At 39.3% G+C, this 144,179-nt stretch overlaps 1 protein-coding gene across 1 annotated transcript; it reads right to left on the bottom strand.

Annotated features, from left to right (window-relative positions):
• Positions 1–34,002: 34,002 nt before the first annotated feature.
• LOC135468163 (kinesin-like protein KIF26B) lies at positions 34,003–101,877 on the bottom strand. Its single transcript, XM_064746252.1, has 14 exons — positions 101,764–101,877; positions 99,535–99,671; positions 94,622–94,851; positions 72,433–72,607; positions 62,883–63,083; positions 57,786–57,879; positions 50,857–51,054; positions 43,104–43,259; positions 42,427–42,522; positions 41,541–41,685; positions 39,885–40,047; positions 35,874–39,063; positions 35,447–35,667; positions 34,003–34,992 (listed from the first exon to the last, which is right to left on the bottom strand). The coding sequence occupies exons 2-14, from the start codon at positions 99,571–99,573 to the stop codon at positions 34,807–34,809; spliced, it is 5,094 nt and encodes a 1,697-aa protein (XP_064602322.1). The 5' UTR covers positions 99,574–99,671; positions 101,764–101,877; the 3' UTR covers positions 34,003–34,806.
• Between the last annotated feature and the right edge of the window lie 42,302 nt (positions 101,878–144,179).

The raw sequence follows: 144,179 nt of genomic DNA, 5'->3' as shown, positions 1-144,179 counted from the left end.
TACGTATGTATGCATCAATGTTTAAGACAGTGTTATCTTATGATATACATCTGTTCTGTTGTTTCTTTAAGGAGAAATACACACAATGAGTTGGCCTTTTTTTACCTTAACTTAATCTATTTATTTATCTGATTGGTGTTTTTCGCCATACTCATGAACATTCCCTCATACGACGTCGACCAGCATTATGGTGGGAAGAAAGCGGGCAGAGCGTTGAGAACCCTCGACCATCAGCAGTTGTGGCAGATCTTCTCTCGTAAGACAGGAAAAAGCCATAATGAGCTCGACTTGAACTCACAGAAAACCGCAGTGCATGGTGAGAGGCTCCTGAGGCTGGCGCGCTAACCACCTCGGGCATTCTTTTCAAAGAATTAAATGTTGTCAAGTGTAATGGATTGTGTCGTGCTGTTTATGGGCCATATCGATGAAGAATGTCTTCTGAATGAATATGAAATCAAGAATGTTGGCGAATGACATATTTAAAAGAGTGATGTAAACAGAGGAAGATATATAGCCCCAACAGTATATCTGACTGTCATCACCACATTATATCTGATCAGTGAGATAACGTGTACATTTTTCAGATCATTCTTAACTATATCTGCCGACAAAGACATTCCAATATACTAAAACACAAACCCACAAACCGTCAAGTCTCGCAGTTTGTGTGAGAGTTACTTAAACGCATGCGTTGTCGAGGGAAACCGTTTTGGCGGCGGGTCGGTGATGATGTTGGGAGGTGGCACATTTCGCCACCGTAGTCATTTTTCTGTTGTTGACGTTAACATGTACGCTGTAGGTTAACGAGACCAGACCTTTCGCACGTTGTCGTCCCTTTCCTGCGTCACGGTCCCGGGATCACATTTTAGCAGGGTAATACTCGTGTGACAAAGGCATTTATGGAAGGCAAACAAGTTTAGTATTGACCATTGGCCTGCAAATTCACCTGATACGTCACCTACCAAGCATGTTTGGGATGAAATTGAACGACTATTGAGACGGCAGCAACGCCAACTCCAAAACGATGGCGCATTGGCTAGAGACTTAACTAGGTTCTGGGCGCAGATTCCGCAAGCAACCCAGGCCCGTCTGATCACTTCAATGAGACGGAGATGGACACAAAACTATCGACACTGGTGGTGGACACAGTCATTACTGAGCTTGCCAACCCTGATTTTGACACTTCCTCCGCCAATAAACATGAAAACACATTCATGTAACTTGAATAACCATTTTTGTTCGCTCATTGACAATCGGTTGTCCTGTGACTATGAAAAGGAAGACAGTATAAATTCGAAAATGGAAGAACAATATATTCATATTGTGGACAGTTACTTTGTTGAGTGAGTATATAATTAACATTCTCCGGTTAATAAAAACGCATTATTTGAGTAAGTATTTTACAACTGACATAACGCGTATTTCGAAGGAAAGTAAGTACATATAAAGTATCGATTAAGCAATCTAACAACTAAATTCGTGTCAAATTGTGCAGTATACTTAACTACAACGTGGGGGAATCTGTGGTTAAGTTGGTTAGCGCACTAGCGCAGCGTAATGACCCAGGAGCCTCTCACCAAAGCGGTCGGCGTGAGTTCAAGTCCAGCTCATGCTTGCTTCCTCTCCGGCTGTACGTGGGAAGGTCTTGCAGGAACCTGCGGATGGTCGTGGGTTTCCCCCGGGCTCTGCCCGGTTTTTCTCCCATTATAATGCTGGCCGCCGTCGTATAAGTGAAATATTCTTGAGTCAAATAAATCAAATTAATAAATCCATGAACGTGTAGTGTTACATATTCACTTTCTAAAGGAATGAACCCATCGTGGCCGAGTTGTTAAGGGCACTAGCCTATCAATCACAAGGACACACGAGGTACGGGTTCACGTGTGTGGTCTTTTTTTTTTGTTTTCGTTTGCGTATGGGCAATAAAAGGTTCGTTGAAGACCACTTTTATGAATATGATAATACAATGTGCTTCACACGTGGGTAATTGTGTCAGTAAAATGCTAAAGGTTGGTCATTCACTCGGGATAATGAGTAATTACGGTCTCCAATATAACGTCATTGATATTTCCATATAACGTTTGTGTCCGTTATTTTCCTAGTTGCATTCCCCTAAATACGTCAGTTTTCAGAAACTGTGAGCACCCATTGCAAACAACTGCATGTTGGTACACTGAACAATAAGTCGACTTTTCTGTTGAACAAGTCGCGGACCATATTACATTGTCGAGTGTTAGGGTGAGATAACCACATTAATGCTAATATAGAAGACTAAATCACAGAACTTTGATGAAACCAGAGCTGTGACGACAATGTGGTAATTGACAACGTAATTGCTGAAATTCGGCCTATGGTAAATATTCTAACACTTCGTGCAAATGCATATATATAGTAGCAAATTACACACCCTATAGCGTCATGGCTTGAAAAGAAATTTAGGTTAAAAAAAAAAGTTCAGTTATGCTAAACGTCATTTCTCGTCCCTAGTCTAGAATTACTGAAAATGCTGTGTTGTCATCAAATTTAACAGACAGTAACTTGAAAGTACTTTCGCCAGGACAGCCTCATGTTCGGGTTAGCAAGACTATGTATATACAGATCAAAGTAATTATGATATTGTCACTAGAATCGGTACAAGTGCAACTGCTGTCTCTACTGCTTCCTTTCCTGGGAATTACAGAGATCATTTATGATTTCTGGAGAGATAGCGAAGACTATCTCATCATCATAAAAGCCAGAGTCTCATCATAACCAAATTATTGTCAGGGCTATATAGTTACTTTCTCTGTATTCCGTATTACATGGTAAATACAGTTTAGTGGATTCATTACTGGGATGCCTCGCCACCGACCTATCAGGTCAAGAGTCTTAAGGTAGCCAAGGCTCAAACCAGCAAATGCATAAGTCGACCCCAATAATGCTATTACAAAGATTGGCCCGCAGTACTAAACGCCAGATGAACTTTGAATGATATACATGTACAAGAAGCCATAGTGGTGCATGTGTTTTATCATCAGAATCCACTGTAAGATCATAAAACATTTTAATGATATCAAGGAATATTTCAACATGTTGATATAGTGTCCTTTACTTGAAGTATAATCCAGGTAATTTTTTTAATCTTCTTCTCGTTTAGATACTGACTCATGTAACATATATGTAGACCATGCTGTCGAAATGGCCACTTTTGATGTGAGCAGTTTATATAGCAACATTCCGCAACAAGGACAGGAATAGAAGCAATGCAATATTGGCTAAATCAACATCCCGAATCACTGCACAAACGCTTCAAAGCCAATTTCTAACAGATGGTTGCCAGAAGAATCTGTACAATATTCAACGTAAAATCGAAACAAAATGAGAGATTAATAGAACTTAAATCATCTCTACGCAACAGGGGTTATCCAGAAGGATTAATTCAAAAAGGAATTAGGACCGCCCAGAGTCATTCATTGACTGAACTGAGGGAACCCTCACAGAAAAAACCTGACGAGAATGTAATTCCTTTTGTTTCAACACATAATCCGAATAATGAACATCTTCCCCAATTATTGTGAGTACCTTAACAATTCTAAAAAACAGTGACAAGATGAAAGATATTCTAGCCAAATCTAAGGTCGTTAATAGCACACAACAGGCTACAAGCCTCAAAAAATGTTAACTCGCGCTCATTTTTCAGAAAAGTCTCTGACTTCATCGGTTTCTAAATGCAATAAACCTAGATGTGGAGCATGCATACACATGTTAGAAGGATCAAACTTTCAATCTGAGACAGAAGATTTTGTGTTTAATGTAAAATTTGAAATGTGCTGTACTGTAAATAATGTTGGATGTGCACTTGTTTGCATGGGATGTGGCAAACATACATTGGCCAGACCTCAGATCTCCGCTCCAGATTGACGCTGCATCGACAACATATCAACAACGAAGAATATTGTCATCTTCCACTTAGTAAGCACATGCGCACATGGGCATTGTCATTGACTCCCTCGTTTAAAATCTTTCCATTTTATAAAGTATTAGATGGAAATCAAGCCACCTTAGATGTAAAGGAAACTTTCTTTATAAATAAATACCAGCCATGTCTCAATGATAGTCATCGGCCCTAACATCGTATTTCATAATATCATGATGTACCATGTGCTTGTATAATTTATGTTGATTAATTTTTCATTTTTTACTCATTGTATGTATTACTCATTATATATGTACAAATATTATGTCACAGATTATCCGCAGGGTCATCCGTTCGATGCTAATAAAGACGCATCGTCACTAGTCGCTCTGCGGATAGACACTCTCAGGTACTGATTAATATATTTTTCGCTACTTAACAACTTTATACATGTACGACCTTGTTCCCAGCAACAATTTATCCATGTATTATGCCATGTAACTAAACCACTGCCTGTTTTGACATGTACGTAACATGTTCCTTAGTTACTGGTAACACATATCCGATATAAAGACCTCTGTGGACATTCATATTCATATTCCTTGAAAATAACATGAAGTTTGAAACTGCAGTTGGAATATAACATATATATATATATATATATAACATATATATATAACATATATATATATATATATATATATATATATATATATATATATATATATATATATATATATATACATATATATGTATTTTTTTAAACCTAATACTGTTTAATCTGAAGTGTTAGGGGACCTGTAAGATACTATTTTAAAAGTATTTACTTGAACAGTTAAAATAAAAGCCTAACTGAGTTAAATTGACAAGAGGCCGTGTTTCACCAGTTACTGTGAGTATTTGCCACGCACAATCACACTGTTCTACTTTCACTCTTTATACTGTTGTCCTTTCATAAAACTAAGGACACGAAAACAACAAAAAACAGTGAGAATCTTCAGAAGGATGGGTGGAAAGTATGAGAGGCTTGTGTACAAATTATTATTTCAAACGGCGAGCTGTCAATCAGACAAACCGCGAACAAGAGAAAAGCAATGATAATCAGGAAAATATCCAATTATGCTATTCCACGTCCGATTTGAACATTAAGACCCCTATGGAACAAAGCCTTATTTCACTTGAAAGCACTTATTACAGTCTTTTACTGACAGAAAAATCATGCTGGTGCAAGATTATCTTCATTTGATTGGCAACATCAGGTTAGTGTTTGAGAGCTTCAAAACACAAATATGCGCTTTACTTTGGAAGAAGACAAGTGGTCTTCATCGAACGTCAGACTGGTCACAGGAGCGTTGTCGTCCATTTATTATCATCACGACCAGTGAGGGTGACGGAATTCCCTACAAATTTCTGACTCAAGGCCGGTTTTGAACCCACACCTCATGCATTTGTCAGCGGTTCAAAGGTAAACACCATTAGCCACTAAAAGACAAACCGTTCACGGCGGCTTGGTGTGTGAACAGCCTAATACGTTTTGTTTGGGCTTAACTAAACCCACTTGGGGTGAGTTTTCATGTGTGTTGTCCGCTGCAGTCTGTTTGACAAGCGCGAGGTCTGAAATGAACATATCGGGTGCCCTGAGGCCTATAGGACAAAATTCAGTCTAGACTAACTCCTGACACCATTGTTTAAGCTATATCATACTTTATTTTATTTCATGCCTAACTTTAATGGTGATTAAACCGAATGTTAGTTGTTATCTTTATCAGTCATCTACTAGATGAGTCGGTCGAGTCAAATAAAACCACAATGGACCAAACATTCTGGCATATACCAGTGTTGAATATTATATTGTGTTATGTTATTCTATCTACTAAATACAAGAATGTTATACTTCGTCTTTTGTTGGGGCAGTCCGTAAGGCGTGGCCTGAAGTCCATAAGACGAAGCTTTTTACAATTTGTCCATTTATATACTGAATGCACAAAGTGTCTCGTTTTCTTTACCTAATACAGCTGCTAAGTAGACGTAACGATGCCATTTATAATTCATAATCGATTAGTTTCGCCTTGTATATATTACGGAAAACGCCAGGGAATTTAATAATTTTGACTCACAAAAACAAAACAGGATTTTATGCACTAAAAATGGCCAGCAAGTGATTTTTTTTGGATTTCGTTTTTTGCTCGGGACGCTTCGGCCAGGACCAATGACGGTTCATTTTCCAGCATTGAACATTTTCTCTTCAATAATAACTGGATGTAGTTTGAAGTATTCTTAAAACATTTGGTTACAGTTCTTCATACTTCCGTTGAAGTTCCACTTGCTTGAGTTTGTTCTTCACTGTGTGCCTCGGGAAAGTCATTCATTCGGGTTACAGGCTTTTCTAACTGTCTCTGAAGTGGTAGACATCGTACCTACATTAGAAAGCACTCAGTCCATCGATAAACAGTATATTGACTACATGCTAGAAATTCCACACTTTTTTTACATTGCAGTTATTGACTTTCGTAAAGCTGTTTTCTTGCAGCTTCCATTCCTCTCCCTTGGCAACATCCAGTACTGGACTCTGAGAATTCTGCCGTTTTTTAACATGACTCAAGAACCTCTCACCCGTGAGTGCAAGTCCAAATGGTCATACGTGGGAAGGTGTGACAGCACCCCCTCTTGCCCCACCTGTTCGGGCTCTGTTCGGTTTCCTTCCACCATAATGCTGACCGTCGTCATACAAATCAAGCTGAGTATGACGTAAAACTACATTGAAATCAATAAATAAATAAACACCGCTCGAGTTGAAGCTATTGACTACACAGGTATCATTTTCTTTATTTTTATTTTAAGCTTGTGAAATTTTCTTTCTGTTCATTTCAAGAAGACAACTGCCGAATGAGTCTGGGGTCTTTATTTATAGTCTCAAACGAACCTAGAGTCCCCAAAAGTCTCGAGCAAGTCTGGGCGCCTATAAAACACACATTCATCACACATTCATAAAAGGGGAATCAGTAGTGGAGGCGTTGTTATATTAGCATAAAAGAAGTAAATTGAGCCTTCGTCGTGATGACAGCGGTAACAAAAAACACTGTCGTCATTACTGGTCATATAAATGTGCCAACAGATAAACATATCAAATCATAGTTTAACAGCGTTTTCCTCCCTTGTCAAATGACGTTTTGTAGTGTCTTCTTAACTTGACACTCCGCATTCACAAGACATCTCGATGAGTGAGTAGCTGACCAGGCGTCGATTGTCTGTCGAGGTTGACTGTTGCATGTGTCATATTATGTTGTGGATCGTCGCCTAACACAATACTGTGGAACTCGACGTTTAACGAGACTCGTTCTTTGCTTATCATTACTTCTCAGCTACAAGTGAGCTGTTAGGTTGTGCGTGTGGCATACTTCATTTCAAATACAACTGATCTCAGAGTTGTTTTCTTATATTGTTCTCATATGCACCATAAAAACTGAAACGATGTTCCTTTAGCAAGCTGTGTTCTACGGTGGCCCATATACGACAGTTTCCATTTTTCTGAACTTTTATAGCTTTTTGTTAGGTTTCCACCTGGAGGAAAACGTTTTCACCCAGGTGGAAACTCACGTGACGCAAGAAGCCTTGTTCTCATTTCGGTGGGCCGCAGAACTTAAGGGGTTATTAAGGGAAGATGAAATCATTTTGACTAAAAATAAAATTTTGAGTACACTCTATAGGGAGATCGTGTGGAATTCCATGTGACCTGTCTCATCCACGTCCTTCTCCACCTGGGTGAACACTCACGTGAGTTTCCACCCGGGTGAAAACCGTTTCCACCCAGATGAAAACGTTTTCACCTGGGTGGAAACCTAACCAAAGTTACAAAAGTTTAAAATAAAGGATAATGTCGTATATGGGCCACCGTAGATCTCTTTATATTTCGTTATATGCGGGTAAGCCTATATTTCAATCATTGTTATGCATTTATAGATCTGAAGCCCTTTTTACAAAGCTGTGGCTACATACGCCAAGCGCTGTTACCAGGGTGCGTTACATGTATCTCTTCACTATAAACAGGCCCAAGCTACACACAGCGTAATAGCTTTTTCGTACATTGCTTTCAATCACAGTGTTTTTGAAGTGTTTCCACAGCAACAAGCAACAAACGGCTGATTTCTGAATGGCGTTAGTAATTTTTTTCGCTGATTTATTTATTTATTTGGTTAGTGTATTACGCCGTAGTCAAGAATATTCCACTTATACGACGGCGATCAGCATTATGGTAGGAGGAAATCGGCCAGAGCCCGGTGGAAACCCACGACCATTCGCGGGTTGCCTCCCACATACGGTCTTAGAGAAAGATTTGAACTCTCAGCGACCGCATTGGTGGGAGGTTCCTGAGTCATACCTGAGTTCACAAGGGGAGAGTTTGGCTAGTTTAAATGCGACAGTGGTTTTGAGCCAGTTTGACGTCGCCCGTATGTGGGGGCATTCAGTCTGGTTTATTTACCCCTGTTTGGGACATATCTTAAAGTTTCAGGCCTTAAGCTGGTTTATTTGTACCGTGTGAATGAAATCAAATCAAATTTTCTGTATTTACATGTACTAATAATACTTCATTTTTTTTGCTTTTCAACAAATATCGTAGCTGTAATATTTATGGTGTGAAAATAATTGTTTGACAACGATATAATGCAATAAGTTTGCAAATTTTAGGAACATAATTGCCGATTTTGAACAGTAACGCATGCGTAGACGACGCTGATATTCTGTGTAATTATTTCGGCTATTGTAAAATAACACCAAAAATTCGATTGGATCAATTTCTTCGCATAAGTCTCTGGTATAAAGTCTTTCTTTAGTGAAATGAACTGGAACTAGAACTGGAAGCGCTCTATGTCGGAAACTCTCATAGCAAATGCACACCATTTGACAATGACTATTGCAGGCAGCCGTCGTTTTCCATAGGCCTGGCCTTCAGTGAAAGGTGAGTTCTACTGGACAGAAACGTGTGAACCACGAGCCTGGAACAACTGGTCCGGGATCACGAAGCGATCTTAGACTTAAGTCAAAATTGTAATCATTAAATCTGGTATGTTCCGTCAGGTTTAGCTGAAATTTGTTGTGGAATAACATGTCTAGAATTTACGTTATCAAGCAGTATTTTGGCCTTGCTACATTAGAAATAACAATTTTAAAGTGATATGAAAATGTTGACTTAAGTCTAAAACGGCTTTGTGATCCTGGGGAAAGCAGTGACCGGGCGATGACAAAACCTGCGTCAAGATGACCACAAAAGGAGGAGAGTTCCGTCGTTTATATTGCCATTATGCACGACAATACATGAGCGAAGGGTTACAGGTTTGTATTAATTCGTTCAAAATCGTTGCATATGTTCGCTGGTGCACTGAAATTTCACAGGTTTGTATTAATTCGTTCACGATTGTTGTCAGTGTTCTCTGGTGCGCTGATACTGAAATTTCATAGGTTTGTATTAATGCGTTCAAGATCGTTGTCTGTTTTCTCTGGTACGCTGGTGTACTGAAATTTCATCACGGGTTATTTTAATACTTTTCCATGACAGTATCACTTCATATCAAACTTTTGAATTCAAACTGCGGGTACAGCTGATGAGTGAGTTTCTAAATAGGATCAGTGGAGAGAAGCGGTTTACACTACCTTTGTTCAGTCCACGAGACTTTGGCCAATGAGACTGAATGTTAGAATGAGGTCCTTTAACGAGGGTTTCTTTGTACTTTATTCCAACAGAATGATAAATGAATTTATAACATATAAATGAAATACACTTTTGCATGTTGTGCGTACATATTATTTACCGGTATTTATTTCATTGATGTTTTACACCGTAGTCAAGAATATTTCTCTAATACGACGGCGACCAGCATTAGGGTGGGAGGAAACCGTGGAAACCGAGGCAGAGCCCGGGGGTGGCGCACGTATACGTATACACGTATACAACATTGAAATAATATGCATAAACATATGGCAACAATTGATAAACTAATCAATACATTAAAAGTCTTGATAAATAAAAATGCTGAAATTATAAATGAATGAACTACCATGGATTTAAAACACATGTAATCTTGAAAATTTTCGCTGAGCTACATATATTTGTTCGTTGTCACATGTTATTTTCCTTTCAGACGCTGAGTGTCCTTACAATGCGCATGTCAACGCCACTTTGCTATAAAATGAAACGTTGATAAATATGTCGACATACAACACTTCTCTGTCTGAGTACCACATACTTTGCGACACTGATGTCCCGGATGATCAACCGGAATGTTGGGCTTTCACATTTTGTTCGTCTGGAAGCCAGTGTAATATCGTCTTCATCACTGACCCCTAATGTGGACGAACACCACATACATCAGACATGATACACCAAAAAGTGTTGTAATGGTGAGAGCAAAATTGCGATTGCACACAAGTTTTCGTGTCAAATTTTAGAAACAGAACTCAGGCAAAAGATGTAGTTGTTTTTAAGTGTTGATTGGTGTTTTATGCCGTACTCAAGTATATATATATATATATATATATATATATATATATATATATATATATATATATATATATATATATATATATACGACGGCGGCCAGCATCATGGTGGGTGGAATCCGGGCAGCGCGCGGAGGAAACCCACGACCAGCCGCAGGTTGCCGGAAAAACCTTCCCATTTACAGCCGGAGAGTTTAAGTGTTGAAAAAATTGCTTATAAATCTCTTATCCATTTTTTTAATAACGGGCATATGTTTGTTGACCTACATGAACACGGAGAAAAATGAAATGGTGTAATAATCTAGCGAAAAATAATTTTCTTAGCGCGTCAGCAGTTCATTTTCTGAGTGTAACAGAGTGTTAGTTATATTGTGTCGAACTTTCGTCGCCTTTTTAACTCTACTGGTTGTGATTACATTGGTGAAATGAATAACCAAACTAGTCAGTCTAGCATGGTTGAAGGAGCATATTTCAACTGTACAACCCTCATTACGACTACAGAAGAACAAATGATGCCAGTAAGCTCAACGATTCCCTATAGTGCCCCTGATAACCCTACCAAAGAAAGAAGTAGTGAGAAGACAACGGGAAGACTTATTCCCAAGGTTTCAGCATTGCCCACTGGAACGTCATCCTCACTCTTTAGCTGTACACAACCCTCAACTGACACCGGAGCATGGTTTGCCTGTCTGGGGCAGACATCTTCAGCTGCAACCAGAGAACGGCTTGCAGGCCTAAAACAGACCTCTTCAGCTGACACCACACAACGGCTTGGACACAGACCCCCATTACAACTTCCGTTTTTTCGATTGTAGTTCCGTGAATTTTAGGGTATAAAGTCTTTTTTTGCTTCCAGGCGTCCATTTTTGGTGTACAGATGCATGCTTGGTATTAAAATGCTGGAAACTGTCTAAACTGTGAGGAGGTATGAGCTTTATTGATGAAAGTTTGAAATTCTGGGCGAGAGGACACAAGGTGTGAGGTAGTGATGAGGCTGCGAGTGACGTCCCTTTGGCGTTGCTAGGCACGCCTCCCAGCTGCCGGCATGGAAAGTCCAGATTTTGACGGTCAACCTATGTCAAGATTTTTATGGCTTGTTTCTCCCAGGCTGGGCCAGGTATGCACCAAAGCTTATTGGCCACGGAATGTTTGGGACTGAGCTACAGGGCTAGACGTTAACATTGTCGCTTATGAAAAATTAATGGGGGTCTGAGGCCGGCTTGCAGAGGCGGACATTATCTCAGCACCTACTTTCGAGCCGCAGCCTAACAACCATAGCCACGGTAACCAGTCCTGTAACCCAGGATATCAAACACGTTACAATGAGAGCAGCTAGCTAGCGGGAGGTCGGTACAACAATGTGTTGCCTGGTAATGAATATGTTGCTTGTATTACTTATATGATAAGTTGCCTTAAAAGAAAAGACAGCACGAGACCAAATGTATATATGCAACGATAAAATATCCAACAGGACAGCTTAGCTTTCTGTTTTCGTGATGTAGCATAACCGAGATATTGCAGTTCAAAGTAAGCAAAAACACGCACAATGAAACAATCGTAAGAGCAGCCGGTTTATCAGTTTTAACCAATCAGGCTTGAGTTATTTCTGTAACCCGAGCATGTAGTTGTTTCCGCTTACGTCACTCGAACGCTGTTTTAGACTCTCAACCATTGTAATGTACGAGTGACCCGACATCGTGTTTCCAGTTGTTCTAACATCACGCATTCCATGGCCTTATAAAAAATTCCTGATCAAAATTTGGTTTATAGAGTTAACAAGCACGTCAGAAAAAATGTCTGTTTTAACCCTTCTTCCAAATCAACTCGAGTTATGATTTGTTGTCTTTTCTTGAAATGTGCGACTTACTTTTGTATGAGGTTCTTTGCTACGGCGGGTAGATGTACTCAGTATAAATGGTTTAAGATTGCACATATACATGTTTATATACTAGAGTTGCCCCTCGTAATAGCCTGGGTGCCTCCAGCTGCTTTTGAGCAGTTTGACAGCTGCCGATCATCTTTCCTCTGGCGAGTTCGAGCGAGTGTTGTGCCACTAACCAAACGAGTTATTTCCCCTGTACCGTTACATATTACACAGATATTTTATTCGGAGTTTTTTTTATATTTTCGCCAGCAACGTCACCAGACAATAATCGAGTGTGCATGTTTGTCTATCGCAACAGATGTGCGGATAAAATTAACTGAGGAAATACTGACCAACCTGACCATCAACAAGAAGCAATTCTCATCTTATCGCCACAAGTATATCAGTGCGATGGAGGAGCGTCCCCTGGCGGCGGGAATCGGCTATGCTCTAGAGGTTTGTGTGTTTCTGGTGACTGGATTGTTAATTCTCAGTGGCATTATTAAGTTTGTTCTTCGATGCCTGAAAAACATGGGATTATTGAGTAAATGAATGACTATTCTTTGAGTGATATCGCAGTTGTTTTAGGCAGTGCTAATTCAACGTTCTTCTCCATAACCGCTTGTCTGAGTGATGAATTGCAATTGCCAAGCGTCGGACACAAATGTTTGGGTGTGGTCAATGCACAGCCAAACCATGATATCAGCAAAACTTATATTTTATAAGTTCACATCATTCTGTTGAGTAACTTTTCACTATTCTCGTTCAGTATGTGGCTATAATGAGACGTGGTAATAAATATACGTACTTATGATCAGCTAGAGAAATAAAATCTTAAATTTTAACCTCATACCTTTTCAGCTGCAGTTTGCTCTTCTTTGAGCTATGATAACAAGCAATCAGTGGTACGTGATGCAACGAACATGACGACAGTTACGGTCGCAGATTTCTTGTCTTTTCTTAAAATGAAAACTGTAAACGGTATTTCATGCGATGTGTGAGTTTGAGCAAATCGCCCGTTTAAGCGAGGTTGATGAAAAGAGCTTGCAAGTCCCATATGTTCGTATCACTAGTCGAATTCGAACCGAGCGTGTGGGGGCGGCATTATAAAAAGTTAAATCATTTCTTAATTCTGTTCAATTTGTTTGCTCATTTATTTCCTCATGGTATGACAGAAAAATGTTCGCCTAATGGAAGAGCGAGTACGAGATGAAATAGTGAATCTCATTCTAGTGAAGCAGTAGTGATAAAATACTCTCTGTGAACAAATTTTCCTGATTAAACCATTATTCCACTTTGTACAACAATTATAAATTTTTGAAGCTTTAAACACACTATCAGTCATACTTTTCAATACATAAAACCTCAACCTTAATTTAATTAAAAGCTTATATAATTCTAAAACAAAAAAATGAACCAAAAATTTATGAATTAATAACTAATAAAGCACATTACAACAGCAAACGTCTCTCTTTTAGAGGCGGAATTTTAATATGAAATAAGTTATTTTGAAGATATTTATATTTAAGAAGAAAGTGGACGACTTTTACCATATTTACAGATATTTTTAATATTAGATAATGATGTCCCCATTTATGATAGAATGTATTACAAGCTAACGTGATAGCGTTTTCGGGATATTGTACGATGTACAGATGTGCGACACTAAAGTATGCCACTTAGCTTCAGCGAGTAAACAATGATGATGGAACGTGTTACAAGCTAACGCGGAAGCCTTTGCGGGATATTGCACGCTTTTGGGGTCGAAAAAAATTTTTTTCGAAGCGAAAAAAACTTTTTTGGAAGAGAAAATCTGTTTTTTAAGCTACTGACATTTAAAAGTCGGGCCACGAGTTTAAAAATCGGGGCCCCGACTTAACTGACGACCAATCATATATACAATACTAGAGGTTACGCTATAATCTCATCTGTATGTCGAGGGCTACTGTCTGATCGTCAGTGCCATTATGCTTTCCCAAATTAACTGTTATTACTTACAAACTATACTTTCTCAGTCCCAAAATGACCCTTTAGACGATGGGGAACGCGAACACAATCTCGATTTATAACGGTATAATCTCCAATAGTTGTGTATTATTATTCATAAAGTAAGCATTCAACCAAATAATACACTCAAATATACTTGCATAATTCAACTCATCAACGCCGTCTTCATACATGTCCTTATGTGACATAAAGTTATGGCCTTTGGTCCTGTAACGATTACATATAGCTCGCCTTTGTTCCACCCAGGCTGGATACGTACACACATTCGAATGGTGTCTCACATTTAGCCATTGCGTTTGATATTGAAAGAAGTTAACTTATATAAGAACCGCGACGCATAGTGTATTTTGTATTTTATTTAGGTCATATATGTCTCTTGAAATCCGTTTATTAATAAGTTGTCTCGTTGATAACGAGAAATGCATTGTGAGACTAAAACAAGTTGGTCTATAGCGGTGTACGCTTTTGATCTTTTACTGCATACCTGTTTCTGTATAGATCTATTTATGCTCGTCAAGCAAAGACGTACAGGTACATGTGTAGTTCACAAGCACTGCAGCGTGGCGGCTCAGAATCGCGTGTTTTTAAACAGATTGGAATTGACATGTGTAGGCGATCATGCCCTTCGCAATCCTATTCTTGATTTAAAATACAAGTTATTTATCTCATGGTAAGACCCTAGTCAAAATATGAAGTTATTTGTGAGAGATGCTCGTCTGTGGTGGCCATATTGGCTGTTGATAGCAAACGACCGATGATTGACCGATTAAATCGGGGATACGACCTTTAACCCGGCGATCTTTTCTCTTCAAAAAAATTTTTTTTTCATCATGTCATTTTTTATTTCACTTCCCCCCATTTCTTTTCTCGTGGAAAAAATTTATTTCACCTTTTATTTTTTTCTCCTCCAAATATTTTCTTTCCATCCTGTAACTTCATGCCACTCCGTAACCAGAATGATATTGCAACAATAAAACTTTATTTCTTACGTAGGCTTCAAAATAAACATTTGTATACCAGCTGTTAACAAAAATGGAGGCTCCAGGTCAATAATCGCACAGCTCACTCCCAAACATACAGCCATACAGTTTCCCAGCAGGTGGACAAGTCAGCTATGTTTTGCTTGCTCTGTGATGACTGAACACCATTCACTGATGGATTGATTGATGGATGGATGGATGGATAGATTGATTGATTGATTGATTGATATGTCCTCTTTCACACATTCGCTATGTGATCTAACCTATAGCAGAACAACCATACATGTTCCCAGAACTCACCAATAAATCTCAAACATTACATCTGATATTAGAGTGTGCGCTGGACAAACCACGTAATACTGTTACATGTTGAAACCAGCAAAGAGATTGAGCTGAGCACATGCTGTGTGTGGTGGTCAAACCACGTAATACAGCTAGATGTTGAAACCAGTTAAGCGGTTGAGCTGTGCATGTGCCGTGTGCGGTGGACAAACCACGTAACAGAACTACAAAACCAGCTAAAGCAGGGTTCCTTCTTAGGGTACCGTGTACTTATTTGCAGAGCTGCAAACTAAATTAACAGTTACGAGTAATAATAAATATATGATATAAATTTGTCTGATTTTGTTCTATAGTTTTGTGCGGCAGCCAGTTTGGAGTGACTTTTGATATTTTAGCAATAAATGGACTCGTAACTTGTAGATTTCATTGAAAATTGTGTAAGAAGCAGCTAATGATATGTATACTATGTGGTAACTCAAGGACTTAAGTAACACAATGTTCCATTTCAGGGGAGACAACTTTTGTTATCATTTGTTGTTTTGTCCGAGAAACACCCATACGAATATCTTTGTTAATCGACCTTAATATACCCGATATTCAGCCATTTTGCGGTGTACTCATCCAGTTTCTAAATGTACACGTTTTTAAAAATACGATACGGTGTACAGGCCAATTCAACTTTCATTTATTTCATTTATGGGTGGGTGGGGTGTCAAGCCTTGGGGTCTCCCTGTCTGTGACTGGGTGGGTGGAGTGTCAAGCCTTGGGTCTTCCAATCTGTGACTTGGTGGATGCAGTGACAAGCCCAGGGTATTCCAGTCTGTGACTGAGTGGGTGGGATGTGAAGCCTTGGCTGAGCCTCTGACTGAGTGGGTGCGGTACCAAGCGTTGGGTTTTCCAGTCTGTGACTGGGTGGATGCAGTGACAAGCCCAGGGTATTCCAGTCTGTGACTGAGTGGGTGGGATGTGAAGCCTTGGCTGAGCCTCTGACTGAGTGGGTGCGGTACCAAGCGTTGGGTTTTCCAGTCTGTGACTGGGTGGATGCAGTGACAAGCCCTGGGTATTCCAGTCTGTGACTGAGTGGGTGGGGTGTGAAACCTTGGGTCTGCCTGAATGTGACTCAGTGGGTGGAGTGTCAAGCCTTGGGTCTTCCAGTCTGTAACTGGGTGGGTGGAATGTCAAGCACTGGGCCTTCCAGTCTGTAACTGGAAGGGTGGAGTGTCAATCCTTGGGTCTTCAGTCTGTAACTGAGTGGGTGGAGTCTCAAGCCTTGGGTCTTCCAGTCTGTAATTGAGTGGATGGAGTGTCAAGCCTTGGGTCTTCCAGTCTAGGTTTGAATGGATGGGGTGTCAAACATTGGGTTTTCAAGTATATGACTGAGTGGGTGGAGTGTCAAGTCTGAACCACGTCTAGTATGAACCACGTCAAGTCATGCGGAATCCCTTACACTGGCTTCTTACAGTGAGACAGTATCATGAAATGACCGAAATAATATGCTGAAAGTGAACAAACACCCACAGTTTAATTATTTGTTTCCTTGGAGATTAATTTAATTCCTAACATGCGTTTTCCTGTCTGATCAATGATAATCTACCTCTTGGGGAAGAATTATGTTTATGTTTTCGGTCTGTACGGCGATCTTTGTCAATTTTATTGGTATACACCCGAGCCCGTTTGGTCGTAAATGCCGGACACCCATCTGAGAAACCAAATATGCATTATTATTAAAATTTATGGTTCGACCCGCCGAGAAGTTTCCATTTCTGTGAAAAGTTGTTAAACATCAGAATATGAATTATGAAATGCATAATATTAACTTATTTATTTATTTGATTGGTGTTTTACGCCGTACACAAGAATATTTCACGTACACGACGACGACCAGCATTATGGTAATATGTACATTCTTGGGGCTGTCATTGTATACATGAATGTAATGCAAATGTAAACAACAGTGAAAATACAGAATATATGGGGGAGGTCATGATGGTAATGCTTAGACTAGTGTCATGAATTCCGAAACGTCGTCTGACTACCAGCCAGCTGTATGGACACGATTGTAGTTCTGTGTATTTTAGGGTGTAAAGTCTTTTTTTGCTGCCGTTTTAGGTGTACAGGTGCATGCTTGGTATCAAAATGATGGAAATTGTCAAGGCTTTGGGCAGGTATGAGTTTTAATGATGAAAGTTTGAAATTCTGGGCGAGAGGACACAAGGAGACAGGTGGTGAGGAGGCTGCGAGTGACGTCCCCTTGGCGTTGCTAGGCACCCCTCCCAGCTGCCGGCATAGAAAGATCCAAATTTTGACAGTCAACCTATGTCCAGATATTTATGGCTTGTTTCTCCCAGGCTGGGCCAGGTATGCACCAAAGCTTATTGGCCACGGAATGTTTGGGACTGAGCTACAGCGCTAGACGTTAACATTGTCGCTTATGGAAAACTAATGGGGGTCTGAGGCCGTATAGGCCTACACTGTGTTAAAACATCCATGTGGTACTGCCACGGTTACTCCGAAACGGAACTCCTCATAAAAGCCGCGTTCAAGGGTGCTACACAAAAGTAGTCTCCCTTACTGCGCTGTTGCAATCTACCACATTCTAGAAGTAGGCCTACGACAATACATATATCAGCGCGCAGAAGCCATTCATCATCTAGTATTGTAACCTAACTTTCTTACAGGCTCACTTAATCATGCTGATTGATTGATGGACGGCCTTACAATATTTGCCCTAAAAAGACAGCCTTGCTCGTGTCTTGTTCAAATGAGGGTTAAGTAGGGGCCTACAGTCGCGGAAGCTGACTCGGTGTAATTGGCATGATCACATCCTGTTCACAGATTCAGATTATCATAAGCACAATGCCTGAGATGGAAAAATGCCTGTCGTGGCGCTGTTCATATCCCCAAAATCTAGCATGTAGGATATTTATCCTCAATGAAAATATTTTGGTGTGAGTGCATCTTGGGTAGGCCCTATTTCGTGTGGGGGTAGTCCGATACATTAGTACGTGCTGCGCCATGCAGGTTGTTTGTGAAACGATACGCTATCATGGATCCCGGTAAATGTTCGTAACCCTTATGTATACCTAGTTACAGTTTTTAAATCTTATGTTCATTTTATGGGCGGAATATCGGCGTCTCCTCGTACATGTACATTGTGCGGATTTGCCAATAGCATTGCGTATCACGGTCATATGATGTAGGCCTATTAAATTGACGAAATATCCCGTTCATCAGAAATCGCCGAAATTGTTTTGCCCAAAAGAAGTTTGGGCAGATTCACAACTGAAAAACAAATAATTCTGTTACGAGATCGGGTGTTTAAAACCTGGTTTTATAGACAAGAGTTTCTTTTTGTATTGGCAGCATGTATAAGATTAGCACACAATGTTGCTGGGACATGATGTGCCTAGGAAACCATTTTACATCTAATAAACTCTGCATTTGGTGGCTCAATCGTAGATCTACCGCAGCTTCACGGCAAAGTTTTTATCGTGGCCAGAATTTGTCACCGTATAAGCCGGGTGATTGCGGCTGCAGTATGACCCATGTTGACGTTCATTTATCGCGGGCCTAGACCCTACAGTCTCCTGTATATCCTGCTGAATACGTGACTATACTGGTCGGAGTTGACTTCAATCGCCGATGGTCAGAGAACTTATATTTAATATTTAACTTCACATCTGGAGACACTCGCATCAGTTTTTTCGTTCGGGTTCCTTAGCAACTGTCCGCAGTTGCCGTATTGATCACGTGTCGCATGACTGTAAACTGAATAAAGATTACAATTGCAATTCTTTCAAAGTTTGAGTAACGCTTAGTTACTCCTCCGCTGGAAGCAGTTGAAGTGCCGATTCCATTTGAGTGGTGTCGTTATTTTGCAACGTTATTTTGCAACGGTTAGGCTGAGTTGACGTACGAATCTGCAAGATATACTGATGCTCTCAAATATGTTATATATGAATTAAGAAAGCTGCCCCTCAAGCATGCGGGTGAAGGAAACCCACCTCCTTCAAGTCTATATATGGGCGGAGGAAATTGCAGTCTTTGGATTAATGTGAGGTCTTTCACCAGGAACCTAACAAACTATAAAAGTCCAGATAAAAATCGGTAGTTTAACCAGCGAGAGCTGGATTTGAACACCTCAGTGTGTGGTCAAGGGTTTATATAGTATACAGCGATAATAACGATCACCCTGATGATTCAGTTACAGATCTTAATATCACTTGGGCAGTCTTGTTTGTCTGTTTTTATTGGACATTAACGCTTTTCACATTTTGACGGTTTAGGAGACCTCCGTGGCCGAGATGGTTAGCGTGCAAGCGTTGTGTAATGACCCGACGGCCCCTCAGAAATGCGGTAGCTGTGACTTCAAGTCCAGTTCATGCTTACTTCCCTCTGGTCGTACGTGGGAAGATCTTCCAACTATCTGCGGATGGTGGTTTCCCCCAGGGTCTGCCCGATTTCCCCTTCACCGAACTGCTTGCCGCCGTCGAATAAGTGAAATATTCTTGATTTCGGCGTAAGATTCCAATCAGATAAATAAATAAATAATTATGTGACGGTTTATGAATGAAGGAAACTGAAACTTTCAAGTTAATACTAAGGCCCATTGGTCAGGAGCCAATAATCTGCGACAAGATCTACACTTCATGTAAATGAGTCATTGAGGACGCTTGTACGTCACGCGGTGCAAATAAGCTGTAAGTCATCGGTATCTCGGCCACAGATGTAACAAAGGCGTGCAAAGTGTGGTTTGGTAAATCGCTCTGTAAATCTTCCAATCAAACACACGAAAAGTATCTGTAATTTGAAACCAAAGGTGTGTTGCAACGTAATTAGAAAAAGGCCTGCCCTTAAGTTTTAAAACTTGATTGGAACTGAACTTGTAATGAAAACAACAAACTTACCCTTAAGTGTGTGAAAACGAGAATTTGATTGGAGTGAGTGAGTGCCTGGGGTTTACAGTCGAACTTAAAAAAGTTTTCTGTCAAATGACGACGAAGGAATCCTTAGAGTGCATGTAACGCGCCTCCTTGTCACAGGAAGGATTTCCACCGCTCTTTTATCTAGTGCTACTTCACTGAAACGCCTTACCGAAGGCAAGTAAGCCGACCCGCCCGAGCCATTATATTGATACGGCTCAACCAATCATTGCACTATCCCCTTTATTCTAATTCATTTTAAGGAATATTTATTTATTTGGTTGTATCGCCAAGAGTTTTCAGGAATAAGGTGTAGGCCTATAACGAAGTACCTGCGATGTTGCTTTAGTGTTTGGGATATATCTCTGAAAAGTCTATAAAGTTCTTTATACTAACACATCAGGAGACAATACGTGTGGATTCACGTAGCAAGGCTTGCCGTAAAGTTCGATGCAAGAAGAATCGGATTCTATTGGAAACAGTACGCAGAGACCCACCTCTCGGGGCCTTCTCTGTGACATGTTGTAAATTATCTCCCAGACGTCTGGGGGCTGGCGGATGAAGAATCGAGCAGCCGTCGCACGGGTATTGTAAATTCTAATGGAAAAAAGCCACCAAGGGCAGACCTGTTGAAACTACCGACTGATTGTAATTTACAGCCAATTTATCATTTGTTGGCGATAAGTCAGTGGCCGGTCCAATGGGACCCGAAATAGCTGCGTCCAGTTTGCATATAGTTAACAGGTTCTCCAGTTCTCAGACCCGCCCGCAGGTATCGGATGCTTTGTTCGGGTCACGGATTATCCACACTAAGGCGGTCTCGCGACTCCATTCCACATTCGTATGTGGGTCTGCAAAGGTAGCCGGGACGTGAAACAAGCCAGTTATGAGTAGGACTATCCACGAGACCCCAAAGGGCAAATGAGGCAGAGTGGTTGTAGACGAACATGACAGGGGTAACTATAAACTCATAGCAAGGATGTATCCTTGAGGCAGTCAATTTAGAAGCAAATTCCTAACAATATATCAGTGATTGTTACCCAATATAGCTAAACGCCCAAAACATAATCATTAATCTAATAAAAAGAGCCTCCAGATGTAGTTAATCCAGATGTAGTTAAAAATACCCGGCCATAATTTCACGCATACATGAGCGCATAAACTTTTGGCTTGACGAGCTGTAACAATCGTTTGGAGAAATGTTTGGTAACTGACCATTTTACCGGTGAGAGGTGTATACGGTTCTCGTGAGTTATCGCCCTTGGTCTTCAGTGTGCTCATTGTAGTGCCTTTCACGTAAGATCCAAGATGGGAACCTTTCACGGCCACGACCTGTGTCCGTTAATACTGCGTAATTAATGTCTCCAACATGGCCGACTGATCAAAGGAAGATTGGGCCCTAATTTGGTGTCATTCAGTAACGACTGTGTCAAGCGTTTCACTGATCACGGGGTAACAGGCCTGTGCGTTTGTGTGGACGTTTCATAGGGCCTGGAGCCCTCTGTACCGATCATAAAGCACAGGACTCGAACTCCTTCGATCCACGCTCAATTGTCTGATCATCGAAATACCTCCAAGGTTTATTCTCAATTTCCGGGGCAAGTAGCTAAGACGTTAATCCCGACTTCTCACGACCCAATCGCTAACACCATTAGGGCGTTTCCGGTATGGTTCCTTTTAGAACATATTCGCAATTTTTGCAGTCGTGCGAATCGTTCGTCTTCTGCCTCGCCTTCCATTACACGTCTCCTCGTTCCTTTTGATCTCTCAGTTCCCTGTTTTGTCACGATGACAGGACTGGGGCGAGAAGCCGGTGCGCCCATCAGCAGTTCGCCTGTCCCGTCATCTGAGGGCTGAATGCCGCCAGTTTGAGCATTCACCACTCTCAATCCCTGTTCACACACCAGCACCAAAATTTGCGCTGACATGAACACATTAGGCACGCTGAAAGCGTTTGCTCACTTCCGACTTTATCGGCATCAGGACTTTTTGGGGACGGGCCGCTTTGAGCGCTTTTGTATCCCTTTAAAGCAATTAAAACTTTATTATTGTGACTATATTCCAGACGTGGGCATCACACGGTGTGGTTGTCACGTGGAATTTCCATTATTCATATGCATGCGTTTGGGGATTCCTGTTATACCATATTCGTTTCACACGGATCCGAAAGACAAAACAAACGGAAGGACTTATGTAAAACAGATACGTAAACAATGAATTACCGGTGACCGTTATTTCAGCACGGATTTATGGTGCAGATCTCGCTGATATATACTGAATAAGTATCCTTATGTTAAGGTGAATAACATAAGTGTTGTAAAACATATTATTAGTAATTTTATTACGGCTTCGGACACGGAATTCGTGGATTCCCCGCAGTCACTGTTTGTGGGGCGTGATGGTAATAAACGGTAGACGAGGTTCGTGTTGCTGTTTGCTTGTAAACGCTCGTTGATGACCACTGGTCTTCCATCAGTATATCTTGCATATTTGTACGTCACGGGTAGGAAATTTTGTAGCCATAGTTTGCGAAATGTCGGGAGTTTATGTCGGGCACTCTCTTGTTTCCAACAGGAATAAAACTGACTGCCATCGTAAAAGTGGAAAATCTTTGAGTATGGCGTTATTTATATTTATTTATTTATTTGCTTTATTGGTGTTTTACGCCATATTCAGAAATGTTTCAGTTGCACGATGTCGGCAAGCAATATAATAGGAAGAGCCCCGGGAAAATCAACGACCATAGACAGATTGTTGATAGATCAAATTGTGATAATGTGAACATTTGTGATAATCGGCGAATATTTGTGATAATCGATGAATATTTGTGATAATCGGCAAATATTTGTGACAATGGATCTTGGCGTCATAAGCTATGTATTTGTCATCATAAGTTTTATGTCTATGATTTTTATTAAATCAGCTCGGGTGATATTCACTCTGCGGTATAACACAGTTTCACGCTCCACCCACGCAAAACTCATACATCTGTATCGGCTCCAACAGTCGCAGCAAGTGTTACATTTCTCTAGCCGGTCGCATTATACCTTTTTCACACTTCATGATCATTTTACCCCTGTAAATAGTAGACGTACGAGTCTGATATTTACTGAAAGGCAATAATCTGAACTGTTCTTGGCAAATACAGAAAGTTGTTTTGATTTAGCGAATGTCATGGATTTTTTTTCAAAAAATTCTTTAAAATACATGAAGGTAGAAGAATGTGCTCTCTAATATGGAACAGCTATTTAGTAAAAAAAGTCATTAAATAAAAAAATAAATAACTAAAATCTACACTTTTGCCATGGCCCAGAACAATCGAAGTGAAGGCTGCATCTGAAGGCGTGCATTAAATCTGATCAAGATGCTGAAAAAAAACAAAAACAAAACAAAATGACAGCGCTACACTTTCATCTGGTATCAGATACGGTAGCGGATATAATAGTGAATACACCTTCTGTCTCTTAAGCGCTAGACTCTGCTCAATCCTGAATTATGCCTAAAACATTAAACCCAGTATTCTTGTTACTACCTCGCTTGCCTTCAGTAAGAAAGAATAGGCCAACTGATCGGTTGAGTGTCAGTGTAATGTGACTGCATGGGTAGGACTAGGAGTTCCGGTTGGGCAGAAGTATTTACGAATCTATCGTCATCGGGTCTGGTCTGCGACAAGGAGACACAGTATAAGAGAAATCGTGTTAATAGCCACCTGACATTCCAAACAAACAAACCTACAAACAAACCTTGATCTCGTAGTGGAGCTAAACGAAATAATCGCAAAGATCAGTTGTCCTTGAATGTGAACTGCAAAAGGTTTTTTTTTTTATCCGAAGCTGCAAGTTATCAGAGTATATGCGTGGAGATGACTGTGTAACATTTTTCTGTTATTTTGTTCACCTGTATGCCATTTGTAGATTATGTCCGGGCAGACATAAACCGCACAAACGTAGACAGTTTATAATTTGCTCAAACCGCCATGGTTTGTTTCACTTAGATTTTGGAACATCCTAAGGCAAAGGACTTCCATCATCGTATACAGTAATAGGAGAAGCATGTTGACAACAATTTTTTAAAGTTATGCATGCTTGGTATCACCCGACATGCTTCCTTCCGCCGTCGCCAGAACTGGATCATTTAGTTACATTGTAGTTTATTGCGTGTTTGATGGGTATACTGAATCAAATTACACACAGACATCTAGGAAAGAACAAACTTGGTTCTTGGAGTTTACTTCTTCCACACACCTCAATAAACGTCAGTGTCCTAACGAACATCTGCCTGATTTATATTGACAAGTAAATGGCTAATCGATTATCGACTAATAACTGACCAATATATACGTCCGCAATCAGTAGTATACTGTGTCGTCTGCTGGAGTGGGCTCGGAACTGCAGAGAAAGCCCAGACGACACCAAGCCTGATACCCGCGAAGGCAATAAACTCTATTTGTCTGTTGAGTGTTTAGCGTAAGTTGGTTTGGCAAGTCTGGCGCGCTACGCGATAGTAAATTGGCTGTTCTAGCATCGTAAGAGCCTGGAACTTCACCAATATCCTGAATTTGGAGCGACCAGTTGTGAAAAAAGCACCATGGACTGCATATAAGCAATGTTGGGAAGGAGATTCTGCTGAAACAAATGAAGTAACACAGTCTGTTCTAAATTCTAAAAAAAAACTATGTTAGGGTTAAAGAGGCTTTATCGGAGATTTTAGGCAAAATACCGATCAGTGAAAATCTAATAGAATTTTTGCTATTATTTTAGAATAGCCCATATAATTACATTTGCCAAAATATCAGCCTCGTCTGTGCACATGTCACTGTTTAAAATCGGTCATAAACAATGTATAAAGCTGGTCGCAGTATAACATTTTCAAACTTTAGAACCACGGCACTGTAAATAGTACAGGTATACGGAGCTGATATCTATTGAAAGGCAATAACATGAGTCATTCTTGGTAAATAAATAGACTTTGATTTCTTTGCTCCAAATCTCCTATATAGCCTTTTAAAATTCCACCCCAAGTGTGTCAAACACTCATATCACCTCGAGCAGACACAGGCACTGTAACTACAACACTGTAACTTACCGTGAATTACTGTAAGGTTCCACACGTTATAAATATGCTGCTTTATGTGGTTCCGTTACGAATACTGTACAGACTTACTGCTAGTGAACACACCGTGTTCCATTATTATGCCCCTGCTTGTTGGTTCATATACTTTTCAGTTCGTTTCTTGCTTGTTATATAATGAAACTTGTACCGGTAATTTGTTTCTTGACGCCAAACCCATTTCTAAATCGTATGTTTTATGTTTGTGAGCTTTAAACATTGCACCGCATCTTACTTCAGATAACTCTTTTTTGGCTCAGGGTATAATCGGATATAGGCCATGTGTCAGTATATCCTGTGCCTGCGTGTGGCGCCATGCCTGCTGTCTTCGGTTACGTATGGTGTTCAAGAGAGGCAGGACTAGATTACCGTTAGCATTGGGATCAGCCTTCTACAACTAGACACTGTCTTTAAATGACCTAATAGATGTTGAAAGCGACGTTAAAATCCAGTGAAGCATTCAGTCAGTACAATCCTTTATTATTGTTTTTCCATTCACGTACTTCTGTAACAAGTCTTAACTTTATTCATTGTATAAGTGCGCTACAAAACTGATTCCGTTTTATATTAGAGACGTTTAGTTAAAAGTTACAAGTTCAGCTTCTAACTTCAAACCAGAATAGGTAAAATAATTGTAATTTGAAGTTAGAAGTTTCAACTTGTAACCACTAACTAAAGGTCTGTATTATGTGTAATTAACAGTCGTGTAGGGCTTTTTACAAAAATTTCTAAAGGTGTTGCCGAATGATCAGTTCTTCTTTGTGTAGTTCAATTTGGTATCGGACTGGTTGTTTAAGTAGACCTAACACATGCCGTTTGTTGTATATGTACTAAACTATCTTCAAATTTATACCGTATTTTAGACTCATAGCCCTTCCTAGGTTCAATAATAATAATAATAATAATAGTAGTAGTAATAATAATAATACTAATAACAATAATAATTATAATAATAAATGAAGAAGTAAAGATATATGCATCTTAACAGTTTTAACATTTTACTATTCATTATATCATAAATAAAGTTGCTGTCGTCTTGATAAAGATCCCGGCATGAAGACCTAAAGCTATATCGTAAAAATTTTAAAATTCCTCCTTTATTTCCCAATTGTTATTACTTAGCATTTTCTTGGGTCATATAGGCCATATACCAAAGTGGCCTAACGACTGATATGTATGAATGTTACCAAAGTTATTTGCATGAAGTGATTGACTTATCTCATGTGAGCGACACGCTGTATTGCAATTAAACAATCCCCTGTTTCTACATAAAATAATAGAACTAGCCTTCCATGCAGTTGGCCTGTATGTACTATGTTTTGAATATGTGGAATGTTGCATGAAATATGTGTCGTGTAACGAATTACTATGCTCAAAACTGAAGCCTATATATGTAAAGATGTCAACCAATATTTCACACACACATCAAATGTAGCAACTCTTGCATGAAAGTATCTGGTATCGTCAGATATAATGGTACATTAAAGCAGGCTGTCTTTAATGTATACACATTAAAACAGATCCGATCATGAAATTTCTTCTATAAAGTGTTGACCCTAACATTTTAATATACTGAAGTCTTGTCTAGCGTCTAACACATTGGTATTAAAGGAGTATGTTCACTTAATTAAGCATTTTAAAGGAGTATGTTCACTTAATTAAGCATTTTAAAGGAGTATGTTCACTTAATTAAACCCAGAGGCGAACACCCTTCGGGAAAAGCTTCTAGCCAGCTAGGCAAGGGGCTTCAAATAATACAATTTCATACTAATTCCACTCACAAATAGCTGAATCAAACAATTTACTCCACGGACTCTAATTTACAAATCTACCCACAAAATCAAATTCCTGCCCACATTCCTTGGTAAGAAATTCGAATTACTGTCAAGGCACCCTTCTCCCGGCTACCTGTTTTCGACTGGGTCTGCGTCGGAATTGGACGCGAAGATGAAGTGAGGAAGGAATAATTTTTAGTTAAAAGTCTCTCCAGCAATCTACAAAGAGGACAAACCGAATTACGGGTTCTACGGTTTCCCGGATTTAGCAACACGGAATTGACGGTCGTGTTAAAAGTGGAGTGCGGACTAGAGGCCTTGTCCTAGAGATCAAATATTGGGCTAAGTCGTCGATGGAAATTACATTGGGTCTGTCGTGTTTGCTGGGGACTGGGCTCGACACTGTGACCAAACAGCAGCATCCGTGTTTAACGTAGTTTTACTGTACTCCAGCAACACTAACCACGTCTGTATGTGATGAGAGATCACCAATTTAACAATCATCAACCATTACTAAACTGCCTACAAATCCTACACCCATAGGAACTTTAAATGCATGCAAGCTTCCTACCTGCAGAATGTATGGATCATTCTGTGTATATGGAATGGAGAAAATGTAGAAATTACATTTGTGTTTGGTGAGGCGAGCTTTCACCAAACGAGATGAATAAAATCTTCAGTAAAGCAAGTCGAACTAAATACTAGTATCTAAATCCTAGCACACAATGACACCAAACCATAACCAGAACTTCGTCAAATCTGTGCCGCCCTTGTGACAGTTTCAAGACCTTTGGCTCAACACTGGTGTAGTTTGGGAAAATCGAGAACTACTACTGCAGGCCTAAATTCAGCTTTGTTTGCCTTATTAATGAACTGAACAGCCAAATACTCGGGCAAAGTATATTAGTGCTAGCCAGTACACTTATTACACCATGGTCACGGGTGACAGCACCAGACCAGTGTGTAAAGGACAGTCTATCAAAAAGGCAATCAGATTTTAATGCGGAAATGAGTCATGACGAAGACCGGACAATTGGCAATGTTGCTATCTTCTAACTTGGCGTTAAGCATGTACAAGGTGCTATAGCCGAAAACTGCAAATCCCAGTAAAAGTTTACGTTTATTGGATGAGGCATCATACATCGACGGTGACTTCGGCATGGTATTGTAATCACTCTGCAGCCTAGAAACAGAGAAAGCATTGGTACAGTTCCGCAGCAATGAAGCTTCGTCTTGAAAATAACCCACACACGCTGAAAACGATGTTAACCCTCAATAAGATAAAACAGCGCGGAAATATGCAGGGAGAATAAACCTTCTTTAATCAGTACAGGGAATATAACTTTATATTATACATTCTCGTTTTATGCATACGTATTATGTTTTTGAAACACTATTTGTTATTTGGCACATCGGTTTCTTCTTAATGAGACTTCATAATAGCTACAGAACCTGATTTAATGCATCTTTTCCCTGACGATGATGGCGTCCGAAACGCAATACATGTATAGTATATGTAGTTATAGGGCCGATTTCCTCATTTCCGCCATCATCGCTACACATTAGCGAACTGTGCCGACTCTACAGAGATTGCTACTCCATACTCCTCACCCAGGTCGATCACATCGACCCCACTGCCATCGATAACCACCATTGACGGGGGCGGTAATTTATTTAGTATGGTGATTTGTGAGAAATAAATGACCGAGAGATAGCGGTATACAGTTTATTCAGAGTTGAAATCTTACTTGTTCCTCTCACCAAAGGCACCTTTAATCCAGCAGTGGGTAAACGCCTAGAGAACAATTTCATAAAAAAAACACTTGACCACTTCAGTGGTTAGAGCGTCCGCCTCGAAGTCGTGGGACCTGGGATCAGGGTCAGGTCATATAGGCTTTAAAAATGGCACTTCTTCAGCGGTTAGAGCAAGGAACAGAACAGGCTGGCCAGGCGTCATTTTAACTTGACTGGGTGTGGTGGAGTGGGGGTTGGGAGGTGGGGGGTGGGGGTGGTGGGGTGGTGGAAGGGTTGGTGGGGTGGTGGAGGGGGTTGGGGTGCTGGGGTAGGGGTTGGGTGGTGGTGGTCATGTCTGGTGTATTCGGCGTATTATTTCAGAGGTGGCAGCACTCTGACGTCATGGGTTCGCCCTGTCACAAGATGACACTGTATATGTATGTACATGTATGCACACCGAATTACTCGTCGTCATGGAACTGAAGCATTGTTAGCCGTGACGTAAAACCACATGCATAAGCACCTACATTAGAAATATTGTTTCATGCTTATGTTATAGCACGGGAAATAGTGTTGGCTATTGATCTGGTGATAATCCAGGTGGACACCTATTTAGCTTGGTGTCATGCAAGTGTAAGATTTACACTTTACAATTAGCCAAAAATAGGCTCACTTTTTGTAAGGTATACTGCTGTACAGACTGCATTCTCCCTCGCCAAAATGCTTTTCGTCCAAGATACTTTAGACATGCAAGATTCACGTGAGTAATTCAAGATTCCCCTGACTCCTCCGACCTTTTTGAATCTTCAGAAACGTCGGAAGGCAAGTATAACAGGTGGAATAAATATGCAAATTTTGTGTGAACTAAGACAAAAGCAGAAAACATGGGTCGTCATCACTTTAATTCATGGTCACGTGATTCTTGCGCTTACCAAGTGAACCCAAAATGTAAACTATCCAGGCAAAGCAAAAATCTTGGGCGGAAAAACATTCTTGGCGAAAAAAGACTCTTGGAAGAAAAAAAATTTTGGGGGCTAAAAAACATTGGCGTTGCAAAATGTATATATTGGAATAAAAAAATGTGTTCTTCTAGAATTCAAAATTACATCTTCCATTCACAAAAGTTTTCCAGGAAACGAAATAAGTCTTTTCCAAACTGTTGGATCCCACAAAGAGCTGTGTTTGGAACCTGAAATTCAACATCTTACAACAGTATGTCCTCATTTCGCAATGGGAATTCACTATGGAGTGGGTGAAGCCATGCAGATTGCCAATTCTAATGTCTAAACTTACTATTTATTTGATTTAGTTATTTGATTGAGGTTTTACGCCGTACTCAAGAATATTTCACTTATACGACGGCGGACAGCATTATGGTGGATGAAAACCGGGCTGGGGAAACCCACGATCATCCGCAGGTGGCTAGCAGACCTTCTCACGAATAGGAAGCCAGCACAACCTGGACTTGAACTCACAACGACCGCATTAGTGGGAGGCTCCTGGGTCATTGTGCCGTGCTGGCGTACTAACTCTCTCGGCTTTGGTATTGCATTATGGTGTTGTATTTTCTTCATTTATATTTCCGTCCACGCGAAATAGTTCGTTTAATAAAGGCAGCGAACGTCTTCGTGAAAAATTCCTAGGATTTCCTGGAGTTGTTGCTCGTTTCGCGTGCTCCATCTAACACAGTAGCTGTATTTCTGGGACCACGGCTTCAATCTATGTGTCGAAACAGACATTCTTGTATCAGCCGTCAACCAATATGGACGTTCCAGGTCAATAAACACAAAAACTGAGAACATAAACCAAAAAAGAGCTAAGAAAATATATAAAGTATGAAAATACACAATCATGCAAAGAGAAGCAGTCATCAGTTTTCCGACAAGAACGACACATAAATAAACAAAAAACAGAGAAAAACTTCAGGTTCATCTTTCGGAACTGAATCAATAAATGCATGAAATAATTACAAATGCTACACCCATTTGAGGAGCTTGACACATTTAACTAACGTACATAAATGTTTCACAAGGAGGAAAAAAACTCATCTCGGACAAGGAAACATTTTCTTTTGAAAAGGTAGAGTAACACAAATCCTCATTTGTTGACATTATCAGCTTTGTACTGTCAGTAATACCAGCTGAGAAAAATCCACGAAAATCGGTTTGGCCAATTGCCCCCGAGTCAGTTAAGAGTCTTCAATGACAGAGGAATTTGACCCGCAACGTCAGCCCTTCATCAGTCATCCAATCAGTGAAGGCGGCCCATTTGCCTGACATATATCAATATATTAGTTTTCCAATCCTCCTTCCACTCTACATAGCATTGCCTTGCAGGGTTTCAGTCTGAATGAAGAATCTTTCTGGAAACAGACAGGTGTCTAAGGTACGAAAAGATTCATAGCGTCGACTTAAAAGGCTACATGTCATAGTCTACGTGACTCAGTATGCAGGCCTACTCCTGAGTTAAATCACAGCACAGCGGGAAAGTTAATGTTCGCCTTTGGTATATGGCGCATATTTACGGCAACATGTGTCCATATATGTACTGAAGTATCAAGTTAGCAGTTAGATGGAAAGCCAACCAACTTGGAGAAGATATCCGATTGTCAACGTTTATAGCCCCTTTTATCTATTTACAGCGTGGCAATTAGTTTTCATAAAATATTTCCCTGCTTACTGGCAAGTGTCTCTACTTCTTAATCTCTAATCATTGTGGCGAATTCTGCCCTCTAAGATCGACTAACTTAGGGAATATCTGACGTTCAGCGTGTACAGGTCTTCTGCTACCTAAGGAAGACCGGCATATAGCCAAGACAAAACCGGCGTGTAGTCACCCTGGACTCGAACACGCGACCTCATCATTTGTTCAACAACTTGCTGCGTTCGAGGAAACCATCATAAGGCTCACCAAAAAGATCGGCAAGCAATATTGGGTTGTTTCACAAAAATACTCCAACAAACACTTCAAGACGCTATACTGGAGATTTTAGGCCAAAAAAAATCCATATTCGCTTATCAAATCAAAGTTTCTCTATTTACCCAGAATAGCTGAAGGCACTGCCTTTCAGAAAATATCAGACTGGAAACTCTGCTGTTTATAATGTTAAAATGATAATAAAGTTCGAAAAAGTTATAATGCGACCCACAGTATAATGTTCACGAACTTCATTATCGGTACCGGTTTTGAACAGTAACACGTTCACAGACGTACGAGGTTGATATTTTGTTATAGATAGGTTTTCTAAAATATTACCAAAAATTCGCTTGGATTTTAGTTGATCGATCTTTGTCAAAAGTATCCGACATATTATCTTTGATATCAACAATTGGATTTATTGACCACACTTGAGAAACTCAAAAACACAACACAACAACATACTTGATTTACCGATGTGGTTTTTATACACTGTAAAAACGACAGGAGGTATATGACAGGGTTCTGACAGAGCAGCATTGTGTATTATGCTTCTGAACTTTCGAACAAACATCGGCGATTATGGTGAATAAATATCATAGTGTACCATCCTGCAAAAACATTGTAAAGCTATACAAGGTATTTTCTATATACAAAGTGTCCGAGCACAACAGTGGCCCGTGTAGCATAACCGGGCGTTTTGTGATAAACGCTCGTCGGCGTTTTCAATGGTCAGACGCCGCCTTCTGTACAAGTCTATATATCACACTGTTTAGTTACATGAAACCATTGAATCTGGGTCAATTTGACAGACACCACAACAAATAGTAGTAAATACATACACAGCTTTCTACACGCGAATAGTGTTTCTAGTATTGCATTTTGAAACATCTGATTTCTCTACTGGGAAGGAACATTGCAGAAGAAGCCTAGCGTTCGCCTCTGCCTAACGATATCTCACAAGCACCCAGTATAATATTACCTGAATATCACTAGTTTGTGCACTCATGTCAACAAAGAATGGCTAGTCCGATACAAGCCATGTAAATGTTCATACTATTAGTTACAAACCGTAAGATGTGTAAAACCTACACAACTATTTTGAAGGCGTATGAAAGGCGGACCTTCCATCGCATTGATTTCAGCATAGCGATCAACATCCGGGCACTAGGTAAGATTGCTCAGTATAAATCCTCGAATACCAGGACAATGGTAATGACATCAACGCTGTGTAACAACTGCACTTACCACAAATACGCAATCTTCAGCAAAACGTGGTATGTCCTAATTATCTGCAGCATACACTGTAATATTTCTTCCCACAAAAGCACTGTGTCAGATGTATGGATAGATGCAAGTGGTCATACTGGTCATCAAAACCCCAGTCAAACATTTTGTCTCAAACAAAATCAAAACTCTACACAGTTGTAATCTAATACGTTCCCAGGGACCTGCTCATCACGTCTAAATATCACCTTTCAGTGAAGTATGTGTATAAAAATATTTACAAATGAATATGTCTGACTTATTTGTATATTTACACGTGTATATCTAAAACATGTATATATATATATATATATTTAGTATATAAATAAGCTACCACAGATTACACAGTACACACTCCACAGCAAAGTACATCTAAAGCCTTCTGTAAAATTAATCTCCAAAAACACTTACCTTATACATTCACAAAATAAAAAAAAAATTATAATAGCAAAATCGCAGCATACTGTTTTTTCAAAGATAAAAGTGGCTCATATCAAACGAAACACCAGTTTCATATCTTGATTTACTTGACTTGTTTAATGCTGTTTAACGCCCTACTCAAGAATTCCAGACTCATAAAAGAAGCTCATGCTCGACTATCAAAACAAGTTACCATCATGATATGAGATTTACAAGCTTGCACTCGTTTAGCAAGAATTACCGTTTCCTTCTCTAACGCTTCTAAGTAATTCGGGTCATCCACAGCTACCTGTTCGGCGACATACACTGTGAAAAGAGACATGGAGATATTGCTCTTGGTGATCAGTGTTAACCTAGCAACTGAGTGAACATTACAATGACAATATCGTGTGTACAAAAACTGGCATGAATTATCAAATCGAGGTAAAATAATACGAAAAATATATTGTTTTCATTATATTTGTCAGCAGCAAACGCTATGTCGACATCCATGTTGGGCGACTGATGGAAATGTTTTTTCTTGGTAGGGAATACTATCAATGGTTTCTGCTCGAAGTCCTAGTCTAGGTCACCTCCACATGGAAAAGCGTCGTCAACATGGTCAAGCAAAATGAAAGGACTACATAAAGAAATCACCATTATTTCCACCACAACATCCAAACCACTTCCACAGTGTAAACAGTCCGAGATTACCCAGGCAGCACTGGGCCCACGAGTCCACGCTCTACTAGTCCGGTGTAACACTGAGGAGGAGCACATTAGGATGGCAAAATAACTCAGAGAATCAAAACTGAAGGATGTTGACAAGGCGACATCAACTATACAGCGAAAACCATACACGCTCACAGTGGCAAATGATAAATCACATGGATCGGTGGTACAACAACGGCGTGCGTCCTCAGTCACAACATGTATATGTACAGGAGGCGAGTTGGGCGAGCGCACCAGCAGGTAGCACGGAAGAGAACCACGTCATGAATGGAAGAGAAACCAACGTCATAAACGGAACGGAAGAGAAGCACGTCATTAACGGAAGCACATCCAAGGATCTCGGGTGGTGAGCTGACACAGGGCATGCGGGTAGGTACTGGGGCAAGGAGAAAACTGGTGCCGTGAGCCGTGTGCCGTATATCCATCGGCCTCAAGACTTCGTCTCGTTTTTTCGTGATTTACACGAGAAACACAGCAACAACTTACAGTCAAAACTCCACGTGCTTCTATCAACTAAAAGAGTGTCCTTGGCGGTCGACAACTCCTGTTTCAACTCGTTTTGCGTACCCAGTAACTCCCGAATCCTCTCTGTTCTCTCCTCAATGGAAGTCAGAGGCTGGGGAGAAAAAGAATCAAGTTAAATCATGTACAAAACTGTACAGTTCCCTTGATGAACAATTACGTGCCAAGAAACACAGAAACAGACAAAAATAGCAACAAAATCCAAAACTTCAAGAAGACACAATGGTTATGCACTCCTTCCATGACACAGAATGATTCCCGATCGTCATCTATGGGTTACATTTTCCATTTGTAATATCGTGTGGGGCGTCGTTAACTCCTTAGCACATTTATTAATAAATAAAGAAGCACGCACATGTACGTCAACCACAAAATACGAGCAATGCTAAGCTTTAGAGCACCATGATAGCATATATACATATGTACAAATGCAAACTTGCCGATGGTCATTTGAAGCCAGAGTATGGCAAAATAATTTTACCGATGCTGCGCCCCGTCTTGCCTGTTAACGCTCTGTCATCTGAAAACATTCCAAAAGGTCAGCTTACCTCTCCTTCTTCTGACCGCCATTTTTGCATCCTCTCGATGTCCGTCATGCCGTAGGCCTGGATCTGGAACGGCTCTTCCTTGTACTTCTTGATGTGACGTGTATCTACCCAAGCCTTGGAGGAAGGACTAGAAGTTTTAGCATTGCCATCAGGGCTATCTCTCTTGTTCGGGGACGGGCTCTCCGGTGATCGAGCTGGAGCTGACCTGCTTCTACGGGTACCTGTTTGAAGAAAAAGTCTCCAATTACAGAAAGATCATTATTCTGAGCCTGCAAAGAAATCTGTACAAAATCAAGGATGAATTCCCCCCTCCACCCATTTATACTGTTAAGGGTACACTAAGAAGTTATCTCTGTCGTCAGAATAACAGGGATACAGGATATGTATATACTTTCAAGAAAATATAACTGCACCATTTCACACTTACTGGACGGTCGTTTCTTATTTCCCTTGAAGCCCTTTGTCCTATCCCCAGAACTCTCACTAGCTGTATCTTCGTGAGTGGAAGAGGAAGTACCTGTCGCTTCGCTGTCTCTCAGCATACTCTCATAGCCACTGCTGGCTCCACATTGCAGTTTTTCCAGGTGTGTCTTGGAGAGTATGTCCGAACTGATGACACTGCTGTTATCACTCCCATGACCACTGCTGGAGTGACTTGGCGTCCTTGGTTGAGTAACAGTTGCATAGGGTGAGAGGAGCTTCTTCCTTTCATTTGCCACTATTCCGCTATCGTTTCCACTGTCTGAATCTGTACCTTTGGCTTTATGGCTAGTCAGTTCACCAAGACGAACATTTCCAGCCTTACTGGAGCCACTCTTGTCTTTGTCCTTTCTGGAAAACCCAAAAGACTTGTGCGAAGATTTGCCGCTGGTCTTGGACTCTTTGCTGTCCTTTCTAGAAAATATTGGAAGTTTGCTACGGTTTGGAGATTGAGATTTATTTGACCTGGACGATCTGTTTGAGTTGGAGCCTGTGGGGCTACTGACGGCAGGCTGAGAGCCAGATCGTTGTGAAGAGGACTTGTTAGATTTATCTTTGTCTCTCGATCTGCCATTGTGTCCAACTGACTTGTTGTTTTGGGTAACTGCATTGGATTTGGACAGGAGAGGAGCTTTTTCATCACGTGTCCCTCTTGCTGGGGATGACGAGGCAGACCTGCCCTGACCCTTCGAAGATCCAGAAAAAAATTTGGGCAGTGCGCTGGGTTTACTTTTGCAGGATGGCTTCTGTGGGATAGGTGGTTTACATGCGTCATTATTGGACGCCAGATTGTCTTCATCACCTAGAAAAGGTTGTTGGATCTCCTTGTCAGAAGCTTCATTTGTTTCTATTATAACACTACAATCGGCTTGTCCATCAGCAGACCGAGACTCATTGAGAAGTAAAGCTTGCTCTGCTTGCAAACCAGCAGGAGAACAGTCCATATCTACATTTGCATATATTGATCTATTTGGGGAAAGAGTGTTCGTTTTGACCAGTTCCACTGCTATGACATCCTTGTTTGGTGATCCTTCATGTTCCCCGCATGAACTTAAAGATAAATTAGGATTAGAAGCTCCATCCGGACATCTGAGTCTTGCTTTGTTGCTAACAGACACAGATGGTGGACACAGATTAATATCACCCTCTGTATCTAAGTTGTCCAGATCTGCATCTTTTGACATTTCCAGACAAGTAGCTAGAGATGGCAACTGGTCCTGTAAACTACGGTCCCCAAATGCACACATTGCTGCTGCCAATTCACAATGCCTATCAGTGATTTCTGGTTCTTTCGTCCCAGACACACTGCTAAAGGTTTCATCATCATGCTTCAATACTTCTATTTGTTCATCAAATTGCACTTCATACATTGACTCTCTGTTTAACAGGTGAGATGTTGGGCTGTCTGTCTCAAGAATATCACTTGAGCTTTGCGTCGATAAATCACAGGCTATGTCTTTTCCATCAATGCGGACCCTGACACCATCCATATCCCCAGCTACTTTACACAGATCATTCTCCAGTCCTGCACTGGAGGACTTTGTTGTACATTGTTGACTTCTAAAATCAGCTGATGAGTCTTTCGGTTGTGACTGACTTGACACACCATTTGTCCCTGACACTGACTTTACCCAATCAGCTACTCTGGTCGACTGACTGGACAATGTGGACAGATCGGCCTTTTGCAGATGAGGTCGACTAGTCCGTGACTTTCTCGAGCTGATCGGAGAACCACCAGGTGACTGCTGAGGGGAATGTCCAGACAACTTGCCCTTGTGGGACCTTTCAATTGTTCCATGTTTTGCTAAAGTTGAAGGTTCCAGAGAATGGTCCCTTTTCATTTTGCTGTGCATCGTGTCTGATTTTGGTGTAACACAGTCTGGTGTTATGGCGTGTCTCTCCACCCAGTCTCGCACAAATGGCTTCACACCTGGCCCCGATTCCTCACCACCAACTTTGACAGAAGAAACTTCCTTCAAACTCCCGGTCACATCTTGTGAACTGACAGGCCTGGTATCTCCTGTTTGCACTTTCAAAGAAACATTGCTATCAACACTTGCCATACTTGTCGGCCTTTCTTGGTCGCCTACAACATGTTTAAGCGAAGCAGAAGGCCTTGTTGTTACACTGCACTTCGCTAATTTCTCACTAGCAGCCCTCCGTGACTGAGAAGGCCCAAATTTATTTTCGTGTTTCTTGGGGGCAGGTTCAGATGGCCCAGTTGATGATGGTGGCTTCACCACACCCTGTCTTACAACCATTTCTGTGGGTCCATCAACCCATCTTTCATCAGCAGAAACTGTTGGATTTTTATTATGTTTCCTGTGTTCTGATCGACCAGACTTGCTGCTCTTTGCTGACCTGTAGGCCCCAGGACCATCCACCCACCTCTCTGAGCTAGAGGTCTCGGTGTAAATCTCCACTCCAGGGCCATCAATCCACTTCTCCCCTTCCAGAGGACCATTTTCTCCTTTCTCCCTGTACCACAGATTGCCATTTGTCCTTGGCATGTTTGGAGCCATGTCCGGCTTCATGCCAAATGACTGCAAGGAGGACGAATCCTCACTGTCTGATGGACACTTTGGTTTTGTCACAGTGGTTCTGATGCCAACCTTCCTCTGCTGCGTTTCGCTGGAGACGTGTGGTGACATGGGTGGTGAGGGAATGGATAATGTGTGAGCACCTGTTGATGTTTTTGTTGCATTAGATCGGTGGGGAAGCCGAGGTACAGCACCAATTTTGATTAGAGAATCATCCCTTGTGAAACGTCCCCTCTCTCCCTGAGAAAATGAAGAGTAGGAAGACCGACTGTCGGAATTTGAGCCCTCATCCCCTGAGGACTTTGACCCGCTAGTCCTGCGTGGGGATTTGGAAGGTAAACGGGGGTTAGTTCTAGGGACATGTCTGGGAGGTCCTTCTCCGTCTGTAAGTTCTCGGTCACTCAGTGACTGTCCATTTGATCCCATGTAAATAACAGTGTCACAGGACTGCTCACTGCTAGATGTGTAATCAGGATCAGAGTGTGACATGGCCACATCCTCCCGCAATGTGCCCATCTTGCGAAAACCTCGCACCCCATATCGCCTCAAACGCCCATTCTCTTCACACGAACTTTCTTCTGAACTTGTGCTTGAGAACTGCAACAAAACAAAATTCTGCTGGTGAAAAATGTACAAGAGATTTAAAAGGTCTTAGGGGTGCTTGAAATAACCATGATGGCAACGTTATCTTGGTTAGTTTTATAAATATGTTTCTTACAACAAAGATGGAGACTGGCGTGTTAAGTTCTGTTAGGTAAATGTTTTTACTGACAGTCAATATCAACCTGCTCATCTAACTGGCAAAGGTGAGTCATGGTTTTATGGCTTGCAATAGAAAACCAAACAAACATTCAAACCCTTAGCAGACCTTAGCTCCCACTGTTGGCAGAAAAGTCAATACTGTAAGTCAACATAGCCCCAAGATATCTCTGGTGTAGAGGAGCCAAGGATCTGCTACAAACACTAGAAGGTTAGCCAAGTGAACTGCTGTTAACAAGGGTGACCAACAATTCTTGGCTTTAAGACTGGAGTTAATATCCAGTCAATAAAGAAAGTTGAGAATTACATAAGGCATTCGCAGACAACTTTTTCTCAACTTTATGTGACTGCTTTATTTTCTTGTGACAAAAATCATTCATGGTTTAACTGTGAACATAAAAGTGTTATGCAAAATGTTAGAAAGTGACTTAATACACGACTCAGAAAGAGACGGTGGCATTTTAATTGAACCCATATGAACTGTATTTCATCAGATTTTCTTTCTTGGATTTTGCCAAACACATAATAATCCTTTACGGTTTGGTAAAAATTCTTGCAAATTGTAAGCCATTAAATACTGTCAGATTGAGCACTTAAGGGTACTTTTCCCAAACTTCAAATGTGACCAGAATTTTGAAATGACTCCATTAGACACCGACCTTGTTCTTGCGTCGCCTCATTCTGTGGATGCGAGCTGCTAACTGAATCACTTGTAAGCTCTCATTGTGATGTGACAGAGACGGGGTGACGTGAGCAATCATACAGGTGCGACAAGACAAGTTTCCAAGAGAATCTCGTAACAACTGGGCGATCTTACTGTCCCTGTAAATACAAAACAAATCCCTTTTATTTCCACACAACTCTTTTGAAACAATGTTAACTCATAAATACACATCTAAATTTCTAAAGTTTCTAAAGTTATTTTAAGTGAGTAAAATATAATCATACTTTGAAATGAGAACCATGTAGATTTCCCAGCGGGCTCCAGATGCACAGATTTATTTTCCAACCACTAAAAGTCAAATAACTCATGTTCTCGTTGTGAGAAATTAGATAGCTGTACAATTTTTTTGTGATTCTATAATATCACCATATCTCAGATAAAAATTCCAGGTAATACAATGATTGTTGTGTGTAAATGAGAGAGATTTATGACCGTAATAGAGGTCAGAACTACATACTGGAGAACAGCTAGTCCGCTTCCCCCTTTAACAATAGCACACAATTTATGCAGATTGAAGCAGCTTTCTTCAGGCTCCACCACAACTATTAAATGTGCAGGAATTAAGCAAAATATTGCTGTAAAAAGTTAATTTTCCTCAATAACAAGTTTTATGTTCATCAAGCACAAATCAATGGAACACGAATGGGAACACTATACTGGGTGCACAGGAAGTCAAGGTGCTATCACTTAACACTCACTGCACATTCCACCATGACAACAAGAAAAGGGGATGTTTTGATATCATTTCACCAGAGTCAATAAATCAATAGGGCATTAACTCTATGTACCATTTTGGAGCATTCCTACTTTAAGTGCAAAGCTCACTTGCATTTAACACTACGGCTGCCTAATAGCATACGGTTATCTTAATAAGGCCCTCAGTGGTGCGATCACTGTGAACTTGCTGCGTTCAAAAACGCAGAAATCAGAATCACTCCTACGCTGACTGATTACACAGGAAATTAATAACAAGATCTGGTTAGCCATGAGACCAGCAAGATCCAGTTCTTGAAACTTAGTTGCAGCAGCAGATATTTGCAGGGAAATGACTAAACCTGGATATCTTCCGAACTAAAATTCATTTTACAAACACAATGGTTGCTAGTTGTCGGACATGCCATCATCTTGAAAGTTGTAGCTCTACGACACCCAATACATGCTGTTAATCTAGCACTACCAGCTAAAGAATAATTTAGCACCATTTAGAAACACATGTAGTATTTGAGAAGATTCATCGTAGACATTTTCTATGATCAAGAAATATATTCACAATGCCTCCAGCAGTAATAAATGTATTTCTACCGAACATGTACATGTATTTCTATATTACATCTTACAGCTTACAAACCTAGCAAGTATTACTATCTTTCAAACTCAAACATAAATTTTCATCTGAAGTGCAAAATCAAAACAGTCATTTCTTCACCGCAAATGTGATTTCAACACGACAAGTATAGTCGTCAGTAAAATAGGTGACAATACAAAGTATAAGTAATGTCTTGAGGAAACGTGAAGGCTTGACCTGAACCTCTGGACTGACACAGCTAGCTGCTGATTTTGACGTAGACATGGTCAGAATGAGGGACAGTACCTGTGTGGAACATGCCTCTGTCCATTGAGGAGAGCCAGGATGACATTGCCTAATGCTGACAGGCTTAGCGCCACACCACCTGGTTCTTTTGACTTGGAACAACTACCTAGGTCAATCAGGTGAAGTCGACTTCTCCCACCAGCCACTGAAAGCAGAACCAAAGAGCGAATTTAGTGAAATTCACAGGAAACTACATCATCTTAAACTTTTGAGTATTTGGGCTCTAATACAACAACCAGAAGGTGTACCTTCAGGACTGAGCCTTCTGTTGATTGCTTCTCTGTGTATTCGTCTGTCTTGATTTCGTACTTTAGCTACTTTCTTAGTTCTTTGGTGGTTTGTACTGAATGTTGTGTTGGGAAATGGACTTGCATCTATTGACCTGGGATGTCCATTGGTATACGAATGTCTGTTTTGACGCCAAGATTAAAATGTTGCCTGATAGCAATTAGATACCTTGATGAAACCATACTGCAATATCGGAATATCTTTGATCAGGCATTGGGGGATGTAGCTGTACAATAAATTCACAAAGTTGATTTCTGATTCACAATTAAAAAAATTACAAAACCTTCCAAAACCCTGACCTTAATCCAACGAATATGATGTACATGTACAAACACATGTCCCTGTATCAGTGCACAATTTCTGTAATGTACAGCTGGGGACCATCACTGATCAAATGTTAACAGTGAAAAACTTCAAACTGCTTGTATTTGTATGGCTGTGTTGTGAGTTCAAATCCAGCTTTTGGGTGCTAGAGTTTTTACCTCAGACTATCTGTATTATGTGAATTTCCTAGGACTTCCCCATTGATGGCCATTATAGAAGTTTGTAAAGATAAAGGAACAAATCATCTATTAACTAAATACAAAAATAAGTGTACCTGCAGGGAGTCCTGCCTTGCTGGACTTTTCTATTCTGTACTGATACACATGGAGGGTGAACAACAAGTGAGCAGACTTGGCTTCCTCCTCAGAATCTGAAACAAATGTCAAAAACTGATATATATTAACACTACAGAAATTGTAAAGACAAAGGGTTGAAAGATGTATCTGGTTTATAAAAAATATGACTGAATTTACACAAACTGGGTGCTGCCTTAATGAATGAATTAGATTAATATGGCTTATTTGATTTATTTATTTAGCTGGTGTTTTACACTGTACTCAAAAATATTTTATTTTTAAGACGGCGGCCAGTATTATGCTGGGAGAAAACCCGGCAGAGCCCGGCGGATACCCACGACCATCCGCAGGTTGCTGGCAGACCTTCCCATGTACGGCCTATATGGCCTATGTATTTCATATTGAAATGTTTATATGGCAATACTTCAGCCATATCTCGGTGAGATGCTGCCTTAATGGTTCCAGCAATTGCATCTAAGGTAATGTTAAAATGGGTTGACCAGAATGACATTTAAGAATAAGAATAACTTTTAATATAGTGGGTATTTGTTCGCACTACATGTATTGTCCCATATTACAGGTATTACATCAAAGCATATGTCTAAACATATCTAAGTCATACACAAAATACATACACAGGTATGCAGTCCCATACCTGGTATAGAGCGCGCCGCTAACGCAGCATCCAGATAAAACGCGGCTTTATCGGCGGTGGGGGCCCGCAGCTCACTCTGGTTTTCCAGCTGGGTGCCACAGATTGGGTCCTCTCGCAGGTACACCCCAGGGGCTGTGGACACACCTGTCTCCTGACCTGTGGGAAGGATAAAGTCAAAGGTTAACCACACTTGTAGTAATGCCTAAGGCTTCCATGACCTTCATCTACAGGTTCTAGAACTTTTAGTGATTACTCCATCAAGGATATTACCGGAAAACATTTATCATACTAGAGGCTGTAGTTCATATGCCCGACATAGAGAGACAGAATCACAACATACTAAAATGCCCTAAAACTTCAGTTGTTATTGTTGATTTTACTCACATATTTATTAAGTCATACATTTAAGAACAACTACAACAGCTTTTTTCTTCAGCAATGTGAACATCATGGATACATAATGTCATGGTGGTGACGATCATGTGTGAACAATATTGTTCACTGCACTCCTGGTGAACAACATGTTCCAAAATGACAGCTTGAAGGTTCCAATACTGAATGAGGCTCTAAAGTCACAAGATTTCAATACAGCATTTTGGCTGTCTGATTAACACATAATTTACAGAAGCTAAAACATGCAAATATTTCAAAGATTAACTTATTTAATTGGTGTTTTACGCAAGAATATTTCACTTACATGACGGCAGCCAGCTTTATGGTGGGAGGAAACCAGGCATTTCAAAGAGCTATCACGTTTTCGAACATGTCTAGATAGTCACTACACACTGAATTTCACGCTTTTATCACAGCTAAGTTTCATTTACATGTACATATGTTTATCAGTATGAGATATATTTGAATTACAAAACTATACAATAACCAAAATTGTTATTCTGTATATCAAGTGATGTCAGTACGTGGTTCAAGCGGAAAACCCGGCCAACAATGTTACTCTGGTTTCCATTAGTAAACAATTATGTCTGCTTTCTGCTACAGTCATTAAGTGAGCAATCAAGCCGGCAAAGACAAGGGAAGGGGTCAATGTTACAGAACAAACAAAGCCCAACATGGCCTTTCCCATCAGGCCAGCTCTAGATGGATGGGAAACATCTTCATCACTACCTCCCTCACCAATCCCAGCACAAGAAAATACACATTATCCAACCATGCACACAGATTAGAGCCTTGTAAAACAATGACATCAGCCCTTCCACTAAACTGGTGTTTAATGTTCTGTTTAACAGCTGTTCATTTCACGATCCACGCTCATTGCCTCCATATTCAGTTTTCTGATTGGTTGACCAGACCTGGTTAGGAAAACTTTCGGAATACATCCATACTAACCGAGGGTTTTTCAACAATTCACGGACTTGTGGAACGTTAATATCAATATTTATAATCATGACATTAATGATATCACATTAAGACTTGTAAAACACATGGCATAGGAACAAATTGTAAGTAATAAGAAACTGCAGAATATATATAATGTTCATTTCGCAAAACTCGTTTTCACCAGAAAGGAAAGTAAATTAAATTGCTACAAATTATCATGAACACACACGCTGTGTCAAAAAACGAATTTGACTCTGTGAACTTGAAACTGACTTGCAACTTGAATGTTCAGAAGTTGTAACATTACTTTTCAAGCAATTATTCTTTTCCAATACTTTTTCTGGCCGTTTTTTTTTTATTGTTCATAGTGATTGAGCCTCATTAGACTATCGGTTTCATAACAGTGGCAGTGTAGAAACTTCTACAGAGAATTTCACCTAACACAACTATCATGCACTGTTGATGGCATATAACCTCAGCTCTGAAAACAAACCCATAAAATTTCCTAATTAATACCCAGAGTATCATAAAGCTGGTCACAATCTACTCTACCATATGTCATCACGAATCACTCAAATGCAGTCGTAAAACAGCTGTGTAATTTAGTCCAACACTAGTGCAAGTCTTTCATGTCGTATAAACAATACATGTCATAGGTGCTTTGATATCTGCCACACAACCAGTGAACTCGTACCCTGTGGTACAACTACAGTTTTATTACCCTCCAAGGATACTACAGAAAATCACAACCTCATACCCCGATGTTCATATGTTCTCTATACACCAAAAAGCAGACAACGTGGTCTCCATCCTGTGTAGAGCAGACTGTGCCTTCACTACTGGGTTAAGTGTAGCAAGCATATCCTTGTTAACACATGATCCATGTACATGTATGATATATAATTACAAAAACTTGGAAAACTGCAGATGGTCAACAAAATCCATGTTTACAAAAAGAAACATATAAACATATCATATGAATGGATTACTTTACCAAGTTGAAAATAATAATAATAAAAAAAAAAAAAAAAAAATTTAATACACGTGCATGCAAATCTGATCTCTCAACACAGAACAGTGCCTGAAATATTGTGTACGTATGACATGCTGTATTGGGAAAGCAATAATTTTAGTACCATGTGCTTAGATACATCAAAGAAAGCTGACAGATATATTCTCCAGCATTAGTGAAGGAGACATCTTCCACGCTTCCAACTGTTCTGCTGCATGAATAATGCCCACAGATTTGCATCTCCTTTCAGTGGGAACAATTGGACATTTAACATCCCTGGATTAGAAAATTGAGTTTTCCGCACGACTTGTTACAGTCTGGGTTGTTGACAATCGATGGCATGTAGGGGTTACCCTTAGTCTAGAGACTGACCAACCATAGTGACCGGAGACACATCTATCAGGCCCGGGTGAGGATCTTACATGTCAAGATAAAGTCATCGGGCGGGCAGATTGGGGCCATGTTTCCTGATTATCACACTCTCTCTACATTGTATCAATTATCATCACTTCGGGGTCAATGGAACTGATCTAGTCGTTAATAATATCAAGTCTTGGTTTCCAGCACTAAACGATCCTGCCAATGCTATTTGTATGCTGGAAAAAGGTTAGAAGAAATTCGGGAAGGTTTGGTAACTGCCTGCGAATTCAATCAAATTATCTGTTGCATGGAATACCCTAGAGACTTGGATGTCCTGATATATGGGGGAAACCTATTCCCCACTTATAAATTGGCCATTACGGGTTGCCCAATGCCCTTTCCAAACATGACAGGTTTTTTTTTTCACGATTAGAAACAGCACTGGGACTGATATAAGTACATATCTATGCTGATAACTGCGCTTACTGGAGCAATCAGAGGGAGGGTTGTTGAGGCAATCGCAAATCCAAATTCACAGGATTTTCACATCATGTTGTTTAAAACCATTGCCAGGGGAGATTATGTTTATATACACGAGAGTCGACACAAACAGAAACAGGAATCAACTTTGAAGGTTATTTCACACCCAGAAGGTAAATTGGCAGAGGGGTTGAGTGTGCAATGGAACAGCCAGTGCAGACATGGTACTGTAAGGAATCCTCCTCCATAGGGTCTAACATTTGTAAGGCTGAAAGTGAAAATGGCAGTAACATTAAACTAATAGCCGCTGCTTGCTACCAGGCACACATCTTTCCCTTTGGAACAATATATCAAACAGGAGGTATGAACAAGCCTGTTCCTGGTCCATCTCTTTCCTTATCATTTGTTGATAACGTTAAATGTCACATTCTGGCAAATCCCGGCCCAGCAATAAAAACACTGATCAGTTATGCACCCCAAACACTGCTGTAATCAAGGGCAAACCCCGCAGGAGTGCACCGCTTGGTGTTGGGTATTTGAAAGGGTGTGGGGGTGAATTAATGTAGGCTCAAAGGGACTCCACTCATACACCAGAGGCATGCTCAGTCTATGAGAGTGCAGGAATTTCTGGATCCAGTAGTCCTCATCGTTTGCCCAACATGTGCAGACGTAGTTTCGTGTACAGTATATTCACCCATGATGGTTTTTATAGCCTAGACATTACAATATTGTATTTCATTTAAAGTTTAGCATTTTTTTCAGAATGATTAAATTCACCTTTTTAGCAGAGTTTGATATACTTTCCATCAGAAAAACTTAAAGTGTTGGCATCAAAAGTATTGTTCTAAAACTTTGATGTGCATTTTCTATTACCAAAACTTTAGGTGAAAGAGAAAATGATCAAGAAAGAAAAACAAGGACAATGAAAGATTGTAATTAAGCCTAGGCTGACCATATTTTACATCCATATTCCCCTTGTTACTGTCTATTTACATGACAGTATGTTCATCCCTTGCTATTAATCACCGCCACTAATAAACGTGTGAGTGGCAGCAGTCTGGCTAGCTTCCATATTTAACAACTTAACCATATCTACTCATTAACCAGAGAAAGCTATTTGTGCGACACTTTCCCACCAATCAAATTTACCAAAGCCACAAATTGTTGTTGTATCTCCAGTTTTAGTGGCTGTATAACAGAGTTACATGTGTCTGATGATATCACTATATCTTCTTCTAATTGCGTAACTCATTTTTGCAGCACATTATGTGGGAATTCAGCTGGATATTATAACAACTATTTCATCTTCGCCCTATTCATATAGGCCTCTGTATACTAGAGACTGATTCTAGTGTTTAGAGAAACAGATTGGTGAGTAAGAACAGTTTAATTCAGCAAAGAGTTACAAAAAAATAACGAAACATCTGACAGGGGCTGACTGGAATTTCAACAGGCTGTCAGAGAGGGAAAGACTATCGCACTTCTGGGAGAGTTTTTATTGAGTGGTGACAGCTAGTTTTCTTCCCCTGGGTTACAACACACAGTAAGGTGTTACTCTCTTCAAGTGCTTTTCACAGCTGAGCTGTCAACTCATCTTTCAGCCACTTGTAAGGTTGCCTTTTTCCAGCCACGGCATTCTGATCAGCCTCTGCACTAACCAGCTGAGCGATGTAAAGCTGTGGTACTGCTGGCTAATCCACCAGTGTGTGGAAACACCAGGGGTAAACAGTCACTGCTGCAGAAGGAAAAAACTCCACAAACAAACAGCAGTGGGTCTTTGATGGTTTAATTGGCCAGAGATTCCAGTCTCCTCACACCCTGGATACCTTGATCATTATCAACATTCAGTACTTATATTACCATCAGCAGACACAATACCTTCACTACTGTAAACATGCAAGATGTCTACTTTATACACATTTAGATAAATATCATTATGTAATTTCTTGAACTCGCACACTAATGTGGATATTTATATTTTTCAGAAGGCTACTCCTAAGGATTTCTTTCATCATTTATAAACTAAAAGCTGCACTGATTTGAACACTTAATGTTTAAATTTAAAAACGTCTATAAAATTCACAATAGGAATACAAAATTGTGTAATTTCTAGAAAAATCTCTAACAGGTACATGCATAAAGCTAGCCAGTACCCAATCGGATCACACAATTTAAAAAAAAAAACTATTCGGTACGAGGCAAGAGGTTTCAATTTTCAATTCGATTGCACACTTGCTTAAAATAGGATTTGTACGGGAAACCTTTAAAAAGTAGATTGAAACCAAAAATGCTACGCAGTAGACACAGTTCAGTTGCAAAATTTCTAAAACAGAAATAGGCCTACTAATGATTCCCAGAGCGTAATTTATCAACATTTACACACCTCACACATATGATGAAGATAAACCTTTTAGCAACATGTCTATTAGTTTTCTCAAAACTTCAAAAAAAAAAAAAAAGGAAAATGAAAAAAGGAAGCAGAAAATACCAGAGCTGACTAAAACTGTATCACTTAGTGCTTAAGTTTTTGCAAGTTTCTAGCCGGCTTTCCTTCCAAAGAAATATTACCGAAATGTTCTGTGAATACGATTTTCACAGGATTGCTGCAAAAATTCTGGTTTCCCACCATCACTATGCAGGAGACCTTGTGACCTTTCTCAGCCTCTTTTTCAGCAAGCAAATGGAAACTTTCAACAAGTACATGAAACAAGATGCTAAACAAACATGTCAGATGATATTTTATTTTTGAAAATTCAGGAAATACTCTATCTGGTGTGGTATTACGTAACCATAGTAGCAACAAAAAGAGGACATAGTCTCAAAAGATCACTCAGCACTAATTTTTGTACCATAAACCACGTATACATGTATATGTACAGCCATGTTTAAAAACAGATTTCTGTGCAAACATATGGTCGGCAATTTCCAGATCTATGTTACCATATTACATGGTGCTACAACCCAAAATGTAGGAGACGTTCAACTACCCCAGTCAGCTACAGGATGATGGGTTCAGATGGGTAAGGAAATAGTTGGCAAGCTCTGACTACAACTGGACAAGAGAGTGCTACAGCATCACTATTGGTTAAGCACACGATATTGAGTGGATATCTTTGAGTAGAGACTGATGAATGTCCACACTGGTCACAAGGGCCAACCAACAGTTAACCCCTCTGGCATAATAACAGTTACAAATGTGATCAAAGATTCCCTACTGGCTGCTCGGGACTTTTTTTTCTGCTGTCCAATGGTGAGTGCATGTAAGAGCTAGACCATAATAAACAGATGCTTTCCTTTAATTCTGGCTGCTTGGCTAACTCTCTGATCAGCCCATCTCTTTACAAGGATCCCATCCCACCCTTCTTATTCACACGCAGTTACATGCGCAAGATTCCAATTTTTTTTCTCCATACAGGTTGTGGCTTTGTGCTTCAAGTGGGAGATAAAGCTATAAAGATACAGCGTGATAAGTGAGGGATTTACCCTTGGGCTAAAGTTTGGTTTTCTACTGTCAGAGCTAATTTGCTACATTACTCCTTAAAATCCCAAAGCTACTACGAACAATAACTCAATAAGGAGAGTATTGATTCTGATGTAGCACTCTAGAGCAATCCGCCAAATTACTGGAGACTGTGAGAATTCCTTAACACTGTCTCTTATTAGACACAGTTGGTTACAATGAAGACAATTCCATGCAGATAGAGGCGATCCACTGTGAGAGCTGTGCCTCCCAACTGTTTGATCTGCACCATTCTGGCCACCTTGTTTTCTTTGAAAGCACATCCGGAGATTTAATTAATATGGAACTCCCATGTGCTTGCTGCCAGGACTGGAGTTTTCAATTCATCGGCAAACTTTCTGAGAACCTGCCCATTATGTCTTATATTAAAGCTGTGCAACACTTGTGGTTTCATGCCACAAAGCCGGTATACTGTTTCATACTTGCATCATGCATGTAGCTAACCTTAACTGTAAAGGATGTAAGCTATGCCTACAGTAAACTACCCAAGAGCAACACGTAAATTTGCGCATATACTAAAAACATAAATCAAAAAGGCATTAACTTTTGCATACAATTAATCGAAATTCTGCCCATGTATGCACTTTATTGGGCACTGCTGTTGAGCATACACTACAAGTGTTGTTCTACAGGAAACACAGCACGGAACCACTATTCTGGGAGTGGCTACCCTGTAGTGTGAATGTGCTCAGTGTCCACAGTCAGTCATCTGATTGATGAAACCATATGATAGATGGTGCAAGGCTACAGGCTTGCCAGAAGTATGGTAGTAGCTTGCTAGTGGCTTGCCATAGGGAACCTTCCAGCCTGCCTTCAACTTCTTAACAAATTTCAAACCTGCCTCACCTAAACTTACTCTTGCACGAACAGCGAGTTTAGCACATTAATAAGGCATGTAGGTATGTATTCAAATATCAAACAAGGTGTCATCTTGATTGTAAATGCCAAACACCCCCTTTTCTGGCGTTAAAAGCGACAAAGTCTAATATTCCAGTGAACTGGTGTGGATCAAAATCAAGTGAAAAAGGTATATGGAGCAGACTCACCTTGTGCGACATCAGACAGCAGATCACGTAGACTCTCCTGTTTTCCTGTCACCTCCACAGCCGAGACTCGCACAGAAAACCTTGCTCCAGTCTTCTCCTTCTGTTCATTGATGAGTTTGAAAAGCCAGGAGATAGCACATGGGATCACGCCAAGGGTAGAGGTGGACTGGTCACGCCCAACAATGGTCTGGGACTTGCCTGATGTAAGAAATAAACAGACAGTGCTTTATTTATACTACTTCAGATTTGCATCAGTCTTACTATAAACAAGTGCTATTCATAGATAAGTCAAGAAAAATAAGTGACTGCTTCCCTGACACATAAGCATTAAAGCTTGACATCAAACTGACTGGAAGAATAAATTACTCTACTGTTTCCTGTACTGGACATGAAGTTTTAAACACTCTTGTCACATGTTTAATGGCTTTTCTTGAACTTGTGAAACTTGCTGATATCAAACTCTTGCACATCAATGTGTACATCTTGGATCTGGGTTTTCAATTAGCTCAAATGACCACACATACGATGCTATGGAATAATAAAAAAAAAATTAGTGGGTTTCTTTGTACAACGCATATCTTAAAATAAGCCAAATATATTTAAAGTGACTTTTCTACATGTACATTAAAATTTTTTTATCTCAGCCATTTGTGAGTGAAATCAAGATTTTCAAGGCCAACTCTAACACTCACTGCAAAAGTATATAATATCCAGTACCCTCTAGAAAAATCCTACATGTAGTATCAGTCCAAAAAGTCAAGGGAACATGTAAACAGACATATGGAGTGGTTTGTGGTTTAAGCTTCTCAGACTGCTGGATTTCTTATACTGTTTGTAAATGTTTTCCTGAAACCATGTAAGCTAGGAATTACAGTAGGTAATAGTGGCCATGTTATCGGTAAACTAATACAACAGTTTATTTACCTCCAGCATCTTAATGAAAGGGCAAAAAAATGTGGAGGATGTTTACGGTAAGGGATCCTGGAGCAACACACCTGCACAAGGTCTACGCAGGCAATGCTTAAGCTCAAGTGCAGGGAAACATTTGATCATTGCTTCACCAGGGACAGAGATGGGAGCAAACATTCAGTCACTGGCAGGATTTCGCTTTAGATAAATGGTTAAACAGTGACCAGCTGGGAGCAGACAGTGCACTAAGTAAGAGATTAATCAAAGTCCTAATTTGCCCACAAGACTGCAGCTTTTTAGAGGATACCACTACAAATGAGCAGACTTCTAGCCTTTTGCTGGCTGAGGGTGTATAGTTAACTACTGGTCTGAAGATATGGTAACGAGAGTCTATCTTCTTGTAACTCACTTCTTGCAGTCCACGACCAGACTACTGGCACACTACAGGCAAACCCCTGAGGAGTTAATGGAATGCTTCAGGGAAATGAAAAGAAAATAATACTTTCAAATGACCTTTGATTTTATGATTATTACAATTTACTGACCATAAAATTCTTGCATGCTGGAACTGCAGAGTTTAAAGTAGTAAAGTGTCTCAGTTTTATAGATAGATGTACGCATATCCAAAATAATGTAACAAAACATAGTCGTAATTTCATTAGAACTTTTTCCTATCCGTGTGCCTTTTCTTCTTGTTTTTCTCCTGAGTTTGGCATATAAGAACATGTAGTTCCTGCCAGCAAAATGTGGATTTCCATTATATTGCCATGTTTCTGGGTGGTGGAAAAAAAAGAGTCTGACACCGGCTCATCATGTAGCAGGTTGCTGTTTTTTTTTCTTTCCTGTTTTTTTGTCTTACTTTTTTCTGTGATTACACTCTCTGTGTTTACCTAAGCTGTAATAGGGATGTTTAGATGAAGAGCCTGGAGGGATAGATGTCAGACAGCCAGATGAACTGACATGACTGACAGCTAGGCCTGATATATACATATATATATACAAGCCTTACCAACAATCCACTCCAGTTCAATGGATTCTGTTTGGATATGCATACATGCTGACCATTATCCTTCTCCTAGCTTCCAGAAAGGGTAGATTGCAAGATGATTTGATTTCTTTGTTTCAATATTATTACATGTCCCTGGCTCCATGCATGGATGAGAAACTATACGGAATGTTAAGCTTGACAATACTCTGCTGATATTTAATCTAATAGCCATGCAATAACATACAGAATATTCAAGATTTTTTGAACATCACAGTCTCTGTAGAATCAACTTATCTTATTCCATTGGTCTGGTGATTTCAAATTTCTACACTGTGCATAGAGCCTCACACTGTATATATACATGTGAATGTTGCAGGCCTACAGGAAATCCCAAGAGCATAGAGCATGGTCACAAGATTTTAGCAGACAGTCATAAACACAGGTGATGGCTGGTGCTTAAGACTTCAGTTCCCGTCATGCCCCAAGGAGCAGTCTAAGTGAGGTTTAAAGATGACATCTGTAATGATCTATGGCCATACCCATGGGCTGTGGCTGACTGAAAAACTAATTTTGCATGTAGGAGTCTTGTGGCTTGCTCTCTTTGAAAGCCATTTATCACATTTTACGACCGCTCCTTATGGTCTAATCATCAAGTGGCACTGAGAGGGTTTCTCAAGCCTGTTGCTCAGATTGGCACACACCTTGGTACAGGAAGAGGCACAAGGCTGTCTCCTTCTCAGTCATTATGGCCGGTGTTAAGAGAACAGATGAGAAGGAACACTACTTGTAGTTACAGCCCTTTTAGCCCTATCCCTTCCATCGGTTCATGCTTCACTTAATGTGAAGTCATTAACAAGAATGCAAAACATAACTATTTTTTTACAGACATGCTGCTATGTGAGAGGTGGTCCAATATACATACTGTACTTCACCATACTATCACCCTGGTAAAAAGTGAAAGGTTAATGAAGTAACAAAGTTCTTTTATAAAAAACATCTTCCAATAATAAAAAGGTTTCTTAGGTATGGTAAACAGTCAGCACTGAAGACATTTTGAAAGGGGGAACGAAGTTGTGTGGGGAAGGGGGTGGGGGTGGGGGTGGGGGGTGAGGGTTGGAACAGATATGTATTACATCATTTACATGACCATTTTTCTTGTTTCGATTCACCAGGTTTCTACCAAATACATTAAAACCATATGGGAAATGAGGCTATTCTTGTTTAACTTTGACAACTTCATACATAACAAGTACTCCTTTCTGTTCATGATGAAGAATGGTTTCTAATCCAAGTTTTGCTCTTCAGCACCGACAGCACACATTTATGGGTACACAAAAAAAGAAAGACCTATTGCTCTGGGACAATCAGTGTTAAAAATGAACTAATCTAGTCTCCTTGTTCAATTTAACTTGGTTTAGCAGCAAAGCCACCCATGCTCGAATCGGCCCTAGAATGCAATTCTGGCCGACAATGTGGAAGTCGATCCTGTTGCTCAGCATTCCTGCATGTAGATGAATCTGATCAGAGACGTACATGCATGGACCTCAACACTGACTTCCTTCTACAGAACCCGCTGCAAATTAAATTTCGCCCAGCAGTCCCTTCTTGGCAGGGTTTGGTATATATGCAACAGACTCGGTGAAGCGAGAAATAAAATCTTGTAGAGGAGCTAATCAGCTTATTGATGTTGTCAGGCCAAATTTCAGGCTGTCGTCTAACCGGCAGCATTGAATACACTAGTATTTCCTATTCATTAGCTGACCACTCCCATTCTAATTAGCTCTTCAAACCCGTTTCCCTGCCATTGCACACTGACACAGGGCAAAGTTTAACTACCACCTCCTATACAAGGGCAATATACATGTAAGCAAACCAACGAGGTCTTTAGGGCCAAGCTAGAAGAACATATATAACTGTACATGACCAAACAAGCAAATGTCTTCATTCACTGTCACAAGCATCAGCTCTGGATAACACAACTTCTTGTGTTTTTCCCCTTGGAATTGTTTGAGTGATGGACTGAATGATCACGTACGACAAGAAATCACATTTCATCTAACAACAAAATCAAGCACGTATTAACTACATCTTCCACGTCCTGTGCAATCAGTGCAAATTTCATTATTTGATTGAAGAAGTTGAAACAAATAATAGATGTTTGAAATGCAACTGGCAGGATGTAAAAAAAAATTAGCTCAGTAAGCTCTGAGCAGTCTGCAGCCACTGCAGCTGTAAACATAGATTCTCCATCATCTGAAACTGTGAACAAGAAATTTCACAACACAGTTAACACACTTAATTCTCGCGAAAGAAGACAATGATTACAGGCTACCAAAAACAGGACTTTCACCTATTTTATCTTCAACAAGTGATTTCGCAATAGCTGTGCATGTGTTTATGTATGCTTGGGGTTTAATGTCATACTTAACAATTTTTCAGTTTTATGATGACAAGGAGTCATTAGATATGTGTACATATATTGTGTCTTCTTGTGGCAAAGTGCTGTCCCCACTGATGTACCTTGCCCAAGACACCAGATATGACACCCCACCTAGTCACATTATGCTGACACTGGAGAAACCACTCCTGTTTCCTTGCTCTAACCTCTCAGCCCTGACTACATATGTATGATAGCATCCCATCTTGCAGCAACCAAACCCAACTTCATGAACAATCTCGCACATAGCAATCAAAACAAATGTGATAAAATTGTTTTTGCTATTTCTGGATTGCAACTAAGTTTTACGATTTCAGTTTTATGAGGAAAGCTTGTTCTAAAAGTTCACAATTTAAGTGTGGCTCAAAATACTTAGTTTAAATAGTAGTCTTATTGCACGCATGAGGTACACATGGGGTACACAAAATCAACCTGATGAAATATACAAGAAAAAAAAAAAAAATCATGATGAACTTGTGCTGTTGACATTTGTTGTATCTGACTGCCCTGATTATAAGTGTCTAGTGGAAAGGCCTGTTGTCACCTCCTTGCCTTACACCTTCTCTAACACACTCCCTAACCCCCAGATTCAGGCTCTTACACCCACACTCAGTCATGTAAACAGACGACAGAATCCCATCAGTATCAATTCCAACCCTGACCTTGTGTTTTAGAGCTTAGGGGTGGCTGGAAGAGAGCTAGATTCAGATTAAGAATGATGAAGCAGCATGGTAGCTATATCCACTGGTCAATTCTGCTTCTCCTTGCACGGAGATGCAAGCAGAGAACTGTTTCAATCCAGAAATGAACAAGTTATTACACATGTCAGTTTTATGGTAAACTATGTCATTTCCCAGGAAATTAAACTCTTATTCTTTTGAAAGCCCTGAATTCCAGACATATTCTGAAAGAACAGATAAATAAATCAACATGTGAAAACTGACAAGAAGATGCGTGTATTTCACAATCTACCTGGAAGTTTTGATGAGGCCAGAAGTGGGTATTGGCTCATATCATCAATGTGCTGTTTCATAACGAGGATTCAGATTTTAGAGAGTGTCAAAACTGGTTACGATACCCCTTAACCACTGTCTGGAACATATATGGGTTTTAAAGTATGAGGCTTGTAAAAACCTGTTTTCAATAATAATAAATTTTATTACAATTTTTATGGTAAGGTATGGTTACGTATTGCGGGTATATAAGGAGCAATGTGTGATGAGATGCTGTTGTGTATAAATCAGTGTAACCTTATAATAAAGAGATGGATCGGCTTACAGCAGCAATGTGAGGAATTAGCCCTACACATAACCAGTCTCTGCCAGCTGGAAACTTGACAATTCTATTAAAAACAAGTGTTTGCCTCAGCACTAGATTACCCTTCTCTGATAGAATCCAGGAGGAAATCCAGCTTTTTTCCCAGGCTCACTGGAAACAATCTTATAAATGAAGAGGGACAAAAAAGCGAGCAATATTTCCACTGGCCTATATTGGGTCTCCATCCATCAGCACATCGTCATGCTGTTCTTCATACTGAACACTCTGATCCAGGACTGTTTTTTTAATCTACCCCATACTGATAAAATATTACCGTCTTTGAGATTGGTTTAACTTACACATAGTTTAAATAGCACTTGTAACTTCTTAAAAAAAGACTCTGTGTCCACAAGTTTTTATCTAAGAAAAAAAACAACAAGACACAGATGGCATTGCAAGGAAAGGCCTGCAGCAGGGATGAAGTATAGAGAACACATATCTGAAGGTTTGCAATGCAATGCTCTTGGACTGAAATGATCACTTTCCAAAAAAGACAAAGAGAAAATGCTACAGTGCTGGAATATCCATTATAAATTCATGCACATGTGTTTTGAGAGACACCGGTTACCATGACTAATATTCAAGCAAAAATGCTAAAATGTAGCTGTTACATCACTTCCAATAACACCTGTTATATATTGTTCTACCCTACCCATATAATCTACACCTCAGAACACTGTTACAAATTACTTCGTCTATCTTACAAATTACTTAACCAGACGGATGGCGTAAGGTTTAAAAGTATTTTACCACATGTTTTAAATTGAACTGTTTGTTAGTCTGAGCACAATGGTCTCTTTTATACCAAATTCATCCACCAGTATCATGTAAGTACTGCACAGCTTTCTGCACTATTATATTTTTATATAATAAGAACAATATTTTAAGAACAACCCTATGCATCTTGAGCTATGCTTTAATATTTTAACTTACATATATGTACTTCTATCACCAAATCAAACACACAAGGTAAACATATATTCAAATCTGCTTTGGAACAGACGTGACTCTTCACATAACAAAAACTAGGACGAAAACATAAAGCCTTCTGTCATGGAAATATTTCATATGTATTACCAAGTTAAAAAAAATACACAATGAGTACACAATGAAGAAAAACAATGAAGCATTAGAAAGTGGGAGCAATTGTCCAAGTTAAACATACTCCAATGTCCAAGTCAAATACAATCAATCAAAAGTACTAAAAAGCAAAGGAAACAAAGAGAAATGTTCATTTGATAAAGATTTTTTATGTGAGGTAACCTAGTGGAAACTTACCAAAGCGAGCATGGCCATAGGAGAAGAGGCAGCCATCAGCACCATTGACTACAGCTTGTACAATCTCAGTCAGACTACTGGAACAGATCTCCGTCTGCAAGCAAAGAGTATCACCAAGAAATGAGAAAATACCCAGCATATTTGATGTCAAATTTGACAGCTCAAGGGTAAACGGTGCCTTATTTATCTAGGTGGGAGGAGATTAAAACATCTTCACAGCTCCATCACACCAGGGTGTCTTGGCAATGTAACACTTTACAACCAGCTCATTGGAACTTACCATGGTAAAGTCAAGCTCCTGCAAACCACTGCCTTGAACGCACCAGATTATGTGTCATTTCTGCAGCTAGTTAGGGTTATAGGTGCTCGAGATATTTGGTAGAGAAGTTTAAATACATACTGGATGACCCCATAAACAATCCAGACACCACTAGTCTCTCATTTCCCCCTACAGGAAGATCTGTTTTCACATGTGGCTGATCAGTCAAAAAGGCCATCAGGACTGTGAGTTAATATGAAAGCGACTATTATGCCGAAACCCTGCCCAAAATGTTCACACGTTGACAGAGTGCAAAACCCCAGCAATGCACACTGATAAATACACGTACATGTAACAAGTATTGGTTACACAAAATGATTTGCCCTAAAATGATGTTCTAAAAATTTCACTTCATTCCTCTAGACTTGCGAGTGAAAACAGTAATTTCGGTTTTCCTAAAAATTAGCAAATGAAATATGCAAAAGCAATGAACAGAATTACCTAGATGGAAAGAAGGAATTTATGTAAAAGATCTAGCAGATGTCCATAAGGCCATCTGAAGATCAAGTTTAAATGCCATTAAAACACGTACTCCAAATATAAGACAGCTGACTATGGTTTGAGATGAGCTTTTTGATAACGTATTAGAGCAGGGCTGAAGTCACCCACTGAGTTTCTGATTGACCCAGCTGCATTAATGGAAGTGTGTCCTGCTGGTACTGAAATAATCGGAGCCACAGATTCTAAACTTAGTTGTAGTTACTCAGGGCAAATCAAAATTTCAAATTTGTCAGAAAATTCTACAATTCATCTCAAATTGCATGTTATGATAAAAATTGACTCTACATAACTTGAAATAACTGGAAAATTAGATCCAACAACATAAAGTATCTCTATGGATAACAACTTCTGATTTGCTTTAACCAACTTTTTGATGTACATTCTAAGACTGTTATCAAGTGGTAAAAATAAATCAGAAGTTATCCATAAAGAAACTTTGTGATGTTACTCTGTCAACTTTTATATCTCTCTTAAAGCAAAATTGGATCTACTTATAAACAGCTGGGGCTTGTTATTCAAAAGTGTATTAAAAATTAGGCCTTACTTGAACTACAGTCTCCTCCTCATACAAAGTAGATGGCATTTTAATCTTGACAAACAGTTAACACATGTACCAATAAAGTTTACACGTATTAAGTCTTCATACGCTTATAAAACAACCAAACCCTGAATTATAACTACCCTAAAGCACAACCATCTGCCAGTATATCACTCGGATAATCATACACATTTTTCTATACACAGTGATGAATTTGGCAAACTGAGTGCTTGTGTGTAAAACACTGTCTTGTAATTACCATGCCAACAAAGTACCTACATCAGAGCGTAAGCTTCACCATCATGCAAATGAAACAAATTTATGGCTGCTCAGCTGCAATCAGAGTTCAAAACTATCTAACACAATCAATTCGCTAAAATAGGCCAAGATCTAAAAGTCACAGTATCAATCAGGCCAAAATAAATTGTGTTTCCCTTCCTTTTTTTGGAAGGGTGAAAAATGAGGTAAGAAACCTGATTATGGGTTATTTCACATTTAATCAAAACCATATGTAATTCAATGGACTTCAACTTTCAGAGCATAATCCATCTGACATTTAATAGTTTAAGTAATAATACGCGGAGACATAATGAGGCTTACGTACGGGACATTTAATAGTTCCCACTTCATCTAGAAGAATGTTAGAACATTACTGACAGTTATAACAACGTTTTCTGTAAAAGTAGAGGTGCACCAAAAACTTCTCTTGCACTTACACACCAAGCACAATTTTTTTATGTACACAGATAAAATAGCTTAAATTTGATTTGTGAGATATCACTCCAGTTGTGCCAGCTAACTTTACAGTGTTTAACACATTTACGTGTACAAGTAGCCATAGATTACAACAGGGTTGCCACATATGTTTTTAAAACAAAGGCCCATGATTTTTGAGAACCAAATCTGACAATTCATGAATTCTACCACATGAAATGACAAAACCCGAAAACCAGTTTTGCACTCAAAGATGTAAGTCATGTGTTTGACCAGAAGTAGTAATGAAGAAGGAAATATCAAAAAATATTAAGCCCAGCTCACTGCTTGGCTTACATATATGTGTATGTAGCTGCTTCACAAAATTAGCTGTACAATACACAGATGCATAACTATGGTGATGTAGCAGAGGACCCTCTCACAGTCACATATGTAGGCACGTGCAACTGCAGCAGAGAACCCTCTCACAGTCATACATGTATGCATATGCAACTGCAGCAGAGAACACTCTCACGGTCATACATGTATACACATGCCACTGCAACAGAACCCTCTTACAGTCACACATGTATGCACATGCAACTGCAGCAGAGAACCCTCTCACAGTCACACATATATGCACATGCAACTGCAGCAGAGAACACTCTCACGGTCATACATGTATACACATGCCACTGCAACAGAACCCTCTTACAGTCACACATGTATGCACATGCAACTGCAGCAGAGAACCCTCTCATGGTCACACATGTATGCACATGCAACTGCAGCAGAGAACCCTCTCATGGTCACACATGTATGCACATGCCACTGCAGCAGAGAACCCTCTCGCGTTCAGCAGAGAACCCTCTTACTGTCACACATGTACGCACATGCAAACACAGCAGAGAACCCTCTCATGGTCACACATATATGCACATGCAACTGCAGCAGAGAACCCTCTCATGGTCACACATGTATGCACATGGCACTGCAGCAGAGAACCCTCTCACAGTCACACATGTATGCACATGCGACTGCAGCAGAGAACACTCTCATGGTCACACATGTATGCACATGCAACTGCAGCAGAGAACCCTCTCATGGTCACACATGTATGCACATGCCACTGCAGCAGAGAAACCTCTCATGGTCACACATGTATGCACATGCCACTGCAGCAGAGAACCCTCTCATGGTCACACATGTACGCACATGCAACTGCAGCAGAGAACCCTCTCATGGTCACACATGTACGCACATGCAACTGCAGCAGAGAACCCTCTCATGGTCACACATGTATGCACATGCCACTGCAGCAGAGAAACCTCTCATGGTCACACATGTATGCACATGCCACTGCAGCAGAGAAACCTCTCATGGTCACACATGTACGCACATGCAAACACAGCAGAGAACACTCTCATGGTCACACATGTATGCACATGCAACTGCAGCAGAGAACCCTCTCATGGTCACACATGTATGCACATGCCACTGCAGCAGAGAACCCTCTCGCGTTCAGCAGAGAACCCTCTCATGGTCACACATGTATGCACACGCAACTCCAGCAGAGATCCTTATACATTTGCCATCCATACATTATCTAAACCACTTCAATGTGATGCATTTACAAATGTATTCGTGGAGTTACCCTTGACACACATGTCAACAGATCTTGTGCCAAAATATATTTTCTACATCCTAAAAATGGCTTTAACCAGTCTTCACAAGCTTACACGCCTTTTGTTTTTTTGTTTGCACTTTTTCTTCCTGCTGATAATTACAAATTACATATGCCTGACTTAACCTTAACTGGGAGGTCTGGAAACCCTGAAAATAACGCTATTAAAAGCAAAAATTCAAGTAAAAGCACAACCTTGCTAAGCTCCCAAGAATTTTTTGGGTGTGTAAATGCCTAACTGAGACAGTGCGATGTTTGATAGTTGCGTTTTCCCACTTAAGTGTTTAAAAGTAAGGCGAGAAGGTTTCTGGCTGTGACAATTTGTAACTGTAATGATCTACCTGGGAGGTCTTCACAAGAGACAACTTCTTAACACAAAACACTGGGTGACCTCACTGCCACACCAGAAAAATGTCAGTGTCTCTAAATTAGCTGGTAAGTTTCACCCTTAAATATTCTCTAAGGCAAGTGAAAAAAACTGCTTTTTTTTTCTGGAGCTGTTCCACATGTATACTTACATCAACATGTTCTAATCATGGATGACCTAACAGGATTTCACACACAATAAAGGAGATATTTTTTTCAAAATTGAAAGTAAGGTGAATGTACATTTCTGAATATGATACATATGTATGTGTTTTATGTCTCTTAACTGTAAAGGCTCTGTCACGCTCACGGAAGAAATGGTATATGAGATATCAGCAGAAAGCACTAAAAATTCTAGCTGTTAAAATTCTAACTGTTAAAGTACGGTACATTAGGTGAATCTCTGTTAGAACAAAAAGGCATGAATCATACTTCCAAGCAGGACTTTTTTTTACTACAGATATTATACAGCCTTGTATTTTCAAATTTTAACACAGGCAGTGGTGTTCACTGCATATAACCAAAATACCCCAAACACAGTAATGTCTACTTTCTCATTTTGTGATTCCCAAAGGCACACTCTCACTGCTAACTGGTGTTGCAGCTCTGTATAAGTCGATTTCTTGGTCTGCTGGTCAGTCTGTCGTCCGTTCAATTGGTCAACTTTTTGGTGTCCTATCTTTTAACAAACATGGGCTATGGATGTGTTTAATGAGAGATTGAAAACCAGACAACATTGAGATTTCTGGGTATCTCGCAGCTAAGGCAAATTTACGCTTTGTCCTTAAACTACCTGTTCAAACTTATGTATAAATATATATATTTGAAGAAAGAGAGAAAAATCCCCTGGTGAGGAGAATTTACATAGGAAAAAAAAATAATAAAACGCCTTCTCAACTTTCTACATTCTGTTAATGTTAAGGAATGTAACAGAATGTAGAAAGTTGAGAAGGCATTTCAACATATATATATATATATATATATATATATACTTACCACAGAGTCATCTGGACAGAAGACTGCATCAAAGGCAAACATTTTGGGTGCGGGCACACCTGTGCGGCGCTGACTGGCTGACGCATACCCACAGTGGGACGGGTCATAAACGGTCACTTGTTTCTTACGGGGGTCGACGGACAGGAAAGAGGCGCTCTGCTCGGAGTATGTGGAGGGACAGATTCGGAGCATTACCTTTACCTGAAACACAAAAATCCCACATGTAAACACAATCTAGGAACAATCGGGCAGGACCAGGTACATTTATGTAATTTCTTTATACCTGACTGATGACTTATTGCATATTTCAAAGATTTTTTTCACTTTATAGTCTGACAGATGCAGCCAGAAATTGTTGCTTCAACCATTACAGCCACCATCAATGAAGCATAATGCAGAAGTCAAAATGGTCGATATCTCGAGCTCATGAAAAATTGAGGTCATCCGGTATGATTTAAAGGTGTGAAAACTCTTTGCATTGTTTAAATGTGATATATGTTAAATGTGATGACAACACAGCATTTTGAGTATTTCCAGACCAATAAAACGTCTAATAAATTGCAATGAACATCACTGAATTTTCGTTACCCAATTCTGCTGAAGCCATGGCGCTAGGGGGCGTGTAATTTGCTACTATTTATGCATTTACATGAACAGTTAGGATAAAACCCTGACTGAGGTAAACTGACAAGAGGGGGTACTTCACTGGAATAGTGTGACCATTTGCCAGATACCACACTGTCTTCGCTGCTCTGGTGTTGCTCTCCATGTTGTACATCTTAAATTATAATGCATGAGCTTCCAGCTATATCATATTGGAAAACAATACAACCATGGATAAAATACTAGAATCATTCATTCACATGGCTGAAATAATGTTAAGTGATACATACTATAAAAATGAAGCAAAGTTTATTTTAAAGAAACAGAAAGGGCTAAGAAGTTTAATATATTTTCAAGCATTCATACATTTTAACTATCAAACCAAACTTTTGACCCCAGCTGAAAAAACTCTTCCTGAAGCCTTAAAAGGCAGACAGACAGTAATGATATGTCACAGAAGTATGTTATGACGATATTTTTCATGTTATCATATCCTGACAAATGTGAGAATACCCACTTAACAGATCTGAAATGACATAATATGGGACACTAGCCCATCTTTCTCAGACTGCTCCCAATTGTGGTTAACACCACAGCATCAAGCAGATCTCGTAACACTGTCTGTCTGTAACCGGCTTACAAAGATCATGCAGCTGACAAGCCTTGTCACTTAACATGGATCAGGCTTCACACACAATCAATAGTATCAGCCATAAGAGCCAGAAATCCTTCAATTGCACAGAAAAAAACGCAATCACCCAGGGGCAAAACAGTAGCATGATTTGTATTGTCTGCTTGCACAAATCGAGCTGACACTCATCATATAGAAGTCGCATGCTTTGATATACATATGCTCATAAACTTTCCTTTCTAACTTTCAAATAAGCTTCACAATATATTCTGGCAATTTTACTAGGAGGTGCCTAGAAGTGTACATATACCTACAGATTGTAAGATCTCTGCCACAACAGCAATTTGATACTGCATGATTGAAACACTGTAACTTTTCATGCAATCTGCAAATTCTCTTCTTGATGTCTTAATGTATCTGGCAATCATAAGGCTATGATATACTAGCACAACATGGAATTTATACATGTACTCTTCCCCCTATATGGATAATTCTGCCATATCGTTACATGTACACACAATTAAGAACAACACTCAAATTACAAATCATGGGTATCCCTATCATTCTCGTCAATATATGTAAGCAGTCCGGAGTTGTCAGACAAGTTTCAAAAAACTATTCCAAAACAATCGGGTTTTAATATTATGGAAATTTCCAAAACCTCAATCTGGGTACTCTATAGCAAATTACCACACTCGTAGTTTGAAGAAACAGAAAAATTGTGCATAGCCTGAGGCGAATGAACCTATCACAAAATGGCTGTTACGTGTACAAGTTCCAATTTTGTGCGAAATTGCTGCAGACAAAAAAAAAAACCTGTAGCTAATGATTTGCACTTCAGCTAGGAATATGGCGTGAAGAAATGAGAGCCTGGGGTGATATAGCACAAACATCAAGTGATAAACTTGGCCAACTACCCATAATTCACCACAACAATGGCCGACTTTTACGACAGTAGGCAATGTACCAGAACAAAACGGACACCTAATGGATGAGAGATTGCTTACATGGTTCCAGATATAGTTACCTCTATACAACTGCAAGCTATCAGAAAACCCTTTGAATGGATAATAAAAAAACAGTCATAAAAAAAAGTACACCATGTGTGCGAAATAGAAACCGTCCATGGTCTGAAAAATGTTCAACTGCAGCAAGGGAGAGAGTGAACTAGCTTAATGTGCCACAAAAACATACTGTGTCAATTACATCATTTCATAAAGTGAAGAAAAAGAGGAGAGGAACAGAAAATGTCAGCATGATCCTGCATGCTGAAGTATTTGATGAACTGAACTCAGAACCGTTCTATTACACTTAAGGAACCAATGATTATATATCGTTTCATCTTTCATTACATTTCCAATTGTGGCCACATTTTGTTTAACACTAAATTCTTATTAATACAACTTTGCGACTTACGCTCTATTTTATACTGTATTTTAGGTGCACATGTCCTGGAGGATACTCAATGCAGATATAGAATGCTTGCAACATGACATTATCTGCACAAGTCACAAATGACAAGATATCATCTGAAATGTATGTAGGCCTATTATACCTGTTTTTGTTCAACAAGGAATGACTTGTTCCTGAAACTCATTCATGCACAAACATCATCAGATAAATATGTTTTAAAACATGAGAAAAAAAGCAAATCCTGGTGTTAATGTTCTGGGGTTGGATGATGCTTTTAATTATGTCTAATTATGCACCAAGATGTACACGTGCACAAGTACAAGTGCACTTGCCATGAACATTCTCAAGCAATGGAACATTCTGATCACCTAAGTAACAAACCCAGATGTGTCCGCTTTGTAAAATTTCTAGAATTCGCAACCCTGACTCACAAAAGCACCACCACTAAATATACATGACCACAAAATGTTCTGCCTCTCTGAAGTCAAGGCTTGCGCAGTAGGACAAAGCCTAGCTAACCAGAAAACCCAGAAAAAAATATGCGCGAAGACCATGTCCATTAACTGTTGATGAATTGTGGCCTTGACAGGAAGCCAGCATGTTACATAGTTATACTTTAACATTGCAGCCCCCAGACCAGGGGATTCCAGGACTTCTCGCATCAAAAGGTAGGTTAGGGATGGTGTACATCCCTATTGCATGACTTAGCACTAAGGGGCAGGAGGATCACAGCAGCAGATCTTACCCTGCCAGGCCTAATCAGGAATCAACACACACCCACACTTAACCAACCATCCCCAACCAGGTATCAACACACACCCACACTTAGCCAACCATCCCCAATCAGGTAAGTTGTATTAATAAAAATTCAGTGTTAAACACACACAACCAACCTTACTCAGCCATCCCCAACCAGGTATCAACACACACCCACACTTAACCAACCATCCCCAATCAGGTATCAACACACACCCAAACTTTACTCAGCCATCCCCAACCAGGTATCAACACACACCCACACTTAACCAACCATCAACAATCAGGTATCAACACACACCCAAACTTTACTCAGCCATCCCCAACCAGGTATTAACACACACCCACACTTAGCCAACCATCCCCAATCAGGTATCAACACACACCCAAACGTAACCAGCCATCTCCAACCAGGTATCCACTCACACCCACACTGAACCAACCATCCCCAATCAGGTATCAACACACACCCACACTTAGCCAACCATCCCCAATCAGGTAAGTTGTATTAATAAAAATTCAGTGTTAAACACACACAACCAAACTTACTCAGCCATCCCCAACCAGGTATCAACACACACCCACACTTAACCAACTATCCCCAATCAGGTATCAACACACACCCAAACTTACTCAGCCATTCCCAACCAAGTATCATCCACAATTTCAACTCAACCACCATACTTCACTGAACAAACTGATCATAGCTGCACATATATTATAGTTATATCAAGAACATTATACTTTTTGCATTTCTTATTTTCTGTTCATATCATTTTTATGAACTTAATGACAATTATTAAATGAAGTTGACAGAATTTTATAAAATTATCTGGCAAATTGTTTCCCTATATGAGTCAAAATCCTTGTTATGTTTAGTCACATATTAATTTACACATATTTACAAGTACATGTATATATGAACTTACACATGTCACATGTCCAGCATGTAGATGGGGGGTGGGGTGGGGGGGGTGGGGTGGGAGATGCATAGCTGTAGAGATATTAGGCCATCAGATGATAAGTGTTGTTGTCTGACAGTGCTGGTGTTCACCTTCTTGTCACCTCAATCCTAACTCATATCCATAGGAGTATCAGTGGGACAATCTGCCCGCAAGCCTCAAGTGCTGATTGGCTGACCTCACACAGGGCTAGACGCAGCACGTCAACGTCAGCCGCTGAGAGTTATATTAAAACAATAGGTCCAATAATCTGCTGCTGTAATGACACGCCATCAGGAACTTCTCAGCCTTAAAGATATATCAGGATTTAATTTCTCAATCTCCCAATCTAAAAATCTCATTTCGTCTTTCCCTGCAATCTTCAGCTGGACTATCAAGCTCCTTGAAAGAAAATCCATCGATGAGATAGATGGGGGTGGATGGGCTGGCCTGACCGCAGACAGCGGGGTTAACTTCCAAGTGGCAGCCAGATTACTGATTCCATTAATTTTGATCCACTTACACCAAGTCCAGATTAAAAAAAGATCTTGACCATGTTTTTCACTCCACACCAGTTCTCAAGCAACCAAATGGCACAGACGAAAAGTTCAACATTTTCTGTATATGTTAAATATTAAGGACGAAGATCCGTGAAAATTTTACTCCGTGAACTTTTTACATACATATGCTTCAAGTCAACTACAGAAAGGTTACAGTGAAACTTTTGTTGAGAATTAAGGTAAACAACTTAAAATCTCACACACAAAAAATTCACTTTTAGAAGCAAATAAAAGCCATAAAATATTACTACTGGTGCCAAAACTTATGTGTACATCTTTCCCATAGGAAATCATCCCACTTTCCAAACAAACATCACAACAACTTTTGAGAAAATCAATGGAACTCAGAGAATTAGGCAAAATGATCAACTTATTCATGGGCTAAATTTTAGGTCATTTACTGTATGCCAGAACCTGTGATTTTCATATCCAACATCACACACTGTATAAAATCACACTATTAAAACCTCAAGTACAAAAAACGTCCCTCATTTTACCTTTACTCAAAAGAAACAACCTATTATTCATTCATTTCACTGGTGTTTTACACCATTCTCAAGAATATTTCACTTATCTGATGGCGGTTCGCATTATGACGGGAGACTAACTGGGAAGAGCCTGAGGAAACTCACGACCATCTGCAGGTTGCTGGCATACCTTCCCACGTACACATGGAGAGAAAGTCTGAATTAGCTGGATGAATTCACACTGATGGCCCTGGAGAGAAGCCCCTGAGTCACTCTGCTATGACAGCACTATTAAATACTACAATTTAATGCCTTTTAAGAAACTGACATAAAAGTGTCCCCTGTTAGATTTGAACTCATATCTATGGAATCAACAATGAGAAGGATGTTAATGTAAGAGTCCTACAATTTACAGCAATGCCACCATCTAGTCTACCATCAAATTAGTGGAGGGAGCAACACTGGAATACATCTGCTCTTTACCATAAGTGTACGTCAACAGATTTCTGGTGATAATGTCATAGGGGAAATCATATGTAAGTGTATGTGTGGCAAAGTGTAACTGGATATGACTGTATTTTATCTTTGCAAAACAAATATTACTGGCGGGGTTGGGAGGGTGGGGTGGGGGGGAGGGTGCATATCACCAGTCCTTATCAGTACTGCAAATGACACCCAGCAGTCAAAACCAAGTGTCACTGGATACATGCCAATGATGCCAGCAACACTTACTATAGAAAATGACTGTTTTCAATGTTTATAAACTTGCATTTTATTTTGCCTTCCAAGCTTTATAACAACAGAAGTTAATCAATCTGTAAAATGCCTGAAAAGCCTCTGGAGTCGACAACAATGTTGTGGATGTGAAGATGAAAATGATCACTTTTAACATCGCTAGTTAACCCAAAACAGCATTGGGCAAACTTTATGGACAGACATGACTATGATAATGTGCAGTATGAGGAGCCGGAAACAGGAACCATGCTAATGGTAATAAACGTCCAGAAAATGCCAAGATAATACCAATTTGCTGGCATCCTAAGCTGATGAATGGGGTCAGATATTAAACTCCAGTTGAAGAAATTATCCAGTGTTACAGTAGCTAAGGTTTATGGAGTATCCCGACAGGAGCCAGCCTACGAGGGTAGGGGGTGGGGCCGACATGCCAGGGGGCACATCAAAGTGCCCTTCAAAACCCTCCCAAAGCTATCTCTACCACAAGGTGAAACTCTTTAATAATATCCTGGTCTCCAGGATAATTGACAACAGGCCAGGAAAATTGCCAGTCAAGTCTGTCTGACAAATGATTATTTACAGCAAAAACCCCCAAAAATAAAAAAAACATCAAAAAAAAAAACAAAAAAAAAAATTGAAAAAAGTACAGAGGGAAAAAGTAAATAAAAACTGAATAGTGAAAAACTGTTTAGAAGACATGGAGTAATAATAGTGATTGTTGTGATCATGCTGCGACCTTGTAAAATTACCCTAAACGGAGGCGACATTGGGCTCCAGGGGTCTGGCGTGGACTTAAAACAGGCCTTAGTCTCCCAACTGTTTTCACATGTAATTTGTAATTATTACACTAGTGCACAAGGGCATAACACTACAGGAAGAAAGTCAGTTTCTAATAAGATTTGCAGGCCCCACTGACGTGTCTGGTTATGGTTACGGTCATACATTCCCCCAGCAGAGATGATGGCTCCAAGCCTGTCCACCCCTAAGTCTACAGGCCGGGGTTTACCATGAATCACTGGAGTACCACTGCTCCATCCATCTCCTAAGATAATACAGGTCTTGACACAGCTCTTAAGAACATTGCTAGAGAATGATGAGTTAACTGCCAAGTCCAATGGAGCCTTCATGGTATGTTTCATTATTTTGTGAGACATAGATAACACGGAACCTCATATCACCGCAATTCTTAATTCAGAGCTTAAAAAAAAAAAAAGTGGCATGTGCCCTGGTATCAGGATAAATGTTACTCGAAATTGCCTGGTGAAAATTACCCCTGCAGTAACTACCCAGACGTACTGGCCATCCAGTCCAATACTATCGCAATCATAACCATGGAGAAATGGCTCAAGAAGAGCTCAAACCATGCCAAAATCATATACTTGCAACTTATTGGCATCTCAACTTTTCCTGACATCCCGGGCAGAACTTCAGGCTACATTGCTAGATATCTCAGGCCTCCCTAGATACAAAACTACTAAACAATGCTGATAGAACCCAAGACTACACCCGTCATTATAATTCCCTTGTTATCTAATTCCGCTGGAACTTTCTTGATGAGCCTCTTGAACATAACAGTAAACACTGGTATGTTGACAATTGTTGATTCTTCAAACGACTGAACTGTTGATGATCACGGAGGATAACTCAGGTAAAAACAAAACTTTCAAACTCACACAATTACGTACAGACACCCCTTAACTTGGTCTAAGACAAAGTGTTTTTATTGGTTGTGTTATGATGATAGCAGACTGTAGGCTTGTTTGCCATGCTCAGCAAGTCCCTGTTTACTGATAACAGTATTACTCATTTCCACAACTCCCAAATAAAAGAGGCAGCGAAATTATGTCAATAGATGGAAAATTGACTTTCCTACCGAGGAGCCTGGCAATAATATTTATACACTATTGGCAATATCAATAGGCTATTTAAGCAAGAGCTTACGCTGGCTGAGTCTGACAAATGGTAACAATGTTTTGTGATAGATTTGGATGGTAGGGCACTCAGATCTTCAGCAGTCCGTATCTTTATATCCTTCACAAAACCTTCCACAGGCTCTCTTCAGAAGCCACTCTAAACTTTAAGACCGCGAAGCAATTACAGTGTGTTTGGCCAAGACAATTAAAATCGTCTTCCGATTATTGGGAAGTATCATCTTGGGGTGAAATCCTGCAAAACTTCTGATGAAATCTTGAACAAGACATTAACTTTGTCAGCAGCTAGAAACTTAGACAAAAAAAAAATAAATAAATAACACTCTAACTTAAATAACTGAAGTGAAATTTCCAAAATTTAGTGGATGGAAACAAAAATATTTTGATGGTAGGTTATTGGAATCTTAAGTTAACAAATGCTAAAGAGATTTATTGAAATACCACCTGGAAGAGCCATGAAAGCAATCCAGCTGGGTACTATTCTGTAAGGTTCCTTATCTTCTGCCAGCAGCTACTGTTGTTTTATAAAAGAAGTTGTCTTAAAGAACAATATCCTGCTGCTTATATTACAACAGCTGTAGTGTTATTGGGATCTGTTTTTGCACTTTACCAACGAGACCAATCCAATTGTTTCTCTCAAACAAAACATCCACCACCTAACCTAATATCCGTGACTGCATGTGAAACTGTTCCTGAGGAATTTGGCGGTGTTAGATCACCATCTGTCCGAACAAATCAATGTTTAGGACGGAAAATCTTCTAAACATGAGAATAGCCACAATATCGCCAAGCACTGACTCAACGCCCAATTATTATCTATAGCACAATGTAAACATCCACTAGTCTCAGATGTTACATGTACAAATAAACACGCTACAGACATATATAATTATACATCATGACACAAATCTGATAACAGGCTTATCCTCAAAGTCAAGTCTCTGTTACATGTAAGCATGACACATTGTTTTCTGACAGTACTTGCAGTCAGATGATCTGATTAGGTAAGATGAGAAGACACAACTTATAAAAAGTTAGGATCGTCTTTTTGTGACCTCCAAAACATGCACACACATGGACATTATCAAAAAAACAACAAATTAAATGTTTTGTCTTTATGCTGAATCTAAGAGAATTAATGCCAACTGTTTGGCTTGTTAAGTACAAATACAATTTAAAAAATCCTAATGGATGGCTGCAGGTCGCAAAGTTCCATGTTGCAAAGTTCCATGTTGCTCTTGAATAGTTGCAAACACAAACTATAAGAATACTGATTGGCTACACATGGCAATATTGAGAAAACTGTTGTCAGCACTGTGCGATAATTTGTTTGTGACATTTTACTGATGTACTCAGACTAAGTTGGATTTTCTAACAGATGTCAAATCAGTATACAAGCAGGAAGAGAGAAACACTTAGAACCAAATGTATTTGTACACTATATATAAGGAGCCGTTTGCCCCGTCCATCTCCTGAAGTCTATACAGAACAAGCAAACACTACAGAGACTCACCTTGCCAGCACCTGGAGTCTGCAAGCGTCCGGCCCCTCGCATCAAACATGGTGGCGCTGGAGGGGAAGACAGACGAAGGATTTCACTAAAGTTTGTAGGGAAAGACGGCAGTTCTGGTTCGGGCGGATGATGCTTCTTTTTCCTCTTGGAAGAAATGCTGAGTTTCTGTGCAGCTCTGAAAGATAAAAATTCACTGTGACAATTTTTTTTTTTTGGGGCAAATTTGTGACAATTTTTCAAGTAGAGAAATAAATTGTGTAACTCATTTATATATATGTACTACAGACTATACATTTGTGTCAGATGCACATCGTGTACACTGCTGGTGCAGTAATGTACATGAACTGATTATATATGTATTGATGATGACTATTTGCACTCTAGCACAATCTGAATGAGAAGAAACAAGCATTGCTGGAGGTCAGGAGAGCTTTTTGTTTTGGAAGATGTTTAACTTTGAACACTTTCGGTCAGCATGCTACAGGTACAGCCCAGTCCAAAGAGGCTCTAAAGTGGGGAGTAATACTATACCACAGAGACATTGGTGACAAAATAAACTCAGAAAAAGCAGAATTATTCATCAGAAAAGGAGATTTTAGCCTGCATCTTCAGGCCAAATGTACTACTCAATTCTCCTCACTAGAAGAGGTTTTGTTCACATGGTAAGATGTCAATCCACGTACATTGTCAGCTATGGAAGAATTGTATATGGTCTGCTACACGCGCTCTGCGACACCATAGCTGCATGATGCTGTCAACAAACACCACCCATCTCACAGTCACACTTCACTTCATTTCTACATATTTACAGAACATTGTGAGACATTCCCTTCTTCCTCACTGTGTATTAGTACAGATTTTCTGTTGATACTGGACAACCATGAATTTAACAAACAAATTTTATTCAATGTGTAGAGATAAAAATTTAAATTATGGCTGAATCTATATTTTATTACCCTCATGTTGGATACTTATAGATTAGCCTGAAAGAAATTTGTTTTCTCTCAGATATGCACACTTACAACATACATCCTTAGGCATTTGGATATTTACAACAAACTCAACATCATCGAAGCATGGTTCCATCCTCATGAAGACACACATGTAGGCAAATATGTACAGTAATATTTATGTAATACGAAAATCAAATTCGCAAATTTGCCATAGCTGCAACATACTGCAAAAAAAAAGTCAGTATTGTTTTGCACTCTTGGCCCCGTATTAAGTGCATGGTATAATTTTAAAAAGCTAGAAGTCAAAAAGTTGACCGACATACCAGACCAATTGACCTTACAGACAAACCAACAGACTGAGTGACATTTAGAGCTACTAGTCACAATTAAAAATCAGAAGTATATCCTGAAATTTGGAGAGTATGTGATTCCTGTACTGTAAACAGTTAAAACAATTACTGAAAAAGCAGCAAGCAATGTATTAAGATTACTTTGCCAAAGTGGCAAAAGTTTGGACATCACAAGATGATGGCTGGGAGAGACAGGTCCGGTAGCAGCCAGTTAATAAAACAGTCAAGTATGCGGAGGAACTCATTTCATGGTCCAGGGGCTGTCCTAGGTTGTAATTACGATGTACCTGGGCACCACGCTCCGGGCAAATCTGCAGCAGCCAATCAATGAACTGCTACTTAGAGGCGGACTTACTGGGTAATACCTACTTATACAGTGTATGTGGCAATATCCTTCTGGTCAGTGGATCCACTAAAACCTTTACACTTGTCCCTGTCCTCCGTTAACCTGCAGTTTTATCTGACCAGGACAATGTATTAATGCAGTTTTGCCTGGATTAATATCTTCTGGTACATTGGAATGGTAAGCATCATTCTGCCAGTGACCAGAGGGCATTTCCATAAGGTCTTACAGCCTTCCTGGTAAAAGGTGTTTTTGGCATGGTGTTAGTTTAGTCCTATAGCTTTGGTCAGATTACTTTGATGTCTCCCCAATGGTCATCTACATCAATTGTTCTATTCCCTGGCTCAAGATATGCCTTTGGGACTTTCTGGTCCCAGAAACCCAAATACACAATCTAACTGTAGCTATGTACATGCATGTCAAACCTTTTGTCATAAACCATTCATGTCAATACAACACAAATTTTATTAAATCTCAAAACTATCAGAACTTGCCATTTCTGTTGATCACTGATGTGTTTCGGTAACATTCTATACAATGTGTACAAGCTAATGATTTCTTGCATATATGAGTAATTCATCGATTCTGCCCTTCATATGTTCCATTACATTTCCATTACATTCAGAGTAAATGATTCACGCATTTTCACCACAAGGGAGAATGATGCAAATGGATAAAGTAACAGTACCCTTGATACTTACATTCCACCACAGCTTATATTTATGCACACGGCAACATGCTGATGGTGAGGAAAATTGTATAAGCTATTCAACCCAATGATTTGAGGGCATAATAAAACTATCCAGCCGCACCAATGAAGCATGGTTAATATTCCAGTGGCATGACATTTGTCAGAAGCCAGACAGGGGTTGCATGGGGAATAACATCCACACCATCTGATGTACAGATATGAGATAACACACCGCAGCAAAGATACATGCTTATGTAACATTTTGTGACAGGGGATGAATAAATTATCGCATAAATGTCAAAGACACCGCAAGGTTCCTTGTAAATCAGAAACCATAGTTGCATGTTGCGACAAAATAACAAAGCATGGGATATACTAGTTATTCTTAATGCCATATATCTTGGGAATGAAATATTTACACATTCAATAACATTTCAACCTACATACTCCATTGTTATATTACATAATTTTGATGAGATATACGCTATATGGCATGCCTCAGGGGTAATAGGGTACATGTAGGTAATAAGTAATAAATGTAATTTGATAGATGTATATACATGTATATATCTAACAACAGATATAGTGCACTTTGCTACCACAGATTGTGCTGCTTGACTATCATCAAACATAGAAGGCTCATGCGGTTTTGTTTGCTGTGAAGCACCCACACAACACTAGAAGTACAGCTAAACACTAGTGATCATGATACCCTTCCATCCCAAAGCAAACTATTATATTTCATATTCCATACACTTTATCTGACAAAACTCAAGATTGTGGACATATCCTAAACTGCATATTTAGAAATTAAACCCATCTGTGAATGTTTCATTGATTATTTAAGACAAGAAATTGTCGAACTTCATGTTAAAACACATAAAATGCATTTCACCTGTCATTAAATGCATCTTCTAACATCTCTTCAAACCTGAAGTACAGTATAGTCAAATTTCACCCAATGAAGATAACAAACACAGATAATGCTCTGTGTAAACAAGGCCATTTCTGGTCTGCTATCTTTTGCTACAATTGTGCTATAAGGCATACAATGTTTGACAAACAAGAGGTTTATTAGTGGGCAAATAGAACAGTTGAGCTTTTTCTTATCTTGGGTGTTACCAGTAAGGCCATTAGTGCAGTAAACAGTCATTGCTAGCTCACCAAGACATCAGATAAGCACCATGTCAAACAAGTGGTGAAATGGTCAGACCAGAGAGAATTTTACCACTGGACTTTAGCGGCTGGTTATCAGCCATATGGACATGTAATAAATCTGTCAATCTTGACCAGTCCAGCAGTCCCCCTTTAAGTGGCTGCCCTGGGTAATAAAGCTGCCCAGGGGCCACTTAACCCCACACAGATATGCCCAGTCTTAAACTACATCTGTTTACAGACTGCAAAATTTACTGATGTTTTTAAGGACAGGGTTGCCAAGGAGTAACTCGGGAGCTCCAGCTGCTTCTGCACAAAACCAATTAGAAATGATGAGTTTGCATCTTTACCCTTTTTTTGTCAGAAAAGATAAACTGCATCTATAAGCAAGTTATAAAAACATCATTGCTATATCCAGCAATTGGGAATGTGTTAGTTTTAGCCGTGCATCAAAATTTGTCTACCATATTTTAGTATACATATAGGCTCCCACCTAGTATAACCCAGCGCTATTACCCCTGGTAAATAAGGGTGAGTTTCATGTTTGCTTACTAAATGTAAATAGCTGTCAGATTGTGGAATCTTTGTTTATCATTGTCCCAGAGATGCCAGTGAGGTGTTCATGCACCAGTGCTCAAAGCAATACAGACTGTTTACAGTACTTATATTCTTTATTACCCTAGGAGACTATGGTCTGTCAACTTCTTACAGGGATGGTTTTAAAAGTTCCCCTAAGGGCTTAGTCTGAAGGCTATTTCTGTGTATATCTGATATACATACATAAATATATACAAACACAATGTGACTTGTAAAATCTGTATATTAAGCATATGGGTCTGTTCTTCTTCTACAGATGGACACACACATGGTACACATGGACTTGCAACATTCCATTAATGTTCACAAACAAGCCTACCAGACAATCACATAAATCACCAGAATCTAATAGTGCCGAAACATCAAAGATGAAATGCTTAAACCTAAAAATTGCACACAAATGTGTTTATTATGGACGATAAAAAAAATAGCATTATTTCGCCCAAAGACTTCTCAATAGGTTTCACACAAAACAAGACAGTTGTATGCAAAACGGTAACTAAAAGGAAACTCAATCAAACTAAAAAATCAACACTCTACAGCTCATCTGGTAAAACGATTCTTTCTGTGTTTCCTGTCTTCTAAAGGAGCAACTTGTTACCCGAGAGGACTGCTGATTAGCTTGTGACGAATGAATACAGGACTGAAGAGTGGCTGGCTGTTCAGTATTCTGACTGAACCAGAGCTGAACTATTAATTCCCCAAACCACCTCGACAAAAGACAAGCCTAAGGTGAGTACAATAAGGGAGTTAGGCCAAGTGACAGGCATTGACTGGGGTGTTTGGTGGGGAAGACAGGCTCCTCTCCTGGACTACAAGGGACTTCACCGCGAACAACACCGCTGCTACACACATAGACGTTGACAGGACTTAATTTAGCGTACTCAATGGGTATTCATGAAATGGAAGAATGATGGAGAAGAGCTTTTTGCCTATTGCTGAAGGTCTCTCATCCCAAAGAGATGCGTTTGCACTATCGGAAAGCTGTATGTCAAAAAATCGTTCTCCCTTCACTGATAAGCCTATGTTGCTGTGGAAGTCACAGAAGGGAGTAAAAACTCAGCAATCTTCCAAATACTATCGGTTTGCCAATCTAGCGCAACAAGTCACAGTCCTGCAAGCCCAACTTGTTTTTACCCATCCTTGGGTCGGTGTTCTTCAGAACTGCAAACACAATGTGTGTTAAAACGATGCAAATTCTAAACCAATGGCACTATCAGACACGTATTGATTATTAAGACTTAATGATTTATTGTCTTGATTTATGGCCAGCTGAAACCTGTAAAATCCTAGAATTTGTAACCAAGGGAAGGCTTGGAGTCAGAAAAATATCAAGGCGTTCAATGCTCTGATGATGGATACATATCGGCTCTGACATTCACGTTTGGATCTGAGTGCTCATAAAACCTTTCATCTCTATTCATAAGGTTTTGCCCAGTCCAATCATAAACGGGTTTATTTTCTGATACAACCGTCCCACTTATTAAGCGCTCTGTTTCCAGTGAACATGCCATTCAAACGCAGTCATATCTGATTAATCGGATGCCTACTCTCATGGAGGTAGAATAATTGTTATCCTAATTAACCACACATCCTACCAAGGTTTGAAGCTGTAAATTTCGAAGATTGTCAATTCAAAACACACAATCATTGCACTCATAATGCAGCTTGAAGTTAACTTATGGTATAAATGTATGATGTATATAGCCTGTAAGTATGCTCCTTACACTGTACTTCCATGAACTTGAAAAATTGAGCCAATAATCGTAATAACAAATGTAACTGTGCGCTAAATAGTCATATCAATTATATGCTACCCATTAAATAACTGGGTGATTTTCATAAGCTTCTTGCATTTGTTGAATGAGCTATTTTTCTAGCTACAACAACTACATGCACCGTCACAGTATCTTGTCATAAATGTGCACGTATAATGAAGTCATTTTGTTGTAGTAATGAAGACAAAAATGGGTACATCATAACTCACAAAGTACTCACTACAAACACTTCTATAGCACTTGTTCTTCATTATAACTAATATCTATTTTGGAATTTACCTCATGATAAAAGCCAGACTCAATCTTGCAATAGGTACCAGCATTTAATTCCTTCCTCTAGCTATCTATAAAATTGGCTTCCTCGATGCCGACATAACAGAAATACCATGACATATTGATAACCTCCATTCCATCATTCCATTAGAATAAGGGTGGCGACTCTAAACAAATGCACAGGAAGCCACCAAGCCTTGAAGTTTGAGTAACTTTGTTTATTACCACAAGATTAGCACTTTGCCTGATACAGGAAACTTTTAGTAAAAATAACATTACCCCAAATTTTACTCTCTGTAAACTTTTAAGATTATCACACATCCACCCATAACATTTGTCTTTTCAAGTGTAAAAAATTAAATAACATAAACTTTTGAGATTTTAAAGCCAGAAAAGATCGGCAGCTGCTGATTTTCCATCTCAATTATTTTCCTTTCCATGTCAGGTTATACAAGATATTCTCTTCCTAATTAGACACTCTTGATTACAAGCTACATAATGAATTACATGAGAACTATTATTCTCAGCAAATTCAACACAATAAAAATCAACACAAAAACCTACCTGTATGTGTACATGGTGCAAAGAGACGGTTACAATCTAAAGACTTCTTACATTTCTCACAATGCGTTTGAAGTCACCCTTCCTGAACATTAGTGACCACACAGGCAGAGTGCATAAGCTACACTACAATTTCTGACTGTCGAAGTTACAGGTGGTACACCTTATGGGATGTGACAGGTTACCTGGTGTAAATATTGACAGCGATACAGGTATAGCTTATCAGATAAGTAGTATAACTTTGAAGTTTTTCACATGGGCCCCCATCTCCCAAAGGTAAAAGCAGAGCCTTTGTGTGTAATTACCTGGGATGGCAATGAAATCTGACCATGTTCAATTAACCCCTCAGTGTACCTGTAAGGTATAATAGCTATCTTATCATCACGGTGATGTAACACTGCACCCTTTGTCAACAATGGTGGTCCACAAAGCTGGGTCATCCTACAGTGTCAAATAGTATGAGTTCCCTACCCTTTTATCTGCTCTACACTGGGCCATATGTCATAAGCCATCTAAATGTACTCAATCTGTGACCAATCCTATCCCCAGTGGTGCTTACCACAAGATTTACAGCCCTGTAGGAGATACTGAGCCCTTGATGAGAGAACAGGCTGTGAGAGGGGGATTTAGAGACCATGCAGCCCAGGAAGTAACATATACACACAAGTACCACTCCAGGAGAAATTGTGTCCATCCTTAATACAGGGCCTGTATGATTTACGGCAGCCCTGCCCACTGAAGTCCGCAGAAGATGATGTTTATAATGACCACCAAGTCCCATAAACTGAGCTCATCTACATATATATAAACAGCCCAAGCTCTCCTCTGCTTTGGACAAGCTAGAAAATTATACTGAGCTTAAAACATAAAAAAAACAAAACAAGTAGAAAGTATTATCCATACATGTGCGAAATGAAATTTATGCTTTTTGTTTATTTCCTTGTTTTGACATTTTTAACAATTATTATTATTATTATTATTGCCTCTTACAAACTGTTTACCTAATAGTTTTTTGACACAAAAATTAACAGCAGCACAGAAAAAACACCTTGATCAGCATTTTGTTTAGTGATTCTAGTGACTCTCAAACTGAAAGAAACAATTACAGCTTTCCGATACAACAGAAGTTACATAAAATATTTGTCATGTAACTGTCAAGCATTAAATGTTCTTTGGTAATTAGAAACAAATCAATGCACATGTCTAGACATTAATATTGTAACTTGCAGCTCTGTACAACTTGCCTCAAGCTGATTAGGCTGGTGAAAATCAGACAGTTAAGGCGGCTTACCTCGGCATTGTATCATGTACTTATCCGGTACTGGTAGTAAGTACTGAGAGATTCTCCACTAGGGTCATCACTGTCACATTAGATACAGGTGAGAAGTTGATTCAAAAGGGCACAGGCAGACCAGTTCTCATCTCTTCATGTATATGACAGATAGGTACTGCCTATCCTAATTACACCTGCATCTCTCAGAGTTACGAGTGATCACAAACAAGGTAGACAAAAATCCATGAAATATCATTCAACGGATCACTGGAATCCTGCAGCATATAAATCTGTTCCTCAACGACAGCAGAAACATAAAATTAGCCCCAGCCCTGGAGTTCCATATACATGTACATGTCTATCAGTGGCAGGGCCACACTCCTGTGTAATCTGGAAAAAGTTGTATGTGTCAGTATGTGAGACTGCTGTGCCTGCTTAGCGGGTATGGGGGGGTGGTGCCCTGTCTGTCCACAGCAGCAGTCAGTCAGAAGGTGTCGGTACCACTGGTGGAGGAGTTAGACCAGCGGACTACTGCTGGAATCAGCTGACGGAGTATTGGTAAACACTGAGCTGCCTTAGCCAGTAACTGCACACAACAGTCCTGCACTAATGTGCTGATGGTCCGGCTACAGTCCACAATTATACATATCATAAAGGCTCTGGCAGGCCTTAGCATCAGGGGCCAAGAGATGGTGGCACTGTCCAGGCACTGGCTTGACCAAGCCAAGCACAAGTACCATAACTCATTGTCCACTGCCTCCAGCTATGGATGGGCTCCACTCCTGGCGTCTACACAGATAATCGCCCTCTTGTTCCATCATAATATACTGACCCTTCAGATTGCACCCTTCCCTCTAACCCAGCATCTTAATCACCGCCCACAAATTACACGCTATTGTTTGGCAATCTAGTTTAAATTCATCTGCTGCCAGTGTGGCTCTGTTAGCAGATGACTTACCAAAGTGAGCGCCACTTTTAACCCCAAGGTGACAAATGTACATGAAGACATTCCCCTTTATTGGTGGTTTTATCAAAGCCCTTGGGGACGCTATGCCATGTGGGCTGTCAGTTAGGTAGGCCGCTAAGGGGTGGAGAATGTAGCTACAACTGCTGTTAGTGATATATGTGAGGGCACTACTACAGGGCACCAACAAAGTTAGAGAAATATATATATATATATATATATATACAAATGTATACAGTGGATATATGTAAACTTAGAATGATGAATGTGAGGATGCCAACAAACTAGCATACACTGAGATGTATAGATGTCCACATGTACAATTCAAACTGTATGACTATTAAAATGCATCCGGTAAAAGATGACCATGAGCAGACAGATGTGCACACATATACATCAGAAGAATTTAGACTACACCTAATAAAGTTTTTAACACTGTTACCATAATAAACCCTCATTTTATGCATCTCATTTTACACATTTTATCTCTTGCCTTTTCACTTCTTTTCACATCTTTAATGAACAAAACATTATGAATATCATAGTGACTTTTATTATCTACTTTCAGTAAAAGAGGTTCAAAATACTCTGAAATTTTCCCTTCAAAGAAAGAACCATTCCAGATTCCAGGCAGTCTGAATAAGAACTTGACAGGCAGTCTGAACAAGAGCTTGACAGGCAGTCTGAACAAGAGCTTGACAGGCAGTCTGAACAAGAGCTTGAGAAAATGCACTCAGACAACAGTCAAATCACTGCTTATTACAATCAGATCAATTAACAATTTCTGCACACAGAACTGTGCACGGTTTGTTTTACTACATGGCTCTCAGATGAGGCCTTAATAGGTCCAATAATCAAAATCAACATTTTATATCTTCATATCTCCAAAAAAAGATTCCCTGGAAGCCCAGATTTGTGTCTAACATCCAAGACGATGAGACAGTCACGCCTAAGCAGATACTGTCAGATTTGGCGCAATCTGTCTCTTGGGCATCTCCGCTTGGTAAAAGATGTAAATAGTTCTGGGGTCTGCTTGTCTGATTACACAATGTATAACTGAATGACATTCACCGACCAACGTACAAATTGAGCAAACATACTCCCTATAGAACTTCATGTTACTGTTAGCACTTCCCCAACATTTCCTCCTTAATAGAAAGACTGCAAACAGAATGGCTAAGAAAATAATGTAGCCTAAAGAATAGTTTCTTACTCTTTGAAAGGATTCCATCAGAGGCAGGACTTCAGAGCAATTTGTTGATTATAAAAGGCGTCAATAGAGAGTGTGTTTTCTCACTGTCTGCGCAGTTTCTTTGTTCCATCTGTGTTTTTTTTTCACGCCATATCAGATAAATCAAATCCTTGTAGCTTTGATGATTTAGTCAAGATCTCACAGAGGCAAGTTCAGCCAACTGTGCTGAATGCAGTGTTTATTTATCTGGTGTAAGATTACAAACACTGTTGTCCCTGTTGGCTAAGAAACAATTTGTGCCATCTTGAAAGGATTATGGTGTAAATACTCACACATAGGTGTAAAAAAGGATTATAATGTAAAAATTCACAAATAGGTGTAATCCTGAGCTCACAATTAACAATCTCTTGGCTTCCACAACAGGATTAAGTTATAGAAAAATGACCATCTGTTAGAAGTGTAAACGATGGCGTATGTGTATGGTTTCCTCCATGAAAGTACATGAAGGAAACTGTGCACCTTCAAACCTTGGTGTTACATCTATTTTTATCTATGAATAGCATACGTTTTTTCTCAAGCACATGCAGACAAAGACAGGCAGAACAAGACATTAAAATAGCTCCTGATCCCCTTTAGTGTTTACCCATTGCATTGAAAACATACCTAAGCACACTACACTTATTTTTGGGGGGGGGGGGGGGATGTCGGTTCATCTGCATTCTAGATCAGCAGCAAAGACGAACTCAAAAATAATAGAGACAATCCTTGACAATACAGGCTCTTAGCAGCTCTCAGGCAGGTAAGCGCTGGGAAGAATGTTTTCAACAACCTCCTCAGGGTACTAAGATGCCAGTCCAATTCTAACCCTATCATGCACGGGAAAAATTTGTAAAAACATTGCCAATCTATCACCATGGAAATAGGTAAATAGATTCTACATTTGTTACACTGACTGCTGTTACAGAATGCTGAGCAGAGCATTGTGACTGATGCACCCAGCGGTCATTTCAGAAGGCCCTCTTTCTTTAACATATAATGTTAGGTGACTTTAAGCCAACAGATCTAACGATGTAATAAAAAAGCAAATATTGACCAGACCCAATCCCATGCATTATTCACAAGTAGGAGATCACGAGTATGAGTATTGACAAGTGGACCCAAAAAGTGCTAAAATCAACTGAGGTGTCAAAAAACAGTGAAAACAGCAAAAGAAACAGTGCTGGATCAAGTCAGTACATATTGGTGGAACCTTGGCCCGAATGACAGCAGCTCCGTTACTAGCACTGGCACCCCAATTCAATTACCCCCACCTAACTTTGTTAAACGTAATGGCTGTTTTGATTGAAATTTCCTCTTGCTCTTCATTTGTATTCTGGGGCTGTGAAGAGGTATGTGAGCCAGAACTACTTGTGGAATTCCTGTCTACTCCCTAAGGGAATGGTCAAGTCTTGGAACAGGCTATCGCCAGCCATCTACCCTCCAACCTCAACCAAGGTAATCATATTACCTCAGCTCCAATTGGGGTCCCCTGGGTCTGGGGGGACAAGCAGGCCTAGGAGGGCGGGCGATATCATTAGAGTGTACTGTCTTATTAGTATCTACTGAGCTGGTCAGCTGAACTGATAGATGAGGGAATCTGGACCTGGAATAACCAGCCCTGATCAAGATGACCACTAGACCTGATGGCGACTCGCGCTGATCCCACCAAGTGACTGCACTCATACTACGCTCATCTCATTTACATGTACATGTTAGCCCGTCAGAATTTATTTCAATCTGGAGATACTGAGATCAACTCCTGCCAGATAAGCAACCCTATTAAGGAATGACCAAAGTCACTTAAGCCAGCCATTTGCTGATTTACTCCAACGGTATGCTACACAAGGGGTCATTCTCTTCAGACTTCAGACAGCCGGAGAAATGTATTCACTTCACAGGAATAACAACTCAAAGTAACTCCTTATGATTATCTATACTTACGTAACATATCAATTTTATTTATTTAATTATTGTTTATCACCATACCCATATAACATATCAAAGAGGAAATGAACAGATACTGAGAAGAATAAGCAATCCTTCAAGCACCAAATATGTCCGTCTGATGCAGGAAAACTAAGATGCTACTAACAGAAAAGCTACAATACCTGATTTGAATATAAGTACTAAAGCAAAACAACGTTTTACTTACTTTATTAGTGTACATGCTTACTTTTTTATAGTTACATTCACATGGCCGTAGCACATTGAATCTGAAGTGAAAAAAATATTGATAGCTGTACAAGCCATGTTGTTAATTTGCATAAGGCATACATATATGTATATGTTAAAGCCTTCATGATCACTTCTGGACAGGACTGAGTCTTTGCTAAGAGCATATGGTAAAGGGTGTTTTTCTGGCAGCCAGTTTAAGCCAGGTCTGTCTCATTACTTCATGATTAACCAGAAAAAAGATCTGTCCCATAAGGCAAGCCCTTGCATGCCTATCCTCTTGTCTTGCTGCTTAATATACACCATGTTAACATGTCTGGCACCATCCTGTTAACATGCCCTAGCCAATTACTTAAGAAAGTGGAATAAATAGACCAAAGACAACATAAAACCTTGCTCAGCTCTGTGTGTATACATTTATAAGTACTTATATGTGGCAAGAATATATAATGGAAAACATATGAAAAGCTTTGAATACATATGCCATGCACGCTATAAATCCTGAAAACATCTTTAACACGTTAGAATCAAGGGGAATAAACCATGGCACCATCCCCGACATCTTGACTTAGGTATCTGTTAAACACATGGACATCATTCTATAAACATTGACACAAGATCTTTTATCATTTGCTGAAAGTCTTGATCTAAGAGCTTCACTTCTGAATCAAAGAGGTCTTTGGACTATAGCAGAAGAAATGTTTGGCGAGAGCAAACCAATGTGTTGATGTCAACATCAAGGAGACTAACTCAATTTCTGTTTATTCTTGGATACATCTAAAGATCCCAACAATATAGCAGTTCTGGAAAAGTTGACAAGTTACATACACGTTTAAATTCATCCTTGCAGTAATCTATATAGACAGACTACATGGGTTAGCTGTAGACAAGTCACAGTATCTGGTAGCTGATGAAGTAGCTAGCTAGATAACACAAGGGTTATCCCTACACCAGGAATTTCTCAGTGATATCTTCTAACAAGCTTGTAAGTGATGTAAACAAAGATGATGGATGACCACACACATTAAAATCAATACCGACTTTAGTTGAATTAGAAATTAAAGCATATGCTAACAACACATTCTTTTTTTCCATCAAAACCTACACCTACAGATAAAACTTAATCTCAAAAACTTTGAAGATCATGCTCTGTGTTTTCTGTAGCTACCAGGAGAATAAAGGGGCACGGTGCATATGCTAATAACTGCTTGGTAGAGCTTTTGTAAAGTTGACAATTTTCTAGCATAGTTTATGACATCATTAGAAAAAAAATCCCATGTGCCCTGTTTTAGGTGTAGGCTGTGGTGTCAAAGTTTTCATATGACCAACTATTAAAAAGTCCATACACGATGTCTGTTTATAGCATGAGGGGGCTGCAGTCCGAATGTGGATGGAGTAACCAGTGCCAGAGCTTATGGGTTCCCCTGGCTGAGCCATAGAGCCTTGGAGTCTACCAGCTGGCCACTTTAACTGTCATTATCACTTTTTATCACATCATCTCATTGGGTAATACCCTACTGCTGGGTACTCAATGCCATAAGACCTTTGTATCAAGTGATTTGATTGGTGTGCACATCCCCTAAAGCTGTACACATAGGGCCCAATGGCCTAGTTTTAATTCTGTATGGGAGCCTGTTTTATGAGAATGAGTAGTTAACCAGGTTGAAGCCTCCCAGTATCATGCTCAGTTACAGATGTCTGGAACATAAAGCTAACTCTTCAATTCACTTCATTGCACATGTACATGCCTGGCTTAACTGGCTTATCTCGGCTCTGCTTGGCAGCATTTGATTCTAGCTAGCACGAATGATTGCGTTTTATTTTGAATGCTTGGTTAACCAATCATACCTTATATCAAAAAATCGTCTGAGGGTTGGCAACAAAGGCATACATCTATATAAAATAAATGTATGGCATAAAGCTGGCCAAAGTTAATAGTCGTCAAAGAGCATAAAAGAGCTCTGCTTCTAAACAGCCAGGCACAGAGACTTCCCATTTATTGAACTGCTCGCCTTATGTGTCGCTAGGAACAGTGATTTACACATAATCTGGTGGAGGGAAAGCTTCGCAATTTAACAAACAGCAATAATGGTTTCCTTTAAAGCGGGGGTAACAAGGCAATGAGAAAGTGTTTATTGCCTTCTGAAGTCCTACTATCTACAGTTTATGAGCACGCTTTGATTCATTGTCATTCCTACTTGGGGAAGAAAAGTACATATATTGTCAGCAAAATAATTTATGCTACATACAGTCTACATGTAGATATATATTTTACATATAGTCTACAAACATGTATTTCTGGGTTAAGTACATAAGCAACAACCCCAAAATCTACAAACCTAACTTTCTGCCAGTAATTAATCTTGGGAACTGCGTTTTTTTTTTGAGTGTTCTTTCTTTTTTTGCTGTTGTTGTTGTGTTTGTTTTATTTTGTTATACCTGGAGATGGCACTGGGCATTTATTTCACTCTTGCCCACAATTCTACAGAACCCTAAATAGACTTGCCCATGTCCTACAACTGTTAAACGCACTCACAAGAAGTTATAAGTTATCTCCCCTCACATATATAAACAGTACAACACAAAGTTTAAGAGATCATTTTAAAGAGCTTAATTTCAGGCAAAATTGTTTTTGTGCTTTTTTGAATATGACAGACTGCCACTGATAGACCTAAGTATGTTGACTTTTAAAAATGCTATATCCCAGATATTTGGCAAATCAATCAGCGACAAAAATCACAAAATATCAGCCTTATCTGTCCAGCGTTTAAAATTAGTAAAAAAACTTCATACAATTCATGATGTGGGTCACTTCATAAATTATTTTTCAAAATTTAAAATCATTTTAACACTATAAATTGTACAGGTATGAGTCTGATATTTACTGAAAGACAATAATTTGAGCTATTTTTGACATAAAGAGAAAACTTCATTTGATGAGCGGATATGGAATTCTTACCCAAAAGTTTAATAGAATATTTAGGTTAGGAAATAAATCTTTCCACAGTTATTTTCTTTCATCTACTTACTGAAACTCTGTACATTAAATACCCTAGTATAACATCAACTTTAAGAATATAAAATAAATAAAGACTGTCAAAATGCTGAGCTGTTTTTTTTGAAGGAATTTAAGGTGATAAAGGATTTGTGTTAGAGGTGATCAAGGTCATGTCTTGAAGGACAGATGTGGTTTAGATACTGAGGTTTCCTCTGTTCCAGAAATGGGAGTTTCAGCACTTGCAGTTCACAGGTCATCATCGTGACACGGAGACTCATCACTGGCCGACGACAGTCCATTTACAGTTTAATTTCAAACCTATTCCAACCAATGACAGATCAGCTGGGGAACAAGATTGATCACAGCTAAGCTAGTCTCCACCATCAACTCCCAGGTACTTTGTATACACTCTGCAGAGGAGAACAAAGCCGGAAACTCACCAAGGATTTATCCAGTCTCCAAAAATAATCCATAAAAGCTCCTTACAAATCACAAAGTCTTGGACGATGATATGGGTAAATATTGGAAATTCTCAAAAACAACACTGCAATATGACTCGAGATAAATTTTGATTGATCAGCGTGTTGTCCAGTGCAGGTTTGGCATCCAACACAAGGTGACTTAGACAGGGCAGAGAGTAAGTTTTCTCAGATCTAGTTCAGCATCAAGTCAGTGTATAATGTGGCCTTACTTAAGTGAGGCTACTCATGATCTACATATTAATAAAGTTTAAGAAAAAGAAAAAAAAAAGGACAGAAAAAAACAAAAATCCCCACCAACCAACACTATTTTTTTCATTTGGTCGGGTTACGAAGAGCCTAATCAGAAAATGTGTGTCACTATGAAAGCTCTCACTAAATGGGTAGCACATTTGGTATGAGGACATATGTACATGCATACAAGTACCCTTACATGCATGTATTAGGTGAGACACTGTCCCTGAAGGGCAAGACATGATATGTGAATTAGTCTGGTCACTAATATCTACAATAAAGCCTAATATTTAAGATTGTCTATAACAGAAATTGCTTATCTATTAAACAGTTTGCATTTAACCCCAATCAACAAAATTGCACAGCTCAAACACAAGTTATCAAAGCCCCATCAAAGGCCTATACTTATACCATATAACATATTCAAGGCCAAATAGCTCATTTACTGTCTGGGAAAAATCAAGGTCTCCAGTTACAATGCAAGTTTATCGACTATGGAAATAACAGCAGTTTTCTTTCAGAGTTTACAATATCTATTTTCTTTTGATAAATGGGAATTTCTGCTTGGGTCAAAAACACAAACAATTTTCCTAAAACCCAATATCTTTCTGACATCAAGAGCTATCAACTTCCTCTACTTACAATGATGGAATCTCCATTACACTTTTCAGTTTCGCAGGACATAAAAATGATGGATGCATCTGTTTTTATATTCAACACATATTGGCAAATGACAGAAGATTAATATAAAAAGTTGGACCTGGCAAGATTCTGTGCAAATTCAAACTGCAATCTTATTTTCATCACATCAATACAAATCTAATCTATTTCACGAATGTATCATATATCTAATAAAAATATTTCACAATTATTCACCCATTTTCAATCACATATTTCACGTCTTGATTCATGGTTAGGGATTATAACATAAAAATGCATTACCTGTAATATATGTATAGACAGATAATAAATGCACAAACACATATATGTACCTGTGTACATATAAATACATAAATACAGAGAGCACAAAACTGGTTTTATTTCCCATGTACCAATACATCGTAGAATGTTGGTGGATAACACCCTAAAAAAAGCGGTTACTGGGATGTGTCTGTAAACAGGCTAAACAAAGTGGTTACTGGATGTGTCTGTAAACAGGCTAAACAAAGTGGTTACTGGGATGTGTCTGTAAACAGGCTAAACAAAGTGGTTACTGGGATGTGTCTGTAAACAGGCTAAACAAAGTGGTTACTGGGATGTGTCTGCAAACAGGCTAAACAAAGTGGTTAATAGGATGTGTCTGTAAACAAGCTAAACAAAGTGGTTAATGGGATGTGTCTGTACACAGGCTAAACAAAGTGGATAATGGGATGTGTCTGTAAACAGGCTAAACAAAGTGGTTAATGGGATGTGCCTGTAAACAGGCTAAACAAAGTGGTTAATGGGATGTGCCTGTAAACAGGCTAAATAAAGAAAAATCTGTTGTATTTTCGCCTAAAGTTTATCTTCCTTCAGTTGACACATTTTGCTTGATTCTCACTGATTTATCCACCTTAGACAGTCCCATAAGCATTTTCTTGTGAAGTTTGATTAATTTCTTGTCCGAAAAAAATCAATTATTTATTAATATCAAAAGTATCATGTTAAGGCATAAATATGCTTCTGAAAGTGCATTTTTACAGGTCAAACTTTAGATGAAATACAGCAATCATAAGTTACACGGATTTAGATCCTATTTCATGTGTGAAATATATCCAGTCGTATGAAAATTTCTACTTAAACCAAGTCAGTGTCAATGCTGTCAAACACGCACAAGCCAGGTGTATAAGCCAAGCAAGGTATATACATGTATGTACATAAAGATGTATTGTTCAGACAAAAAACCCCCCCCAAAAAACATGTCTGTGAGTTACACTTAAAATGAACTATTTCAAGCTCCTGTAAACCAAAAAAGCTTTTACACAAGTCTTTATAATTGTCACAATTGTTTGCTGAATGAACACCGCTGACCCATTATTTCAAACTTTCATACATGAGTGAGACAACTTTTAAAAAAATGAAAAGGTACATGTAATTGTGGTGAGAGCTACAGCCTTAATTGCCCAGTGGCCCTTAGAGAGGTTATCAGCAGTAAACAATTAGACGTTTTAAGCAGTGATAGTTTTGTGGCTATACCAGCTTACGTGTCTTTCTGAATCGTCAAGTTTAATTAGCGACTGGTCTAAAACCAGTAGCGGACCAAAGATTGACGGCGGTTAGACATCTACCCGTTCTGTGAGAGCTAGACTATATGGTGGTGAATAGCTCATAAAGCTCGCCCAGCCACACAATAGGAATCCCGTCATGCCCATGTCACACAATCAACAGATGTGCCCGTCACAGATTCATGATTCTCCCCTTCTGACAAGAGATAAACAGCCACTACCACAAAACCCTCTTGTAACCACTGGGCTTTTGGACTCGCGCTGCTCTCTGTTTATGGCAGCAAAGGATGGCAAAAGACTGATAGTTTGCAAAGCGGTACGAAATTTCTGCCCGTTATCTGAGGCCGCTATCCGGGCTTTACAAACATGGTCAGGAAATTGACAAATTGTGAGTCTTTGATCTTGTAATCACTCGAGGTCAATAGAACAGCCAGACATCTTAATGTCGTTTGATTAAACTACGCTGACTTCTCTGCCTTCACAGACCAGCGAAAAAGTTTTCCTCTCACAGCGATAAGACAGATTTTCTGTATGGGACAATAGTAGTATTGATCTCCAGGCATTCAGTGCTCTGCTTCAAATGCTGATAAATGAGAGGTGCATGTATATGTATTTAGAAACTGGAACCTTGGAACCTTTGTTACACAGGCCTATTTAGTGATGCATGAGCCTATTGCATGCACAACATCTCTGTAACACACCAGGTTAAGTTCCACGCTTGAGTGTTGCTCACTGCACATATTACATGTTCATACACTCGCTATATGACGCTAAATTACACACACATTCACAGGATTTCATAACTAGAATAAGTTTATCATACATTCTGTGTTTGCAAAGTGCATGTTCAATTTTTTCATATCAATAAATAGTATAAAAATTCTAAATCCTCTACTTTATGAGTCTAATATAATTCAAAATATGATCCTACATATTGTAATTCTTCAACCTTTTCACATGTTTGCATAAAATGCACTGTTGCTCTTTCATATGCGAAAAGGTTGATTAATTAGGGTATATGCTGACAATTCTGTTTTTATACACATACAAGCATCTACCCTGAAAACAGACATTTCTTCCACAGAGCAATTTAAGTTTTAAAATTATCAGCAGAGCACTTAAAATGGACAGATTCAGATTCCGCTGTGAATCACAGTGGTGACTTACGTGGAAAAAATGCTGCACGGCCTGTAGAGGTAGTCAGGATGTGCACAACAAGAAGTTCATACTTAATGTGCATGAAACAGAAATACCATTCATCAAAACTTATTAAACACACTTGCAAACTAATTAAAACCTCTTACCCCAAAGACACAAACATGCTGACAGGAATTTTCCCAGCTGTGAGCCCTGGGACACCAAGTTTGAAGTTATGTTCACTAAAGGAAGTACAATCAGCTACTCCCTGTGTGTGAGTGTGTCAGTATGCCGAGATGGACACATTCTGCTACATCTCTGTTAACAAACACATGGCTGTCAGCGTGAACGCCTTCACTTGTCCCTAACGGCTTATAATGTGCTTTATTGATTCACTGCCCTGATGTCTAGTAACACACATTCTTCAGCCATTAGTTAGAGAAAAGTGAATTGTAATTTAGAAACAGTATACTAATGGACTGACTGATCAAAAATGGAAGCAAAAGAGTCACAATTTTTGAATTTGCTGAAGAATCGACCATACTGAACTCTGTCCATAAAAGTTAATAGGTGCACCAGCCTTAAAATGTTGAAAAGAAAAGACTGGCTCTATATTTACTTCCTTCCAGCAGATATCTACATTAAAAATTCATCAGCAAACCATTGATTGACAAAACAACATTATTTAGTAAAGCCTGAATGTCGTAAAACAAGTGGTATCATTTCAAGTACTAAGCATTCAGTTAAATAACTGATTCATCACTGTAACACCTGACAAATCTAAATTGAAATTATGCCAGACAAAGACTGAGGAATTTGCTATTTAGGGTTCTCACAAAATGAATGCATGTGCTAAACTAAAAATAAAGTTTAAATATTTTATTGTATGATGAAACATAGTTTATATACAGGTGTATATTAACTGTACAGAAAGAATTGTCATTTTATATATTTTTTTTAATTTTATTTTATTAAACTTAAACATGTTTACTGATAAATCATGAGAACTCCTGAGATACGTGTCCAGCTTCACGGCTTCAACTTTCCCATAATGCACTATGGCATTACAGGATAGAGCTATTTTGAAACTACCACTAAATTCATTAATACGTTAGATCCTGTATCCGCAAAGCATGACCAGCTATTCAAGACAGAAGTGCACTGTAAAGGAATGTGCAAATGTGTGTTTTTTCAGCAACAGCAAACTAACATCTAAATACAATGCCATAACTTTCACTTAAGTTGTACCACTGTTGGACAGTATTGATAAAACTGCCACCTAATTCTTCTTCCACTCTTGCCCACAATCCCATCATTCCTCACAATTCGCTGAGATATGATACGGGAAGACATCGTCCGCAGCAGCTGGAGTGAAAATGACCGCATCCTGAATGGACTACAATGCAACCACTCCGCGAATTCTCTGACAATTTCCCAAACCGTTCAGTAATGCAATATTCAAAGTAATGAGGTGTGACACACTGGCTATTTAGATGACATATATCAAGACTTATTTCTCCATTTCAGTAAAATTGCGGGGTGGGGCCATTACCTCTTGCAACTGAGGTCACAGCAATTCTCTGCAGCCCAACAAATCTTGGAACGAAGTTTGCAGCAATCCTTATTCCGGCATTATTAATAGCTGACAGGGTGTTAAACAAGATTAGACAAGATCTCAGTGCATGCAGACGGTAATTGCAATGATTATAACTTATGCGCAATTAATGATACTAAATCCAAAATGGTGGAACTCCTTTCAGTGATGCCAGTGGTAAGTGAGCCATATATAGTAAATTGTCTTTTCCCCTCTCCTCCTTAATTGAAGTGGAGGTTCAACAAGTCTAAAAGGAAAATTGTGTGAGATTGATTTGCATTTGAGTAAATCCCTGATCCCATCTAAAAGTAAAAGGACATGATGACACAAAATGATATTTTTATTGGACAGGGTTGGAAATGTTAGCTTTGTGATGCTGGCAAAGATATCTTTTGAAGCAAGCTGCTCTTCAGCTTTTCCATATAACCCCCACACATTAATCAAAATCAAATTTTCACACCTTTCAAAGCAGAAAACAAACAGCTTGTTTTCAAACATTTTTTCAGGAGTTGACAAATTTGTTTGCCTCTCACCACCAATTTAAGGCAACTGTTACGCTTTCATTGTCCATAAATCTTCCTTTTTAAACTAAAATTAATTTCGTGCTGTGAGATCCAAATGTAAAATCAATATTTTCTTCGCTATGCTCACTTATAAAAGAAGAAAGAACATGTATTCAAACTTTCGCAGGTTTAAAAGCACACCTGGGAACTGAACTAGTTCATATACAACCCCTCTGAAGGTAGCTCTCCAAAATGAATCATAAATGTTCAAAGACTGCCAGGAACCAATTAAGGTGAGTGAAACTTATCAGACCAAGCTGTGTGTATCTTCAACGTCCAATGACCATGAGGTTGTTATAAACTATCAAACAGCATTGTCACAAATCATTATCATCTATCATTTTGTCAGCCTTTCAGATTATTATCTTGCCAGCTTAAAGAATTATCAGTGAAGTATCCTAGAACTAGTATTGTGGATTTATTCATACTGTTTTTAACACATCAAGGGTCCATGTTTGCAGGATATATACACACAATTCATTCTCAAATGACAAATTAAATGTAGAGTTTATAGCAAAAATATAAAAAAAAATCCTAGGAAGTTTTAATATGGACGCTTTCCGGTGTGTACATGGAAGTGGAATTATACCTAGGGAACATTTGGTTTGTCTTGTGAAGTGGAATGAGTGAAGGACTTACCTTGCAAAGAAGGACGCTGCTGCAGAGGGACTGGAGGAGGTGGAGCCGGATAGGCTGGGCGGGGAGGCAACACCAGAGGGGTACTGGTGGGGGTAAGGCACAGGGGTTGGTAACTGTGAGCGAGAAGCACTGGAGCACAGGCTGTTGTTGAGGTACTGGTCCATCACTATTGTGTTCATAGCTTCTATAGAGCTCACCTGACCTGTACTAGCACCTTTATTAGCTGGTATCTGAAATGGAGAAACACAACACTTTCATTATCTGTCATACAACATAGATATCAAAACTGTCTTCGTTAATTATTAACTGGTTTCAGAATTAACTTTGCTAATTATTAGCCAAATCAAAGAAGCAACGTGCATGCTTGTGACAATAGTGAAATAAAAGTAAAAAGAAAACAGTTACAGCATGTACAGACATATCAGTTTGGCAGCAATACTGACATGCTACTTGTATGTATGCTGTGTGTACGCCCCTCCTTCCTCGCCAAATGATGCCACGGATAATGAATTGAACCAGTTCATAGATCAAATAAAAAAAGAAGCTTGTTAAAGTATGCAATCTAAACATAGTACAATGTTGTATTGTCAAGAAATGACAATCCGCCTACATTCAATGATCCATTTTTCTTTCACTGTTTGCTCTCCTCTTTTTGGAATCGATATATGGATTGCATGTCAGTTTGACAGCTTCAAGATAAACTCTGTGTTTGACCAAACAGAGCAAACAAGGAGAAAAGTAAACTCCTTGAAGACTTTTGACAATGTCTTTGATATGCTAGTATTTCCACTGCCTTTTGGATGTACGCATGTTATACAGTGACAATGGTAAGGTCCAGACACGGGATAACCCAGAGTCAAATGTCTATACATGGGGAAAATCAGTGACGAAGAACCACCAACACTCTTGTCTAGAGTGGTATGGGCTTCCAGCTTCACATTTTTTTTTTGTCTGTCTGATCTAAGAGTTTCATTATCAGTTTAAACTGACAGCCAAATCCAATTATAAATCCAAAGGTTCTTCTCACTTGTCACATGAAATTCCTTCATTCCCTTTATGCAGAGCAAGGATCTTCAGTTTTATTCAATTCTAGCTTACGAGACATTGCTGGAGATTATGGGGCTAGAAATTAAGGTTGGCTCTGTTCTTCTCAGCACAGGACACAAGATCTACTACACACATCTCAATATTAGCTGAGAGTATTATTCTGGTCGGCCCTCCAGGGTTTGACCATTGTGTTACTACAGACAGCCCAGCTAAAGCGCTTTCCCTCCACACCTCTTTGGGAGGCAAACTAGATTGTGGACAGGGCTGGATAAGTTTGTTCTCTACTTGACCTAGCAGCTTCCAGTCAGCAATTCCATCTCCTTACATATTCAAAATTCTTTGTTCAAACACACGCACTAGCACTCTGGTCAAGGCAATATCTGGTCAATGTTTTCCTGACTGGGTTTTTTTCTGACCTCTTTTCTATGACCTGCTGGACAACACATTCCCATGTGTAACAGAAGATGTTGGTCAAGGCATTTGAGCCATGCTAGCCCATTACAGCATTGCAATACTCAATGAACAATGTTTAGAATCCATCTCAGAACTTACACACTCTGAATTTGTACAGTGTTAGATCACCCCTTTTATTGCTCATTCTGAAGTCTTCTCATATTCTTCATCTAACCCACACAGCCACACATGGGGGTAACCTTAGACTGAGAAACTATTGATTTGCATATCAACATCTGGGTATTTCTGATGTGAAAAGATACAATCGGCACAGAATCCACAGTTTTATATGCAGTACAAATATTGAGAGCAGAATTACAATTTCACATCATGAAAACTTAAGCCGAAAGAACTTGGGCAAACTTGATATGATTCCCTCAACCTAGCCTTACAATCAGATTAGACAACCACAAATACATTTTTTGAGTGCTTTAGATCAACTCTCTTGTTTTCAACTGAATATCCACTGATTCTAGCATCACATGCGGAACTAATTTTTGATAATACAATCAGCCCAACATGATACTTCCAGTAACAGAATCCCCAATTCACCGATTTCTGTAAGCTGCCTAAAGGACTTCAACATTTCGCTAGGAAGAAGTCTCAAGTTCTGCTAAATATGATTACTATTGGCATGCGAGAGGTTCCGGTATGAAAAGTACAACATAACCTTGCACAATTCAACATTCTGTCAAAGAAACTTCTTGGCAGAATAACTCTGCACAGCAACAATAACACAATTTTCCCAGTAATATCTTGTGAACAAACGAAACAGTAGTTGCAAAAAGAACCTAATTGGAGGGCTGGTTAGAGCCTGGCGAGTGGTAAGGCCGGGTGCAGGGCACTGTTTGGACACTCCCGTTAATGGACTGACCTGACCAGTAATGCACGTGACAGAAAGTTAGCCCTCGCCATTATGGAGTGCCAAAAGAAACCACTTGCAGAGGAATACGCCGTGATTTAATTACACGCTTTTGTGATTTTAGCAGTGTCGAATACAACATGCACGGTGGTTGTTGAAGGCTGCAGGGTCTCAACTGTTTGATGAAGGGAAGTTGGGGGAGATTGGGACTGGGAGCATGTGACTTCTGCTGGAACTGAACGCTCATGCCATGTTTATAATCAATTTGTCACAGGAGGGAGATGGCAAGAGACAGAATAAGGGGTGGGGGGGGGGGGGGGCTGAGGGATGGGTTTCTGGAGGTGGTCTGTAGCTCAGCATGGTTTGTAACTCAAGGTGGTTTGTAACTCAAGATGGTTTGTAACTTAAGGTGTGTTCATATAATTACTACAGCAGTAAAATGTTCAAATATTTTTATAAATTAATAGGTAAGGATATTGCTTTAAATGAACTCCTGGCAATCATGGATATTATAATGCTATAGCCAACAACAACCCAGTTTCGATGTCTTGATCATATAACATGCCAAATAACAAATACATTTATTTATTTATTTATTTGATTGGTGCTTTACACCATACTCAAGAATATTTCACTTATACGACGGCCAACATCATGGTGGGAGAAAATTCGGGCAGAGCCCAGGGTAGACTTTGTTACAGAACAGAATATTGTATACAAGGATCAGATCATGGGCAAATGGTTAAGCTCTTTGTTTTAGTAGAAGGGTTTCGAGTTCAAACTCTTTTGACTTTAAAGGTAAAAACAGTCCTACTCTATCATGTGACTTGTGAAAAATGTTACGCAAACTATGTTAACATTAATACTAATCACCTCGTGTCTCACTGAGGCATAGATGACACCTCTTTCCTTCAGGACCTTCCCTTGTTCAACAAATGCTAAGCTCATCAATTTTCTCCATCCTTGGACTACTCTAAATTGCTTTTTTGAAAACTTTTTCCACGCACCCATTTTATATTACATATGATCAAAAATTGTTGCCTAACATTTTTGACAGGTCACATAATACAGTAGGACTCCTTTTTTACCTTTATCAATAAAAGAGCTTGAAACCTGCCTATTGATCACAGGGCAGGTTCACCCTCGGCTTGGAGAGGCCCTGGAGTCAACTGCTCTCTGGGCCACTCAAGAAACCCCTTTTAAAACGTTAAGAATGATTCAACTTCAGGTTTGAACCACTGATCTGCCACCCATGAGGAAGATGCTTTGTTAACTACTCCACTGCAGATGGAGAGAATTTTCACAGAAAAGAAAACCGTTTCATGTCAATCTGGCATGCAAGCAGAGACAACGCATATTTTAAGATGTGACTTAGAGGCTTCAAACTTGACAGCCAAGCAAAAATCAAACACAGATGAGTATCTGTAAACAAATAGAAGGATCACATTGTACTTTAAATTCACAAGGCTTTTATATATGTACTCGGATGCATGAAACATGTAAACTTTTCACACTTTTATCCAGACGACAATGTTCTTGAATCTTTTTAACAACAGCTGTTTTGTCAATAACTTTTCCAGAGCAAATCAGTCCTTTTAGCAAATCTGTCAGCAAGCTGGCCATGGAGATGTATCAGCGTGTTTGCAAATACCCAGCTTGTTGACAGGGGCCTCTCCCGTTACAACTCTGTGTGCATGATGATTCATATCAGCTCTTGGCCTATCTATCACATCCAATGCCGCTTTATAATCCTTTCTTAATCGGTCCAGTCCCATCCCGTGTGGAAAAACTGCACATTTTTCACGCAGCTTATTTCTGCAAAAAGCTTCCTCCTTCCATTGGAATTGAGCGTTCAACATGTCCACACACATAGGGCATGATTTTGACCCAAGTTCTACCCCACTCCAAGAGGAAGTGGTCATAAAGGGCAGCTCAGTGAGCCCCAAGCTGAGCAAAAGCTTTTCACGTCTCAGATGCAAAGACGCATTTTAATGAAGATGTGTGTGTGTGTGGGGGGGGGGGGGGGGGAGGGGAGAGCTATGTCACAATATTCTTTTTAAGTAGGATGGCTCCATTAAAAGAACACAGTGTGCTATTTGTCAATGCTCTGTTACAGACACTAAAACTGTAATTTAGTTAAATATGTTGTTATTTTTATTGACAAGAAATCATACTTTCCAGATTACGCTAATGCTCTACCTGTCCGTTATTACAACATGGACTAGGTATATGCAAATAGGAATTTTAAACTGATAAGGGGGAGCATTAAGACTGATGTGATATTAGAGCAGGTTTATGGAGCCTTTGCCTTACACAAAAAAAAAATCTGTTCAACATTTTCAGTTCCAATTAGGCTCTTGGGTATTTTGCATGTTTAAAAAGCCTATCATGCTAACTTTAGGTGCAACGACTTTCACAGTGATTAAGGGCCTACAATACAGAGCTGGCACAAAGTTAAGAAGCTCAGACAGAACAGTCAGTGACGTATGCACAGATGTCACTGAAAAACAGATACAGAGAGAATATTTGAAAAGATTCTGTGGAGACTTACGTGAGCACATCGTTTTGGACTGATCCATGCTGCGAACATTCTGCTCCAGGTACGCCTGGGCTTGAGCTGCGATAGGAGCCGAGGGAGTCACATACGATGAATTGGAAGAGTAAGGAATCTTTGTCTGTCGGCTTTGCCTGTGTGGACAGAAAATAAAAGAATAAAAACAATTACAAAAACACGCAACTAGAATTCCATGAGATCAGGTTGATCCCTAAGAAATGCAGTACGTACAATTCAGGTGAAAATCAATGATGACCTGTTCGCATAAAAATGTTCTTATAGGAATGGGCAAATGTGTAAAATTCTCACCTTGGAATAAGACAATGAAGAGAGAAGAATCCAGGTAATTAAAAACACTGGATTTTAAGAAGAGCCTTGTAGTAATGAAATGTCAAACGAGCAGACGTGTCAAGTGTCAGCAATCTGAATTCAGGTGACCTGCACAGACTGGGGACTTCAGAAGCCAAGAGACATCAGTTAACAATCCTTCTCAGATACAGACACTTGTGGCATAAGGCACGATAAAAACACTGACTAGTCTTTTTAAATCAATTTCTCAGTTGCATCACAGCACAGTAATGACTGAGCTAATGAGAATGTAAACTTGCCACCAAAACTAAAAAAAAAAAAAAATTTTTTTAAAAAGTCCTAAAAGTTGGGTCTAGATCTCAGATGGAGCGAGAGAGTTTAAGACAAAGTCTGATGAATGTAATATAGACCTTGGTAATTTATGACAAAGGAGTTGATTAACTGGAAGCTAGCCTGACTATACAACACAAAAAAGTGGCTGGTTGAGTTCAGAGGGAGGTCTTGCCTGAGAAAAGCCTCCCTGGCTGTGCCTGTCTACTCATATGATTTATCACCCTGCTCTCCTACCAAGTCACCACACCTGTGTGCAAGGCCTTTTGTAGTAAAACCCAGAAAATTGTTTAATTCGCTTCAACATTTTTTTTTAGAATAGCATTTTTTGCCCTCTTGGAAGAAAAAAAAAATTGGCAATGAAAAACAAAAATCTCAAATTAATTCACAAGTCTAGAGACCTGTTGGCTTTCACCTGAGATTGCGTGATAAATGTTTGAATGGGACAGGGCAGTTGTCCATTGACATATTTGTTACCTTATATAACATCTAAATGTGTGGAAACTGTCAGAAACTGCTCTCACATAAAACACCTTAAAAGGGGGGCACACCACAGCTGTGGTCAGCAAATGGGCAAGACCACAAAGCCAAGAGGCTTTCAAGAGTTCTTTCCCTTGGTGACTCACTCTAAATTGTAAATGTGACTGTACATGTGCCTGCACTGCCACGGGAGGACAATATCATAATTTGAGCATTGTTTAGAAACCAGATGCATTAAAACTCCTAGATGAGATAACAAATAGGAAGTGTCAGTCCACTAAGTAGATATCTGTGCATAATCCCAAAATAATCTCACACAAGACAGTCCAAGTATACAGACGTACACATGTACCAGTATACAGACATACACGTGTACCAGTATACAGACGTACACCTGTACAAGTATACAGACGTACACATGTACCAGTCTACAGATATACACATGTACCAGTATACAGACAGACACGTGTACCAGTATACAGACGTACACATGTACCAGTATACAAACGTTTACATGTACACGTATAGACACACACCTGTTCAAGTATACAAGTATGAATTGTAGACAACTCACATTGAGTTATTTCTCATGAATATTTCAGGCCACTTGTATCACATCAGGTCTGTGTAATTAGCTTTGTTTTATACTGAAGTGTATACTGCATGGAGGTTTAAAAGTATGCTTTTAACAAAACAAACAGAGCAAATATGGAGGTTAATTTACTAAAATTTGTATCAAAATGAGACAAAAAAGCACAATCACATGGGGAGCAAAAGGTAAGGAGATCAAATTACTTATCCATGATCACCATCCATCTTGTTAAAAAAGCATTTACTGGGCACATTTTAATGGCAACCGTATTGAAGACATATTTACATGATCAGCTAGCCAAGAAAAAGAGGAAAATCACAAAATCATGTGCCAATATAAAAAGGTGCATTTTCAGTCCTATGTTTATTTCATTTTTGGATAATTTAGTGTGAAATTGCTTGTAAACACACAAGTAATGGTGCTGCTATATACTTCAAAATATAAAATATTTAAAAGCTGGAGGTCAAAGCTACATTGTATAAGAAAGAGATAAAAAGTGAGACAGTTTGTTTTACCTGGGGTGGTTGAAGTTTGCCCCTGGGTTATTCCTCTGCACTTGAGAGAAGTTACAGGAGCCTACCAGGGCAGGGATGTTCATGGGTGGGGCAGATTCACACTGGGCCTGTTGTATTGAGTGCACCATCGCAACAGCCTCCTGTTTCAACTGTTTAATATGGGTGTCACAAACATCACAGCGATCTCTCAAGGCAAACTTTGGACTGATCTGTGGTACCTCCAGGCGCTCTGCGATTTTACTGGCCAAATTGGGGTCCTGGAAGTATAATGATTCCTAAATCATTAGTACTCAAAAAAAAAAAAAACACAAACATTCCTAAACTACTGCATTAATGATTTTATGTAATACCTTAAATCACTGGTACTTAAATACAACTGACATGAGCATGCATCAAACATGTTTTGATATTTTTGAATAGCTTCTTTTAAAAGTTTACTATTTAGCAGTAATTAAGGATGAAAAAACACATGACATGAAAGAGTACAAATATATGCACACAGACATTATATATATATATATATATATATATATATATATATAAAGCATGGAAATACAAAAAACAAAACATGTAAATATGTAATAAATAATAACACTCACAATGCACATGTGCTCAAGCCCGCTGGCCGACGCAACTCTCTCTTATGTTACATAACACACAGCCACTGAACACAATTCCAAGATCGTAAACGTGGCAAAAAACCTGACCAATTGTCTTATGGTGTAATAAATCCTCTCAACTCCACTGAGGCCAGATAACCTAATTGCTAAATTCCACAATCGTGTTCATGCTAACGTCTGGCAATCAATTTCAAATTAGTATTTGCAGCTATTTCTTGCTAATGATTGCTAGAAAGTGTGTGCAAATAAAGGACTCCTGAGCTGGAACGGCCACAGCAGGCCTATTACCCATTAATTGTCCTCTAATACCATTGGTTGATAACCTGCTACAAGCATCAAAGAACGCTTGTTGTCGTATTGTGTGCCCCTAATCAAATGACGGAATCCTTGCATAAATATTGGCCTCTAAATCTGGCTTCAGATTCTGATGGCTGACTGACTGGGGAACTAACCACCATAGAACAGATGGTCTCCAAAACCTGCCTTAATATCTGCAAACAAAATTATCAATAATTTAGAAGCGAGCATAAAAAAAAGAAAAAAAAAAAAACCTGGCTGTATGAATAATCGAGCAAACAAAACTTGGCAGTCAAAGCCTGTCAAAACACAAAGCCAATGAAAATTTATTGTAGGGAAATGAGAAAACTAATAAACCATTATGTAGGCTTCATTGCTCGCTTCAGGGAAGAGATTTACGGCACTTTTAAGAAGGCTGAGACTGGCGCGCTAAGCAAGTACTGCTCGCTCTGCTGTGCCTACGATACATAAATTCCACAGCTGTAGTTTACAGCTTTAGTGTGATGTGGTTTTATGGGGGCAAAGGCAATAGAATTACAAATGAATCATTTATCCACAACAAAAGACTTCTAGGGCATTCCCAGGACACAAGCTGAGTACTACATCAGTGAATACTAAATAGGCCAGATAAATGACACTGTAGAGGGGGACAAAAATGTTATCTACAGTACAGTATCTGTTTTATCCAGTTCCATTACTTAAATGCATCTACTCCTCAGGTTTTACTATGAAATATTGTTTAACATATGCACAATGTAATTAAGGAATATATGTTCATAAACATGGATCTCCTGGATTTACCGCAGATGATAAATCTAGGGCACGGAATTTATCTGAATATATTTGGACCCTGCGGATAATTTGGTGACCGCAAATGTCCCTAACTGATTATAACCTAATATTTAATCAGGCTAATATTTCACGGAAATAAGGGTCAGTATTTAGAAATTCATTGAGGGAATGAAACAATGCATAACATAGAATAACAACAAATAAACTGAACACAAACAAAGACAAAAATCAGCTTTTATAATAAAAACAAAAAGACGAAAAAAGCTAAAGATGGAGAAGGAAAATTTGGAACTGGACACATACATGTACACGTCTGAGGGCATATAACAATTTCTGACTCTTGTTCAAATACACACACGTAATCTGGATCAAAAGTTCATATACTGTCAGTCTAATATCAAACAAATGAAATCCTTAGCAACGAAAGGCAAAACTTTGCAGCATGTGTGCATGTCAACAGATCCACTTTGATATCACACATCACAACTATGGTGAGGTGTTCGTCATTAGATCTTTTTTTTATACATGTGCAGGGCCTGTGAGAACAATTTATGCTTAAAACAACTAGACAATAAAAAGCCTATATGAGGGTAGTTTGAAACCAAACACTTATTAAATTCCCACATAAATGAGTTCAGAGAATAATTACCAAAGTGTATTAAGCATTGGTAATCAATAGCCCACAAATCAGGTGGAATATGTCATGAGCACCTGGCAGTCCCCAGGGAGGGGCTAATCACACAAACAGCACACCCAGATTAAGAGCTTGACTTCATCATTAAGGGTACCCAGGTCCTTCACTGGCCTTAGCAGCAAACGCCAATGCACACTCACCTAATTCACAAGTCTCTCTATCATGTCTATTGAGAACTGATTATAGAGTGACACTGAGGTAACAGTTAACACTCGGACAGCTTAATACCTGTTAGGAATGATAACCCTGTAACCAAGGTAACACTTAATCCAGGCAATCTTTCTTTACAATTGTTTTTCTCAACGGTAAATACCGTACAAATACATATACATGTAAGCCCAAAAGGCATATGCAACCATGGGCTATATTTAAACTATAAAAACATTTCTTACATCTTTTTCCGTAATTTCATGCCCATGAAAAGCTTCTAAGCACTTCTTCCCTAATTTACTTGCTGTTAACAAGGATGCAGATCTCACAAGTATTAACAATAAATGAATCTGCCAAATTTTACATGTTCCTGTAAATCCCGTAATTGATAATGAAGTCAAAGTAATTGTATTAAATGAACCTAAGCTAATCATATTAAGTCTCATTATAAATAAACCCATGTGGTTTCAGTTTTTTAACAGGTTTTATCTCTATGTTCGCTCAACTGTGGTAACCTGAGGAAATAACATTCCCTTTGATCTTCGTCCTTCTCAATCTAGAACCGGTTACTTATGGTTTGTATTAATACCTTGATAATAAAACGTCATAAATTGATAGCTGCATTGCTTAAATGTATGGCGGCCACAGATTACAGTATGGATGAATGACTATAAAGGTCAGAGTCATAAACCTACATGTATGTACACACGAAATGTAGACCAGCGTAGGTGACACATGCGTCGCCTATCCAATCCTGTCATAATATCTGTCCTAACTTAATGGCAGTAATGCTCAATTAACGTAAAAAAATGCTAAAACAACACAGACTGAAGCTGAAAAAAAAAAAATAATAATAAAGCCATTGTACTTTCATCTAAAAAGCACACCATTATTGCTGACATGAATTCAGTTATCAAGGAGGTCCGCTTTTATGAATAAGACACAGCTGGAGAGAATGGGTTGCCCATATTTGGTGCCCATTAAGAAACTGCCTATGCGCCCATGATGCCATGAATGACTAAATGTCTCCCTATAAAACAACTGGTTAACACATCAAAGTCAACAAACAGACAGACAAATTTCATCTGTGGCAGACAGCTGCTATATATATATGTCCTAACTTCCATCATCCTTATACTGTACATGTACAAAGAATTTATTTGTTTATTTATCTGACTGGTGTTTTACGCCATACACAATAAAATTTCACTTATATATGCATTATTGTGGTAGAGATAAGAGGAGACCAATGACCCAGGTACATAGCAACATACACATGTACACACTGATTGACAGACACGCATCATGAAACAACAATAAGGTCAAATTAAGCAACAGAATTAATAATACATATATAAACACTCCTATTTTATAGTGGAAAATCATGTTTGTTATCTTTCAAATGTTCTTAACAGTTTGAAGGTTTCTATTTTCGTAATAATGCTTTTTATCAATCTTTGTAATCAAGGTCCGTGTTCACTTCATTCTAGAAAAATTTTCTAGCTTCCTTCTGTAATAACTGTTCTTGCCTGTTCCTGTAATAAAGGTTCTTACCTAATTTATAATACTTTGTTTTTAGGGATTACATGTTAAAAGTGGATCCCGTGGATATTTTGAAAACACTGAAAGATTGATACATGTACTGTAACAAAAGGTACTGATATTGAAACAACAAACCTGTTAGTTTTGGCAAAGTTTTTAAGTTGTTCTGGGATGCAGTGTGTGACAGACTCATTAAAAGCCATAGCACACTATACACTATGGTTCCTTCAGATTTATGGACAAATCTGGATTATTCAGACAACTGTGTGGCTGAAGTTTCCTTAGAGTTGGATATATTCCGGCAATTTGAGTATATGTACCTACATGCAAGTTTGAAAATTATACTCATCACTGACTGACAATATTGTTCCTTTAAGCAGTTAATAATACAAAGCAGGTGAGATATAATTCATCATTAATGTTTAAAAAAAATATGGCTATGTTTGCAGAAAAAATATCCCAAAACACAGGAGTGGGTTACATAAATAAAAATGTATTCAAAGTTACGTTGAAGGAATGAGACAAATGCTAAGTACAGTAGGACTCATGGACGTGTGCCACACAGGATACCCTGATGACAGTTTCTATCCCTGTTGGCTTTTCTGTCTAGAAAACCCTACACTTTCCGTGATCAATCACCTCCTCCCTCTGCCAGACTCATAAATCTTGTTCATCAAACTTGAAGAAAAACATTAGAGATAATTTGTATTTATTTCTTACATATCTTATAATTAGACCCGTGGAGGAAGTGGAAGTTCTACCCAATCTGGTTTTCACAAAGGTTCTTTGTTGTTATTTTATTTTTCTGTTGTCTCAATTAAAGATTTAATCCTCCAACATCTAAACTATGTACATATAGGCAAACCTCAACCTCTTGCTCTTGCACAATAGACAGCTGTTCTTCACACTTATTACCACATGGCCGGAAAAGGCAAAGAAAAAATGATCAGATAAATTAACATTAATGATCATGCAGTTCCCTTACACAAATTAGCAATTTATTTACGTTAATTACCGATTTCTACCTCCAATGGCAATTACTATGGGTAGATTTGAGAATTCCTTAGAAGACCTTGTGTTAATGATCTGTACAAACAGTGTATCTCCACGAACTTGAAATCAGACATGTTTTGTACAGTGGCTGATTTACATATGTGTATAACTGCAAACTCATTTATTTACCTACACATGTATTTTAGTTGTGCAAAAGAAACCGACAACCAGAGCTGTACCAGGGTATCAATATCATACACCTTTTGGGATATTTCCACTTAACAGAGGAATTGGCAAGCATATTGGGGTTGGGAAGTTGGAGGTGGGTTTGGGGGGTAGTGCCCACTTCATTGGGCCATTTGGGCCTCCAAATGGCCAATATATGCGTTAGAAATGCAGCTTTAATCAATTCATTTATTAACAGGTATGAAAAATGAGTTGCCCTTCAGCCCCCCTGCCCAAGGCTCTCATGTAACAGCTGTTATCTCATTACCCCATCTTAATTGTCCTCATGGCCAGACAAAAGATCAAACAGGATTGTAAAAACACTTGCCACTTTAATACACATACTTCAATCCTCAGTATAAAGATGTATGTCACCTTAGCTCACGCAAGATGCCACTTAAAATGTAGATAACTGAAGATGTCTTCATAATGATGGCAATTCATAAAGACACGGTTATTTAACAGCAGGCTATTAATAAAGGCAGCAGCTACTGGTATTACCTGCACTATCTATGCAGTCCTTTGCTCACATTAATAATTTTATTTACTTTTTTTCCCCTTTTCTCGCTTATACACCTTTTTCCACTTCATCTACACTTTTCATTTGTAGATGTGACAATATAGTATATTGGTTTAAAGAAAATTCTAGAACATTGCTGAAGATCTTGTTTTCTGTAGGAATCCACAAATAGTGGGTCCAAAATGCTAAAAATTGCCATCTAATCTACCTGTGCATTTAAACAAGTTTAGAATATTTTATAGAAACACATATGTTCACATGTAACGAAGAAAACAAGTTTCATTAAATGATGATAAAAAATAAATGTCAAGGGGATTCTCTACTTTGTAGGCACGCCATGTTTCTAAACAATACTTCTAAAAGATTACAAGTTGAAACTTAAGGCTGACCTGTACATATATATGTATGTACATGGAGTGTAGACTACACAAGTCATTCATCAACTTTGACAGCTTGACAGACCGACAGCGACAAGGCGAAAACACAGAGATGAGTTACATTTACCTTGAAACATCACCAGAAAAATATAGTAACGCTTTCTTCCAATTAAACTTAAAGGCATGCAAGCATCCCTGATATAAATACTCAATATACCACTCGTCCATACACCATGTGTGCATCACAAATGTGTGCATGGAGACATTGTTTATGTGATAAATTAACAATTTTTTCATAAACATTTTTCATCAAAAATCTTTTTTCATGTTAGCATTTCATATTTATGTTTATACACTTAATATAATTACCTAAAGGTTATATCGTCTACATAATTAAATTAATGATCTATTTCATCTGAGGGGCCTCCGTGGCTCAGTTGGCTAGTGCAGGCGTAATGACCCTGGAGTCTCTCACCAATGTGGTCGCTGGGAGTTCAAGTCCAGCTCATGCTGGCTTCCTCTCCGGCCGTACGTGGGAAGGTCTGCCAGCCACCTGCGGATGGTCGTGGGTTTCCCCCGGGCTCTGCCCGGTTTCCACCCACCATAATGCTGGCCGCCGTCGTATAAGTGAAATATTCTTGAGTACGGCGTAAAACACCAAACCCAAGTTCAAACCCTTACAGGGGCCTCTGTGGCTCAATTGGTTAGCGCGCTAGACCCAGGAGTCTCTCACAAATGCAGTCGCTGTGAGTTCAAGTCCAACTCTTGCTGGCTTCCTCTCCGGGCGTATGTGGGAAGGTCTTGCAGCAACCTGCAAATGGTCGTGGTTTTCCCCCGGGCGCTGCCCGGTTTCCACCCACTATAGCGCTGGCCGCCATCATATAAGTGAAATATTCTTGAGTGCGGCGAGAAACACCAATTAAATATATCAAATCCATACACTATCAGATCCTGTAGACTGCCATTATAAAACATGAAAGTTCGTATAAATTTACATTGAATAAGTGAATGCCACTGCGGCTCCTCCTTCAAAACTGATGATAAAACATTTGTGGGCTTGTGGTAACTCAATATTAGGGCCAATGGTTGACAGAGGATATACTCACTGAATAGCACTATCCATAATGATGTATCTACAGGTAGACCAGGTGATAATCTGCTAACCATAGCAGAGGCTATCGCATGATGCAGATAAATGCATGAGCCACAGGCAGTCAACCACCTGGCCTGCAAAACAAACAGAAAACAAAACCCCAACCATGCACACAACTGTTCTCAGGAAAAGGTTACCAACAAACTGAGTTAGAAAGCCAGGCAATGAATCACAGTTTCATTAGATTTGTCCTCCTTTTGTCACAAGTGACCCACACATGTCACCAGATGAATTTATTCATCCCGCCACATACTGATTGATAGACAGCCCTCCATATTGTCTTAGCACAAGCCCTACACTGTCAGGTGAAACGCTATCCCTAGAGAGAAGAGGCGACAATGCGCTGAGCCAAGACTGATCTGTGTCAGCTCAATACGTCGATACAACCAGCTCCCTCGTGTTTTCACTTTCGATCAGTTTGACCCTTTACAGGGTTGTCCCCCCTTTTCAGGCCAAAAGTTGTCCTCTTGTTCGCTCAGCAGACGTCCCCTGCCCTGACACCCTGGCCACAGCTTGTCAGTCATGTTTTCATTCCCGTCCACTACTGTAACACCACTGATGGGATTCGCCAGTGATTTCACAATTGAGCGCAATCCTTGCCAGATGCGGCTCAATTAAAACTAGCCCAGTCTTATCATCGTCGTTGGATATTACCTTCCGTCTTTCTGAAAGGCCTGACAGTTTTCTGTGCATAATGACAGGGCGATCATGTCCGTAATAACTGCTGTACAATATGAATTTGGCTAGACTGAGCAGCTCAGATTGACATTACACTGTTCACGAAACAATACCTCAATAACTCTCTTTTCAGACTCCCCTCACGATGCACACACAAATCCTGCCAATCGTTTTAATGACATGGAAACAAAATACTTGTACCCGATTGGTTTTTTTTTTCAATGCAAACATTTATCTGGAGATGTTGATATTCCAAAAAAAGTTCTTCATTGAGTACTAATCTGATTATTTAAAACCAAATGCAAACATTGATCTTGAGTAGTAAATATTCCCAAAAAGGGCTTTCTTGAGTACAAACTGGGTTATTTAAGCCCATCTAACATGTCAGTCTTTGATGTGAACAGCATATCCATTCAGCAACATTACATGTTATATTCTATAAAATATCTAGCTGAAGAATGGGAACTGCATGGTACTGTAAAACTGCCCTCGTACAATCTACAGTTATTGAAAACAATTGTGTAAGAAATAGCTAACAAAACCTTCTCCATTTCTACATCACCAGGGATAGTGTAAACCTAGCATCACCGATGAGAGCCAGACTTAGCTTTTCTAACTACAACTGTGTACCTGTAACTGTACCATGTACCGTCCCCTACGGCCTGTGGGTCAATTTCAGCAGGCCAGTTGGGACATCTAGGAAAGTTTGTCAGTTACCGTACTTCCCACAGGTTGGTGGGTTTACCATACTAACGTTTGCGTGATTTTGGTACCATTTACCAGAGGAAAATTTACCAAAGGTTCAAAATAAAGAACATTCTGGTTTCTGTAAATCAGCATAATGTATTAAAGCATTATCACTGAAATTGTTCTCTATATTATGTAACTTACTAGGTTTGAAGTACATGTAGGTAGAAAAAATCTGCTATGTAAAAGTTTTGCCTAATGACAAGAACCTATACCATGCAGGTACGCATACACTGTTGTCTGATGACTCATGTTCACTGATGAGAATTTAACGAAAAAGCAAAGTAACATTGCTGAGTTTATCAGAGCGTGATTGTGCTGAAAGCCCTCCACTGTGTCAAATAGTACAACAACACATCTGTGGTGTCAGACACAGTTCAAAACTTTATCTCAATGCGGTGTAGTAAAGTTATTACTGACAAACTCAAAGATACATTATATAATTATTACAGGTCATATATAAGTCAGCCTGGCATGATAAGGTACAGTCACTATGTGTGAGCACATACCTGTAGGTCTATGTGTACTCTACACTTCACTGGGTATTACTTTTGTTGGAATGTCTTATTAAGCCTGAATACTGTATTCATTTAACTGTTCATTTTACTGTTATCATTTAACTTTCAAGCTGTCAGCTATGTACAGTGCATGCCAGAAAAGACCAAGCTAAAAGAAACTAAACACATCTTCATCTTAAAATGTAATGGTAATGATAGGATCTTATTAATTCCTGTTGTAATTGCAACAATTTCATAACACAAAACTAGTTAAAATAAAGCACGCAAAAAGTCAAGTCTCTTTTACACCAAATGTGTAAGGGTTTGCTTGAGTTGAAATGATTTGAATAGAGTAGTAAATTTCATTAAAAATATCTTGATTGAGAAATATTTATGATCTTGGCTAGAAAGCTGTTATTCGTCTCAAGGTCCATAACTCTCTGTATTAACTCCATTCTTAAAGTTATCTCCCCTTGAAAGGAAGCCTGCAGAGTAGTTTTGTCTTGCACTTTTGAATTTACTGGAGCATCAAAGTGCTGACTAAACAGTAAAACAGTTATCCTATACTCCAAAAATTGAACAAATCATACCTTAACATAAGACTAAAGTATACATTATCTCAGCTGCATACATTACTGAACAGGACAAACAAGGATAAAAACGGTCCATTTAACCCCAGTAGTTACAAAAATAATGTGAAAGATCTTGTTCACTTTGGAGACATTATTTCTATAGAAGCTGATAATTCTACTTACACAAGCCTTACAAAACCACTGGTATTCTTAACAACATAACAAACACATAGTCAAACTACATGCAAAAGCAGGTTGGATGCAAATAAGTGTAAAAAGTTCTGGGCCCAGTTGTTTGAAAGTGTATTTGCTAATACTGGTATTAAGTCACACTTTATATTTAGATTTTAATCCGAAATCAGCAGCCAATGCAGTTCTCTAAAGTCAACATATATCAGCAGCAGTTTTAGTTCATATTTAATACAATGTTACACCATTTTTTTATGCTCAGTGCAAAATGGAAGACTTGGCTTAAAGTTAAATCTGATATTAAGTCTTAAACCAGGTTTGAACAACCGGGCTCTGAGCACCGCAATAATACTAGCAATACAGAATGTGACAAGAAATGGAGTGGCCAAACCTTGACACAAGGGATATCATTGGAGTGGCCAAACCTTGACACAAGGGATATCATTGGAGTGGCCAAACCTTGACACAAGGGATATCATTGGAGTGGCCAAACCTTGACACTAGGGATATCATTGGAGTGGTCAAACCTTGACACTAGGGATATCATTTTGAGCCACTCATAGTTTATTTCACATCTGGCTATGACGAAATGTCATGTACCATATAAAAATTATAGGGGAAAAATTTACGAAAATTTTCTGTATTCCTTAGCAAGGAATTGAACCAGGGCCTAGCTATCACAAGTGCATCTTGGTGCGCATGGACATATGAGGATGTTGGCATTGCTCTAACTTTAATGAGGATGTACTTGATGGTTGATGCTGATTTCAGATACCTGTACACTTTATAACTACATGTATGTCATACCTACATGTATTTGCGCTTTGGGTGCAACAGGCACCAACATCTATGAGAAAACTGAATCAAATAAGCCGTGTGAAAGTAGGCTAAGTCATATCCAAGACACTAATACTATCTACATGTATATGAGTAAGAATGGGAGTTGCGGGTATCTAAATGTATCAGTGTGATACACATTACTGGCTACAAAGATCAGCATTTTAGCAAATGCAAAATATTCCACAAATATACAAGAAATGAGGTGTCCTGATCCAAGCAGTAAACACACTTCAAATTCAAATGCAAATTAATGCAACTAAACAATTTTTGAGATAATAAAACTGAACTTTACATGTCACATACACGTACCTGTAGATACTAACAAACAAAGAATGAGACATATACTCATTGTATACCAAAGAATAAATAGTACATGTATGACAGGAGTCCCAATTTTGCAAACACTTACAAATAATGCTAGCGCAAATGGAGGGTTTTGTATGTTTTTTCCATAGTAACAGTACACCGCGTGTAAACTGTTTGACAGGTGGCTCTCTACCTACATGTATCTATCTCTCTTTGGGTGGTCTAACATCATCTGTGATCATTTAACAGGAGCATTGTATTTACTTATTCTGCAATCAAATCAATTAAATTACTATGTACTACAAAAAAGGCAAGACTGCCAGTGACTAAATGTTCACAGAAATTCATCACAACTTGATACCACCATCCAAAAGCTACTGCTGTTGTAAGCAACAGAATTGTGAACTTTAATTGTTTCCTAAAAACAGTGGCAAATGTCATTTAGCAATAATGTTAAGATCTTGATTTTAAAGCTACGTGCTTCAAGGTATCTATATTGAAGTAAAGCAGGAAGTAAATAGCGGTACAGCTGATTGTGAGGCTCTGACTTACCTGGTCTATGTCTGAGCTATTGTCCCCGATTCTCTACTACAATGTCAGCAATGTGGAATTACACCTACATGTATCGCCATCAATTCCCGGCCACAAAAACTTCTGCTACTGCACAAGTTAACAAGATTTGGTATCAGAGGCTATCTCCCATCCATCTTTTGTGTCGACAGCACGGGACATTTGTGAAGTGTCACATTATCTGACAAGTTAACTGGCAGCTTATGAAATATAATGTAGCCATGAACTAATGCCTGTTGACAAGACTGATCCCAGAAGAGAAGTCCTGTTTGACACAGAGGGCACGGAGCCGACTCACTCAGCCATTCACTTCTGAACTGATCCCCATGCTATCTCCTGTAGCTCACTCTACTGTTTGCTCCCTCATTCATTCGCATGACAGAAACAAAAGAAAAAAAAAACAAAAGAAAAAAAAAAAAGACTCCACTCACACCTGGAGATTTTGAATGATCATGAAGCCTAGTGTGCAGTCTGGATCATGTAGGCAGTGAATGCCCCCAGTCAACACTAGCCGCTGGTTAACTTGTGTTCCGTGTCGCTACAACCATTACCGCTCAAATGGTACAAACAGGGTTGGTCCGCCTAACGCATTTGTTCATTCCCCTGAAGCTCGATTTTTACGAGCCTTCATTGAGAACTTTCTTGAAATTCAACTACAGGCAGGTAAAAAGAGTTCTATAATGGCCTGCGTTATGGGCTTAACCCTTTGTGTGCTTTAAAACCTCCCAGCTTGAAATGCCCTTCCACTGTCGTGTGGCCAAGCAACCCTATACTTGATGTCTTCGTAATATATTCCACACCAGTAAACAACACACACAAGTTAACAGCCTCTGTGGTCTCCCATGTCTGAGAGGTGTGCCCATGCTCAGGCTGTTAGGATAGCCTAACTTGTAGATTTATGGATTCAGTTTTTATCTAGTATTGTGTTTCACGCACTGCAGCTTGTACTGTTGATTAAGAATTCAAACATTTAAAGCATTTACATTCTTTTTTCCAAAAGCTTTAAAAATTTTATCTGTGTAACATTTGATTTGAACTTAAGAGTATCAAATTACCATACACCAAACACATGTACTGAAGCAATGCAGTTCAAAATGTGTGGGGACTGAATGGCATGGTTTGTCAATCATGTGTCAATACCACACAATGACGTACATGCAACAACAACGCACCTAACCAGGTCTGTAATCAGAGGAAATCTGTCTACCTGACCCAGTACATTAATACTTAATGTATATTACACATTTGCCTCTTACATAAACATGATTGAAGATGAAATACAATCACATGCATTTTCCTGTATGATATTCTGAAAACAAAAGAAACATGAGAATTAAAGTCAGCCTAATGTTGCACAATGTATGTTCCAATCCCTACATGTACATGCACATACCACACGCATGCGTGTATCTACCCTAAGTCACCTAAAATGTTGTCCACAAACGTACACAATAAATGTCACAAAATATTATTTTTGGTGCTGAAACAATTTTTCAGTAGAGTATAATCCCATATTCCAATCAACCCTAAGAACACCTTTCTAAAATCAACAAACTCTCAGAATCAGGAAAAATGGGCAAGTCAGTTATGGACGAAATTTATGGTGATTCAGGGCATGTACAGTGTACATTTAGACACTTGTAGGCCAGAGATACACAGATACATAATAACACAGTACAGTACCTACATGTACATGTACAGTGTACACTTGGGCACTTGTAGGCCAGAGATACACAGATACATAATAACACAGTACAGTACCTACATGTACATGTACAGTGTACACTTGGGCACTTGTAGGCCAGGGATACACAGATATATAATAACACAGTACAGTACCTACATGTACATGTACAGTGTACACTTGGGCACTTGTAGGCCAGGGATACACAGATATATAATAACACAGTACAGTACCTACATGTACATGTACAGTGTACACTTAGACACTTGTAGGCCAGAGATACACAGATACATAATAACACAGTACAATACCTACATGTACATGTACAGTGTACACTTGGGCACTTGTAGGCCAGAGATACACAGATACATAATAACACAGTACAGTACCTACATGTACATGTACAGTGTACACTTGGGCACTTGTAGGCCAGAGATACACAGATACATAATAACACAGTACAGTACCTACATGTACATGTACAGTGTACACTTGGGCACTTGTAGGCCAGAGATACACAGATACATAATAACACAGTACAATACCTACATGTACATGTACAGTGTACACTTGGGCACTTGTAGGCCAGAGATACACAGATACATAATAACACAGTACAGTACCTACATGTACATGTACAGTGTACACTTGGGCACTTGTAGGCCAGAGATACACAGATACATAATAACACAGTACAGTACCTACATGTACATGTACAGTGTACACTTGGGCACTTGTAGGCCAGGGATACACAGATATATAATAACACAGTACAGTACCTACATGTACATGTACAGTGTACACTTAGACACTTGTAGGCCAGAGATACACAGATACATAATAACACAGTACAATACCTACATGTACATGTACAGTGTACACTTGGGCACTTGTAGGCCAGAGATACACAGATACATAATAACACAGTACAGTACCTACATGTACAGTGTACACTAAGACACTTGTAGGCCAGAGATACACAGATACATAATAACACAGTACAGTACCTACATGTACATGTACAGTGTACACTTAGACACTTGTAGGCCAGGGATACACAGATATATAATAACACAGTACAGTACCTACATGTACATGTACAGTGTACACTTAGACACTTGTAGGCCAGAGATACACAGATACATAATAACACAGTACAGTACCTACATGTACATGTACAGTGTACACTTGGGCACTTGTAGGCCAGAGATACACAGATACATAATAACACAGTACAGTACCTACATGTACATGTACAGTGTACACTTGGGCACTTGTAGGCCAGAGATACACAGATACATAATAACACAGTACAGTACCTACATGTACATGTACAGTGTACACTTGGGCACTTGTAGGCCAGAGATACACAGATATATAATAACACAGTACAGTACCTACATGTACATGTACAGTGTACACTTAGACACTTGTAGGCCATGGATACACAGATACACTATAACACAGTACAGTACCTACATGTACATGTACAGTGTACACTTGGGCACTTGTAGGCCAGAGATACACAGATACATAATAACACAGTACAGTACCTACATGTACATGTACAGTGTACACTTGGGCACTTGTAGGCCAGAGATACACAGATATATAATAACACAGTACAGTACCTACATGTACATGTACAGTGTACACTTAGACACTTGTAGGCCATGGATACACAGATACACTATAACACAGTACAGTACCTACATGTACATGTACAGTGTACACTTGGGCACTTGTAGGCCAGAGATACACAGATACACTATAACACAGTACAATACCTACATGTACATGTACAGTGTACACTTGGGCACTTGTAGGCCAGGGATACACAGATACACTATAACACAGTACAGTACCTACATGTACATGTACAGTGTACACTAAGACACTTGTAGGCCAGGGATACACAGATACACTATAACACAGTACAATACCTACATGTACATGTACAGTGTACACTTGGGCACTTGTAGGCCAGGGATACACAGATATATAATAACACAGTACAGTATGTACATGTACAGTGTAGACTTGGGCACTTGTAGGCCAGGGATACACAGATACATAATAACACAGTACCTACATTTACTTGTACACCTGTGTACAATGTTACATATCTGTACAATTGGTAGCAAATTACTATGTTACAATTTATTTATTTAATTGGTGTTTTAGGCTTTCGTCAAGAATATTTCACTTATAAATGTAGCCAGCATTATAGTGGGAGGAAACCAGGCAGATGAGCCAGGGGAAAAACCTCTACCATAGATCTGCAGTTTGCTGGTAGACCTTCCCACATAGGTGTTGATGGAAGGCCTTCCCACATAGGTGTTGATGGAAGGCCTTCATATACATGTATATTTATACAACTCTTACTAAAAGTTCCATTATTACATTGAGTAAACATCTAACAATGCCATTTTTTTAATGTAAAAACACTGTAGAAGTACATCTACATGAGCACTCTACAAAAAAGGCAAAGATAGGTAACTAAAGGTATAGCTACATATGTATATACATATCATGTATATAAAGCAAGTAGACCTCCACAACGACACCTGTCTACCGTTGACTAATTAACCGTCCGAGCACCTTAAAACACCTGTCCACTCATGATTTATTAGGGATTTAGTGTATTAAAGCCTGACAGTCCTCTGGAGTCTGTACACAAGTATATATTGGCTCAGAGTCTAGCAAGCAAAGGGTTAATATGAAATCTCCCATGTGAACTGGTCTATAAAGTAAACCTTTGATTTATATGTGTTGTCAGAAGTACACTGTACGTCTTTTCTCAGACTGGATTACCTGTTCACAATGATGTCAATTTAGCACAGGGGTATTATACATGTCTCCAGGTCAAACTTGACCATAAACATTCCCCTGGCCTACACTAAACACTCATTTTCCTAAATGCAATCAAGGAAGGTAAGATTGATGGACTACCTGATGGATTAGGTAGGTACATGTAACTACAGAGGTGCTGTGTGGCAGCAGGAGAGTCTGCTTGTGTAACCACCTTCTGTATATATATTCTACATGTATTTATATACAGAGATTATTATTATTATTATTACAGGAGCCCCTCACCAATGCAGTCGCTGTGATTTCAAATCCAGCTCATGCTGGCCGCCGTCGTATAAGTGAAATATTCTTGATTGGTGTTTTACACTGTACTAAAGAACATTTTCACCTATACGACGCCGGTTAGCATTATGGTAGAAGGAAACCGGGCACAGCCCAGAGGAAACCCAACCATCCGCAGGTTGCTGACAGACCTTCCTATATACGGCCAGAGGAAGCCAGCATGAGCTGGACTTGAACTCACAGCGACCGCAATGATAAGAGACTCCTGGGTCATTATGCCGCGCTAGTGCGCTAACCAGCTAAGCCACGGGGGCCCCTAGTTTATAAATGTACAAAACTAGATCGCTCAGGATCATAAATGCGTTTAGAGTTTCACCACTGTATGCCTACATTCCTTTCTTAAGAAAGTAACATTACATTGTTAAATTACAACATTCTTCATGCACTTACAGTTAAAATGCTTTTAAGCCAAATTTAGCTACATTGTGATTGGTTACAAATGTAAAAGGTGCAGCTGTAGATGTGGCAGTGCCTGTGAAATAGGAGCTTATGTCATTTCACTTTAAATGCAGTTTGAAACCTCTTTGATGTCAACTGTGTTGTTACGTCAAATGCAAGATCAGATTAAAAAAAATGCATTAACGTTTAGGTTTTCTTTTGAGATAAAAACTGTTTGACATGTTATATGTACATGTAGATATCCTGAAAGCCCTACATGTAGTTAAAACATTTCTGGACAAGCACAAGGGTAGCATGATGTGAAAGCACACATAGCTACGGAGCAAACATATCTACAAAGAAAGAGAGAAAAGTGATATAGCTTACAGGAACATTCAGAAAACTACCAGTAAAACAACTGTTTATTTATAAGAATCCTTAAAGGTATTTGCCTACACATGTTATAAATTTATTTTTCAGTAAAGAAAACATAGTGCGGCCAAAAGGTAAAATAATACTAGTGTTTCCTTGGAGAATGGAATTCGCCCCCAGGTCGAGGAGTTAAATTCTCCTGTAGCAGGCTTTATCAGGATCATTGAGAGTAGTTTGTGTGTTGACTGTAGCCAATGAAAACATCCCTTGAGGAGTCATGTTCTGCAAATACAATTCAGGGGCCAGAGTAAACACAAAACTGCAGATTCCTACCCCTAACAGCAGTGACAATGTTGCCTTTCCCCATTCGCAACCACGCTCTGTAAAATTAGTCTATTGTCTGACAATAAGACGGCACCATCCCCATTGGCGGTAAAGTGAGAAAGTCTGTGGGATGGTTGTGAATGCTTTGAGGCTGGCTAAGTCATTTTAGCGATCTGGCATACAGGTGTCCCGCCTACGTCCAAGGTGTGTATTCGCTTATTTGTATTTTCTGTCCTCAGTATTCAGATATTCCATACCATCCAGCCTCTATCATCCCCTTTCATGTGGTTATTACTATTGCTAACCAATATCACACAGTCAGTGAGAACTCTACAGATGAACAGATCAAAACTGACTTAACACACACCTGGAAAGTAGATGTCCTGTATGGAAAGTATTACATGAATACAATAGTCCATGTCTGTCTTTTGCTTGTTTTGCAAATACTGTGTTACAATGTACTTTAAATCTGGTCAAAAAATGACATTTATACATTTACATCACATGTATATATGTGTGCCAAAAGTTGCATATTTATTTATTTATTTGATTGGTGTTTTACATCATACTCAAGAATATTTCACTTATACGATGGCAGCCAGCATTATGGTGGGAGAAAACCGGGCAGAGCCCGGGGGAAACCCACAACCATCCGCAGGTTGCTGCCAGACCTTCCCACGTAAGGCAGTTGCATATCAGAAGAAGGTTTTAAGGACTGATATCTAAATGTAGGACACCTGCATGCATTAAAATTACTGAATGGGACAGTATAGGTTCAATCTACCAACATGTATTTATTTATTTATTTGATTGGTGTTTTACGCCGTACTCAAGCATATTTCACTTATACGACGGCGGCCAGCATTATGGTGGGAGGAAACCGGGTTTTAAGGACTGATATCTAAATGTAGGACAACTGCATGCATTAAAATTACTGAATGGGACAGTGCGGGTTCAATCTACCAACATGTATTAAGGTCAATTAAAATGATCCTGTCTCCATCAACACCACTCACAGCCTCCCTCGTAATCTGAAGAGCTACGTACTCAAAGTCAGTAGTGGTGAGATAAATCGTCTTTTTGCCGCAAAACAACTCGCAAGGCTTTAAGCACTCAAAAACCAGATAAAAGCCACACTTTAGAAAAGTTGTACATGCACATTTCCTTTATCCTGTCTAACCTTCTAACCCTGTAATCACGTCACAGAATCTTTTTTTTCCCAGATTAGAGCCATGATGTTGCCTCTAACATGCGAGACATGTAAAGTATATGTAAAACTTCTTTCTTACTTACAGGCTGAATTCATCGGCTTTGTACATCCCAGATAATTAATCGCTCATGTTACGACAAAGGGAATCCATGGCACCTGCCCAGAGTGTACCTTGTACAAAGTTACCTGTCATCAGTCCTCTTTGCATGCTGTGCATTTTTTTTTTAACTTCACGCACACTATGTTCCTGTCAAATGAACACAGTCCATTGTCTAAAGTCGTGTCTGCTATACCACAAGGATGATCAAACATTTCCTGGGTTGTCTGTGAGCTGTATGGAATTAGAATGCTTCCCATGATGTACATATACCCTGCTTAAAACCCCACATTCATTTAAAACTCCCTGTGTATGAAAATCTTCATACATTTTATATTGATGGCTTGTTACATAAATTCCCCTGAACACTGTGAACTTGTTATGATTTATGCACAAAACTGGCATCTCTTAGTACATCGTGCCCCGGGGAACTGCATGGATATGATGGGTATAGCCAACCATGAGCCCTACAGAAATCACCAGGTTTACACAAATATGGGTGACCTAATAGTGACTCTCATAATCTCGTTAGAGATTATGACAGGTGAGCATTTTGTTCAGCAAAAATCTTTATAAGACTCTTTCATTACTCTTTATTAATACCTAGTGTATATATACATTTTTTTAAATACATGTATCAATAATGATTTATTGACTAATTGTAGATTAAGAATTTGATCAATTTTAATTAAAGTCTGGAGGGGGATAAAATGTACAGACTAAGGTAATGTTCTGTTACAGTGCTTTTCATGTTGGATTCTATCAACAAAATGTACCGTGCTACACTGGGGCCTTATTGTTTTATTCCTTATTAATAAAGCTCAGGATTCATCAGGCTCTGGGAATTAACATAGTTGTACAGTACGTGTGACCTCAGGTGCACTGAACATCAGCAGTATCAAACATCACACTGAGTAACACATCTGTCTTCATTGCATAACTTTATATTTTAAGGTTACACGTTAGATGTACTACATGTACAGTATTGATGACAAGAATTCTGACCTTTGAACTTTACAGCATGCCATCTCTCTACCGACCCGATCTTGTTACTTTACAGCATGGTGGGACAAGCATTTAAATGAGGAGATATATATAGGAGAAATGTAATTATCTCAAAATAATGATATTAATCCTTCTGAAATTATTTATTTTAATGGCTTTCGAAGTGTGAATGTAAATGAATGCTGCTATTCATTGTTTTTTTTTTGGCATTTCTTGGCTGATCATCTGGAATGTTAAAGGAGATATCCTTCATCACACTGTGTCTAGAGTTACACGAACATGCTGACATCATCTCTCTGTTATGTGACAATTTAGAAATGTCCAAAGCTCAAATTACACACATGCTACCAGCTTCGCAGGGAGAAAAAAAGGGTGATTGGACCAGGTTTCAACTTAATCACCCACACATAAGTAACTGTCTTCACAGCTTGATGTGCAATCAAGCATGATGTTTGTAGATAACTTTTGAGGATAATTCCTGTGATGGAGAAAACAAGGAGTTGTCTGCCTCACACCTGACTAAATGACTACCTGTATGATGCTAACAATCATCACAGTTGGCAGATTAAAATCCATTTCCTCCACCAAAAGCTTGTCATGTCCTAAACCAGTGCGACTCTGTATTTTGATTTTTCCATTACTCATGTTCATAATCAAATGCATATATTTTGAACTTTACAAAAACATCATGCACCAAACATCTTCTTGTGCACGAGCAATCTGGTTGAAATTACAATAGTTAAAAAAACAAAAATGGTAAAAAAACTAGTATTAATTACACAAATGTACTGTACATACATGTACCCAAAAACATGATCACACCATATGCTTAAATTATTATGACATCACACTCAAGCAGGTTTAAGGTCTGAACAGCCTTCACAGTTCACTTCATGTGCTAATTCACTTATGCAATCACCGGCTGGGAAATTCTGCTAAACTGCCAGCATACCAGCACCCAGCCAGTGTGGGTTTGTTTAGATTAGGATCAACTTAACTAGGATAGGCGGAGAGAGGTGGCTAATTACCCTGTTACACCTGTATATTATCAGAGAACACACCTGGATTTAAGTAATGACACCTACACAAGTGTACCTGTACACCATACATGTATATAAATTCTCTGTACTTTTCAATGACATAAGGATCTTCCATATCACACATTTTGCTTCATTCTGATTGATTCAGTTACCTTGTGGTTCCATTTTCAGAGTTTTTTTTGCAAATTTTAAATTATTTCTTAAAGTATTACCCTATTTCTCCTAAAATTTGGGACATCTGGTCTGCTCATTTTAGCCAATACAAACTTAATTCTATCAGGAATACTCAGTTTCTTTTTTTCTCAGGTGGTTAGACCATGTTATCAACAACATACTGGTGCTCATATCTTTACTTGTTAAAAAGGCTAGTAAAGAAATACAATATTATACTTTCAACACTACTAATATCTGTCCCAAATTTTAGAAAAATGACGACAATTTAGGTAATTTCTGTACATGTACTTCTGAAGTGCAATTTAAACATGCCAAACTATAGGTGCAACAGTGCAATACATTACATGGGTGTAATGTACATACGCATGGTGTGCACATGAAGTGCATACATGTACATAGTCAATTCTATCAGCTGATCATGCAGACATATGCAAATCTACATGTAGCCGCAATACACACATGGTAGAGAGCCCCGTATAGAGTACAATATAACACAGCAAAAAGAGCACAGGTAGGAGACCTTCACTAGTCAATTATGACACATTTATCCAGATCAATAACAATCAATAATAGATGATCACTGAATTAGTAGTACATAAATTTTATACAAGCTTTATGGGGTTCACTGAATGGGTATGAAAATACATGTGTACACGGTGCGTTGGCCAGGTTAAAGTTGACTGAGTGTATTTTTCTTAAACCTTGTGTTCAGAAAAATTATTCGATGCTGCTAAATACATAGCGTAGTTCCGAATGTCATTCGAAGGTTTACTTAGCTGAGATTATGATACAAGACGCAATAATGGGATAACACATATGAACATATATAAAAGAACAAACCTGTCAACATCAGGTTAAATTATAGGCAGTGCATTTATATCAGATGAAAACACTCAACATGGGTTTTTCAGTAATGTAATTCTCCAACCTTTTTCACATGCTTGTAAGATGTTTTTTGAACTGTATTCTGAAGGCATTATTCTGTGTAGTCTGGACTTATAAAAATCATACTTTTTGTGAAGCTCCGAAAGTGTCCAAATCCAACCAATATAGTTTCATCCTCAAAATCAAATTACAATGGAACTTGGTCTTTCACATGTGAAACGTGGAGGAATAAGGTTAGATACTCTACAATACACACTGAAGTGTGCCAAGGTAGCTGGGTTACAGTTAGCAATCTTTCAGTATGAACTCACTCTGTAGTATCATGTCTAAAGCCAGTCCACTTGACCTCTTGCAGAGAAAATAAGGCATACAGCTTGTACTACCTGTGTGATTACAGTATTGTACAGCCCTGTCTCCCAATTCAGTCAAGTGTGCAGTGGTTTGTATGAGAATTTGTCTGCGGTACACCTCTCATGCACGCGTGAAGAGGTAAACAAAGTCAACTTACCTTCGAGAGTCGTCCTGTGTTAATCCCACAGTCTGGAAACATGAGTCTGAGGGCCTGGCGTTTAAGCTCTATCAGGCAGTTGTTACAGTGTTCACAGCATACTCCTACCACAGACATCTCTGTCTCAGCCCCAGAAGGGGGCGACAGGCACCTTGCACCCAGCCCTATAGCGGCCTGCCGACTGGGCAGGATTTCGCCGGCTGGTGACATAGGTCGCTTACTGCTCCCATCTACGATGTGAACATGAGGAGACAGGGGCACTGGGGGTCTCTTTACGGCCTCACCTGACGGGGAAGCTGGGCGACGGTAGACTATGGACACCTCGTTAACTGGCCCTACACATCTCTTCACAGGTGTGGGCTCAGGTAAGTGAGAGTAATGTCTCCGATGAGGACTGCTTAGCTTATCCACACGTGCCCCAGACATTGTCCACTTAATGTGCTCGGGGAAATCTGTGCGGCCTTTCATGACGGGGTCAAACTGCCCAGGTGAGGTTTTCTGGCCAGGTAAATCCTCGCCTACAGGAGTTGCTCGTCGGACAGGTAGCTCGGACTTCCTGTACCCTGTGGGAGGCTTGCCATTCATTACAGCTGTCCCTACAACCTCCCCAGCTGGAGAGTTGAACCGCCCCTGTTAGAAGAGATATAGAAAATATTAAACCATAACAAAGAAGTGCTGGAAGAATCAATACACTGGCCAGCACAGTGGATATGAGTAAATAAAAATATTGATCAATACGTGAAGGTGAGAAGGCACAGGTGCTATGAAGAAAGTCAGAGGAAAACATGCGGTGTGAGTTCATTCCAGCACAGATGAAATACTTATCATAAAAAATATCAAATTAGAGAGATAATGTAATTTAGGGAACCACACAAATTCAACAGTCTTATTACTCCTGGGTTAGATCTGTGCATAAAATCAGGTAAGAAATGTATATATATACAAGCCCCAGGGAGGATAGGTCACATAAAAGCCCTGACTTTGACACTGGGGTCGATTATTATCTTTTAGGTTGACTTAATCAGCTTTTTGTTTTACCTGCTAATCTACATGCAATCTCCATGTTCTGACAATGGTTGTTTTAAGTATTACATCTTCAGGAAATGAGCCAGCAGTCATTAATGTAAAAAAAATAATAATAACAAAGATTTGAATACCAAATTTCTGGCTTTTAGTTGTCACTGATCCACTTTCTTTCTCCAAACCCCTGGGAAAATATCTGTACACTACACAACCATGTTTAACTACATGTATTTACAAAACTCGTTCAGAAAATACGCACGATTTTATTAACCTCCAAGTGGTCTACTTTGAAGAAAGTTTTTATTTATTTATTTTTTTTTTGGATAAGGAAATTCAAATTTTGCAAACAATTTGACAGTTGTTCTCATTGCTTTCATTTTTGCAATTCTGAATGGACCTTTGATCTTTAATTGACTCTGATAGATAACCATCTTGTCTAGATGAATCCACTGCATCTCTAAACATTCACGCATACATAAAACACAAATCATGTCTGCCACTGGTAGCACTTCAAAAAGTATGTTTATAACTTCCACACAACATGATTCACAAGAACATTAATTTGTGTATATTTTTTTTCAACTGTTTTAGAGAAAATTCAGAGACACAGAGTTTAATGAAATGCATAGGGAAGACTCTAAATCATTGTACCTTAGGGAGAATGCAGATAGTCAGCTTACTTGTGTGCAAATGTTTTCTTCTGAACCAACAGTTACGCTTAATTAAAAACACTTAATTAAGAACAGAAATGGTGGCCAGTGCTTCTTTTCAGTGGAAACCTAGCCAGATAGGGGCACTGCATTAATTCAGATAATAATTCAACTAACAACCTGAGCTAGATGTTGTCTGTTACCTAACTATGCCACATCTGTTACCAAACTTGACATACAGTGCATGAAAGTACAATTTAATTATCACAGTATAATTTAATTATCACAGTATAATTTAATTGTCAGTGAACAGATATACATAGTCATAATCACACTGTTAAGTTCACCCTGTTTCACAGCAATGCTTAATACATCCACTTATCTCTGAGATGCATCGTGTCCAAAGCAATAACTGATGTAGTATAGTTATGTTTTTACTTATGATACGACATACTGTCAGCCATTGTGAAAGAAAAGAGGCAGAGTTCTTCTGTGAAAGTGCCAAACTAAATCAAGGTAAGACTGCCTGCTGGAGAACATCGGTTGTCAAGAAGTGCTATGTCATTTAATTGTTATTTATTAATTGTTATGAAAGTTATGTTTTTGCTTATAATACGACATACTGTCAGTCATTGTGAGAGGCAGAGTTCTTCTGTGAAAGTGCCAAACTAAATCAAGGTAAGACCGCCTGCTGGAGAACATCGGTTGTCAAGAAGTGCTATGTTATTTAATTGTTATTTATAAATTGTTATGAAAGTTATGTTTTTGCTTATAATACGACATACTGTCAGTCATTGTGAAAGAAAAGAGGCAGAGTTCTTCTGTGAAAGTGCCAAACTAAATCAAGGTAAGACTGCCTGCTGGAGAACATCGGTTGTCAAGAAGTGCTATGTTATTTAATTGTTATTTATAAATTGTTATGAAAGTTATGTTTTTGCTTATAATACGACATACTGTCAGTCATTGTGAAAGAAGAGAGGCAGAGTTCTTCTGTGAAAGTGCCAAACTAAACCTAGGTAAGACCGCCTGCTAGAGAACATCGGTTGTCAAGAAGTGCTATGTTATTTAATTGTTATTTATAAATTGTTATGATAGTTATGTTTTTGCTTATAATACGACATACTGTCAGTCATTGTGAAAGAAGAGAGGCAGAGTTCTTCTGTGAAAGTGCCAAACTAAATCAAGGTAAGACCGCCTGCGGTATAACATCGGTTGTCAAGAAGTGCTATGTTATTTAATTGTTATTTATTAATTGTTATGAAAGTTATGTTTTTGCTTATAATACGTCATATTGTCAGTCATTGTGAAAGAAGAGAGGCAGAGTTCTTCTGTGAAAGTGCCAAACTAAACCTAGGTAAGACCGCCTGCTAGAGAACATCGGTGGTCAAGATGTGCTATGTCATTTAATTGTTATTTATTAATTGTTATGAAAGTTATGTTTTTGCTTATAATACGTCATATTGTCAGTCATTGTGAAAGAAAAGAGGCAGAGTTCTTCTGTGAAAGTGCCAAACTAAATCAAGGTAAGACCGCCTGCGGTATAACATCGGTTGTCAAGAAGTGCTATGTTATTTAATTGTTATTTATTAATTGTTATGAAAGTTATGTTTTTGCTTATAATACGTCATACTGTCAGTCATTGTGAAAGAAGAGAGGCAGAGTTCTTCTGTGAAAGTGCCAAACTAAACCTAGGTAAGACCGCCTGCTGGAGAACATCGGTTGTCAAGAAGTGCTATGTCATTTAAATGTTATTTATTAATAGTTATGATAGTTATGTTTTTGCTTATGATATGACATGCTGTCATTCGTCGTGAAAGAAAAGCGTCTGCGGTGTAACATCAGTTGTCAAGAAAAGCTATTGAGTTGGCCAGCATAGTGCTGGTTACTTATGTCACTAGTTAAGTCTATCCCTGGGGCATGTCACCCTGTGGTATGTAACCACTGCTTAACTGGCACATAACTTACTGGTGCAGAGTTACATTCAGAGACATTTATTTATTTATCTACTTGACTGATCTGTTATGCCAAAGAAAAAGTACAAATAAGCTTATTCAAAATCCTGCCTGTTATGAAACTAATGCAACACACAGACAGTATTGCAACAATGTAGCAACAATGTAACAAAACATGTTGTGATATGGATCACATTCACCTTTATATCCCTATCCTTGAGGAGCAAAATATATGCCTGAGAAAAAAAAAAATCTGTGTTGTCTGGGTTTGAATGTGAGTGCATGAAGAGTTGAGGTTTAATAGTTATGTGACCACAATTCAGCTTACAGCACCATTTAACAAATAATGTTTACACACTTTTCCACTGCCTAACTGAGCATGTCATGTATAAGACTTGACATATACACACGTACATGTACAGCCAGATCTGCTTTCTTTTAAACGTACTTACACAGAGCCTGAGAATATCAACAGCTTAATTCTATTAAATTATTCATGATTTATCTAGCAATCTGAGGAAGTTTTGCTGTGCTAAATAAATTATTGTCAAAAATGTCAAAGTCAACAAACCATACAAATGGGGGGTAATTAAGAGATTATAATGCTAATGAGCTCAGTGGAAGAAAATTTCATACTAACTTATCAACTGATGTGATTACTGCCAGCACTGCACATACATAGGCTTAAGTGCACACTTAATATTTCAAATGACTTCATCTAATTTATGCAAAAAATTAGTTGTCATGCAAAAATGCAGGTAATTCTTAAAATGCATAAGACTATGAGTCATTATCTGAATGACTGAATGATAAGATTTATTAAAAAAACTTGCAGAGGTATACACGGTTTGTCAGGCTGTATTTAACCTTAATGTGTTGTACAGGAAACTGTAAAAAATTTACAGGAAAATTATCAAATTTATATATTTATCTATTTGATTTGTGTTGTATGTCATACTCAAGATTATTTCACTTATACGACGGTGGCATTAAAGTGGGAGGCAACTGGGCAGAGCCCGGAGGAAACCCACGACCATCTGCAAGTTGCTGGTAGGCCTTGCCATGTACAGTTGGAGAGGATGCCAGCATGAGCTGGACTTGAACTTATCATATTTGTATCTACACATATACAGAATATGTGTAAATTTCATATAGGCATGACAATTAAATAATAACTGATAAATATGTGGGGAAAATGGAACGAATTCCATTGCACTCTCTAATTTAGACAGAAAACACGTTAAACAGTGTAATCCATGTACAAGCAAATCTAGAGAAGTTTAATTTGTACATGTTCCCTTAGTGCAAATACGCTTTTAATATTCAGTTTTCATCTGAGATTCCTTCCTTTAAAATGAAAACTTACAATAATATGCATAAATATATATACAGGCATACATTGTATACTATACTTAATTGGTAAATGTCTAACCATTAGCTCAGATTAGTAACCTTGCCCCTAATGACTGATGTAGCTTAACACCCCCTCCCCCTCACACCCTATCTGTTCCCTTCTGCACTTCACACAAATTGACATTTATTATACATGTATACAAAGACAATTCTACGCAATTCATGATAATCGTCCACTCGTGTGTCTCAACTACTTTGCTGATTTCACGCCACACACACACGCACACTATACATGTAAAATTTCTAAGTCCCAAGCTCACTTGGGTTTTAACTTGGAGAACTCCCCAAAAATTGATGGAAGGAATGTTTATAGGGGAGAGAATATTTGCCTCTGAGACTTGATTATTCTTTGATTGTCAGCTTCTGGGCTGACGTACCTTGGCTCTTTTAGCATTCCCATTTTCTTGTAAGAGGTAGAAGATATGTGAAATAGGTCAGTTTACTCAGTTTGTATGTATGCCTGCACGGAAAGGTAAATGAAAGGAAAAGGTAAGGAAAATGAATAGTGTTTATGCTGACATTCACATTCCAACCTGGCAATTAATGAATGAATCATCGGTGAACATGTCTTTCCTTTTACAATTGCTGGTGGTAATGTAATACTTACACAATATAGCCTACTAGCCATTGTGTACCACTATAGCTGGCGAACATAAATTACATACACGTCACAGTTGTGATAGGATAAAGTTTATGCTGACTCTGTGCCACCCAAGACGCTGATGACTGGGTGGAGCGCCCATATTGTACAGGGGCTGGCAGACACAATGCTGTCACTGTATTTTGATGTAACTGTACTTTAACACAGTTTAAAAGAAATAGATTAGGGGTGGCAATAAATTAAACCTGGGATATGGATTGTCCTAGATTGCACACCTACCTCACTCAGGTGAGTTTAATCTATCTTTAACACTTATAGCACCTATACACACAGCATACCAGCCATAACCATTTATTATAACATCGCATACATTTATTATAACATCGCATACATACACAGTCACATAACATAAGAGAAATATGCACACATCTATTAACCAACATGTCTCTTTAATTAGGTCAGCACATGTAGGTCAGTATGTTGACCTAGTTCTGTGAAGACTGCCTGTAGGGAACCCACAGATGTGCCACACTGAGTAGATGGTATGATTGCTTGGCTGATGGCTCTTGTCACAGAAACACTTGTGGGTAGGCCTAATGCCACATGAATCTTGATATTCCACAATGAGCTATTGTTGGCTACATGTGTATAACTCATTAATCACTTTCTCACCTGATAGACTTTTATAATTCAATAGAGACATACAGGTACAGCTGGATCAGACAAGTATGTGAGTATGGAGCGTTTTATACAATACACGTATAATATATATATAAAACACCATCGTAATTTACAGATACATTTGGATGTGAATTCCATACTAATGGTTATTAAATGTAGTGTTGCACGGAAAAGTATGCGGACTCTGAGAATAGAATTTTTAAATTATCCACTATTCAATAGAATCAACCTACTAATACTATAGGCCTTAGGTGAACAAATTATTGGGGTAACAAGGAACGCATTGATTATAAAGTTAAAATTAGTAGAATAATAATGGCTTCTATATGTTGATAACTATAATTTAATTTATCAATTATTAGATCAAAAGATGGAATTTCTGTAAAATGTTTTATAACTTTACGTGTAGGCTATAATTTATATTGTCTCGTAAGCATAAACTGAGCGAAATTGTAAAACAAAAGTGTCATAACATTAAATTAACAACATCAAGACCAGAACAAAGGTCACAGTTGTAAAGACTAACGTAATATCAACGTGCTGATTTCCATGTGCATTCTGACATCATTTTTTCCCCCCCATGCTCATGTGGTTTAACTGACTTTCCAAAATAAAACTGAATGGAGAGATGTTCAATTTGCATACAAAGAAAACCAGCAGAAATAAGATGCTTGCCATTTTAGATACTGTCACGTGTCACTGTTACATGAGATTTCTGTATTGTATTATTGGCGGTTCATACATGTTAGAAAGGATTTCCGTAGTTTATTGTGAAATGCTCTAGATTCAAACTTCCATCAGACAGCCTGTTGGGTCCGTGGCTGGTTGCTTATACCACTACACCACTCAAGTTATTGTGCTAGAGTGTGGTTTTTAGACGTCTTTAAGACAGATAAACGTGTATCACATGCTTCTGTCAAGTGGACTACCGGTACATCTGAAAAGGGTCTCCTCAATATTTGGCCAGGCTCATTCAAGGAAGCATGAATGAACTGACGTAAGTAGTGACATAAAAAGTTACACGTAAATATCGCCCTAGCTTTTACAACTTCCCAAAACCCTGTCTTACGTTTTAAGGTCAAGTACTCATTTAAATGAAAACTTACAATCATTCTGGGAGCGGGCAGGGCGATGTCTTGGTACTCCGAATTATCTCCCAGCTCGTTCATCGTGCCATTCGGCCCGGCCAAAACGCCTTGATCCGCCGACGGAGCACCAATCCAGTCTTCTACCTTTTCGTTTCCTCGATCACATGCCTGTCAAACAGAAAACAAATACCACTCTAGACAACTGTCAAGTGCCTCTTCCAAGAGAGGCCCATGCCACTGATAATCTGATGCTGTCATCAAAGATTTACTTGTGATTTTCCGGAGCCGTCTTTCAGTTCAACCCTGCACCCCTCCACCCAACTTGTTGTGGCTACCACATACACGGGAGTCGCCAGATTCTGAACCTAGCGAATGCTGGCGACAGGTTGTTCTAATTCCCGGAAACGGTTCAAGTGGGGTCATTAAAGGAACGGTAATGTGGTAATAACGAATGCGATCTTTAACATTTAGTCTTTTTTGTGTTAAAGACACCGTTCCACTTTGGTAGCACTTGGCCTTTTGAAAAAGAATTAAAGTATTTCCGAGGAAATTATACTCTACCTTCTTTTTCCTGTACTCAAGGCATGTGTCTGATGTAGCCCTACTCTCATATAGTGTCAGGTTACGTCCAGCTTATAGGCCAACCTTCTCACCCCCACCCACCAATGGCTTGAGAAACAAAGTGTAAAGAGTTCTTATGTTCACGTCAATTTTTCATTTTTTCTCACATCAGTAGGCCTAGTCTACGCTGTGCTTTTCCATATTCAAAGATACTATCATGCTATGAATCATGTCACGAGAAATGTTCCATTGCTCTCTCCAAAAACCAGTCGTTATGTGCTTTTCACATATAACTGGAAAAAAAAAAACCCAAAAAACTTTGCTTACACATTTACCAGCAATTTAAAACCGAGTAAGCTTGAGAACATATAATCCCTTCAAGGACGACTGAATTAAGGCGTTGCTTTCATGTTATTATATGCTTACATAGTCCCATATACATACATACACATACGTATGTCGCCCATGCGCACACACTACTGGATGTGGGCGTGACAGGAGGTACCATGTGGAATGGCTCCCGGGGAGTCACAGATCGCTGTAATGACTCCTAATGAGGTTTGTGTGAGTCTACCGTGTAGCAATTAGACGCTGCCCTTATCTTGACACCCGCCGATTGGAACCGGGATCGCCTCCAGAAAGTTCAGTTTAAAGAGGTATTGTGTACTCTTACATAATAAAAAGAACATTAGCAAATAACCGGCTCCTTTCAGAGAATGAAAGCCACGATACACGATATCCTGAGAAACAGGAACCAGTGTGATTAAGGGCATACCCCGCGGTATAGAGAGCAGGGGGTATAGGCCATCTCTGTGGAGTGGGGATGAGCCAAAACATTTACTGTATAAGTTAGATTGCTCATGATCAGTAACAATCACTTTTTTTTCTTGTTCATCCGATCATACTAGATGGATTGAAATAAACCTTTACGAATAGACTAGTACCGGGTATATACACTATTTAACCTAAATGGTCATACCCAGGGAATAAGATCATTTATGTATATCCATTCAACATCAAGAAAACTTGTCAGCAACCTGCGGATGGTCGTGGGTTTCCTTTGTGCTCTGCCCGGTTCCCTCTGACCATAATGCTGGCCGCCGTCGTCTAAGTGAAATATTCTTGAGTACGGCACAAAACACCAATCAAATCAAACTGAGAAACCTGATCATAGGTTAAAATAGTCCGATAATTAGTGATAACATTAAACCGAGTAATCCGGTATAACATCCTCAAATTGAATAGCTGTGGTGATTGAATGGAACATTCCATACATACATCTATGTGCATGTTAATTGTAGAGTTTTTCTTTAATAGTGACAGTCTATAGTGATAGTCGATGCTTATGTTCATGCATGCAAATGTGTAGTCTTTTGTTTAGCGATGGGACAATCGCAGAAGCTCGCATGTTCCCGTCCTCCAGGTCCAATCCACGATATGTATATACAAATCTACAATCGTGTGCAGGGACGAAAATGTGTTTTCCCAGCTTTTCGGTAAATGGTAACAGAGCACCAGCGGTTGTGTGTGCGTTAGAATGCCAAAGCACGTCGACTTCTCGATGCGGAAAGTTTTAAGAGGAAGATGTTGGTGTTACAAGCAATGAGCTCATCGATCTCTGATCTTCGTTATTTGCAGCAAAGTATAGTTTATCAAGAACTTCTGCAGTGCTTACACGGACAGTCTGAGCTAACTGATTGCATAATCAAGTTATGGGATGAATTAAATCAGTCAAAAATGTGATACTTTGTTCTTTAACGGGATCTGTGACTCTGCTGGTGACTTTAACTCTGCTGGAAACTACTGGCAACAAGTATGACTGGCTGTCAACGTGATTGTTAAAAAAATGTAAGAAGTAGTGTGGGTTAACATGAGAATAGGGGTAGGGGAACTATATTCACACATATATTCTTTGGACAGTGTAATTATTACGGCCATAGTAGAAGAAATCATCCTGACAGTTCACAGACTTTAGGACGGATAAGGCATAAAAGGCGTGTTAGTATCGAATTACTTGGCGAACTCAATCTGATTTGTTGTCATGAATTCTCCTAAAGCTGTTTGTATCTAACAAGTAAAATCCTATATGAACAAAGAGTTCCGGTCCACGAAGCTCATTTTGTTTATACCTTCATTCCTGAAGACTTAATGAAAGTGGCCCAATGTATTTTCCAGGACAGTGATGGATGTGACATTTTTAAGGTTATATAACCTCGGACCGTATTGCATTTGTGCGACAAACAGGGTTATTGGTTATGCCGTTGGTATTGTGATAACGTCATGTTATCTGGGATATTCAATCTTATCCGTGCCTCTGAACAACGGCTGAGACACAGCCCAGTTGAACCGGCAGGTATAAGCCTAGGATGCGCACATCGTTACTGCCTGTCAGCGGTTATCAGCATAGCAGAATTACCCTTATCTGGTTATCTGAACCAAGGTCGAACGGCTGGATCCGTCACAGGCTCAACCTTGTTAAGACCAGATACACGGCATTGAAAGCTAAGATAATAACATGGTATGCCGAATGTCATCAGAATGTGTGTAGATGACCAGTGTTACACAATCGCAGTGTATGACAACGCTTAGACATACACCTGCATTAATGTGGTATTAAAGAGGTATGTGACCTATCGGCATGAATCTATCTCCATGAAATCTGCGTGTATCTCTGATAGGCTATTGTACACAAGGACATAGCCAGTCAAAACCCTTCTTTCTATGTTAAAACATACACTATAAGGCCAATGTATATATGAGATTTATGCAGAGATGTGTTTACCTATAGCAGGTCAACCCTTCACGTTCTGTGATAAGGCTCAAATCCGAGGGTCTCACACACTATACCTCTCTCTTTTCACGTAGCTATAAAACTATTTCACTTAACAAGAATGGTAGGCCACGCTTGGATAGGCTAGTAAGACAAAGTTATAGCGTAACGCATTCGCTATAAGTAAGCACTGAAAAAAACTATGAAAGGTGGTAAATACTTTATCAGAGAGCATTTGTGTCAGGAAAATTCCCCACCATGCTGGGCATCACTTCCCCAACAAGACTATTTCCCAACATACTGGGCACCATTTCCCCAACAGGAATACTCCCAACGTGCTACTGGGTATCATTTCCCCAACATACTGGGCATCATTTCCCCAACAGGAATATTCCCCAACATACTGGGCACCATTTCCTCAACAAGAATATTCCCCGACATACTGGGCTCCATTTCCCCAACAAGAATATTCCCCGACATACTGGGCATCATTTCCCCAACAGGAATATTCTCCAACATACTGGGCATCATTTCCTCAACAAGAATATTCCCCAACATACTGGGCATCATTTCCCCAACAGGAATATTCCCCAACATACTGGGCACCATTTCCTCAACAAGAATATTCCCCAACATACTGGGCACCATTTCTCCAACAAGAATATTCCCCAACATACTGGGCATCATTTCCCCAACAGGAATATTCTCCAACATACTGGGCATCATTTCCTCAACAAGAATATTCCCCAACATACTGGGCTCCATTTTCCCAACAAGAATATTCCCCGACATACTGGGCACCATTTCCCCAACAAGAATATTCCCCGACATACTGGGCACCATTTCCCCAACAAGAATATTCCCCAATATACAGGGCACCATTTCAAAAAACAGGAATATTCCCCAATGTACTGACAGAAATATTCCACAAAACGCTATATAGTTAATGTTTCATCAGTAGATTTAGCTTGTTATCTTGAGGGACTAATCGATAGTTCCTCTGAAAAAAATCTTTTTTTTTATTAAAAAAACTGATGTTCTTTTGTAAGCATTTTTTAGATGAGTCCATTCATTTGCTCATAAACAGCTCGACCAAAGCGATACACTTCTTACGGTATCCACTGTAAATCATTTATACATGCAGATTTCAAATTTACCGCTCTGTCAAACTGCCAGTATATTAGCTGTCTTGATCCTTTGTTTAATTTTTTTTTGCCCTTTTATCATTGGATAACGAGTTTGACATAAAATGTGTGTTTTTCCCTGTTGTATTTTCCCGGACACCTTATAAACATGAACATCCTGTTTTTCAACCTCGGTATGTGGCACCTTTACCAGGGTGTTAACTTCTCTACGGAGTGCACATGCGCAACGGCAGGGATATTGAGGATATGCGTTACAGATATGATAAAATTTGTTTGCCGTCCAGGCAAATGACCACTGCTGACGTAAAATTGCTCACAATAACATGCTATATTACAACATTTGTCTTCTCTAAATAATACAAGTTTAAGCTAAAATCTGTAATGACCCCCTTGGTGGCTGAGCTAACGCGTGAGTTAGTTGGCGTTTGAACAGACAACGGACTGCGTCGTGAAAGATATACTAACCAAAAGTACTGTCTGCCCATTATTTAATGAATACCACGGAAAACCTCACAGAAATAACTACATAGAGATAAATTACCTGAAGGAATAACCGCACTTAACTCATTCGATCTTCAATATCGATGAATCTATAGTGTGCATTTATTTATATTGCAGTCATCTTCAGTGTCTAATTATCAATTTAAAGCAAAGGTGCATTGCTGGTGTTTGTATTACCTCTGATTTTTGGGTAACGCTCGTGGTTCGGTTCATCGACGGAATTTCCCGAGAGTTGGCAGTTTCCAAATCCTCTAGTAACAGTTTCAGATTTCGTAATTCCAAATCCAGCTGACGTTCACACAACAGGCGAGACATGGTGAAGACAAAATTTAGTAACTGGTCACTGTTAAAGTCAGAAGGCCAACTCCGCTTCTCTGACAGTGGTACTGTAGTACCACAACAAAACGGCATATGTCTTCACTCAACAGCGGAATTCTGGTGAAGACACTCATCGGTCCCTATCGTAGACTGAGTTGAAGACTTTCTGCAGGATAGACCAAATCGTTTTACCTGTTTAAATTTAAACCTGCACTTGTTCGTTGATAAGAGATCGCGTTACACCTGGACAAGACAGGGCCATTTATAATCCGACAGTAATGGTCGCTTAGGTAGACACCACCTGTCCCCTAAGGGTGTGACAGTGGACTGGAGGGACGGGTCAGACCCTTACCTCGTCGCCCAAATGATGGACGATCTCTACAAGTATTTTCCGGTGACATTTTCGGGCTGAATGGCCAAGGTTATATCCTTGTCACCTTGCACTATACAGCAGAGGTCCAGTCCTATGGCACACAAGCCAACACAACGGAGAGTCCTGGAGTGCTCCGACGGTTCTCCAGCTCACAACACTTACATTTAAAATCAATCATCTGTTTCAGAGCCTCTTCGCTTCCTCAACATGTAATATAATTAGTTTCTTGTTCGAGCTAAAAAAATTATCCGCTTTATCTGTTTCCTATGACTTTGCCCATAGCGGAAGAACACAATGGGTCTGGTGTACGAACAAAGGGAGCTAGTAGGACAATTCCTTACCAAGTGTCTGCGGCATTACTGCCACCTCTTCACCGTGGCTTTGAGCACATGCAAAAAGTCCGTTACGCAAACGCGGACTAAACTGCCGTCAGACAATACAGGCGTTGAAAAAGAGTTCGGCAACACGATACCTCAGACGTGACCCGAAACGCTTAATTAGAAAGTCTAAGGATCCTCCCCTCTGTGCGCGGACCAGGCCTCTCCGTTGTGGCAGTAGGAGCGATTGTCCGCCATTCTTCGCCAACAAACATGGCATTCTCAGCCTTTGACCGCCTCTTATATACTTCCAACAAGGTAAAGTGGTCTGTCCAAATTACGTCCCCGTGCAATAGTAGGTGCTTCACTGAAAACACGTATCTTATCTCACGTATCTTGTCCCGGGGTCGACTGACGAAAGGTTAGGCCGGGAAGTTAGCCGCCTGTCTCTCCTAGATATACAGATCCACATACTAGCGTACTTAATGCCGGAATGTCAGAATGTCATTCATTTCCCTGAGCTAAAGATTCACACAGATTGGTGCGACGGACGAGAAAAGCATCACATGAACGGGACTCAAACGCAACAAGGGCTGAAGAGGCCTTAAGATCCTTCAGTATTTTAATTGCCCATGTGCGTGTGAAAAGAAGACCTCTTTTCCATACCTAGACAACAATGAACTCCCAGTTTTACCGTTTAATTGATTAAATTGTTCACAACGCTGTAAGAAAACACGTGAATGGCTTAAGGGCATGCGATTGTCCAGTACACAGATATATCATAGCAGGAAAATCTTATCAATGACAAGCCTAAGTCTTTCTCATATATAACCTATGCTAATCACAGGGCTGGCCCGGGGACATTTCCATATGTCCGTCTGTTGGACAGATTGAACAGAGTCCACGTCACAAAGGTCAAAAGATACACCTATATTTTGAATGGACTTTAGATATACTGTATGATACACAGCATTCACGCAACACCTGGGATCTTCTCTCCTCTGCTATGAATGCCTATTATAGCTCCACACAGACCCACTTGAAGCACCACCAGGGCCTGCAAGAACTTATTAAATTTGCTTTAAAATTGGATGTCGTAACTATTTTCTGTGAGCTTAATTGTACATTGGACATTTATCCGTTTTTTTTCCTTAACAGTTAATGTTACAGTATGGTTTTTTTATCAGGTCATGTTAAAACATGTGTATACAAAAAGCCGAATCATGGCGCGATATTTGGAGTAGTGCGGATGTTCCGCTCCCGACGAAAAGGTCACAGGTTCGACTTTAGCTCTCGCCGGCTCGTTTGATTGCCTTTGCGGTTACTGGTTATATTAGATATCTGCCTATAAAGCTGGCGGTGTCTACCGGGCTCTGTCCTATTGGCTCCAACTTATTCATAAGTGAAATTCTTATGTACCACCTATAAGACACTAATCAACTATTTAAGTGTATTATAATGAGTTTTACAAAGAAATGAATGTTGCTACTATCTTTGCAATTTCACACAAAAATACCCATATGAAAGAATTGAGAAATGTCGTGGTGTTTCTAAAATACGACAAAAAGCAAATGTCGCTCAGAAATATTACAGCGATAACTTGTTAATTATCCATACTGTTGTTAATGAACAGTTACACATTGTTTAAAGGCATGTATTCGATGAGAAGTTGGCTCAGATGAACATGGCAGTTATGAATACGGGAGGGGGTGTAGGGTAAAAAAAGGCAGTGTTATGGCGAACCACAAACAGACATGCACAAGTCACATAATTTGTTCGAGCACGATACTCTCTTTGTAAAGGATTCAAATCGTCTGCCAAAGGTTGCCCTAGGCTCAACGACAGTTTAGGTTATTAACAATACTCGCATGAACGGCCCGAACAAATCTACGGCAACTACTCCTCCATTCAGTAAGTGTCACCCGCCAAAAAGGCGACCGGCTTAAGGCGACATTGTAGACCTAGGAACAAGCGCCTCTTCACTCTACTTCCCCGGACGGGGAAGGGCCATTAGAGATGACAGATAGTGTTGACTGACACGTGGTCTCAAGTACGAAACGTCTACACACGCTGGGTTATTTATGGGGGATCTTTTGGAAGCAGACACGATATCTGACCCGAAATCCCCAAGACAGGATTGCCTGATGCTTGAAGACGTCGTAGCGGAGAAACCTGGAGTGACTATGATGTATACACCAAATTAAGCGTGTGCAAGAAGTTGGTTCAAATGATGCAAATGTGTATCCGTAACAAGATGTACAACACTGTACACATACTTCAGGCTATAAGCCGTCTCGTTACAGAGAAGTATACGATTATTACTTCTAAACGCATGTTCTCTTGCGCTATCGTACTGCCACTTTGAAGAAATCGGGCAGATTCCTAATTTTAATCCTGTGTTCAAACAAAAATGCTTCTGACAATGTGATGACATGGTTATACATTTTGTGAGGAGGGTGGGAAATATTGGGTCCTGCACGAAACACTGAAGTGCTTTATTACCAGCCATGAACATTAAAGCATAATGTTCACAAAAAATGGCATATATGCAGGAAAGTTTTAAAACGCTTGGAACGGCTGCATGTGTATATAGTCAGTTGACGAGAGGACGAGCACTTCTGTTTTGTATGCAAGTCTACGCCAGGCGAGGAACGTCGTCATCGGTTATGCCGCAATGGTTTCACCCAAACTTTTAAATGTTTTGTTTACCTAAGGCCTGATGAAATGTGTCCAAAGTACGTTAATCTCTTTCAAATGCTGTAATAAATACATCCGAACAATGAGGGCGAGCGAGTGGGTGATGGAAAGATGTGTGTTTTACGGGTTGGTGTGGATCTTACCCATTATCGCCGTATCTCTGGGCATTAAACGACACCGTCACCTCTTAATTCGCCACACGCGTTGTAATGTCACCAAATTCCACAGACAGTTTTAAGTCAGGGTAAGCATCGCAATTTACTTACCAAGCACTAAACTGGGCTTTTGGCTTTGAGCTTTTATTTATAGGGCCTTGATCAGCATTTAACGAGAATTTTCTAGAACCTAACTTGTAATATTTGTGTGAATTACTACAAAACTCAGGGCAGCCAGGGGTAGGTGCAGCCATTGATTTCAATCATTTTGAACACTTTGACTCCAGCACTGAAATGCTTGAATGCTAGACACTGAATATTTACATGTATTTAATGAATCCTGACATGTTGATGACCTACAATTACTTGGCATGGATGCGACTTTGAATAGGCATATTCCCTGAGGGCTATACAGGGGTCCCTGCAATAAGGTTTGTATTACCTCAACTTCAAACCCTTAGAACCTCATTTCCACCATTCCACTGCTAATAATATTGAGCACATTTACACCTAAGGTAACATTAATCAAATATTCAGATTATTATGATGACAAGACAGCTATGAGAACGATCGTTAAGGCAGTTCCGCGTCAGCGCGTTTGTCCATGATCACTTGTCCATGGCAGATGATACTCTAAAGCCCAGCTGTCATGCGCGAGCTGCCACACTAAGTCTTCGCAACTGCGGAAAGGGTTCTTACAACTTTCTTGAAACCTCAAGATAGCCATAAAATTAGCAGTCGTGGTTTGGGGATGAAATGCAAAGCAAAAATTCAAGAGGGCCTAAAACTAAGGATAACTACAGTCATTCAAGCTGTTATGGTAATAACCATGGGTTAGAAATAAAATATGCTCAACACTGCGCATAAATTTTATATATAGCCAACATTGTACACAAAGACTGAAATGCCCCAAAAAATTACTGACATATATTTTTACTGTGTGGTGGCAAACAGTTCTGACTATACTTATAAGGTCGCGACATGAAGTTTAATTATGTGCAATACCTAATATTCTCGTCGTTTCGTTTAAATGAGGTAAACTAGTTTGCCATCATTTCTTTCATCTGTATAAGTTGCTGTTATCTGATATAAAACATAACCGCTCTAATGTAATGAAACTATAAAAAAATGCGTTTTCAGCGATATACACGGCACATTTAGATATTGCTCCGAATGATGGATAACTGGTGCTACAACGTTGGCGTCAGAAAGCTGGCATGCTGCAAGGTGGCGCGCTCTGAACGCCTCTATACAGCTGAATTTAGGGAATTTCCGGCTTGATCCGAGTTCTCGAGACGTTAGCGTCCGAAAGTGGTGGCAGATGGAGCTGTCAGCGTACGGGTAATATATGTGGGCGAAACAACTATAAAACAACTTGATGCTTTCACACGAAGTCCTGTATTCCATACAGAACCCGCGATGAACCTTTTTGCCAAATGAAGATGTATTTGACAGGTGGAAGTGTATGGCTAAACATGGGTAATGCTGACAAAGTCGTGGGCACTGAAATGTGTGCCACCCAGGGGGATTCTAAGGCTCCCTTAAGAGGAAAGTAGCATAAAGATAATGTCAACTCGACACAGAAGTGCGAGGAAAAAAGCCTATTTGATTCCCTAATGTTAAACACAAGAACTGCTGAAGCCATTTTCATGGAGAACAAAGAAAACCTGAATATTCTGAGAACCCGATCGAATGTTTACAGGTGTGTACAGGACAAAACGTACAGACGTAAGAATATGCAATTATGGTAATGAATACAACGAGTTCTGAAGATTTACCTTCGAGATATGCTGGTCATCTAAAAGTCGCCACATAATAAATAAAACACACCAAACAGTGTTCGTGAGAGAAATAACAAAAGATCAAAGGCCGTTTGCGTACTATATTTCAAAATTTAAATCAACTTGCCCTCAGACGAATGGACTGTGTATACTTTAATGCATGCAGTTAAGTCTTGCATGGTACAGCGTAGAGCCAGCTGAGATATGAAAAGACTTCTAGTTCTAACCTTTGTTTTGCAATCAAGATAGACCGACACATAGCTTACTTCATGGGGGTCAAAAGTTTAAAAATGGTTACGCGGTATCTTATGGTAAATTATAACAAAGAAGAGCAAAATACACGAACTTTTCTCTTACACTAAAAGAAAACATTCAATTTCATTAATCTGCAAGACACAAACGACGAGCAATCTTACGCACTTACATACTTGTTAGCTTTCGTCCAAGTGATACTAAAATGCATGGAAGCAAAATTCTTTATCATTCTGAAAGATCAAGTCCTGACACTAATATTGCGTCGCCAGCGGATTTAAACTAAGTATATTCTTTGTGCACAGCTTACAATACTGTATATAAATGAGACCGATATTAAGTGAAAGCAGTTTAGAGAATGCGCAAGTCGTCATATCTCTCCCAGAGAAATCAATGGTGTGTGTATATTTAGCCTGAACGTTCTGCTCTGTTCATTGAATGTTCTGTCATTTCTTCCTGCTACTGCGTGTTTATGCCCTAAATACGAAAAGATCTAATCACAGAAAGAAGAAAAAAGATGGGACATCTGTACGCTGCTGACAAAAACACCACTTGTCGTGAACGGGACTGACCAGTGTATTATTTATAGAGTTTAGCTGATATTTTCAAATCAAAACTCACAAATTTACCAAGTGGTCAGATAAGCTTGAGCCAGTCTGAACATGTTTCCCAACAGCAAAGTGAGGGTCGCATTTGTATTATTTAAGTAACTGTCACAGACTGACGGTATAAAAGAGAAAAATAGCGTTATGACGTGACAGGTTATCCCCCTGCTGATCTGGTTTTTACACTGAGGAAATGTCACCGGCGCAGACATTCATCTGTAAGTCTTTGGGAACCTATATATATTAAAAAAAGGTATGCTTGCGCCATTGCAAGTAAAAAACCTTTCAATAAGACGCGGCACATATTGTTATTCAGTTGCATAATCTAGTGCAGAGAGCTTGAAGGAGGATTTTAACGGTGTACTTGAATATGTATGGTGTATTTCATCTCAACTTCAACATTCCACTAAAAACATTGTGAATCCTCTAATACAGCCATTAATGCTTCTCGGTGTAACGGTATTATCCCACAGGGAGTCTGGGAAACCCGGCTGTAATTATAGAGACGTCCGCTACGAAGGAAGCATCAAAATAGCAAGGTGAAGTAAAAAGACAAGAATTTCCGCACAGCGTGAGCCGTCCGGCAACAGAGGCCATATCATTACATTAAACTCCACACAACTGCCGGGATATACGATCGTTCTTACTGGAGTGTAATAGAGGCTTGGAGCATCACCTAAATCCTATTTGCTCTAAATCTAACAAATTTATGACCGCTTGGGTTGGCGAGGCTACTGATGTAGCCTTCTGCCGGACACCTTTTTTCCCAATGCTCACCAAACAATGTGTAAAGAACACCACTGCAATGAAACTGTAGTTTATTGCGATCATGGAACCTGTCACAGAAGACATTAGAGCATTTCCCGCTGGGGCAAACATATAACTACCAGTAAACCAGTTAGTGATTCATAAATTAAGACACGGGAAATTGGTTAGGCCGG

Source organism: Liolophura sinensis, chromosome 6 (genome assembly GCF_032854445.1).
Source record: "Liolophura sinensis isolate JHLJ2023 chromosome 6, CUHK_Ljap_v2, whole genome shotgun sequence".
Classification (NCBI taxonomy): Eukaryota; Metazoa; Mollusca; class Polyplacophora; order Chitonida; family Chitonidae; genus Liolophura; species Liolophura sinensis.
Note: the sequence above shows the minus strand (reverse complement) of the source record. Positions and strands in the feature narration are given on the sequence as shown.

What these genes read in the sequence shown, in the direction of transcription:
- LOC135468163 (XM_064746252.1), bottom strand. Translation starts at nt 99,573, where the DNA reads ATGTTCGCAGCATGGATCAGTCCAAAACGATGTGCTCAC. An exon ending in CTATGGCCATGCTCGCTTTG is followed by an intron (nt 51,055 to 57,785) that starts GTAAGTTTCCAC and finishes TTCTTACATCAG; the next exon opens with GCAAGTCCCAGACCATTGTT. An exon ending in AGCGGCGCGCTCTATACCAG is followed by an intron (nt 42,523 to 43,103) that starts GTATGGGACTGC and finishes CATTTGTTTCAG; the next exon opens with ATTCTGAGGAGGAAGCCAAG.